The 121,896-nt window shown below is 41.5% G+C and overlaps 4 protein-coding genes and 1 pseudogene across 4 annotated transcripts; 4 read left to right on the top strand and 1 right to left on the bottom strand.

Annotated features, from left to right (window-relative positions):
- The first annotated feature begins 483 nt into the window (after positions 1–483).
- On the top strand, positions 484–80,739 carry LOC120064441 (kalirin-like). The gene is made up of 28 exons (XM_039015021.1): positions 484–550; positions 9,535–9,781; positions 42,905–43,176; positions 44,334–44,474; positions 45,313–45,408; positions 46,587–46,705; positions 47,045–47,111; positions 47,822–47,925; positions 48,447–48,516; positions 49,042–49,128; positions 49,247–49,339; positions 49,484–49,534; positions 49,815–49,892; positions 51,600–51,785; positions 52,000–52,171; positions 53,008–53,249; positions 53,707–53,960; positions 55,439–55,574; positions 59,522–59,581; positions 61,257–61,284; positions 61,552–61,714; positions 75,518–75,639; positions 75,758–75,889; positions 76,122–76,286; positions 76,607–76,685; positions 76,845–77,045; positions 77,501–77,639; positions 77,878–80,739. The coding sequence occupies exons 1-28, from the start codon at positions 506–508 to the stop codon at positions 78,421–78,423; spliced, it is 4,095 nt and encodes a 1,364-aa protein (XP_038870949.1). The 5' UTR covers positions 484–505; the 3' UTR covers positions 78,424–80,739.
- A 5,181-nt stretch (positions 80,740–85,920) lies between these two features.
- Positions 85,921–89,516, top strand: LOC120063855 (uridine 5'-monophosphate synthase-like). The gene is made up of 6 exons (XM_039014173.1): positions 85,921–86,139; positions 86,446–86,599; positions 86,797–87,483; positions 87,775–87,950; positions 88,202–88,316; positions 88,687–89,516. Exons 1-6 carry the CDS (start codon positions 85,990–85,992, stop codon positions 88,863–88,865), a joined length of 1,461 nt encoding a protein of 486 aa, XP_038870101.1. The 5' UTR covers positions 85,921–85,989; the 3' UTR covers positions 88,866–89,516.
- Positions 89,517–96,381: 6,865 nt separating this feature from the next.
- Positions 96,382–98,224, top strand: LOC120063854 (beta-crystallin A2-like). The gene is made up of 4 exons (XM_039014172.1): positions 96,382–96,539; positions 97,298–97,439; positions 97,684–97,826; positions 98,077–98,224. Exons 1-4 carry the CDS (start codon positions 96,382–96,384, stop codon positions 98,222–98,224), a joined length of 591 nt encoding a protein of 196 aa, XP_038870100.1.
- Positions 98,225–100,711: 2,487 nt separating this feature from the next.
- On the top strand, positions 100,712–104,453 carry LOC120063853 (protein FEV-like). The gene is made up of 3 exons (XM_039014170.1): positions 100,712–100,784; positions 103,315–103,386; positions 103,883–104,453. The coding sequence occupies exons 1-3, from the start codon at positions 100,730–100,732 to the stop codon at positions 104,419–104,421; spliced, it is 666 nt and encodes a 221-aa protein (XP_038870098.1). The 5' UTR covers positions 100,712–100,729; the 3' UTR covers positions 104,422–104,453.
- Positions 104,454–121,551: 17,098 nt separating this feature from the next.
- Positions 121,552–121,896, bottom strand: part of LOC120064028 — an 888-nt pseudogene continuing 543 nt past the window's right edge.

The raw sequence follows: 121,896 nt of genomic DNA, 5'->3' as shown, positions 1-121,896 counted from the left end.
CCACCGCTGCATCCATAAGTCACAAGACGCCTCATGCTCCTCCGATGGGAGAGGAGGGTTCTCTCTCTATTCTAACGCTCTATTTCCCTCACTCATACGCTCTCTCTCTCTCCATCTTTCCCTCTCTCGCTCTTTCTCTTTTTCTTTCTCTCTACTTTTCTGTCTCTCTCTCTCCCTCTCCCTCCATCTGAAGGCAAGAGTCAGCTTTGGGCCAAGTTGGGTTTAGCGGTGCCACACCCTCCCTCCCTCCCTCCCTCCTTCCCTCAAGCAAGCACACACATTCCCTAATACACATACTGTCAGAGTGTAGATCATCACAGCAGCTTGGGGTATCCAGTGTTCCACAGGCTTACTATGAGTAGTAGAGACGGGTCATAATAACAAACACTACTGTACAGCCTGCGTGCCTGCCTGTCTGGCTCAACCAATCAGAAGGCAGAGCTACTTGAACTGAGCTTAACTCACAGCAGCGCAGAGAGAGAGTGCGAGCAGAGCAAGAGACACCATGCCAAAGTGGATGAGCTTTAAACTTTTCAAGGAGAGCAGTCGCGTAAGTAATAGACCCTAGCTTCTCTACCGAAGTACCTTGGATCTTTTAAAGACCTTTGACGTTTAGAGAAGGTTTTGTGTAGGCTACGGGTCGTTTGTCATTTTCAAAGGAGTCCTGCCAGATGTTGTCAGGCACTTGTCTGCTGTGCAATTTTAAATCATACCAAATGAATTAGTTGAATCTATTGATTTAATGTTTAGCTTGATCTTGATCTTTAAGATTGTAATTCTACTGTCTGAATCACACGAGAGTCCAAACTGTATATTACAGGTATGTATAGCTTCTCCACATATTCACCATAATAGAGAAAATGTAGATCTCGCCACATAGGCATATCATTCATGGGAATCATATTGGAGTCACATGAAATGTGTTAATGTGGCTAAAATCAGATGGCTGTAATCTTATGCCGGCGCACTGAGAAGAAGCACATTGCTGTGTTGAAAGGGAGTTCCCTCCCTCATGTCCCAGTAGTAGAGCAGATTAATGGTTAAACTGTGAGGGCTGGCTGGGCCAGTCGACAAAGGAAGCAGGCCATTAAAACTGCCTCAATGAGACAGTACTTACTGACTCACTGTGCAGTTCTGAACATAGAATTATGGATATTGGCAGCCTAGCAACATGACAAAAAAACCCATCCATCTTGGTCAGGAAAAGTTAAATTCTAGAAACGGATCAAAATGTTGAATTATAGGATATGTTTGGCTCTGGCTAAAGACATGGTTGCAGTAGATTAACCCTATAGTGGCTTGTCTTGTCTACTGTTTTACAGAGTGTATGTGCAGACCTGGGTTCAAATACTTAAAAAAATAATTTCAAATACTGTATCTGTGCTTGATTAAGCTTGCCTGTTGCAATGAAACCGATCGAAAAGTTCCTAGTGTAAACCCTGCACACCTGGCACTCCAGGCAGGCTAAAGCAAACGCTCCAGATTTCAAATAGCATTTTAACCCAGGTCTGTGTTCATATAGTCTGACTAAGAGAATGAGGATTGAGGCTGTGTTGAGATGAGTATGCAGCAGACGGGTATGTCTTTATGACTGAAACACAAGGAAGCCTCGGCTGGCATTCAAAATTAGGTCATACTATGGCCCGCGAGTGATTTTATTTGGCCCCCCAAGTTTACTGAGAAAAAATTGACTGTAAAACAGGGATAAGCATCTAGATTCAGCCGCAGGCCATTGTTTGATTTATTTATTTTTTGTATTTTTTACCCCGTTTTCGTGATATCAAATTGGTAGTTACAGTCTTATCCCATCGCTTCAACTTCCATACGGACTCGGGAGAGGCGAAGGTCGAGAGCCATGCGTCGTCTGAAAAACACGACCCTGCCAAGCTGCTTGACACACTGCTCGCTTAACCCGGAAGCCAGCCGCACCAATGTGTCGGAGGAAACACCGTCCAACTGGCGACCATGTCAGCGTGCATGCCCCCCGGCCTGCCACAGGAGTCGCTAGAGCGCGATGGGACAAGGACATCCCTGCCGGCCAAACCCTCCACTAACTCGGCCAATTGGGGCCAATTGTGCGCCCCCTCATGGGTCTCCCGGACGCTGCCGGCTGCGACACAGCCCGGGATCGAACCAGGATCTGTAGTGACGCCACTAGCAATGCGATGCAGTGCCTTAGACCGCTGCGCCACTCGGGAAGCCCCACCGCATGCCGATTTTTGACGGCGTGGATGGTCGGGGGACCAGAACAACTAAGCCCAAAAAGAGATTGTATTTTAAAATAACAATAATTTCATGCCTTGAAAATAACAATCACAAATGTCTATATTTTGTGGGAATACTTGGGAACAGTAAACTGGGTGATTTGACAGTATTTTTTATAACTTCCCAGAATGCACCAGGCGGCCCATTGATTACTCATGGGCAACGTACACAATGGGCGTTGATAAGATTCCAATGGAGTTTCCCCATCTTCTCAAAAGTATCTCTTGTTGAATCAACAAATCACACCACATATTTTACTTTCTGATTTGATCCTATGGGTTCACTCGCAATGGCCGCCAGTCCACCCATTATGCCATCATTGACTTAAATGCGTACGCCCGTTCTATTCTATTCTATTTCTTCAATTCCATGACCGTCACAGCCCTACTCAACGCTACTAAAAAAGCCTTGTTCACTCCAGCAGTGCTGAGTATCGCATTTACCCCCCCCCCCCAATGTATATTCTTTCAACTCTAATTGTCTTAAGTTCCAATTCAGTTAAGTTTGAATATATTTAGTCTGTCAATTGTACATCATTTGTAGGCTTATGTGTTACATTTGTTCTTCATGGACTCCCAGCCTTGCTTCTGAATCATAATAAAAATGTATCAAAACACCCACGAGGAAAAGCAATCTCCATCACACAGACTGTGGCCGGTGGCCATCCTAACCAGGGTTGTATTCATGAGGCAACAAATGGAAGAAAATGGAATAGGGAAGGACTACCTGAACTTGTCCAATACGAAACCCTTCGTTGCAAAACGTTTTGTGGTGGTGTGTCCTAATGAATACGACCCTGAGTGAGCATTATTTGACGTGTGTACCTTGGGAGAGGCTCGACCTCATCTCTGGCTGTCCTGGAGATCTCTTAGCAACGGGCCCTGTCTCCAACCCTGGTGGAGGTGACCTGAGACCTGATACCGTGCAGATGGTGTCGAGGGGAGATGAGGGGCTGCGTCCCAAATGGCACCCTATTCCCTACACAGAGGGGCTCTGGTCAAAAGTAGTGCGCTATATAGGGAATAGGGTGCCATTTGGGACAATGGCCGAGATGAGACGACGCCGGCCACATCTGCTGCTTGCTGCAGCTTAGACCCAACAGCTGCTGACATTTCATGGACAAAACTGTGCTGGGGGACAGAGGGCTCATGTCATGTCAGCTCCATTGTATCGTAAAGCCTCCATCCATGTCCCAAATGACACCCTATTCAGTGCACTACTTTTAACCAGTTCCCTTAGGAAATAGGGTGCTATTTGCATTCAGAAGACCTTGATTTACTTAACTTTTAGTACTCATTGTCAAAATGTTGCACATGGAACATGGAGATGTTCAGTATTGCTGTTATGATTATTAATTGTGAATGTTTGCACTGATTCCTATCATACTATAGAGAAGTTGCTTGGCTTGCAATGACCTCCCTTTGAACAATATTGCAGAATAGTCACTGGCACAGTAGTTGATTATCACAGCTTGACTTGCGAAGTGTTTATCATTCATTCAGCTAATTAACAAATGAAAAATGGACGTCACTCGCATTGCTGTGATCATTTGGTGGGTTATAATTATTTATCTGTTTCTCCTCTGTCTTCACCCAAACGCCTATGCCTAGGTGACATAATTCAAAAAGTTGCAGCTCCTTTTAATATTAAGGCCCTATGATGACGAAACGTTAGTCTTGGATAGGTTCCGCCACAGCCCTGGAAACTCAGACACTTTACAATTTCCTGTTCCCCTTAGTCGGCACGGCTCTGACATCCACGCTATTCAGACCCAGACTGGGTTCTCTCTCTCTCACACTCACTCACGCACTCACTGTCTCTCTTACTCACGCACTTACTGTCTCTCTCACTCACTCACTCACTCACTCACTCACTCACTCACTCACTCACTCACTCACTCACTCACTCACTCACTCACTCACTCACTCACTCACTGTCTCCCTCTGCATCTCAACACACTGAGCCAAATGTTGTCCTCAGTGGGTTATTTATGGAGATTTGAAGACATTTGAAGAGTCCTGTATTTATGCTTTTGACTTGGGTCTCAATGTTTTGGGCTTTTCCAAATGGGGTAATGTCTCAAACAAAAGTTGGTTTTATTTGCCATAAAATGAAGTGTAGTTTAAATATAAAATGCTTTAACACCTACTCCGTGGACCCGTCTCAAATGGCACCCTAATTCCCAATGTAGTGCACTACTTTTGACCAGAGCTGTATGGGCCCTGGTCAAAAGTAGTGCATGAAATAGGGAATATGGTGCCATGTGGGACTCAACCCTTGTTTTTTGTGACTCTTGAAAACAGAGGGCACACCCTTATTGTTTTGGAAGATTCGTCACTGACACCCACACGATTCTACCACAGTGTGTTATCCCTGGCTCATAACACGTCGCTATTTTTTCAGGTGGCTTTGCTGGAGAGGTTAAAATAGGAACTTTTTAGACCCAATTAAGGGATCTTATTGTTGGATGCCATCATGAAATGTTTGTTTTTATTTAGTCTCTTTTACAATGGCCATGAAACAGTCTCCCTCAATGTGTTTCACATGAATCTGGCCTTGTGTCCTTTAATGTATGCATACTGTGATCCCCCTTAACTGTCCAGCTCCAATCATATTTTATTACGGTCACGACGATAATTAGGCTGAGTTACTGTTAGTTGTTATTCTACTAATTGGACAGAATTAATCATGTGGAGGTCTGTTGTGCTGCTCGCCAGTATAAAACCAACTGATGGTACAAAGCCCACCACAAAACAATTATGGGATGTATTAACGAACAAGTATTTATCATTATAGTAACGAGGGATACTTCTGCAGGCTGTTTGTTTTTGTAGAATTTTCAATGTAAGACACCACTTAATGAGAGGTCAGTTCACTGACGTTCCGTTGGCTTTGGAACACAGGGAGGTTGTTGTTTGATTTAGGAGAGAGGGTGAAAGACAGATCCTGCAGCTAGCTGTCTCCTATAAAATACATTGAGAGAATCTTATAGGCATTATTCACATGTTGTGAAACACTGATCTTGGGTCAGTTCGTATTTCCCCCACTAATGGTTAAGGTTAGGATTGGGGGAGAGGACGCTGATCCTAGATCTGTACCCAGGGGAAACTTCAGGCTGGATCCTGTAAGGACAGACACTGAGGTGGTGCTGTGGCCTGCATGGCCTGCCTGCCTGCTGAGAGTAAACATACATGACATCATGCTGGAGTATTAAGTGAAATACAGGTAGACAGGAAGAGGAGAGGCCCAGGCTGTCTGAGCCCCACTTGCACTCATGGATTTTACAGCTGGGACCAGATGGCCAACCATGCTCCTCGCAGAGTTACCTCTGACCAGATGGCCAACCATGTACATTGCAGCGTTACCTCTGACCAGATGGTCAAGCGTGCACCTCGCAGAGTTACCTCTGCTCTCAGGGCCAATGGGGCAGGGGTAAAGTAGGCCGGTCAGGTACAGCGTCCCGGTAAAACGTGAGCCTATCACAGTAATTAAAACAAAATGCAAAGAAAACTATAGGCAATTGCACCATTGTTTAACATTAGCCTGCTGCAGGTCAGCTGCATGAAAATGATTGACTTGACACTCCAAATTGCATTGTGGTTCAACCAGAACACAAACATTTTGCCAAGTCGGGTGTAAGTGGCCGAGAACAAGATGCGCGCGTACAGTAGTGGACACATCAATTCAGGCTACAAGTGTAGTGGGCCTAATGAGAATCGGCGAAATGTCTTTACGAGTTTAGGTTTCTGTAACCGATGTCTCTTTCCATTCATCAAATTGCGGGTGCACAGTGCACTGTTTGAATGCTGTAATTGTTTTGTGAGTGGACGAACATGCGCGGGTAGCCAACAGGAGCGCTTTTTGAAGTGATTGTTTAACAATCAGATGAAAACATCAAGACCGGTTGTGTTTATGCCAAGTTAAAATGTAATACATGATCAAAGTTCCACGGCAAATCTTTACTGGGCCGACAGAGATCATATAAAATGAATAGGGATTCTATATCTATATATATGAGACCCATAAAAAATGTAGTAGGTCTCGTAGCGGTAAGAAATAAAATCTACTTTCACCCCTGGGGAGTAGGGTGAAGTTTCCCCTAGATGTTGATCTTTGGTCAGTTTTGCATTTCCCAACTAATGGTTAAGGTTAGAAACTGATCCTAGATCTCTACCTATGGTCAACTTTAACCCAGAGCTTTCTGTTGACTCTGTGAACTTTGTCCCATTATGCACTGGGTGTGAACTGTTATGATGGTAGCGTTAGGACATGACTCATGCCTCTTATCAATGCTGTGGGCATATTAGTCAGCCTGTTGAGCTGAGAGGTGTGTATTAGATTCTGCAGTCAGGCAGATATACCATTGAACTCTGTGGGCCGGTTTCCCGGACACAAATTAAGCTTCTTCCTGGACTCTAAAACCCTATGTCAATAAAGAATTTCCATTGAGCATGGCAATGTGTTTTTTTTTTAACAGACAATGTAATAGACTAAGTGTTTTGCCCTTGAAAACAGTCTTTGTTTGCCATGTCCATGTAACTTAACTGGGGCTCACAGTGACAATTCTAAGAGTGAGCTCTTTAATGAAGCACGTGTTTTGGCTCAGTGATCCTCAGTGGTCAGAAATGGGAATATGGAAATGGAGGGGGGGAACAATGTAGCGAGTGATGCATAGCCTGATGATGCTTCCAGAAAGCTGTGGGTGGTCTGTCTTGATATACAGTGAGTTCCGAAAGTATTGGGACAATTACACATTTTTATTGTTTTGGCTCTGTACTCCAGCACTTTGTATTTGAAATGATACGAGGGCAGACTGTCAGCTGTAGTTTGAAGGTATTTTCATCCATATCAGGTGAACCGTTTAGAAATTACAGCACTTTTTGTACATAGTCTCCCCCCCCCCCCCCCCCCCCCCATTTTAGGGGACCAAAAGTATTGGGACAAATTCACTTGGGTATGAAAGTAGTAAAAGGTTTAGTATTTGGTCCATCTATCTTTCTCATTCACATTATTCACGATTCATTCAGGATTATCCATAATAATGGTAGTATCCACATTAATGTAGAAGAGTCTAGAATCTATTTTTATTTACATTAAAAGTGACTTCAAAATAACACTATTTTCCATTCATTTATTTTGGGCACAAAATAATCTAAAACACAACCAAAATGAACAGAATATGCATCCAACAAGTTTGTCGAGTCACAAGTTTGATGTAGTCATTGTGTGCTATGAATATGGGACCAGAGTAGAGCGTCTGAGCAGAGTAGAGCGTCTGAGCAGATGAGGAAGTGTTGAGTTGACTGTAAGTGACAGCCTGAGGATTGATCCTATCCTATTTTCATTTCCCAAGGTGCAAGGTGGGAGATTTACTGACTTCCAATTGGCTCCTAGCTTGATGATGATTGTGAAACCAGAGATAATCTTCCTCAGCCAGAGAACATTAATAATCATAGAGGACGAGGGATTTCCTCATAACTGGGAGCCTGCAGTCATTTATGACTCTCATCGATCAAACTGGTATAGTGCTACAACCGTTTCCTCATGTAGAGTTCCCATAGGTTGCGTCCCAAATGGCACCCTATTCCCTATATAGTGCACTACTTTTGACCCAGACCTCTATGGGCCCTGGTCAAACGGGGTCGCTATTTTTGAGACTCAGCCATAATCACCAGACGACTATGAGATATAGTCTATATGCGTCCGTTTATTACCACACTTCACTAACATAGTCATATAATACCATCCAGTTGAGTCATTTAGTGGGTGTAAATATGAGCAGGTTGAATCTTGCCTTGAAGGCTGATCTGAGCGATTTCCACTAGATGTGCCAGCTGCAAAGTAAAAAATGACTATATTGTAAACATTTATGAAAACAAAAATTAGCTTTTTGGTCTTAAATTAAGGTTAGGTTTAGGCATTAGGGTTAGATTTAAAGTCTGATTTTAAGACTTTGTGGCTGTGCCAGCTAGTGATCACTCTGCAGAGCTGCCTCCAGAACAAGATTTGTGACTAACACGGCTAACCTGCTAAATATGAAGACATGACTTCTCTTTCTAGAAACGAAGCTGATCTCTGATACTGATAATGAGTTCACGATGAGGTCAACTGTGTTGAACTGATACACTCTCCTACATATTTATTTGGACAGAGAAGCTAAAATATTTAATTTGGCGCTATACTCCAGCATTTTGGATTTGAGATCAAATGTTTTATGAGGTGACAGTACAGAATGTCACCTTTTATTTGAGGTTATTATTATACTTATCTGTTTTACCGTTTTATCGTAGAAATGAAACCACTTTATGTATCTAGTCCCCCCACTTGAAGGTATAAGTATTTGGACAAATTCACTTATAGTGTATATTGTCAAAGGTTTAGTATTTGGTCCCATATTTCTAATATTAAATGACTACATCAAGCTTGTGACTCTACAAATTTGTTGGATGCATTTTCAATTTGTTTTGGTTGTGTTTCTGCTATGTTGTGCCCAATATAAATGAATGGTAAATAATGTATTGTATCATTTTGGAGTCACTTTTTTTGTAAATAAGAATAGAATATGCTTCTGAACACTTCATTATAGTGGATGCTACCATGATTGCGGATAATCATTAATGAACTGTGAATAATGATGAGTTAGAAAGTTATAGGATTAAATATCATAGCCATAAAAAAATGCTGTTGTTGGTAATGGTGAGAGGTTAGCTGTTTGGGGGGGGGGGGGGGGGGGGGCATGATCTTTGTGCATCTAACTTTCTCACTCATCATTATTCACTCATCATTCATAATTATCTGTGATTATTATCATAAGCTGTCCCACATGGCACCCTATTCCCTGGAAAGCTTACAGCTCAGGTTCCAGTGTAGGTCAAGCAGGTAGCCTAGTGTTTAAAGTGTTGGGCCAGTAACCGTAAGGTTGCTGGATCAGATCCCCGAGCTGACAAGGTGACAAAGGAAGATCTGTTGTTCTGCCCCTGAACAAGGCAGTTAAACCACTGTTCACCGGTAGGCCGTCATTGTAAATAAGAATTAGTTCTTAACTGACTTGCCTAGTTAAATAAAAATTGTAAAAAGCCCTGTGTGGTTATGACAGGGAAGTGTATTCAGATATTAGTTTAATGGAGTGCTATGGGCATATGCATAAAAACAAGCTGAGCTGTGAGCTCTTTCCTTTTCTCTGCCATGATAATAGTATTATTTGTGCGAAAGACCCGCCTTGTTTTAAAGACTATATAACTCACTGTTCTCTCTCTCTCTCTCTCTCAGCTCTCCGGGGGCTGTGAGTTGACGGTGGTGCTGCAGGACTTCACAGCAGGTTGTTCCAGCGAGCTCAGCCTCCAGACGGGTCAGACGGTGGAGTTGCTGGAGAGGCCCAGTGACCGCCCCGGCTGGTGTCTGGTGCGGACCACCGACCGTAGCCCCCCTCAGGAGGGCCTGGTGCCCAGCTCGGCCCTCTGTATCTCCCACTCCCGCAGCAGCGTGGAGATGGAGTGCTTCTTCCCCACAGGGAAAGGTAAGGGCATCAACCATTTTACTGTTGAATAAAGGACAGATATACTAGTAGATCTTTATAGAATGAAGGTGATATTTGGTCAACAAAAACAAGAATGACCAATGGACTGTTTGTAAAAGTACAACGCATTTAATGTGATGGCATGTTCAATAGAACGAAATCTTACAATTGTCTTGGTCCTCCTTGTTTAAAAAAAAAAGTGTTACTGTTGTTTTATTTGGCAGCATGGTAATGTCACTTCTTTGTATCTCTAATTCAATGTCAGAGCTGTGGAAAGATTTGATATGAATATACCCGCAGCAAATGTTTACCGTTGTTTCACCTGCTACAGGCACTGCAGGATTTTTCCGAACTTGGAAGCATTTTGTTTCCAGACAACTCAACATGTCTTAGTCCTACCTGTAGAGGGAGGTGTTGGTTGTCACTAGGCTTCGAGGCAGGTTGGTCATTTGACAGCTAGGGGAACATTTTGCCCCTGAAGAACACTTTACATTTTACCTCGGTACAATATCCGTCTCCACTTACATCACAGGTTTTAGGTAAAATGATGGCAATTCTCTCAAAAGGTTTTCACTTCAACATGCTGCTCACACTCTGTGGTAGCTAATGCCTCCCTGCTTTCCAGGACAAACGTAAAAGCGGTTCAGTTATGACTTTCATGGAGGCTCTCTCTAGCGTGGTCTAATGTTGTGTATATGGAATTGTAATTAGATTTTGATGTAGTGTTGAAAGGTGGTAGTTTTGACACTTGTCATGTAACTTTAATTTACGTACAGGTATCCATTGTTCTAATGAAACTTTAGTGTTAAATAGAGAGAGCATACCACAGAAGTTTATAGAGTTGAACTTAGAGGTCACAATGTGTCACATTTAGCCCAACAATGAGCACCATTATGCTCTTTCGAACACAGCCCATCCATAGCAACTTAACAAAAGGAGCACAGTGGTTGCCGTAGGGATTTCTTCTAGTTATAAAATTATATTTGTCACATGCTTCATAAACAACAGGTGTAAGTGAAATGCTTACTTGCGGGTCCTTTTCCAACAATGCAGAGTTAAAGATCTAGAAGTTGCCTAATGCCGATGGAGTCTGCTTTTTTTTTACATTTGTAACAAGGCCGGTGTGTTTTCTAGGAGTCCATGTTGTGAAATGACTGGCTATTGTTAGCCGCTTCAGTGGGTATCTGACGAACCTCTTGTTATTGTCCATAGGACATTCCTTTGTCTCCTGTCCCGAATTTCCTTTGTTTTGTTGATTTGGACCTAAAACATCCCTTGTTCCTATTCTGAGATGCTGTGGACACCCTTGCTTCCTGTGCTTCCTTAGAACTACAGGGGAAAAGGACAGTTGTGAAAAGGGATTTTTTTTTGGAATAGAGTTTATGGTAGTGTTGGTTGATTGAGTAGCACAGTGATACCACAAGGCTTAAGATAATAAAGTTTGCAGAGCACTGTTAGGTCCTTCATATCCATTACATCCAAGTTAGTCATTTTGCATGTACAGTGCCTTCAGAAAGTATTCACACCCCTTGACATTTTCCACATTTTGTTGTGTTACAGCCTGAATTCAAAATGGATTAAACATATTTATTTTCAAACCCAGCTGCACACAATACCCAATCATTTTGGTAATTTGGTATTTTATTAGGATCCCCATTAGCTGTTGCAAAAGCAGCAGCTACTCTTCCTGGGGTTGACATGAAACATGACATAATACAAAACATTAATAGACAAGAACAGCTCAAGGACAGAACTACATCAAACATTTTTTAAAGGCACACGTAGCCTACATATCAATACATACACACACGCTATCTAGGTCAAATAGGGGAGAGGCGTTGTGCCGTGAGGTGTTGCTTTATCTGTTTTTTGAAACCAGGTTTGCTGTTCATTTGAGCAATATGAGATGGAACGGAGTTCCATGCAATAATGGCTTTATATAATACTGTACGTTTTCTTGAATTTGTTCTGGATTTGGGGACTGTGAAAAGACCCCTGTTGGCATGTCTGGTGGGGTAGGTATGTGTGTCAGAGCTGTGTGTAAATTGACTATGCAAACAATTTGGGATTTTCAACACATTAATGTTTCTTATAAAAATAAGTGATGCAGTCAGTCTCTCCTCAACTCTTAGCCAAGAGAGACTGGCATGCATAGTATTTATATCAGCCCTCTGATTACAATGAAAAGCAAGACATGCCGCTCTGTTCTAAGCCAACTGCAGCTTAACTAGGTCTTTCCTTGCAGCACTCGACCACACGACTGGACAATAATCAAGATACGACAAAACTAGAGCCTGCAGGACTTGCATTTTGGAGTGTGGTGTCAAAAAAGCAGAGCATCTCTTTATTACATACCTCTCCCCATCTTTACAACTATTGAATCTATATGTATTGACCATGACAGTTTACAATCTAAGGTAACACCAAGTAATTGATCTAGAACTTAGGGAAGGATATGTACCAAATACAATGCTCTTAGTTTTAGAGATGTTCAGGACCAGATTATTACTGGCCACCCATTCCAAAACAGACTGCAACTCTTTGTTAAGTGTTTCAGTGACTTCATAGCTGTGGTTGCTGATGCGTATATGGTTGAATCATCAGCATACATGGACACACATGCTTTGTTTAATGCTGGTGGCAGGTCATTGGTAAAAATAGAAAAGAGTAGAGGGCCTAGAGAGCTGCCCTGCGGTACACCACACTTTACATGTTTGACAATAGAGAAGCTTCCATTAAAGAAAACCTTTTGAGTTCTATTATAGGTTGAAAAGCCATAACATACAGTTGAAGTCGGACGTTTACATATACCTTAGACAAATATATTTAAACTCAGTTTTTCACAATTCCTGACATTTAATCCAAGTAAAAATTCTCTGTCTTAGGTTAGTTAGGATCACCACTTTATTTTAAGAATGTGAAATGTCAGAATAATAGTAGAGAGTATGATTTATTTCTGCTTTTATTTCTTTCATCACATTCCCAGTGGGTCAGAAGTTTACATACACTCAATTAGTATTTGGTAGCATTGCCTTTAAATTGTTTAACTTGGGTCAAACGTTTCGGGTAGCCTCCCACAAGCTTCCCACAATAAGTTTGGTGAATTTTGGCCCATTCCTCCTGACAGAGCTGGTGTAACTGAGTCAGGTTTGTAGGCCTCCTTGCTCGCACACACTTTTTCAGTTCTGCCCACACATTTTCTATAGGTTTGAGGTCAGGGCTTTGTGATGGCCACTCCAATACCTTGACTTTGTTGTCCTTAAGCCATTTTGCCACAATTTTGGAAGTATGCTTGGGGTCATTGTCCATTTGGTAGACCCATTTGCGACCAAGCTTTAACTTCTTATGGCTGAAGGGGCAGTATTGAGTAGCTTGGATGAAAGGTGCACAGAGGTGCCCAGAGTAAACGGCCTGCTCCTATGTCATAGTTGCTAATATATGCATATTATTATTAGTATTGGATAGAAAACACTCTGAAGTTTCTAAAACTGTTTGACTTATGTCTGTGAGTATAACAGAACTCATATGGCAGGCAAAAACCTGAGAAGTTCCACTTCCTGTTTGGATATTTTATGGGGGTGCCAGATTTTCAACCAAGCTCTCATTGAAAATACAGAGAGATATGGATGGGTTCCTTCCTACGGCTTCCACTAGATGTCAACAGTCAATAGAACTTTGTCTGATGACTCTAATGTGAAGGGGGGCCGAAGGAGACAGGAATGAGTAATCACTCCCATGAGGTGCCCACGCATTGAACTGGCGCGTTCACGTGAGAGTGAGCTCCGTTCCATCGGTCAATTGAATTCGATGTAATTCTCCGGTTGGAACGTTATTCAAGATGTATGTTAACAACATTCTAAAGATTGATTCAGTACATCGTTTGACATGTTTCTACTGACTGTAACAGAACTTTTGGACATTTCGTCACGTTATAGTGGACACGCTTTGAGACTTTGGTTAGGGCGTTTGGTAAACAATTCGAAAGTAGCTAATTGGATATAAATAACGGACATTATCGAACAAATCAAGCATTTATTGTGGACCTGGGATTCCTAGGACTGCATTCTGATGAAGTTCATCAAAGGTAAGGAAACATTTATCATGTATTTTCTGGTTTCTGTTGAGTCCAACATGGCGGCTAATTTGGCTATTGTTCTGAGCTCCGTCTCAGATTATTGCATGGTTTATTTTTCCGTAAAGTTTTTTGAAATATGACACAGCAGTTGCATTAAGGAGAGGTATATCTATAATTCCATGTGTATAACTTGTATTATCATCTACATTTATGATGAGTATTTCTGTTGAAACGATGTGGCTATGCAAAATCGCTTGATGTTTTTGCAACTAGTGAATCTAACGCGCCAATGTAAACTCAGATTTTTTTTATATAAATACGAACTTTATCAAACAAAACATGCATGTATTGTGTAACATGAAGCCCTATGAGTGTCATCTGATGAAGATAATCAAAGGTTAGTGATTAATTTTATCTCTATTTCTGGTTTTTGTGAAAGCTATCTTTCGCTGGAAAAATGGCTGTGCTTATTGTGGTTTTGTGGTGACCTAACATAATCGTTTGTAGTGCTTTCGCTGAAAAGCATATTTGAAATCGGACACTTTGGTGGGATTAACAACAAGATTACCTTTAAAATGATATAAGACACATGAATGTCTGAGGAATTTTAATTATGAGATTTCTGTTGTTTGAATTTGGCGCCCTGCACTATCACTGGCTGTTGTCATATCGATCCCGGTAGCGGGATTGCAGCCATAAGAAGTTTTAACTTCCTGACTGATGTCTTGAGATTTTTCTTCAATATATCCACATCATTTTCCTTCCTCATGATGCCATTTATTTTGTGAAGTCCACCAGTCCCTCCTGCAGCAAAGCACCCCCACAACATGATGCTGCCACCCCTGTGCTTCACGGGTTGGGATGGTGTTCTTCGGCTTGCAAGCCTCCCCCTTTTTCCTCCAAACATAACGATGGTCATTATTGCCAAACAGTTCTATTTTTGTTTCATCAGACCAGAGGATATTTCTCCAAAAAGTACAATCTTTGTCCCCATGTGCAGTTGCAAACCATAGTTTGGCTTTTTTGTGGCGGTTTTGGAGCAGTGGCTTCTTCCTTGCTGAGCGGCCTTTCAGGTTATGTCAAAATAGGACTAGTTTTAGTGTGGATATAGATACTTTTGTACCTGTTTCCTCCAGCATCTTCACACTGTCACTTTTCGCACCAAAGTACGTTCATCTCTAGGAGACAGAACGCGTCTCCTTCCTGAGCGGTATGACGGCTACGTGGTCCCATGGTGTTTATACTTGCGTACTATTGTTTGTACAGATGGACGTGGTACCTTTAGGCGTTTGGAAATTGTTCCAAAGGATGAACCAGACTTGTGGACGTCTACAATTTTTTTCTGAGGTCTTGGCTGATTTCTTTTGATTTTCCCATGATGTCAAGCAAAGAGGCACTGAGTTTGAAGCTAGGCCTTGAAATACATCCACAGGTACATCTCCAATTGACTCAAATTATGTCAATTAGCCTATCAGAAGCTTCTAAAGCCATGACATCATTTTCTGGAATTTTCCAAGCTGTTTAAAGGCACAGTGAACTTAGTGTATGTTAACTTCTGACCAAGTGGAATTGTGATACATTGATGTATAAGTGAAATAATCTGTCTGTAAACAATTGTTGAAAAAATGACTTGTGTCATGCACAAAGTAGATGTCCTAACCGACTTGCCAAAGCTATACTTTGTTAACAAGAAATTTGTGGAGTGGTTGAAAAACGAGTTCTAATGACTCCAACCTAAGTGATATAAACTTCCAACTTCAACTGTATATTTTTTCAACAACATGTTATGGTCAATAGTATCAAAGGCTGCACTGAAATCTAACTGTACAGCTCCCACAATCTTCTTATTATCAATTTCTTTCCACCGATCATCAGTAATTTGTGTCAGTGCAGTACATGTTGAGTTATCTTCTCTATATGCATGCTGAAAGTCTGTTAATTTGTTTACAGAGAAATAGCATTGTATTTGGTCAAACACCATTTTTTCCAACAGTTTGCAAAGAGCTAGCAGCAAGCTGATAGGTCTGCTGTTAGAATCAGTAAAGGCTGCTTCACCACTCTTGGGTAGTGGAATGATTTTGGCTTCCCTCCAGGCCTGAGGACAAACACTTTTCTCTAGGCTCAGATTAAAGATATGACAGATAGGAGTTGCTATAGAGTCAGCTACCATCCTCAGTAGCTTTCCATCTGTTGTCAATGCTCACTTTTTGGCTCACTTTTTGTTGTTGGCATTCCCTGCCTAAGTTTGCCCACTTTGCCAATGAAGTAATCATTAAAATAATTGGCAACATCAAATGGTTGTGTGACGAATAAGCCATCTGATTCGATGAAAGATGGAGTTCAATTTGTCTTTCTGCCCTTCATTTTCCAACCATTCCTTATATCATTGATCTTAGCTTCATAATACAGTTTCTTGTTCTTTTTGTTGAGTTTAGTCACATAATTTCTCAATTTGCAGTAAGTCATCCAGTCATATTAGCCACTTCTTTTGCCCCATCTCTTTCAACCATACAGTTGTTCAATTCCTCATCAATCAATGGAGCCTTAACAGTTCTAACAGTCAGTTTCTTAAGAGGTGCATGTTTATCAATAATCATAAATTCATCAGGTGCTGCATCTGGATGCTCCTTATTAATCACATCCGACCAACAAATATGTTTAACATCATGCACATAATATTTTGTATGATCTCTTATACACTATTTTAGGCCCAGCTTTTGGAACTTTGGCTTTCCTGGATGTAGCCACTATATTGTGATCACTGCATCCAAAGTTCTACAGTATTAGTATACATGTGGATGATCTTGTTCCTGTTGTGTTTGTAAACACCCTGGTAGGTTAATAACCTGAACCAGATTACAGGCACTGGTTACAGTGAGAAGCATTCTCTTGAGTGGACAGCTTGATGAAAACCAGTCAATATTCAGGTCCCCAAGAAAGTAGACCTCTCTGTTTACGTCACATATACTATCAAGCATTTCACACATATTATTTAGATACTGTTAGCACTTGGTGGCCTATAGCAACACCCCAAACGAAAAGGCTTTAAATGTGCCAAGTGAACCTGCAACCACAACACTTCAATAACACTTGACATAAGAACTTCTATAGGCATTACAGGGATATGGCTCTGAATATATACAGCAACACCTCCCCCATAAGCATTTGTACAACTGACTTTCCCTTTCTGTCTCTTCTATAGATGTTATATCCTTGTATTGCTACTACTGTATCATCAAAGTGAGTCTCAGAAATGGCTAATATATGAATGTTATCTGATGTTAGCAAGTTAATGATTTCATGAACCTTATTTCTAAGGCTACATATATTAATATGGGCTATTTTCAGCCCTTTCCTGGGTAGCTTATCAGAGATAGACATAATATGGAAAAGAGCACACAAAGCAAGAGAAAACAATATACATTCAGCAGTCCATTAATCAATTGGTGTGGGTGCGCTCTGCAGGGTTGAAGCTACGAACCCATAGGCTTGGCTCTCTCATCCCTTCCAGGCTTCTGGGAGGGAGGGAGGGTGGACAATGAGCCTGTCATAGCGGATGTAAGCAATATCCACCCCAAAGTGAAAACATGTTTTTAGAAAATGTTGCACATTTATTTAAAATTAAATACAGAAATATCTAATTTACATACAGTAAATACAGAAAGTTTTCAGACCCCTTGACTTTTTCCACATTTTGTTATGTTTACAGCCTTAATCTAAAATTGATTTTTTTTTTTAAATCCCTCATCAATGTCCACATAATAATGACAAATGACAAAGAATGACAAGAAAAAACAGGTTTTTAGAAATGTTTGCAAAAAAAAAATCACATTTCCATAAGTATTCAGACCCTTTACTCAATACTTTGTTGAAGCACCTTTGGCAGCGATTGCAGCTTTGAGTCCTCTTGGGTATGACGCTACGCGCTTGGCACACCTGTCTTTGGGGAGTTTCTCCCATTCTTCTCTGCAGATCCTCTCAACCTCTGTCAGGTTGGATGGGGAGCGTCGCTGCACTGCTATTTTCAGATTTCTCCAGAGATGTTCGATCGGGTTCGAGTCCGGGCTCTGGCTGGGGCACTCAAGGACATTAAGACTTGTCCCAAAGCCACTCCTGCATTGTCTTGGCTGTGTGCTTGGTGTCATTGTCTGAAGTCCTGAGCGCTCTGGAGCAGATCTTAATCAAGGATCTCTCAGTACTTTGCACCGTTCATCTTTCCCTCGATCCTGACTAGTCTCCCAGTCCCTGTTGGAGAAAAACATCTCCACGGCATGATGCTGCCACCACCATGCTTCACCATAGGGATGGTGCCAGGTTTCCTCCAGACGTGACGCTTGTCATTCAGGCCAAAGCGTTCAATCTTGGTTTCATCAGACCAGAGAATCTAGTACCTCATGGTCTGAGAGTCTTTAGGGGCCTTTTGGCAAACTCCAAGTGGGCTGTCATGTGCCTTTTACAGAGGAGTGGCTTCCATCTGGCTACTCTATCATAAAAGCCTGATTGGTGGAGTGCTGCAGAGATGGTTGTTCTTCTGGAAGGTTCTCCCATCTCCACAGAGGAACGCTGGAGCTCTGTTACAGTGACCATCGGGTTCTTGGTTACCACCACTTTGTTCTTGGGGACCTTTCAATGCTGCAGACATTTTGGTACCCTTCCCCAGATCTGTGCCTCGACACAATCCTGTCTTGGAGCTCTACGGCGGTTCCTTCGACCTCATGGCTTTGTTTTTGCTCTGACATGCACTGTCAACTGTGGGACCTTATATAGACAGGTGTGTGCCTTTCCAAATCATGTCCAATCAATTGAATTTACCACAGGTGGACTCCAATCAAGTTGTAGAAACATCTCAAGGATGATCAATGGGAACAGGATGCACCTGAGCTCAATTTTTAGTCTCATAGCAAAGGGTCTGAGTACTTATATAAATAAGGTATTTCTGTTTTTTAAAATATACATTTGCTAAAAAATCGAACCCTTTTCGCTTTGTCATTATGAGGTATTGTGTGTAGATTGATGATTCAAAATGCACTGTAAGAATTCAGACCCCTGAGTCAATATTTTGTAGAAGCACCTTTGGCTGCGATTACAGCTTTGAGTTTGCGCTGTTCTGTGAAGGGAGTATTACACAGCGTTGTACGAGATCTTCAGTTCCTTGGCAATTTCTCACATGGAATAGCCTTCATTTCTCAGAACAAGAATAGACTGACTAGTTTTAGAATAGTTATTTGTTTCTGGCCATTTTGAGCCTGTAATTGAACCCATAAATGATGACGCCCCAGATACTCAACATGTCTAAAGAAGGCCAGTTTTATTGCTTCTTTAATCAGAACAAAAGTTTTCAGCTGTGCTAACATAATTGCAAAAGGGTTTTCTAATGATCAATTAGCCTTTTAAAATAATAAACTTGGATTAGGAAACACAACGTGCCATTGGAACACAGGAGTGATGGTTTCTGATAATGGACCCTTGTACGCCTATGTAGATATTCCATTAAAAATCTGCCATTACAATAGTCATTTACAACATTAACAATGTCTACACTGTATTTCTGATCAATTCAATGTTATTTTAATAATGGACAAAAAAATTTGCTTTTCTTTCAAAAACATGGGCATTTCTAAGTGACCCCAAACTTTTGTACGGTAGTGTATGTCTGGTTTGAACTTCTTCACCACAATAAGGAAATTCCCATTATTGTGGCCTCGTAGATACAGTACGTTGTTTTTCTCACACTCACACATTTTCTCTTTAATTTTCTCTGAAACATTCTCACATTTACAATAGAACATGCTTCTTCTGCCCATGGTATTTCTCTGACAAGATAAGTTTCCCATGGGTTTGTGACATACTGAACATTCTTTGATGAAAACAAATAATCTCTCATCACAACCTCACACAACCCTCATGTAGCTATCTATGGCTGTACAAAGTTCAAGGAAGTAAGCAAAATCATGGTGGTGGTGGTTTTTGTCGTGTCACCAGTGCATGTCATTAATGATCATGTAACTCAGACATTCTCGTCATATTTTCAGGGAAGAATTATCCTAACCCTAATAATGTATTAATATTTCATCCACATTTTTTGGTTGTTAGTGACAGTTGCTGAGCGCTAGAGTTAGAATTAGTTATTTACTCTATTTAGAGTAAGTGTGAGTTAGTTAGATTAAGGTAAATTAACTGAAGGCCACCAAAGCGAGGCGTCCTGTCTCTGTGTATGTATGGTAGGTTGCTCGCCATGTTCTGTTCAATAAGACACACATTAACTCTCGTTTGTTTCAGGGATCAACTCATTTGCCTATCCACTGCATACTGCTGGCTAAGACTTTTCTCAGAGAAGAGCTGGCCTTGTTTTTCCATGGCAGCATGCAAAACTAAGACCTGTAGTATGGTTACAGCTATACAATATGGAAATTTGCACAGCAAGAAGAAAATACTCCGGTGTGAAATGGGTAATGTAGAGATGCGGTTTTAAGGGCAGATATTTCCGGAGGAGGGGTTCAGGTACCTAAGTGTTGATATTTATTTACCGTGTTCAATAGCGATAGCCGGCAAAGATATCCACAAGACAAACGGGTAGACGACAGACTTACTTCTCAAATAAAATAAACTGCAATAAGCCTGAAACAGGCTTACCCTGTAGCTATGACAGGTTGGGGGTGTGCTTGGCTCAAGCAGCCTCCCCATTTGATTTCTAAAGCAGAACTGAATTGCTCTCCAAAAAGAGCCCATATACAGTTTAAGTTTACACTTCCTGGAACATACCAATATGTATGTCAACATCAAACAAATCTGACTAGTACAAATGTAACTGGCTTTCTCATAATTACCACATGACATATATTCTGTCTAAAACCCGAATTGACCACTTCCATGTACACTTTAAATGAAGCACATGTTAAACAACATTAATCATGAATGGTTACACGAATGGAACTGGCAAATGGCAGAAACCCAGTAACGTACTGTATAGCGGTGCACGAATGCATGCGCACCCCTGATGCACAACCCACATGACAGGGACAGACACATGGAGCTCTGACAACGCGGGAAGTATGAACAAAGGAAAGCATTAACAGAATAAAATAAACAGAGTTTCTAGCTTGTGGCTGTTACGATTATTCTGTGCACTGAAACAACCTTTCACTGTTGAGTAGGCTGGAGACGGGTAATGTGCCACATTTTTTGGAACAGATTATACAAAACTTCCTCTACATACGTACAATGTTCCTACCGAACTGGGCATGAACTATAAACTGGAGCTTACTGCAAAGGTGCAAAATAATAATATAATCATGTGCAGTATAATGCTTCTAGAAAGGAATGGCAAAATGCATAAGGGAAATAGAAAACGCTTTTTAAATATAATGGTAGATTAGACAGTGATTAGACTGTGTGTGTGTGTGTGTGTGTGTTCGTCACACACACCTCACCTTATGAAAAGGCAATGCCGGCAAAATAAATGCCGTAGGGGCACGGTCATGGTCCACATTTCAGAAACTGGTCATTCACTGGGTAGCAAAGTAGAAGGTCCATGGGTGCCTGACTTTGTCTGAAAGTGAGGGGGCAAAAAGTGTGTGGGGGGGGGTTTGAAGCGCTGTCACCATTATTCAATTATTTTATGAACTTGTCTCAGCAGCATACATATTTGATGCAAAGAGGGTAGAAATTGCTTATTTGGTCGATATTACTTGCCAAGCAGACAGACCCAGCGCCAGTATAAAATGACTAAGAGGACAGTTGAAATCAGTGAGGGAGCCAAAAAATGTGGGGTTCTTGCATTGGAATTAAATTGAATTGTGCTTATATCACGCTATACCACAATTATCGTGAAGTTCAAATGCTGAGATTGCGAGAGCATCGAGTGCTTTTGAAGTGACAGGTTGGCGTGACATCTCTGTAGCCCATCTCCACTGTATCAGCACAATAGACAGAGCCCTACATACTAAAAGCAAGGCCTATTTGGCAATGAAAATAAAAGCTGGCAAAATAAGTAATTTTGCCATTCCATTAACCCTAGGTTTTTGCTGAAAATGACGCCACTGGCTATAACACCAAGATTTTGATCAAAACCAACCAGCTTGATTGTTTCTTACCTTTTTCAGTATAGTTGCACTTTCCTTGATGCTCTGTTGAACTTCCTGAGTAATCGATCATTCCATTCTCACCAAAATCTTCTTGTAAGATCGCCCTGAAATGCCAGTTGGATTAGTTGTGCTTTCCTTGGGTGTAGCATGCTTCTTCTGTGCTGACTGAACACGTTTGTCAAAGTGGAAAATGAGCTCTTGCCAGCTGCCTATCATTAACAAGTATTGACACCTCAGTTCCCATAGCACTTCAAACTTGTTTTTCTTTCCGCAGTGCATTTCAAATGCTACTTGCTTGATGCGTGCCTAGCGAATCCATTGGTTCTATCAATAGCATGCTTCCAGTTAAAATACCCACCTTGGGTGAAGGCCTTGTCTGCATTAGGATTCTAGGCTAACCTGGGCTGGCTCCTCTGTTCTAAGATCGTCAGGAACAGTCGGAGGTGGAGGGGGCTGTGGAGTCATTATCGTGGCGGCGCTTGTGAAAGAGGGGTATGTTCTGCACGCGTAGCTTGCTGGAGCTAGGCAGCGTCATCGCTGCTGGACTTGGCGGCATCCTCAGTGCTTTGATTTTAATATCCATCGTAGCAGTGGCAGATTAGCTGGTTGGAGCTATATAGGCTAATAACACTAATGCCTTTTGCAGCTAGCAGAGAAGCTAACTAAACTCTAGTGGTGGGGCTGAGGCAGAGTTGAGTGAAGCAGCTTCAACTGTAAATTGAAGCAGCTTCATACTTATAAATCTAAATCAATTATTACAGGCTGAGGCGTTTCACATTATTCATGTAGCATACCACAGATGAGCAGTGTTCTTTTCAGCTTTTTATGGAAACCCAAGGGAGTCATAGCCTACCTAACCGCCCAGTGGCTTTCAATAGCCCCCCTACACACAAACACGCTCTGTCCGTGGTGCTGATACAGCGCAGTGGCGATACAGATTTCGTGGCAACCTGTCACTCAATCATTGCAACTTTTTGGGCTATTTTTATATAGGGACATTAAACTAAAACTGAGGTGGCACAAGTTTCAATTGAGGGGGCTATGTCCCCTTTTGCCCCCTCATGGATCCGGGCCTGCAGGCAGAGCTGTTTTATCAAAACACAAATATCCTGGTGCATTCAGACACAGCCAGTGGTGTAAAGTACTTAAGTAAAAATACTTTAAAATACTACACTGAACAAAAATATAAACTCAACATGTAAAGTGTTGGTCCCATGTTGCATGATCTGAAATATAAGATCCTAGAAATGTTCCATACGCATAAAAAGCTTATTTCTCTCCAATTTTGTGCACAAATTGGTTTACATCCCTGTTAGTGATAATTTCTACTTTGCCAAAATGATCCATCTACCTGACAGGTGTGGCATATCAAGAAGCTGATTAAACAGCATGATCATTACACAGGTAATGGCCTTATAAAAGGCCACTCTAAAATGTGTAGTTTTGTCACACAACACAATGCCACAGATGTCTCAAGTTTTGAGGGAGCATTCAATTGGCATGCTGACTGTAGGAATGTCCACTAGAGCTGTTGCCAGAGAATTGAATGAAAATTTCTCTACCAAAAGCGGCCTCCATCATTTTAGAGAATTTGGCAGTACGTTCAACCGGCCTCACTACCTCAGACCACGTGTATGGTGTTGTGTGGGCGAGCAGTTTGCTGATGTCAACGTTGTGAACAGAGTGCCCCATGGTGGTGGTGGGCTTATGGTATGGGCAGGCATAAGCGACGGAAAACAAACACGAATGCATTTTATCGATGGCAATTTGAATGCACAGAGATACCATGACAAGATCCTAAGGCCCATTGTCGTGCCATTCATCCGCTGCCATCACCTTATGTAATGCCCGGCCCCATATCGCAAATAACTGAACACAATTCCTGAAAGTTGAAAATGTACCAGTTCTTCCATGGCCTGCACAATCACCAGACATGTCACCCATTGAGCATGTTTAGGATGCTCTGGTTTGAAGTGTATGACTGCGTGTTCCAGTTCCCACCAATAACCAGCTACTTCGCACAGCCATTGAAGAGGAGTGGGACAACATTCCACAGACCACAATCAATAGCCTAATCAACAGCCTGATCAACTCTATGCAAATGAGATGTGTCATGCTACATGAGGCAAATGGTGGTCACACCAGATACCGGCCTTTCTCTGATCTATGCCCCAACCTTTTTTTTAAGGTATCTGTGACCAACAAATGCATATCTGTATTCCCAGTCATGTGAAATCCATATATTAGATTCAATCTTAGGAATTGTTGAATGTTGCGTTTATATTTTTGTTCAGTATAATTAAGTCGTTTTTTGTGGTATCTGTACTTTACTATTTACATTTTTGACAACTTTTACTTTTACTTCATTAAGAATGTACTTTTTACTCCATACATTTTCCATTTTATATTTTGAATGCTTAGCAGGACAGGAAAATGGTCCTGCTAACACAAATGCTTCATTTGTAAATGATGTCTGAGTGTTGGCGTGTGCCCCTGGCTATCTGTACATTTTAAAAACATGAAAAGTGTGCCGTCTGGTTTGCTTAATAAGCTATTTGAAATGATTTATACTTTTACTATAGTATATTTAAAACCAGATACTTTTAGACTTTTACTGAAGTAGTATATATATATTTTTTGGAATATATATTTTTTTATGTACCCCCAGAATCTCTAGTGGTACAGCTAGCACTGCGATGCAGCGCCTTAGACCACTGCGCCATTCGGGAGGCCCTCAAGTAGTATTTTACTGGGCGACTTTCAGTTTTACTTGCAGAAGGGTGTTAAATGCCTGTAAACAGTTTGGGGAGCATTTTTCCCCCACAGATTTAACCATGTAATATTAGGCCTACAGATTATTTCTCACTATCTACTTGCGAGTCTGCGAGATACTCATTGACAGACCGCGAGCCACCAGACATGCAGTTTTCTTCCACTGTGCAACATTTGGTAGTAGGCTGATGGAAGGCTACTTAGAGTCAGAGTCGGCGGTACAGCTAAGCCTACTCAGACATGCATGTACTCATCAAGGTTCTTCTTATGGCTGCAATCCCGGTAACGGGATCGATATGTCAACAGCCAGTGAAAGTGCAGGGCGCCAAATTCAAACAACAGAAATCTCATAATTAAAATTCCTCAAACATACATGTATCTCATACCATTTTAAAGGTAACCTTGTTGTTAATCCCACCAAAGTGTCTGATTTCAAATGTGCTTTTCAGCGAAAGCACCACAAACGATTATGTTAGGTCACCACCAACTCACAGAAAAATTCAGCCATTTTTCCAGCCAAAGAGAGGAGTCACAAAAAGCACAAATAGAGATAAACTTAATCACTAACCTTTGATGATCTTCATCAGATGACACTCATAGGACTTCATGTTACACAATACATATATGTCTTGTTCGATTAAGTTCATATTTATATCCAAAAACCTCAGTTTACGCCATGTTCAGAAATGCCTCCAAAATATCCGGAGAAATTGCAGAGAGCCACGTCAAATAACAGAAATACTCATCATAAACTTTGTTGAAAGATACATGTTTTACATAGAATTAAAGATACACTTGTTCTTAATGCAACCACTGTGTCAGATTTCAAAAGCTTTACGGCAAAACACAATATTCAATCATCTGAAAACAGCGTTCAGCCACAAAAGCAAGCCATACAGTAACCCGCAAAACAAAACTCATAAAAAGCATTATAATTCTTCACTTACCTTTGCTGATCTTTGTCGGAATGCACTCCCAGGACTCCCACTTCCACAAGAAATTTTCATTTTTTTCGGTAATGTCCATCATTTATGTCCAAATAGCTATTTTTGTAGCGTGTTTGGTAAACAAATCCAACGTCAGGGAAGCGCGTTCACTAAAACCTGACGAAATGTCCAAAAGTTCCGTAACAGTCTATAGAAACATGTCAAACAATGTATTGAATCAATCTTTAGAATGTTTTTAACATAAATCTTGAATAACGTTCCAACCGGAGAATTACATTGACTTCAGATGAGCGATGGAACAGAGCTCCCTCTCATGTGAACGCGCATGGTCAAAGAATGGTCAGGTCATGGCAGACCTGACTAATTCCCCTCTCATTCGGCCCCCCTTCACAGTAGAGGCATCAGACAATGTTCTACAGACTGTTGACATCTCGCTGTGATTTCAATGGGATCTTGGTTGAAAATCGACCAGCCTCAGAATTTCCACTTCCTGTTTGGATTTTTTCTCAGGTTTTTGCCTGCCATATGAGTTCTGTTCTACTCACAGACATAATTCAAACAGTTTTAGAAACTTCAGAGTGTTTTCTATCCAATACTAATAATAATATGCATATATTAGCAACTATGACTGAGGAGCAGGCCGTTTACTCTGGGCACCTCTGTGCACCTTTCATCCAAGCTACTCAATACTGCCCCTGCAGCCATAAGAAGTTAAAGGCAAAGTGAAATGAAGCAAGGAATTTGTTTGTGGTGAACGCTACTTAAATTGAGATTAAATTGAGATTGTGTGTCACTGGCCTACACACAATACCCCATAACGTCAAAATGGAATTATGTTTTTTGAATTTTTTACAAATTAATTTTCAATTAAAAGCTAAAATGTCTTGAGTCAATAAGTATTCAACCCCTTTGTTATGCAAGTCTAAATAAGTTCAGGGGTAAAAATGTGCTTTGCAAGTCACATAGTAAGTTGCATGGACTAGCTCTGTGTGCAACATTTTGAATGACTACCTCATCTCTGTACCCCACAACTTCAATTATCTGTAAGGTCCCTCAGTCAAAGACCAGGGAGATTTGCCAATGCCTCCAAATGAAGGACAACTATTGGTCGAAAAAGCTGACATTGAATATCCCCTTGAGCATGGTAAAGCTTTTAATTACACTTTGAATGGTTTATCAATATACCCAGTCACTACAAAGATACAGCTGTCCTTCCTAACTCAGTTGCTGGGAAGGAAGGAAACTGCCAATGGTGACTTTAAAACGGTTACAGAGTTTAATGGCTGTGATAGGAGAACTGGATAAACAATATTGTAGTAGTTATTCCACAATTCTAACCTAAATTATAGTAAAAAGAAGGAATAAAAAATATTCCAAAACATGCATCCTGTTTGCCAATCAACACTCACTGTGTACCACTCTTAATATTTTCAAGCATGGTGGTGGCTACATCATGTTATGGATATGCTTGTTATCGGCAAAGACTAGGGAGTTTTTTAGGATCCAAATAAATGGAATATAGCTAAGCACACTGGTTCAGTGTGCTTTCCAACAGACACTTGGAGACAATTTACATTTTAGCAGGACAATAACCTAAAACCCAAAGCCTTGGTCAGGGAGGTGACCAAGAACCCAATGGTCACCATGACAGAGCTCCAGAGTTCCTCTGTGGATATGGGAGAACCTTCCAGAAGGACAACCATCTCAGCAGCACTCCACCAGTCAGGCCTTTATGGTAGTGGCCAGCTGGAAGCCACTCATCAGTAAAAGGCACATGAAAGCCCGCTTGGAGTTTGCCAAAAGGCCCCTAAAGGACTCTCAGACATTGAGAAACAAGATTCTCTGGTCTGATGAAACCAAGATTGAACTCTTTGGCCTGAATGCCAAGCGTCACGTCTGGAGGAAACAAGGCACTGCTCATCACCTGACCAGTACCATCCCTACGGTGAAGCATGGTGGTGTCAGCATCATGCTGTGGGGATGTTTTTCAGTGGCAGGAACTGGGAGACTAGTCACGATCAAGGGAAAGATGAACAGAGCAAAGTACAGCGAGATCCTTGATGAAAAGCTGCTCCAGAGCAATCAGAACCTCAGACTTGGGTGAAGGTTCATCTTCCAACAGGACAACGACCTGACAAGACAGCCAAGACAACGCAGGAGTGGCTTCGGGACAAGACTCTGAATGTCCTTGAGTGGCCCAGCCAGTGCCCAGACTTGAACCAGATCAAACATCTCTGAGAGACCTGAAAATAGCTGTGCAGCGACACTCCCCATCTAACCTGACAGAGCTTGAGAGGATCTGCAGAGAATAATTGGAGAAATTCCCTAAATACAGGTGTGCCAAGCTTGTACCGTCATACCCAAGAAGACTCGACGCTGTAATCGCTGCCAAAGGTGCTTGAACAAAGTACTGAGTAAAGTGTCTAAATACTTATGTAAATGTGATATTTCAGTTTTTACCAAATGTCTAAAAGCGTGTTTTTGCTTTATCATTATGAGGTATTGTGTCTAGATTGATGATAAATCATTTAATACATTTTAAAATAAGGCTGTAACGTAACAAAAGGTGAAGGGGTCTGAATACTTTTTGAATGCACTGTTGCATTCAAGTTGCTTACCAAGATGACATTGAATGTTCCTGAGTGGCCTGGTTACAGTTTTGACTTAAATCGGCTTGAAAATCTATGGCAAGACCTGAGAATGGCTATCTAGCAATAATCAACAACCAATTTGACAGGTGTGGAAAGCTTTTAGAGACTTACCCAGAAAGACTCGCAGCTGTAATCACTGCCAAAGGTACTTCTAAAAAGTATTGACTGCGTGTGAATACTTACGTAAATGAGATATTTCTGTATTTCATTTTCAATACATTTGTGAAAATCTCAGTTTGCGCCATTTCTCAGGTGCATATCAGTAGGTCTAAACACAGTTCACCACCGCCTTTTCAAGAACCAACTTTTCAGTTCATAGGTACCTTAAAAAAGAGATATTGTCTCACCTAGAAGTAGAAGTCAGCTATGGTCAGACGGGAGTCAGTTGGATTTGGGTAGAACTGTCAGCAGCAGACTGACTCTTGACTTGGGTCAGCTTTCCACCACTCTCTGTGCAGTCCAAGGGCACAAGGGCAATGGTTGGGGAAACATTTCCCCCCTGGGGCATATCCAGACCCTTTTGCTGTAGTGCCGCCTTCACGCCAAGTGCAGATGCACTCACAGGCCTCTCAGATTCCCCTGTATGGACAGGGCCTAGGACAGGGACAGGAAAGGACCCGGTCAGCTCAGTGACAAGTTCCCTCTCAACATCGCCCCCAACAGGATCAGGAGAGGAGTGGGCAGGAGGCAGATTGACATCCCGGACGATGTCCTTACCAGGGCCCGACTGGCCCTGCAGCTCAGACTCACGCTCACGCCACGGCTTGATGGCTGACGGTCCTTTGTGCTGCAAAGCAGCAGTAAAACTTGTTGAGCTGGTTAGGTAGAAGGGGATCACCTGATGCATAGGGGTTCTTTTGTTTGTGATCTTCTGAAGACTCCTCCAGACAGACGAGCAGTCGTTAGTGGAGAGTTGTTGTTCTAGCCTCTTTGGCGACTTTAATCCCCTTATTCAGATTCTTTCACTACTCTCTAATGTTACATGTTGCCAATCCTATGTGCCTCTTCCTTGGCAGAGCGTAGGCCTCTCAGCTCTGCATTGAGCCAGGGTTTTTTGTTGTTGAATGTGACAAAAGTACTGATTGGAATGCAGTTTTCCCCACAGACACCAATGTAAGATGTTACCCTGCCTGTGTAGTCAGGTAAACTCAGCAAAAAAAAGAAGTCCCTTTTCCAGGACCCTGTCTTTCAAAGATAATTCGTAAAAATCCAAATAACTTCACAGATCTTCATTGTAAAGGGTTTAAACACTGTTTCCCATGCTTGTTCAGTGAACCATAAACAATTAATGAACATGCACCTGTGGATGCTTCAAGGAGACAGGAGACAGAAAAAAGTGCTCTTCACCGACGAGTCGCGGTTTTGTCTCACCAGGAGTGATGGTCGGATTTGCGTTTATCGTCAAAGGAATGAGCATTACACCAAGGTCTGTACTCTGGAGCGGGATCGATTTGGAGGTGGAGGGTCCGTCAATGTCACAGTGTGTCACATTATTGGACTGAGCTTGTTGTCATTGCAGACAATCTCAACGCTGTGCATTACAGAGAAGACATCCTCTCTCATGTGGTACCCTTCCTGCAGGCTCATCCTGACATGACCCTCCAGCATGACAATGCCACCAGCCATACTGCTCGTTCTGTGCGTGATCTCCTGCAAGACAGGAATGTCAGTGTTCTGCCATGGCCAGCGAAGAGCCCAGATCTCAATCCCATTGAGCACGTCTGGGACCTGTTGGATCGGAGGGTGAGGACTAGGGCTAATCCCCCTAGAAATGTCCGGGAACTTGCAGGTGCCTTGGTGGAAGAGTGGGGTAACATCTCACAGTGAGAAATGGCAAATCTGGTGCAGTCAATGAGGAGGAGATGCACTGCAGTACTTAATGCAGCTGGTGGCCACACCAGATACTGACTGTTACTTTTGATTTTGACCCCCCCCCTTTGTTCTGTGACACATTATTCCATTTATGTTAGTCACATGTCTGTGGAACTTGTTCAGTTTATGTCTCAGTTGAATCTTGTTATGTTTGCTGAAAATAAATGCAGTTGACAGTGATAGGACGTTTCGTTTTTTGCTGAGTTTATGTTGATATTGTCTTCCTTGAAAATGTCCCATTTGGTGGTCCATTTCTTCACTGCTCTAGTACCAGTTCTACCTGTTCATCTTGAAACGCCCTTGGCCTTCCTGTGCTCCATCTGGCTGTGTGGAGCTCAGTCTGTGCCTTCCCTGAAGCACTGCTCTGTCTGAAGCACTGCTCTGTCTTTCTGTGTCCCCAACAGCCACATAGCCCAGATATGCTCCATAACAATCACACAGCCCCTTACCTGCAGTGTCCTAGTTCTCAGTACAGCACCACAACCTGTCCTTATTTATCCTCTATAGGATTTGATACACACAAGGTGCTTCTCACATAAGCTTTTTCAGAAGCGTTACTTGGAGACTTAGAGAGGGCGTAGCGGGAAAGGACTTATTTTCAGGGCGTAACATGGCAATTAACATAATGAAACCTGGCTGTCTTTCCTCAGTAGCATAAGAAGTAATAATTTTGGTGCTCATATCTGATTGTCAAGAATGACATGACATTTGACAGCCATTCCCACCCATGACGCCTATTTTAACTACTGGTAGACTGAGTGCAGTTAAAGGCACAGTGCAGTCAAAAACTTGATTGTACTGTGTTTTATATGCACTACCAGTTCAAAGTTTTAGAACACCTACTCATTCAAGGTTTTTCCTTTATTTGTACTATTTTCTACATTTTAGAATAATAGTTGCGACATCAGAGTGTGCAAAGCTGTCATCAAGGCAAAGGGGGGCTATTTGAAGAATCGCAAATAAAATATATTTTGATTTGTTTAACACTTTTTTTGGTTACTACATGATTCCATGTGTGTTGTTTCGATGTCTTCGCTATTATTCTACAATGTAGAAAATAGTAAAAATAAAGAAAAAGCCTTGAATGAGTAGGTGTTCTAAAACGTTTGACCGGTAGTGTATATTTCCACTCTAGTATGAGGTTGAAATAATACTGTGAAATTGTTTAAATTATGTTAATGCTCTTTTAGTGCAAGGGCTGTTTGAAAAGACCGCCTGAAATGTCAGCCTGTTTTGGTGGGATGGAGTTTGGCCTGCCTGATGACATTCACCAATAAGAAGGGGCGTTCCAAACTCTCTGCCAATAAGAGCTAATTTTCAGTTTTCCCCTGCCCACGTAGATCCCTCCCAGACAGTCCTAGCAAAATTCTTGTTTGAGAAATTGTCCTTTGCTAAGAAGCTATTTTTGTTTGTTTTTGACCATTTTAATTGAAAACAATCACAGTAAGGTATTTCATTTCGACCCAGAAATGATTTGATATTGAGATAAAACGGTTGCATTGGACCTTTTTAAGGTTGAGTATATAAACAAGCTGAGTGTTGTCTTTATGTTTGCTAGTACCATACAGATAGGGCTAGTGGTGCCTTTGTCAAAGTGACCTATTACGTTAACCTTTTCACTCTAACCCAAGCTGCTCCCTGTGAATCAGAGGTAGTGAGTGAGTGCCTGGGAGTGTAGGGTGCGCCTGCCCTGTTCCCTCCTCCCTCCCTCCCTGTCCGTCCCTCCCCTCAGTGGAGGCAAGTGGAACAGGCTGAACTTGAAGCAGCTAGTGGCTGGTTGACTGGACTGCAGTAAGGGTGCATGTTGCATCTATCTCCCCTCTCTCCCTATCATTCGTCTCCCGGAGCAATGAGCTTCCTTTAGCTGGCCAGGATGAAAAAAGGGAGGCATTGTTGTTCCTGTTGTGGTTGGATTGTTGCTAAGTGTTGCTGCTGCGGTTACAAAGTGACAGGTGCGTACCTTTACTACTGACTGAAGTACAACTCAAAAGGTAAGTAACATCCCTGACTGATGTACAGATAAAAGCATAGCTTAACAATATGGAAGATCTTTCCGAGAGAAGCTCAGCTGTGAAAAAACACAAACCTATCAGAATCTGTTCTCCAATCGTAACCCTGACAGGAGCCCTATGTGTGTTTTCGGGCTCCTGCCACAAGTCCATGGTTTAGAATGGAGATCCTGAATAGTGTTAAGCAATTATTTTATCTGGACATCAGTCAGGGATGTTACTTACCATTTGTATTTGCTACCAACATTTGTGAGAGAATGCTTGTATCTGACTTTCCGTACTGTAGCTGGACACTATTAGACGTCTCTCCTGTTTAATATTGCATGGCATTACCTTGCCAGTGTTTACTTGTTTGCGGATGTTTTAGGGATTTATTGTGTAGAATCTTAGTGGGACAACGCAGCACTCTATCACTCGCGTTCAAACAGGAATCTTTCTTCCCCGTCTATTCCCTTTCTTTTCCTTTGCTGTCGTTTTTCACTAAGGCTTGGTGTCTTCTTGCTGTGTAGAGTGCGTAGAGGCAAAGTTTGTCTCTTCACGCTTTTTAATGTGACCGGAGCTACTCACTCAAACATTTGTGAGAGAAAGCTTGTGTCTGACTTCACATCCTTCATAGTAGCTGGCTGACAGCCTGAAAAATCTCTCCCGTTTTAATATTGTATTTGCATTTCTCTAGTGTTTACTTGTCTGCTGATGTTTTAAGGCTTGCTGCTGTGGAGTGGACAGAGGCAATGTGCCTCTCTGCTGAGCACTAATGTGACCTTAAGTACTCACTCATTATATATTAACTCCGGCAGCATCTCTGGGCTGTGAACAAAAAGAGAGATAGCTGCTGCAATGATGAACACTCAATGAGAGCTGCACTGGCGCCAACAGCTATTATATGCTGTTGTATCATTATGCTGTCTCCATGCAAGAGGATGCAGAGATTCAGAGGGATGGGGATGAAGCTGTGTCAACAATACGTTCTTTTCTGGAATAGCACAGTAAGCTCCCATTCATAAACATTGAACACGTTACTAAGAATTGCATAACATGTGAGGTGTTCGTTAATAAGTCTTACAAATGTCATGGATTTTCATTTTCAACATTTCTGTTATGGTATGTCTCTCAAGAATGTGGGATAATATATGTGGAAGTCCTATTTTTCAACTCTCTAACCTAGATTATTTTTGAGGGTAGATCGTAACAGCGCTGGTGTCTTTGAAGACCAAATTAGCCACAAATCTTCTTTCATGTGAAGCATTACAACAAGTTTCTTTGAAGAGGACTCTTAGGAGGAACGTTAGGGAGGGCTGTCTGAATGTGGATGGGATGGCTCCCTCCTTTAATTGTTGCCCTGCGAGTTAACTAACAGGAATGTTTTCCTCTTTGCATCCAATGTCTGGGTTATTACTGCTCTTGTTGTTGTTTTTGCATCCTTTAGGGATTCACCTTTTGCTCGTTCAGCAAATGGACACCGACATGCTGGTCATGTAACCCACACTTAGGAGGTAGCTAGTAGAGAGATTTGAAAACTCTATGCGTGGAATGTGAGCGTTCCACAATATAAGAATGCCACAAAGTGCATGACATTGATGGACTGATGAGGAAATGAAACCTGTCTGTGAATAGAAATACCAGAACTCTGGCGTAGTACCCGTAACACCCGGTCAGGAAAAGCAGGACCTTCAGTTTCACTGAAGCAAGGAATTCAACTTTCTGTTTACTGGAAGTCAGATGACATGACAAGTGAAGAAGAATAGTCAAGGAGTAGACACAAAAAATACCTCACAGAGAAACAACTGATAACAAGTTTCTGCTGATTTATTCCATTGCTGACAGGGCATCTCAGTCTCAGGTTATGTCCCAATTGGCACCTTATGTAGTGCCCTACTATTGAAGACAGCCCTATGGGTCCTGGTCAAAAGTAGCGCACTACATAGGAAATAGGGTGCCATTATGAATGTGAGCGTTCCACAATATAAGAATGCCACAAAGTGCATGACATTGATGGACTGATGAGGAAATGAAACCTGTCTGTGAATAGAAATACCAGAACTCTGGCGTAGTACCCGTAACACCCGGTTAGGAAAAGCAAGACCTTCAGTTTCACTGAAGCAAGGAATTCAACTTACTGTTTACTGGAAGTCAGATGACATGACAAGTGAAGAAGAATAGTCAAGGAGTAGACACAAAAAAATACCTCACGGAGAAACAACTGATAACAAGTCTCTGCTGATTTATTTCATTGCTGACAGGGCATCTCAGTCACAGGATGCGTCCTAATTGGCACCCTATGTAGTGCCCTACTATTGAAGACAGCCCTATGGGCCATGGTCAAAAGTAGTGCACCACATAGGCAATAGAGTGCCATCAGTTTAGCCTTTTAAAAGGCCATTTGGGATTACGTTTCCAGAAGATAAGATGCGGTTGTGGCAAGTAGAATAACACATGCAAGTTGCGGGAATGTTCCGTGAACAGTTGTACTTGGATAATTAGCCGCATGGTGACTAAAGCTGTAGAGGATTCTCAGGCTAATTCAACTCTTTCCTGAACAGACACTGCTCATAGCCCCAGAGATGCTCTTCAATTTAATTAATGTATATTAATGAATACGTCCACCTGTGGGACATTCCATACTGTACACGTCTTTAAATGTGGGCATACTGTACCAAGAACCTGTGTTACTGCATATTTGACACCACATATCAGGACAGGTAGTCACTCAAAAAAAACTATTAGAAAACAGACATGAGGCTGTCATGGAGGAGATTGTGTGTAGACTAGAGCAGCCCACTTGTAGCCGTTGTTCTGATGTGCGGTGAGAATATGGGGAATTAGGTGTAATGAGAGTGATAGCAGCCTGAAGGCTGTGTTGTTGAGTTGTGACCAGAAGCAATGGAGCCCCTGAGAGGGTGACAAGAAGCCTGGGGCAGTATGTATCAAGTGCTTCATTCGGAGTGCTGATCTAGGATCAGCTCCCTCCAGTCCATGTAATCTTATTCATTGTGATCTAAAAAGCTAAACTGATCCTAAATCAGACATTGGATACGTACTGCCCCTGAGGTTCTCTCCTCCTCTTCCACCACCACTTTCTCCTCCATGCCCCTCCAGCCCTGTGCACTGAGGTGAAGACTGGCCTGCCTGCCTGGTTCACACTCAAGCGGGTTGCTAGGGGACCGTAGATCCTCAACAGAAAACATCTCAGGCATTTTTACCGCTCACATGTTCCAGCTGCCGGGCCTGCTCCAGTACATGTGTCCATGTTTTCCCCAGTCTATTGTCAACCCTGGCTCAATTAGAAATCACTTCAAGTCTTTGTGATACAGCATGCCGGTGGAGAAAACATTTCTGGCTATTGTTGGGAAAATGGTTATCTCTCTGCTTTTTCTCTTTTGTGCATTCTGAAGCTGAGACTAGTTAATTGACTCGAGGGTCGTTCCACCTCAAAAAGCACAAGAAAGAGGATTTTGACACCCACAATCTCTGATGATTCTGAAATTGTTTCTGTTGGAAACATTTAAGATTAGCATTCATGTGACATTATTTTGTTGTAATATCATTTGATAACTGCGCAATGAAGCTAAATGATTGCACCCAAATAGGCAATTTCTTTTTCTTTTTTTTACCCCACACCAATCCCACCCCAACAACGAGTAAATAGTATCAGTTCCCTATGTCTGACGTAGTATGGAGCTGCGGCTTAGAGTATTGTTTCTTCATGCTATGTAATGTATTACCAGTGAATTTGGTAAAGTATTTTCCCCTGTTCAGAGAAATTTGTCATTGAAATTGTACCATCCTACATCCTGCTATTACCAGGTTCTGACCACTAGATGGTGCTGTTCCAGGTTATTTATTTTTTAAACTCCCCCTCTCAATGTTAAAGGGATAGTTCACCCAAATTACAAAATGACATGTTGGTTTCCTTACCCTGTAAGCACTCTATGGACAGGGTATGACAGCAATACATGCGTTGGCTTTGTTGTCCACTGTTTCAAATACTAACTTATTAGCATTTGTGGCACAAATCCAATGCAAGTCAATGGTACCTATATTTCACATTTCATGTCCAAATCATCCTGAAGTATCTAAAAATGTATTTTGTACCTCAATGATGTTACTTATAGATCATTTGGGTATGAAGCACCAAAATGCTAATATATGTACCATTGACTTGCATTGGATTTGTGCCACTAATGCTAAAAAGTTTGCATTTGTTACAGTGGCCAAGTAAACAAAACCAAAACATGGGTTGCTGTCATACCTTGTCCATAAATAAGGAAACCAATATGTAATTTTGTAATTTGGGTGAACTATGCCTTTAATGTTGGGGGTCCCCCCCCCCCCCAAAATCACTTCATAGTAGGAACAGCACCATCTAGTGGTCAGAGCCTGCTAATATCAGGATATAGGATGGGCCGAACCTAACAATTTCAATTACTAATTTCTCTGAACAGCGGGAAAAAAACATCACCAAATTCTCTGAGAATACATTACATGGGCTTAAGAAACAATACTCAGAGCTGCAGCTCCATACTACTTGTCAGACATAGAGAACTCATACTGTATACTGGTTGTTAGGGTGGGGTGGGGGGTCGGTGGGGGGCTTTTGTCAATTTCTTTTGATTCCTCATGTCTTGCTCATTGTTAGAAAAAAGTTTGGTCCAAATCGGATGTCGGGCACTATTTATTGAATATTCTATGAATCCAATAAATTAAAATGGCCAATTTGGGTGCAATGCATTATCATTCATTTCTCAGAGATCAAATTATATTTCAACAAAATAATGTTGCAGGAATGCTAATCTTATCTGTTTCTAACTACAGAAAGGATTTCAGAACAATCTGAGACGGTGGGTGTCATGGCTTGCTGAAATGACATGGAGCGACTCTCAAGGTCATTCCACAGGTTGCCATTGTGTGAGACTGGCTCTATAGCACATAACTTAATCACTGTCGGTGACACAGAAATATGATACTCTGTTTCCTCTGTGCGATAATACCTCACACAAGCATTTTAAACAGGCAGACAGTTTAACTGGAGCAGTGGTCCCAAAGCATAAAAACCATCCAAAAAATATAGTTATAACAAAACATTTTGATGGGTCTTAAACTAAATTCACCATCAGAGCAGGTCAAAGAAACATCTACAAACCTTTTGATTTCATGTTGAGGAGTCCTATTTTATTAACATAATATAACCCTGATGACTGTTTAACTCCAATATCTCGTTGCCCAATATTTATATAGGGTTGGAAATAATATAACCTCTTTGTGGTAAGAAGGGATTATTCTTAGTGGCCTTTTTCTAGTGAAAACAAAAGGTGTGTAATAGAAAGTGCTGATTCTTCGAAAGCACTAGGTAGCAGTGAGACAGCCGAGTGAGGAATGAGAATATCTCTCTCTTAGTGCGGCCATTAAGCGGTCGAGGTGGGAAATGAAGGCGCATAAAAGTGTGATACCAAGGCTGTGTCCCAAATGGCACCCTATTCCCTTTATGGTGCACCACTTTTGATCTTCCGTATGGGCCCTGGTCAAAAGTATTGCTCTGTAAAGGAGAATAGGGGTGCCTTTTGGGACACCGCCCTCGTGTACAAAGAGCAGGGCCTATTGGCCGGCCAAGAGAGCCACTATTTTTGTAGCACGTGCCCATGAGAGCGCCTGCTGTCGTCAGCAAGCCTCAGTGTTACGCGCTGCTCTCCGAAGTGCTTTTCAAGCAGGCAATCATGTGTGGCGTCACAAGGCCAGCTCAACAAGCCACTGTCCAGTCACAGTGAGATTGTTACCACAGACAAGCCTGCAGCGAATGTTACCAAATCTGTCTCTCAAATGGCACCCTATTCCCTACATAGTCAACTACTTTTGACCTGGGCTCTGGTCTAAAGTAGTGCACTATATAGGGACTATGCTGCCATTTACTATGTAGGGAATTAGGCTGCCATTTGGGAAGCAGCCCAAATATCTTTGAAGTGGAGTAGAAACCCTCATGTATGGCGGTTATTGAACAGAGAAGGCCTAGCCTGGAGCACTATGCTCCACAGCAGCTATGCAGGTCATAGCTGTAAGTGTACACACGTGTCCCATGCAGCCAAGTGTTGGAGTGCGCTCTCTCGCTCTCTCGCTCTCTCGCTCTCTGACAAAGGCCCATGGAGAAGGCCTGTCTGAAAAGTGTTCATGAAAAGTGTTCAGTGTTCATGTTATCAAAGAGCCATTTCATCAGTTGACTCCACATGGAGAGGAGGGGCTGTGGGTCACCTCAGTTAAAGGGATATTTCAGGATTTTGGTAAATGAATGCCCTTTATCAACTGTGCTTTCCCAGAGTCAGGTGAACTTGTGGATGCCAAGTCAAATTCTTCGGAAACAACAGTGAAATGCTTACTTACAATGCAGAGTTTTTTTTTTATTATAAAAAGTTAAGAGGTAGTATGCTTGCTGTACACGTTCAGTCTTTGTGCTAAGCTAGTTAGCATTGGCTTGCAAACCGACCACTAACTTCCTTCATACTGGACGCAGATACATAAAAATGTTATCTACGAGTTCATCTGACTCTGGGGATGTAGATAAATAGTCTCATTGCCAAAGCCCCGAACTATCCCTTTAAAAGGCCTATTCCTTCAGACTGCCCTTCTTTCTCTCTCCTCCTCTCTCTCCCCCTCTCTCTCTCTCTTTCGGCCCTGTTGTTGACTGTCCCCACAGGGAGAGATTGTGGCTGGGACTACGATATGGCTGTGATACCCCTATGGGCTGCTGAGCTAATCTACTTAATAATATCTAACTACAGGCTTTGTCCACATGATTCTCCACAAGCTCACTTCCCCATAATGAGTCACCTAGCACAGAAGCAACAAGTCGGCAGCAACACAGGCTACGCTATCCCACTCTGCAATTTCCTGTCAATACAGTGCATTCGGGAAGTATTCAGACCCGTTGACTTTTTCCGCATTTTCTTACGTTACAGCCTTATTCTAAAATGGATTAAATAAAACAAATCCTCATGAATCTACACACAATACCCCATAATGACAAATCGAAAACACGTTTATCGAAATTTTGGCAGAAAACAGAGATACTTTATTTACGTAAGTATTCAGACCCCTTGCTATGAGACTTAATTGAGCTCAGGTGTATCCTGTTTCGATTGATCATCCTTGAGATGTTTATACAACTTGATTGGAGTCCACCTGTGGTAAATTCAATTGATTGGACATGATTTTGAAATGCACACAACTGTTTATATAAGGTCCCACAATTGACAGTGCATGTCAGAGCAAAAACCAAGCCATGAGGTCGACGGAATTGTCCGTAGAGCTCCGAGACAGGATTGTGTCGAGGCACAGATCTGGGGAAGGGTACCAAAACATTTCTGCAGCATTGAAGGTCCCCAAGAACACAGTGGCCTCCATCATTCTTAAATGGAAGAAGTTTGGAACCACCAAGACTCTTCCTACAGCTGGCCGCCCGGCCAAACTGAGCAATCGAGGGAGAAGGGCCTTGGTCAGGGAGGTGAGCAAGAACCCGATGGTCACTCTGACAGAGCTCCAGTGGAGATGGGAGAACCTTCCAGAAGGACAACCATCTCTGCAGCACTCCACCAATTAGGCCTTTATGGTAGAGTGGCCAGACGGAAGCCACTCCTCAGTAAAAGGCATATGACAGCCCGCTTGGAGTTTGCCAAAAGGCACCTAAAGGACTCAGACCATGAGAAACAAGATTCTCTGGTCTGATGAAACCAAGATTGAACTATTTGGCCTGAATGCCAAGTGTCACGTCTGGAGGGAAGCTGGCACCATTCCTACGGTGAAGCATGGTGGTGGTGGCAGCAACATGCTGTGGGTATATTTTTCAGCGGCAGGGACTGGGAGACTAGTCAGGATCAAGGGAAAGATGAACTGAGCAAAGTACAGAGAGATCCTTGATGAAAACCTGCTTCAGAGCCCTCAGGACTTCAGAAGATTCACCTTCCACAGGACAACGACCCTAAGCACAATGCAGGAGTGGCTTCAGGACAAGTCTCTGAATGTCCTTGAGTGGCCCAGCCAGAGCCCAGACTTGAACCCGATCAAACATCTCTGGAGAGCCCTGAAAATAGCTATGCAGCGATGTTCCCCATCCAACCTGACAGAGCTTGAGAGGATCATGTGGAGAAGAATGGGAGAAACTCCCCAAATACAGGTGTGCCAAGCTTGTAGCGTCTTACCCAAGAAGACTCGAGGCTGTAATCACAGAGTAAAGGGTCTAATACTTATATAAATGTGATATTTCAGTTATTTGTTTTTTAATACAAAAACCTGTTTTTGCTTTGTCATTATGGATTATTGTCTGTAGAAAACAATTTAATCAATTTTAGAATAAGGCTGTAAAATAACAAAATATGGAAAAAGTCAAGGGGTCTGAATACTTTCTGAAGGCACTGAATGTGTCCCAAATGGCACCCGGTCTTCAATTGCTCAAGGGCGCGAGAAGTGTTATTCTCCCTCTTTTGTTTGCCACAATAGGATTGACTGGAGCAGCACACGTCTCCCTATCTGGCTGATAACAACATCCTGGGTCTTTTCAACAGCATGGACAGACTTGTGTGTTGGTTGACCTGGCCGGCCTCCACAGCACAAACATAACTCCCCTTTCTGCTCAATGGCTTGGCCAAATGTTTCCTTTATTATCAAGCTATGTTTTATCTCAGTGGATGGATGTTCTCTCTGCTTTTATAGTTAGTAATACTGACGATACTTCAGGATTGTGTTCATTTGGGAGAAAATGAATTTTTTTGTGTTCTGTTGCTAAATGTTTTGTTATGGTGTACCCTACTGTACTTCGCTTTTGACTGCATGGTGGTGGACTGGGAGGAGTTTGACAAATACATAATTCAGGAGCTTTTGCACTAGTCACTCTCTGGCGCCAGTCTGGATCTATGTGAGGACCTCTGCTCTCTTTTGGGTCTATGTATCCTTCCACAGAGGAATTTTGTAACAGAGTGCAGAGGCAAATGTCCTCGCCCTGTAGACCAGAGCTAGTCTGGATCCAACAGCACATACAGTTCCTTCAGAAAGTGTTCAACCCCTTGACTCTTTACACATTTTTTGTTGTGTTTCTGCCTGAATTTTAAATCGATTCAATTGAGATTTGGTCTCACTAATCTACACACGATAGATATCCCATTATGTCAAAGTGGAATTTTGTTTTGATAAATTATTACAAATTAATAAAAAATGAAAAACTGAAATGTCTTGAGGGAATAAGTATTCAACCCCTTTGTTGTGGCAAGCCTAAAAAAGTTCAGGAGTAAAAATGTGCTTAACAAATCACATAATAAGTTGCATGGACACACCCTGTGTGCAATAATAGTGGTTAACATGATTTTTGAATGTGGCAAAGAAATGTACTTTTTGTCCTGAATACAAAGCATTATGTTTGGGGCAAACACAGCACATCACTGAGTAGCACTCTATATTTTCAAGTGTGGTGGTGGCTGCATCATGTTATGAGTATGCTTGTCATTGGCAAGGACTAGGGAGTTTTTGGGGATAAAAAAAAATGGAATAGAGCTAAGCACAGGCATAATCCTAGAAGAAACCCTGGTTCAGTCTGCTTTCCAACAGACACTGGAAGGCAAATTCACCATTCAGCAGGACAGTAACCTAAAACACAAGGCCAAATCTACACTGGAGTTGCTAACCAAGATGACATTGAATGTTCCTGAGTGGTCTAGTTACAGTTTTGACTTAAATTGGCTTTGAAATCTATGGCAAGACTTGAAAATGGCTGTCTAGCAATGATACATTTCTGAGAAATGTCAATTTTTCTTCCCCTTTGACAGAGTATTTTGTGTAGATTGTTGACAATAAATAACAATTGAAGCCATTTTAATCCGACTTTGTAACGCAATAAAACGTGGAAAAATACTAGTGGGTTGAATATTTTCCGAAGGCACTGTATGTCTTTAACTTGGTTAAATAGTTAGTAATAGCCTAAACCAGTCCACCTTTTAGCCATTTATGAAGCAAGCTGCAGTTTATTAACATAAAAGTAAGAAAAGCAACTGTCCACTATCTTTTTACTGGCTTAAAACAAACATGAGCATCAAATATTTACAGAGAAAAGTGCATAATTATCAGCTAACACACTGGAAATATATCTTGGGAAAAAAATAACATTTCTCACAGGCCCTGTTTGTATAAATAATATCAATGGTCAAAAGGAGGTGTGTTGTGTTCTGAAACCGAGGCTTGAAATGAGCTGAACACACACTGTGTGACTTGCATTCCTATCCAGTATTAGGCTACATTGAGTATTGTTGGTATACACATGGCTGCATTCCTACACTGTATTACATTGGGCAATGTTAATAAACAAATGACTGTGTACTGTTCACCCTATGCTTTTGGGAAGGTTGGTATTTCTTAGTGGACGTCAGACTGCAAGGGATAACTAAGGGATAGTTAGTACAGAAAGCTAGCACTGTGTATGGACAGAGTCTGTATCCAACATGGCACCTTATTTCCTATGTAGTGCTCTACTTTGGCCAGAGCCCATAGAGCTCTGGTCAAAAGTAGTACACTATAGGGAATAGGATGCCACTTGGGACGCACGCAAAGCCAACGAGAGAGAGCTGGTGTGTGACTCAGAGGCTCATGCTGTATATTTGGGTACTATAAAGGTGTGTGTTTGACAGAATGTTGTCACGGTGGAATTCTGAAGTCTAAAATGCTGTTTGTCTCGTCTCCTTCCAGAGAACTACTCGGTCAGTGGGCCCGAGGGAGCGAAAACCGAGTCGGTGGCCAGCCTGCAGCCCCAGGCATCCCAGAGCTCCATCCATTCAAGCTCTCCGGGACCGAAGCGCTCGGGGAACACCCTGAAGAAGTGGCTGACCAGCCCTGTGCGCCGCCTCAGCCACGGCAGCAGCATCAAGAAGTTACCCAACAAGCACAAGAAGAGGGACGGCCGCAAGAGCATCGACCTGGGGCCGCCCGAGAGCGCCCTGCACGGCGAGAGCGTAGACGAGGTAACGAGTGTCCTGACTCCTCTCCACCAGCATCTCTCTCGCTTTCTTTCTCTCCCTCCCCCATCTCTCTCCTCTCCACAGCATCTCTCGCTCTCTCTTTCCACCTCTCTCGCAGGTCGAGAGCGCAGACGAGGTAACAATCACCGTCTCTTCTGCGTCCTCTTCAGCCTCCTCTCTCTCTTTCCACTCTCTCCATCCAGCGCGTCTCTGTACATACAGTGACTGGTTTCTAAGGGACATGTCCATCACGGTTCTTCAGGGACCGCTTATGGAGGACTTGTGCTTCTTTCAGGCTCTTTTAGTTTTACAAAGTTTTAAGTGAATTGATCGAATTTAGAAGTACAGCTCCGGTAACACCAGTTTAACCCGTTGTTATCCAAACCAATGGGATTCTCCTCTAGATCCGACTGCTGAACTTCTCTTGAACCTGTAGGAAAAGGTTCATTACAAGGATTGCTTATCTAAAGCGTTCAAAATCGCTTGACAGTATGAGCTGTTTTCTTATGACATCCTAGCCCAATTACCATGGGACAATTCTGCAGGGTGCATAGGCAATGTTGGTTTAATCACAAGTCATGAACAATGGGCATCACAGTGTAAATTGGAGCCTTCAAGCAATTTTAGTCAGTGTACTAGTGTATATCTTCCCATTTTAATTTACGGATAGCAGCGCAATGTTGTGCTGTACTATAACCTCTGCTAAATGTTTTAGATGCCTCCCAGAAGGATAGAAAAGTGAGAGAAATGCATAATCACCATATGTTATTAGACAGCTACAGTATAATTTCACAGAACCTTGAAAAGTAGACTCCTTGTTCTCACTCCTAGCGAAGCCCCATGATTTTTAAAAAAGCCTAAAGGAATGGTCACAAGTGTCCCACATGATTTGATCTCGCCGATCAGTGGGACTGTGATTAGGGTCTCGTCCCTAATGGCACCCTATTCTCTCTAATTGTGCAGTGCACTATAATAGGGAATAGGGTGCCATTTGGGACGCACCCCCAGGCCTGAAGTGACTTCCTACTGGGTGGCTCCCAGTGTGATTCTGAGACAGAGAGGCACTGTGGTGGAGCAGGGCACCCTAGTGAACCCCGGGACAATGGCCCACATTAACTTCCCCTGCTCCCCCCCTGACTCGACCCTTTCTATCTCTACAGAGGGGCAGAAAGGAGGGCCCCCTGTCCAAGTCCTCCTCTGGAATGCAGAGCGGAGGAGAGGAGGAGCCCGAGGACGACTCTCACACCCCCCTGCCTCCCCCCATGGAGATCATCAAGGACCCTTCGTCCCAGGAGGAGAAGGTATGACACGAGACCCTCTCTCTCTGACACCGTAGTACCTCTTCTACCCTAGCTCACTCTGGAGTAACTTCTAGATGCGTCCAAAATGGCACCCTGTTATGCTCTGGTCAAAAGTATTGCACTATGTAGGGAATAGGGTGCCCTTTGGAATGCAACCTTAGCAACAACAAGAAAATATAACAAAAAAATGTAAAAAGGAATATCTTCCCTTCGGTTAATGGACTTGTGTTCAAGCACCTTATTGGTCGCAGAAAATCTGTTATGTCATTCAGCACAGGCTCATAAGACGTGTCCACCTGCAGCACCCTCCCCTCTGCTGTCTATATGTACAGTACAACACTATGCCACAAACTACCAGATGTGTCTACAGCAGAGTCTGTGTCTGCTGTGCCCTGATCAATGTGAGGCATTATGTACACTGGCTTGGTTTACAGCTGGAAGAGCTGCTGCACTGTGTTTGACCTAACTAACACACTGTTGCACTGTTTCACTTTCACTCTCTCACTTGACTCTATATACAAGATCACACCACACTGACTGTGTCCCGAATGGCGTCCTATTCCGTTTGTAGTGCACTGTTTTTGACCAAGGGCCTCTGGTCAAAACTAGTGCACTATAATTTGGGACGCATACTTTGGCACTAAATTGTCTCTGGCCTACTACTTACTGATGTAGCTCGTGTATAATTCCAATAGCACCTCACATTTCTCCACTAAAGCTTGCCTTTTGTAGCTGCTCAAAGGTCCTGACTAATAACTACCTTTGTCTCCCTGTCCCTGTTCCCTTTCTCCTCCTCCCTGCTACTAACACTCCCTTCCTCCCAAACCGTGCCTTACAGTCCTCCGCATTGCATACTGTGCGTCAGGGCTCCGCCGATGTCCCCAGTGCTGCGGATCTTGTCAGTGCAATAGAAAAGTTGGTCCAAACTAAGATGGTAAGTGCTAAGGTGAATGCAATACAAAATGGCATTGAGCAATTTCTACACTCTTTGCACACTGCTAACAGTCGGTGACAATCTCTTAACCATCTAAACTAACCCTCTGTTTCTCTTGACGTCATCTACTCACTCCAACTTCCGCTTCTCAAAGGCTAACCACTAACCAACCATGTCATGCTGACTGGGAGCCACCATTTTGAGATGCACATCCGATGTTCATGTTATCACGCAGGACAGTTAACACATAGCTTCCTCTCTCAATGTGCTTGATAGAACAGAGGCCGCGTCTCAAATAGCACCCTATTCCCTGTCTAGTGCACTGCTTTTGACCAGGGCCCATAGGGCATAGAGAAGAGGGTGCTATTTGGGACTCAGCCTCTCTTGCCACAAACAGATAAGATAAAGCAGATTAAGTAGTATGGCGTCAGGTGAAAGATCGTGTGATACGTTTCCGAGTATCTAATGCACAGTAGCTTCCTTGTGAAAATTATTATTAAAAAAAATGTTGACCCCTTTTTCTCCCCAATTTCGTGGTATCCAATTAGTAGTTACAGTCTTGTCTCATCGCTGCAGCTCCCGTACAGACTCGGGAGAGGAAAAGGTCCTCCGAAACACAACCCGACCAAGCCGCACTGCTTCTTGACACAATGCCCACTTAACCCGGAAGCCAGCTGCACCAATGTGTCGGAGGAAACACCGTACACCTGGCAACCGTGTCAGTTTGCACTGCGCCCGGCCCGCCACAGGTCTTCCCTGCTGGCAAAACCCTCCCGTAACCCGGACGACGCTGGGTCTATTGTGCGCCGTCCCATGGGTCTCCCGGTCGCCGCCGGCTGCGACAGAGCCTGGACTCGAACCCAGAATCTCTAGTGGCACAGCTAGCACTGTGATGCAGCGCCTTAGACCACTGCTCCACTCGGGAGGCCAAATGTTCGTTAATTTGACAATGTTTTGATCAACTCTCTTTCAGCTTTGTGCACGTGGAGCCATTTCCAAAAGAGCACAATACAATCGAACACTGTATTTGAGATGCATAGACTTATTATGTAGCTCATTAAAGCAGAGTGATCTCCTCATCAGTTCCCTCTCCCTGAGTCACAGCAGTGGACTGTGTGACTATAACCTCTGACCTCTGAGCCCTGGCTTCATATCCTCTCTCTCTTCTCCCTTGTCAGAATCTGGAGCCAGGTGCCTATCCCAGCTTCACCAATTTGACTCCTCCAGAACAGACCAGCCCAGCCCTGCCCAGGAACCCTGAACTGGAGCAGAAGGCCAAAGCTCTGCGTGGACGCATGTATGAGACATGTATCTAAACCTCTGGCTGACTCCCAATTCCCAAAGTGTGCATTTGCGCACTCCCCATCATGGATTTAACAATGGTGGAAACTCCCTCCAGCCAGTGATTACACCAATGCAATGGTTTTAAGTCCATGAAGGGGAGTGTTCAAGTGCACACTTCGAGAGAAAGTTGGAGAATGTGGCACACAAATTAGGGCCCTTGCCTCTCTTGACACTCCCAATTTAAAGTCCCTTTGTTTGTAGCATTACTGTATTTAGAGGTGGTTCATTCTGCAGAGAAATGCTGCCTCCTGTGTGTATTCAGGTCACTGATCACACTTGTCCTTGTCCTCAGGTTTGTCCTCAATGAGCTGGTACAGACGGAGAAGGACTATGTCAAGGATTTGGGGATTGTAGTAGAGGTGAGTTGAGAACAATCTCGTTCTAGCAGGGGACTATTCAGCCTCGAAAGTGTGGAAGGAGCGTGAGAGAGAGGCAACAGTGGTGTCCTAGTAACAGTGGAGAATGTGACCAGTCACTGCTCTAGTTTTAGAAGATAAATCTCCAAGGTATGCGTCCCAAATGGCACCCCATTCCCTATTTAGTGCACTACATTTGACCAGAGCCCTATGGGCCACTATATAGGGATTAGGGTGCTATTTGGAACGTATCCAAGTGTTTGGTGTTGGAATAGCAGCCAGGCTGTGTCCTTGTTGTCGTCCTATTTGCATTGTGTCCTTTGGTAATCATGTCAAAGTCACAGAGAAGCTCTCTGACTTATGACCATATTTATGTGCAGTTCAGAAAACCTCATTTGAGTATGGTTTTGTCTTACATAGTGAGATAAGGGCATAGGGGTTTTCTCACGTCCAGGGCTGTGTCCCAAATGACAACATATTCCCTATATAGTGCACTATAGGCCCTGGTCAAATGTAGTGCACTAATTACGGAATATGGTGCCGTTTGGGATGCAGTCCATGAATTCAACCATATGTAGTAATCCTATTCTCTTTTTCCACCACATGATACTTTTACACTGCTGATTATTGTCGGACTCTCATGTTTCCCTTGACGAGTCATATCAAGTCCACGACCTAAATTCGGTCAGATTATCATTTTTTTCCCCTTGTAGGAGTTCATGAAGAAGATGGAGGAGAAGGGAGTCCCTGAAGATATGAAAGGAAAAGACAAAATGGTTTTTGGGAATATTCACCAGATCTACGACTGGCACAGAGAGTAAGTCGTTTTCCAGTCTGCTGATTGTGTGTGTGTGCAAAATGCCACCCTATTCCCTACGTAGTGCACTACTTTTGACCTCAATGTGAATCTGTTGCTATCAATTGATCAAATCACTTTTTGTAAAGGAGAATATGTGTAATTCAATTGAGGGTTCATATAAATTATCATAATATGACATAACATATTTGGTAGTTGAATAACATTTGGGGAAATCGGATCTAGACTTTAATTTCCTTATTTATTATTATTATCATTAAATATCCTGCCGAAAAGATTTCATGAGTATTGTTAAGCTATGTCCAATTGCAGGAAATGTGCTTCAAAACAACATTTTGTCAATTTTCCTCAAATTAAACAAAATCAAGCTGGGGATTTTTCAAATGTGAAAAAGGTAGTGTGGGGATAAATGTTGGGAACCCCTGGTAGAAGACCAAACTTAGGCATGTAGTAGAATATACCACTATTTTGGCTTGTCTCATAACCATACACAGTGATTGAGAGAATGTTTCCTCCCACAGTTTTTTTGTTGGTGAGCTGGAGAAATGTCTTGAAGACAACGAGCACCTTCCTGAGCTTTTCATTAAACATGTACGTGACTTGTGTCCCATTTGTTGTCCGGGTGAGATGATGGGTGTTGTAGAACTTCAGGTTAGACACATTTAACAACCATGGGTGACGACCAAAACATTCGACAACCATGGGTGACGACCAAAACATTCAACAACCATGGGTGACGACCAAAACATTCAACAACCATGGGTGACGACCAAAACATTTAACAGCCATGGGTGACGACCAAAACATTTAACAACCATGGGTGACGACCAAAACATTTAACAACCATGGGTGACGACCAAAACATTTAACAGCCATGGGTGACGACCAAAACATTCAACAGCCATGGGTGACGACCAAAACATTTAACAACCATGGGTGACGACCAAAACATTCAACAACCATGGGTGACGACCAAAACATTCAACAACCATGGGTGACGACCAAAACATTTAACAACCATAGGCGACATACTGAGGCTTTAAAAGTATTATTCAGACATTTTCAACCATAGAACTGGAAAATAAATATACTAATACTGTGGCTCCTTTTGAACAGGAGAGGCGACTACACATGTATGTAGTTTACTGTCAGAACAAGCCCAAGTCTGAATTTATCGTCGCTGAGTACGACACATTTTTCGAGGTGAGCTAAACCACACTTCTGAGAATTCTTGAGCAGTCTGAGAACGGCTTTGCATAAAATATATATTTTTTTGCATTATAAATAAGCCAAATCCTATTTGCATCTAATTCTACTTTAGGGCCTACAGCAAGAGATCAGTTCAAGACTGGGCATAAGTGACTTTCTCATAAAGCCAATTCAGAGAATTACCAAGTATCAGCTACTTCTAAAGGTAAGGCTAACATTCTCAACTCCAGCCTACAAGGAACCCTGTAACATGCAAGTCTTAGATATACTCGATTTACACCAAACGTTTCATTATTTTTATTGATGCCCTATTAATTACTTAACTCTTTTTATTTGTATCGTTCTTCAGGACTTCTTGAAGTATAGTTCCAAAGCAGGACTAGATTGCCAAGAGTTGGAGGTAACAGAAACGATTTGCGATTGAAGCTATACAGTATGTGTTGTTTAGGGTTTCCCAAAATACTTGTTTTTTTCTGAAATCCCATTTGGAAGATTCATGAAATCTGTAGGGAAAAATTCAGACATCTTCCTGATTCCAGGAAACTTTCAACTAGGATTTCTGGAAAGCTTAGGCTTTTGTGAAAGTTACTGGACGTTTGTAACCTTAGTTGTTGTGTTGTGTATCCATCATCATGGCTATATCTACTTCAATGCTCACACCATTCTTAATGTGTTTACAGAAAGCAGTTGGTTTAATGTCCCAGGTCCCCAAGCTGTGCAATGACATGATGAATCTTGGCAGACTACAAGGCTATGAGGTACTGTACATTTTCATGTCCTGTATTTATTTAGCCAGGATATTCCACTCAGTAGCAATTGCCACTGTTTCCCAGGGAGTCAATAAAGGCGTATACATTAAATAGAAAACAGCGCGATATGATGTAATTTGTTATGTCATACGTGTACAGGAAGTTAGCGCTGTGATTTTAGGTTTGTTTCAATCCATGCTCAGCTTGTGAACAATTAGAAAAATGTACTAAGCTGTATTATCTGTTTTATTGGACAAACAGGTCAGGGCTTAGTCTGTTTGTTCCTCCACAGCCATAGTGAAAGTCACTTTGACGACACTCAAGACTAAATGAAATCTCTGACCTCTAAGATAAGCAAGGATTTGCCTTGTCTGCTGTAACAGTAGGGAGATTAAAGCACTGTTTGACAATGGCCTGGGCTACGTCCCAAATGGCACCCTATTCCCTATATAGTGCACTACTTTTGACCAGAGCCCTATATGGGTGCCGTTTGAGACGTAACCCTGGTCTCAGACCAAGTGTCTGCTGTTACCTTTATGACCTGGTGAGGAGAGAAGGGGCTGATGGACCGTGTAATACCCCTGTGTTGACAGACAGACTGGGGGGGATGGCCGACTCTGCTTTATTCTCCAGCGTTGATAGACGTTGAGTCAAATCAAATCAAACTTTATTTGTCACATGCGCCGAATACAACAAGTGTAGACCTTACCGTGAAATGCTTACTTACAAGCCCTTAACCAACAGTGCAGTTCAAAAAGAGTTAAGGAAATATTTATTAAATAAACTAAAGTAAAACAATTATGAAAAGTAGCACAATAAAATAACAATAACGAGGCTATATACAGGGGTACCGAGTCAGTGTTCGGAGGTGCAGGTTGGTTGAGGTAATGTATATGTTGTTAGGGGTAAAGTGACTATGCATAAATAATAAAGAGCGAGTAGCAGCAGTGTACAAAACAAATGGGGGGGGGGGGGTCAATGTAAATAGTCCGGTGGCCATTTGATTAATTGTTCAGCAGTCTTATGGCTTGGGGGTAGAGTCATTTAGGAGCCTTTTGGTCCTAGACTTGGAGCTCCGGGGCGCTTGCTGTGTGAAAACAGAGAAAACAGTCTATGACTTGGGTGACTTAAATATTATGGGCTTTCCTCTAACACCACCTATTATATAGGTCCTGGATGGCAGGAAGCTTGACCCCAGTGATGTACTGGGCCGTGCGCACTACCATCTGTAGCGCCTTACGGTCAGATGTCAAGCAGTTAACATACCAGGTGGTGATGCAACCCGTCAGGATGCTCTCGATGGTGCACCTGTATAACTTTTTGAGGATCTGGGGACCCATGCCAAATCTGTTCAGTCTCCTGAGGGGGAAAAGGTTTTGTCGTGCCCTCTTCACGACTGTCTTGGTGTGTCTGGACCATGATAGTTCGTTGGTGATGTGGACACCAAGGAACTTGAAACTCTCGACCCGCTCCTCTACAGCCCCGTTGATGTGAATGGGGGGCTGTTCGGCCAGCCTTTTCCTGTAGTCCACGATCAGCTCCTTTGTTTTGCTTACATTGAGGGAGAGGTTGTTGTCCTGGCACCACATTGCCAGTTCTATGACCTCCTCCCATTAAGCTGTTTCATCGTTGTCAGTGATCAGGCCTACCAGTCATAACTGAACCTGTGCGTGTGTGTGTGTGTTTGCGCGTGTGTGTTCCTGTTCCGTCCCCCAGGGTAAGCTGACCAGCCAGGGTAAGCTGCTGCAGCAGGAAACATTCTTCGTGACAGAGCAGGATACGGGCGTTCTGTCGCGCAGCAAGGAGCGCAGGGTCTTCCTGTTTGAGCAGATCGTCATCTTCAGCGAGCTCCTCCGCAAGGGCTCGTCCACGCCGGGCTACCAGTTCAAGAAGAGCATCAAGGTGAATAACGTCAACCACGACCACAATCAATAAGATCAGGGCCCACATTCACAAAGCGTCTCAGTGCTGACCCCACTTATTCATTATGATTAAAAGGCCTAGATCAGTACCTTCTCCTAATAGAGCTGTCCTGAAAACTATTTCCTATTTCCTACTTTTGCGTTGATAATGATTTGTGCATTGATGGGTTAGCATGCTTGTTTCATTGTAACAGGTGAGCTACCTGGGCTTGGAGGAGCATGTGGACAATGACCCGTGTAAGTTTGTGCTGTCGTGTCGAGGGTCGGCTGAGCGCTTCACCCTGCAGGCAGCCAACCTGGACATTAAGCAGGTGTGGGTCCAACATGTCAGCCAGGTCCTTGATGCCCAGAGCAACTTCCTGTCTGGTGAGAGAACGTCCTGTCTGACAAATCAAATCAAAATGTATTTGTCACGTGCACCGAATACAACAGGTGTAGACCGTACAGTGAAATGCTTACTTACAGGCTCTAACCAATAGTGCAAAAAAGGTATTAGGTGAACAATAGGTAAGTAAAGAAATAAAACAACAGTAAAAAGACAGGCTATATACAGTAGCGAGGCTATAAAAGTAGTGAGGCTACATACAGACACCGGTTAGTCAGGCTGATTGACGTAGTATGTACATGAATGTATAATTAAAGTGACTATGCATATATGATGAACAGAGAGTAGCAGCAGCGTAAACAGAGGGGTTGGGGGGGGGGGGGGGGGGGCACACAATGCAAATAGTCCGGGTAGCCATTTGATTACCTGTTCAGGAGTCTTATGGCTTGGGGGTAAAAACTGTTGAGAAGCCTTTTTGTCCTAGACTTGGCACTCCGGTACCGCTTGCCATCAAACACCTCTACTGTCATTAGCCAGCTCTAGGGTTGCAAGATTCTAGTAATTTTTCCAAGATTCCCAGAAGAATTTCAAGAAATCCAAGTAGGAGTATTCCAGAATTCATGCTCATTCACTTCTGATTCAGGTAATCTTCCAACCAAGAATTCTGGAAAACCTGGAAAATTTGGGAAATGTACTTGAATTTTGCAACCCTAGCTTGATCAAAACCTGTTTAATCATAACTACAGCCTCAACACAGAGTAATACTATGTAATTTTCACCTCTATCATGGTCCTCATCTGTCTGACACAGAATACATAGGTATTATGTGGCTTATCTGCCGTTGACTAGTGTGTGTAACAATTGACTATCTCCACAGCCCTGCAGTCTCCTATTGAGTACCAGAAGGAGAAGGGTAGTTCTCACTCCCTCACCAGAAACCCATCGGGCAGCCGGCCCCCTAGTTGCAACAGTAGGCCCCTCTCCTCCTCCTCTGTGGGGGCAGAGAAGCCACCCCTGGCGGGACCGGGACGGATCCCCACCCCTCTCGAGCTATCTACCTCCAACGGTAGCCCCTGCTTCGACCCCACGAAACACAGTGAAAGCTACGACTCCACCAGGGTGAGTCCAGTCTAGTTAAATCTAGTCCAGACCACACCAGTCCAGATCACTCCAGTCTAGTTCAGTTCTGTCCAATGCCAATTGCCAGGACACACCCAGGTCTTAGTGTTACCCCCCCCCTCTCAGAACTCTAGCACTGCAGAACTAAGGAGGTTGGAACATTGCAGGTGTGAATTCAGGCTATTATTAGTTCTGAAGGCTGGCCTAGTTTTACTGCGTTTCAGCAGGAGACAACGTGTTCAAACTTGCTGACAAGAAGAACTGAAGTCAGAGTTAAGGAATTGACTCAATGTACTGTATGTGATGACTCAGGCCCTTTTGAAAGGATCGTTATTTGAATGTGTTTACAGGTTTGTATCAGTGCTGTGATTTCCACTGTCATAATATAATCGTCTTCCTTCCTGTACCTCCACACCCCTCCCCATCCCCTCCCCACCCCATCCCCTCCCCACCCCAGCAGCACGACGGCGGATGTAATGGCATGTCCTCCACAATGATGGTGACTCAGGACTACAGTGCACTGAAGGAGAATGAGATCTGTGTGATCCAGGGCGAGATGGTGCAGATCATGGCCACCAACCAGCAGAACATGTACCTAGTTTACCGGTCTGCCAACAGCCAGTCTCCTGCAGCCGAGGGCTGGATCCCAGGCCACATCCTGGGACCCCTCACTAAAACGCTCAAAGACAGTGCTGCTGACGCAAGCATCAAGTAAGTGTCCCGTAAGCCCTGCCACCACACCCACGGAGCTGCTCTGATTGGATGAGGTGAAAGTTGTCTGCTTCAATCCCTACCCCCAACCCCCTTAATGGGAACTAACTCGGAAATGTTGGACTACACAGGGGTCATGTTTTCTCCCTTTTTTTGTTGTTAATATATGTAAAAGCTTATTAAATAATTCTCTGAAAAGAGCTAAAGGACTTTAGAGAATCATGGCTTCACGTAGAGAAGACGCACAGAGATAATCTTACATCAATGACTGGTCTGGACTTTTATTTCTGTTTCTAACATCGTTTTTTTCTTTACACGTTTAAAAAAGAAAAAAGGCCTGATGGACTGAGGCCTGTTTCTCAAAGTGGAGAAAGTTTGTTATTGTCTATGGCAATTTGTACAGATTGTGTTTTTATTTTATTTTTAGAACTTTTATTTTGTTATTATCAGATATGTTGGCGGTTTACTGTAAACGTTAATTTGGTTTGTTACTGATGCACTCTCTTCAGTACATTCCTGTATGAAGTATTTTGCACTATTTAAGAGAATCCATTATTAATGAAGGCAGGTTGTGCAATATAATGATAGTCACAATGTTAGTCATTGTACTTGTAGCGTAACTAAACATTTTAAATGCATTTTAAATATGTAAAATACAATGTTGACATAAGCATGCATTTGCAAGGCAACAAGTTTAACTTGTTTGCGTAAGAAGAATATCAGTGACATTGTTAATATTGCTAAACTCTGCAGTCCAACTGCACCTTTCTCCGCTGACCATTGCTCTTACAGCATTAGACCTAGATTCCATTCTTATCTCACATTGAGGATAAAATGAATAGTGAAATCAGTTACCAGTTATTTTATAATGTTGATTTTCATTTGTAAAGATCTCTATCTAGTTTAATTGTGGCTTGCCATCCATTTCTTCCCAATGATGGACCGTTTCTAAATCATGGGCTTTATTAAAGTGATCATCATTCTCATGGACATGTCCCGGTGGTGTATAAATACATTGACAAAACACAAACACCACTTCTGGGATCTACATAAAGGAGTGAAGACGTTAGGAGTATTTCAACAGCATTGTATTCACTTTCTATATGATTTGTTTATTTTTACCCGTTTTGTTGACGTAGTCTTATTTTAATTTTGTACTAACCACACCGGTCCTCGACAAAAGTTGGTTGTGTACAAAGCAGCATCATTGAAAATCTCATGACAAAGTAGAGCCATTGAATGGTTGGTCAGACGCAACAAACTATGCTGCTTTGACACACATTTTTTTCTGTTACAAAGAAGGTACATTTCTGTCTCTCTTTCTTTCTTTCTTTAGCTTTCTCTTGATCTCAATCTCACTCTTTGATTTTCTTTTCTTTCAATAAAGTTGGCTAGCCCCCACTCAATCCCCCCTGCACCTCCTCTCCCCTCACTGTGAATAAGCCTGGATTTGACTGGTACATTTCTTGGCACAACAGGAAATCTCTTTCATGGAATACCCTGCGCTCGAGAAAGCGGACAGAAAAGGATATCAATGGCAAGGGTGGTGATGCAAAGGTTGAGAATGGACTCCGTAAGCCCAAGGAGATTCTCAGCACCAAGGTCACTGTCGAAGTGAGTAAGCAGGCGAACGGAGATGGAGTTCTATGACCCTGGCTGCCAATCCCTCACCTGTGTGCCGTGATGTTAATAATCTCCCAACACGATAATCTAACTGCACTGTCTGCTCTCACTTTGGTTTGACTCCCCCTTATGCATGACACTAATGAGTCAAGTGACTTCTTGTCTGTGAATTGTGGTAGTTTTGGTTTTGATTAAGCTAACTTTGGTTTTTGTTCAAATTAACAACTTTTGTTTACATTAATACCACTGTGAAACCACCATTTTGATAGCTTCATGGGTTCCAGGACATATGTTATCTCCTAAATGAAAGTCCTCATTCCAGAGCATGGGTTTAGCATGACGGTATTATAAGCTGTTCACTTGGCTGTTCAATTGAAACACACTGAAACTGGATCTCACTATACAGTGAATCATCACTCTACACACAATACCCCATAAGGACAAAGCGAAAAACTGTTTTTTTTTATCTTTGCAAATGTATATAAAAAAAACATACCTTCAGTATTCAGACCCTTTGCTATGGGACTCGAAATTGAGCTCAGGTGCATCCTGTTTACATTGATCATCCTTGAGATGTTTCTACGACTTGATTGGTAAATTCAATTGATTGGACATGATTTGGAAAGGCACACACCTGTCTATATACTGTAAGGTCCCACAGTTGACAGTGCATGTCAGAGCAAAAACCAAGCCATGAGGTCAAAGGAATTGTCCGTAGAGCTTTGAGACAGGATTGTGTTGAGGCACAGATCTGGGGAAGGGTACCAAAACATGTATGCAGCATTGAAGGTCCCCAAGAACACAGTGGCATCCATCATTCTTAAATAGAAGAAGTTTGGAACCACCAAGACTCTTCCTACAGCTGGCTGAACGGTCAAACTGAGTAATCGGGGGAGAAGGTCCTTGGTCAGGGAGGTGACCATAAACCAGATGGTCACTCTGACAGAGCTAGAGTTTCTCTGTGGAGATGGTTGTCCGTCTGGAAGGTTCTCCCATCTCTGCAGCACTCCACCAATCAGGCCTTTATGGTAGAGTGGCCAGACGGAGTCCACTCTTCAGTAAAAGGCACATGACAGCACACTTGGAGTTTGCCAAAAGGCACCTAAAGGACTCAGACCATGAGAAACAAAATTCTTTAGTCTGATGAAACCAAGATTGAACTCTTTGGCCTGAATGCCAAACATCATGTCTGGAAGAAACCTGGCACCATCCCTACGGTGAAGCATGGTGGTGGCAGCATCATGCTGTGGGGATGTTTTTCAGCAGCAGGGACTGGGAGACTAGTCAGGATCGAGGGAAAGATGAACGGAGCAAAGTACAGAGAGATCCTTGATGAAAACCTGCTCCAGAGCGCTCAGGACCTCAGACTGGGGCGAAGGTTCACCTTCCAACAGGACAACGACCCTAAGCACACAGCAAAGACAACTCAGGAGTGGCTTCAGGACAAGTCTCTGAATGTCCTTTAGTGGCCCAGCCAGAGCCCAGACTTAAACCCGATCGAACATCTCTGGATAGACCTGAAAAAAGCTGTGCAGCGACGCTCCCAATCCAACCTGACAGAGATTTGAGAAACTCCCCAAATACAGGTGTGCCAAGATTGTAGCATCATACTGCTTCAACAAAGTACTGAGTAAAGGGTCTGAAATACTTATGTAAATGTTATATTTCTTTGTGCAAACATTTCTAAAAACCTGTTTTTGCTTTGTCATTATGGGGTGTTGTGTGTAGATTGATGAGAAAAAAAACAATTTAAAACATTTTAGAATAAGGCTGTAACGTAACAAAATGCGGAAATAATCAAGGGGTTTGAATACTTTCCAAATGCACTGTACATTACATTATCTTTCTGTATCAATATACAGTATCAGTGCATTTCAAAGTAAACCCATATCAATTCCAAATGATGTTATGCTAAGTCTGCCAATCCAGCTATCGTCTTAAGCATGTTAGAGTACATTATATTAATTTGACAATTATGACCATTCAAAAAAATCACTAAGTTTGCTTGCAAGTTTGTTCTCGTCATGGGTTGTTTTAATATTTATGGCACTACCCCTACACTCCCAACATCAAATATTAACTGAAAAAGAGACCTACACATAGAATTACTTACCTGCTTTAGTGTGTTGTTAATTATCTTGTTAGATTGCATGGTGTCAGCTCTATAATTTCTATGATTTAATGTAGCTACATTTTCCAGCTCATCCAATATGTATATATTGATACATTTACCTCCAATAGGCTCAGTTGTTCCCAAGCAACTCTACGTTGCAGATTCACTCTTTATTTTCTTACATTCAAGCCTTCCCACATACTATATGCTGGATTGGACCTCTAGCCCTTATCCCCATAGGCCATCCAAGATAAAACAATTAGTTACCTTGCACTGTAGGTGTATGTATCCAATCCTTTCAGATATACAGGAATGCTTGGGGAGTATGGGCTATGGGATGACTTTGGAATTCAGCACAAGACATATTCTCTGTCTTTAGCACTATATTTCCTAGTAAGCACAAATCCCATATCAACAACCCATACACAATTAAGTGATAATGCCCCTAGAAGCTGGTGTTTGGAGAATATATTGGCACGGGTGCCAATATATCCTATTCTCTGGCATTATCACTTTTATACAACAGGTTACCAACATATTCAAATAATGATTGACATATTTTCATAAAAAAATTTACTTTGAAGAATTTATTCATACTATTTCATCCTTCCACAAGACATAGTCCTGACACAAGTCTAGGATTGCTACCCAAACCGGCTGGTCGTTCGTTTGTTCTATCAGTTCGTTTGCTAGAGACGTTCAGTCGTTCAGTCTTTTTGTTCTGTATGTACAGTATGAACGCGACCCAGTCGTTCGTTCTAAATGTTCCATTGCCATACTGGCTGGCAACATTCTTATCCCTTGCTTGCTAGGGAGACAACTACAGCTAATTTACAGTCACATCAAAAAGTGCAGCTAGAATAACAGCAAGGTAGCTATTTGTAAACCTTGCTGTCAGACCGACAGACCGATATTGTTTCAATATTCAAATTCGATCTCCAGCTGTTCAATATTTGTATACACCCAAAACAATGAGCTAATGAGGCGAGATTTTGCCTGGCATAGAAAATGTGCTCTCTCGTCAGGACACTGTTGTTCAGAGGAGCTAGCCAACAACACAGCGGACACAATTACTTCAAATAGAAGCTGGAAAGACTGCAAACTAGCTGCACTTCGTTTTGTTGTACCTTTTTTCAGTTTACATTTTTGTATATATCCATAAAAATAATGCCAGCCGATTCATGATTTCGACTGGCTGAGAAACGCTGCCTGTCTGTCTCGTCCCGACTCCCGTTCATTACGAGCTCATTACTATGAGACAGCTGGAGATTGAAGTTGAATATTGAAACAATGTTGCAAATGTCGGAGAAACCGAAAGCAAGTTTTATACAAATCTCCGCTGTTGAAAACCAAATGTTAGTCTAAAAGAAATGTGAGATAATGTCTAGATGCTTTTTATAGTGGAGATCAAGTTTGTAAATTGCTTGGCTGGGCTGATGGAACAGTGGATTGCACAGTCAGATGGAACAGAGTAAATAGGCATTTTAAGTCATAGATTTAGTCCGGTGGTAACTTGTGGAATAGACACCAGCTGTAAGGTGGTTTTAACCAATCGGCATTAGAGGATTAGACCCACTCGTTGTATAATAGCCTACAAAGAATCCTTGGCCCACATTCAGAAAGCTTCTCTGAGTGGAAGTGCTGACTGAGCTAGTATCAGTTTTGACTTTTCGATCATAATGAATAAGATTGTATGGACAGATCCTACATCAGCACTCATACTCTGAGACACTTTGTGAATATGTGCCCTGACCATGCCTCTAGCTTGGGGACCCCAGGCCTTTGTAACCTCTCTAATTTTGCTTTCTCTCATCCCACACCGCAGGAGTCAAACAGCTCAGAGGAGTCAGATTGCGATGATGAACTCCCCAAAACTAGCATGGAGGTAGTAGTACACGCTGATCTACCGTCATGCATGCTGCCCAGTTGAGTTTCTGTAGCTAACCCAGTGAGCACAAGAAGTTGAAAATGTATTTTCAATATATTTTTCTACCAAGAATACGTATTTGTAACGTCTTTTCAACGTCTTTTGCTCGTAGGGAAGTCTGCATATTAGCAAGAGGAAACTACACAGAGCATCTTAGGGGTTTCCACTGTGGTCAGGAGCATTCTCCCAAAACACCAGGTTCCACATATTGTTGCACTAGCTACAGAGGTTTCATCCATAGAAATATAATCACTAGAACAGACATTCCCATCCAAGTCCATGGTTATGCAATGGGTGGACTGGTGGCCATTTTGAAAATGTACCTATAGAAGTATGGTTTTATCCTGAGCAGGAACCAATTTTTGTTCCTGCTCCTTATCTGATAGCATTTTCTGGATCCAGCCTCAATGAGGCCATGGGTGGAGTTTGTAAATGTATTAGCCACTGATTGGTGCACCATATTAATACATCAGATAAGCACCTGGGGTGTAATCATTAGTCAAGCGTATTGCAACAGAAACCGGAAGATGTTTTTCAACGAAAACAAGAATTTCTATTGGACAAAGTCAGGTAGGTCCCTCACCGTTTTGTTCCGTTTGGTTCCTAGTGATTACACCCCTGAAACACATGAGCAAAAGAAAAACATTTAAAATGCGTCTTTTTGGCTGAAAAGACGTTGAAAATATGTATTTTCAACGTCTTGTGCTCACCTGCATAATTGTAACTCCTCTACAGCCTGTGGACCCCCAGGAACAGTAGCTGCTGCATGAGCAACAACTAATTGGGATCCTAATAAACTAAACCAGCTTGCTCCCCTCTAAAGCTTGCTTGGTCCTGTGTGGCTCAGTTGGTAGAGCATGTCTGGTTCAATTCCTTCAGGGGCAACCCATATTAAAAATAGATACACGCACAACCAACAGTAAGTTGCTAAAATGGCACATACTACTATTGAAAATGCTCTAGTTCCTCCTCAGCTCCAGTTCGTGGTCATTGTATTGGAAAAGCATCCTCCTTTGCCTTTAACAGACTTGACCTATCAGCAGGTGTGTCGTAAAGATGTCCACCCTTTTTGATTTTCAATACAATTGTTCCTATTACATGTCATTATATCCCTAACCCAGTTTAAGTGATATTAAGTAGGTGCTGCATGTGCCACTTGTCTGATCTCAAGCATCCACACGTTCTCTTCTTGTGTAGCAGTGTGGTTTCCATGGAGCATTACTGCAACCTAGTGTTCCTACCTTGGAATAGGTTCATGAATGTGAAAAAAGCCTCTCAACAAACCCCTTGAAGCATGTTACTACTCCTGACCTATCTTCCTTTGCATCCCATGCTGTTTTTTTATTGCGAACAATATTTCTATTATGGGTTTCGTTCAAATGGGTTTTGGAGATTTTTAAAGGCATAGTATGCCTAAATGTCACAAATAAATGTGGGGTACGATGCCCTAGTACAGTAGCCTATATTGAAAATAATGTTTAAATGGTTGTACATAACTGTAACACAGAACTCTCTGAGGTATGTATGTATTCACTTTTCATTTTTTTCATTTTGAATAAGCAAAACGGTGCATATTCCAAACAAGAACATTAGTTCATTCATATTGCCTAACGGCCGTACCTTTTCTTTGCAGATAATGAACCCCAATTTTATACAAGAAGGTAAGATTAACTATCAGAACATAAGCACCTGCATTTCAATGCTTAAGAGTGAAATCAATCACTTAATTACTGATATGTCATGGATCCTGAGTCTGGTTGTCTCTCAAATGGCACCCAGTTCCCTAATAGTGCACTACTTTTGAGCAGAGCTCCATGGGCCCTGGTCAAAAGTAGTGCTCTATATAGTGTGCCATTTAGGATGTAGTGTATATTTGCTGTTAGAATAATGTGGTGTGGTTAGTTGACACTGTGTGTAAATGTATTTAGTGGCTCCAGAATTCCTGATACCACTAGCTGATGTGACGTGTGCATTTGGGGAGACGGTGGTCTTGTGCTGTAAAGTGTGTGGACGTCCCAAACCCAACATCACTCTGAAAGGACCCGATCAGAGCCCGGTAGTCAACAACTGTCGGTTCACTATCAACATTAGGTAAATGGACTATAAGGTTTCTAGTTAGAAGTTCTAGATCTGATCTCCAACTCTGTTCCTGGAGAGCTACCCTCCTGTACAGTTTTGTCTCATATACTAGACGTAACATAGTAAAGATACTCAAATCAGTATGATACTGTATGTTACGTTTGGTGTGGTTACATAAGATAGAAGGTTACTTAATGCAAAAACTAAAAAGGTGGTTGGTCGAGGGTATAACACGAATGTGCAGCAACCAAAAGGTTGAGCGTTCGAAACTCATCATGGACAATTCTAGCTATTTAGCAACTTTGCAACTACTTACTATTTTTTTATCTACATTGCAACTACTTCGCATGTTAGCTAACCCTTCCCCAACCCTTTAACCTAACTCCTAACCATAACCCTTTAACTGAACCTTAACCCTTAACACCTAGTCTAGTTAATGTTAGCCACAATAAATTCCAATTCGTAACATATAATACGAAATGGATGATGGACTTCCACAAATGAATATACAGTGCCTTCAGAAAGTATTCACACTCCTTGACTTTTTCCACATTTTGTTGTGCTTGAGCCTGAATTTAAAATTGATTAAATTTAGATTTTTGGGGTCACTGACGTACATGCAATACTCCATAATGTCAAAGTGGAATTGTTTTGTTTTTTTAAAAATTACAAATTAAGTAAAAATTAAAAGCTGAAATGTCTTGTCAATAAGTATTCAACCCCTTTGTTATGGCAAGCCTAAATAAATTCAAGAGTACAAATGTGCTTAACAAGTCACATAATAAGTTGTATGGACTCACTGTGTGTGCAATAACAGTGTTTTACATGATTTTGGAATGACTACCTCATCTCTGTACCCCACAGATACAATTATCTGTAAGGTCCCTCTGTCGAGCAGTGAACTTCAAACACAGATTCGACCACAAAGACCAGAGAGGTTTTCCAATGCCTTGCAAAGAAGGGCACCTATTAGTAGATGGGTAAAATAAAATGGATGGTGTATCAATACACCCAGTTACTACAAAGATACAGGCATTGTTCCTAACTTAGTTGCCAGAGAGGAAGGAAACCTCTCAGGGATTTCAGCATGATGCCAGTGGTGACTTTAAGTTGAATGGCTGTGAAACAGTAGGAGAAAACTGAGGATGAATCAACAACATTGTAGTTACAGTGCATTCGCAAAGTATTCAGACATTACTTTTTCCACATTTTGTTACATTACAGCCTTAATCTAAAATGCATTAACTAAAAAAAATCCTCATCAATCTACACACAATACCACATAATGACAAAGCGAAAAAGAAAATATACCTTATTTAAATAAGTATTCAGATCTTTTGCTATGAGACTCCAAATTGAGATCGGTTGCCTCCTGTTTCTATTGATCATCCTTGATGTTTCTAAAGCTTGATTGGAGTCCACCTGTGGTAAATTCAATGGATTGAACATGATTTGGAAAGGCACACACCTGTCTGTATAAGGTCCCACAGTTGACAGTGTATGTCAGAGCAAAAACCAAGCAATGAAGTCGAAGGAATTGTCCGTAGAGCTCTGAGACAGAATTGTGTCGAGGCACAGATCTGGGGAAGGGTACCAAAACAGTTCTGCAGTATTGAAGATCCACAAGATCACAGTGGCCTTCCATCATTCTTAAATGGAGGAAGTTTAGAACCACCAAGACTCTTCCTAGAGCTGGCCGCTCGGCCAAACTGAGCAATTGGGGGAGAAGGGCCTTGGTCAGGAAGGTGACCAAAAAAAAACAATTTAATCAATTTTAGAATAAGGCCGTAAGGTAACAAAATGTGGAAAAAGGGGTCGGAATGCTTTCCGAATGCACTGTACTCCACAATACTTACCTTATTGACAGAGTGAAAAGAAGGAAGCCTGTACAGAATAAAAAATATTCCAAAACATGCAACCTTTTAGAGCTGGGTAGCATATCAGGGCGTTCTAAGGCGCTATATTAAGGCTCCAGTCTTTACGGAGGCTTGGGTTCAATCCCATCGCTGCCATCTTTAGTGAGGTTCTTTACGCAAGTCTTCAAAATCTACCAACATTTCGCTACACCCGCAATAACATCTGCTAAATATGTGTATGCGACCGATAAAATTTGATTTGATTTGTTTGCAACAAGTGTGGTGGAATTATTGTAATCAAAAAGGAGAGACTTTTAGATTTCTTCAAAACAATCAAACCTTATTATTTAAATAATGTCTCAATGGCAACAGTGATGAGGCGACTCTGGGATGCTGGCGTTCTAGGCAAAGTTGCAAAAAAAAGCCATATCTAGGACAACCAATAAAAATAAATGATTAAGATGGGATTAAAAGAACACAGGCACCGGATAGAGGAACTCTGCCTAGAAGGCCAGCATCCCGGAGTCGTCTCTTCACTGTTGACGTTGAGACTGGTGTTTTGCGGATACTATTTAATGAAGCTGCCAGTTGAGGACTTGTGAGGCATCTGTTTCTCAAACTAGACACTAATGTACTTGTCCTCTTGCTCAGTTGTGCTCCGGGGCCTCTCACTCCTCTTTCTAATTTGGATAGAGCCAGTTTGCGCTGTTCTGTGAAGGGAGTTGTACACAGCATTGTACGAGATCTTAAGTTTCTTGGCAATTTCTCACATGGAATAACCTTCATTTCTCAGAACAAGAATAGGCTGACGAGTTTCATTAGAAAGTCTTTGTTTCTGGCCATTTTGAGCCTGTAATCGAATCCACAAATGCTGATGCTCCAGATACTCAACTAGTCTAAAGAAGGCCAGTTTTATTGCTTCTTTAATCAGGACAACAGTTTTCAGCTGTGCTAACATAATTGCAAAAGGGTTTTCTAACGATCAATTAGTCTTTTAAAATTATAAACTTGGATTAGCTAAAACAACATGCCATTGGAACAAAGGAGTGATGGTTGCTGATAATGGGCCTCTGTACACCTATGTAGATATTCCATTAAAAATCAGTAATTTCCAGCTACAATGGTCGTTGACAACATTAACAATGTCTACGCTGTATTTCTGATCAATTTGATGTTATTTTAATGGACAAAAATGTTTGCTTTTCTTTCAAAAACAAGGACATTTCTAAGTGACCCCAAATTGTTGAACGTTAGTGTATATCTTCATAGACAGTGAAAAGCTCATATTTAATGCATAATTAAGTGCATGCAACAATGGAGTTTAATAAAATAAGCTTTAGTTATCTATCACACTCCAATGGATCAGCATGGTGGAAATAACTATTTCCATCCCAGAAACTAAAATTAGCATATCTTGTTGGACAAATCCAGGTAGTGACTCCTCGTTTAAGTTAAATGTATTCCGTTGGTGCCTAATGAACATGACCCAAAACAAGCATCATGATTCCACTATTTATAAGGCAATGCCTATAGATCAAATAGATTAGGATCAGTTTCACTCTTCGGATCAGAGTTCACCCTCTCCATTCACCAGGGCATGCTGAGAATAGTGTCAACATCTTTAGTACACAACAACAATCAAAACCATCAATCCATAAAACATTAATTGCTTCACTCGTATAGTTATTAACATACTAAACTCAAATCAGTCCTTCATTTAAAAAAATAATTCCGTTTCCAAATCATAATCAAAACCCATTTAATTATCTAATCCAAATTTACAATGACATTGCTCAGTGATTTAAATGAGTCCCATCACTCAGTCAAAAACCCTCAATTTAACACACATCAACACTGGCAGAATGTACATTTATATTAACGTACAGTATAATTATACTATAATTCTAGTTTTAACTTATCATGATTATAATTACAGATCAGTGTCCTAATGCATTCTTAATCTAAATTTACTATAATTTTATGTAGTGTGTAGACCTCTACAATCAACCTGACCCCTCCCCCCCTCCAGGCACTGATTCTTCTGGCGTCTTCAGATTTACAGTTCAAAGTGGATGACCCATGATAATGTCCCAATTTCAATGTCTCACCTGAGTCGCCACCACCTTTACCACGCATTATGTCTTGTCCATTTGTCAACCAGTATACCAGCAACATAAGAGAAGTTTGGAACAGATTTCTCCCCATGCTCCCTCCACGTGGACTCCTGTCACACTCCTGAGAGAAAAGACATGAGAGAAAAGCAGTTGATAGCTCCGATTGGACACTGCATACAGGGTACTGGCTCGGGATTCAGGTCTCTCGGCTTTTCTTCAGTCAACTAGGGGTTTTGAGGTAAACCCACTGTTCGGTCCAATTATCTCTTCCATGCATTAAGACACAGACTTACGTCACATTTCATGATAACCTCAAGAGAGGACAGATCAGAATAATAGTTTAGTTCAGTTCATTTTTGATTCAGGAAATCCAGACAAGCATTGACTATATGATAAATTATTACTTTTACCAATTATTCTTAATACCAATGTCTGAACATGAGTCAAATAGAATAACACATTCTATTGAATTATTTATTTTCGAATTGGCTTATTCTCCCCATCACACTGTCAACTTCATCTTAGAGCCACAGGATCAGGAAGTTTGACCTATAACCCACCGGGAGAAATCCCAACAATCCAGCAGACCTAATCTGGTGAGATTTGTATGAAAACAGAACAGAACAAACAATACACTCCTTCACATATTACTCCAGGTGTGTAAACTTCAATCCAAAACCTCAGAGGACTGTTACCGCCCCCATGTGAGTAATGTGTCAAATAAAAACACTACTACTGGTCAAAATAAAAATAGAACAATAGAAACACTACCCTTAACTCCATAAAGAACAAAAAGTATACCCATATGGTCATAGGAAAATAGACTTAAGACAGCCAACCCTTAGTCAAAGGCTCTCCTTCACATTGGTCCAAATCACAAATATGGCTAAGAACTATAAACTATATCATAATTATCAATATTACAAATGACCTTCAAATCAGTATTACAAATGACCTTAAATTCATTATCCAAATGGCTTTCCAGTGAGAGTGATCAAACCACACAGGAAAGTCAGGACAGAGGTCATACAAACCCTTCAAAGAAGTATTTCTTACTATATTAGACTTATTAAACAGTCAAACATTTCATTCATTTCGTATCCCAGGTTTACAGTAAATGTCCTACGAAAATAATTTGCGTGTTCAATTAAAACTCTGAAAAGGAAAACTTCAGAAAATTCAATGTCTGTGTGTGCCCCTTTTAACCTCTACTTCCACACAATCCCGGATCCGGGAGCACCCCCATCAGTAAAAAAGCTGACTAGCATAGCCTAGCATAGCGTCACAAGTAAATACTAGCATCTAAATATCATTAAATCACAAGTGTAAGACACCAGATGAAAGATACACATCTTGTGAATCCAGCCATCATTTCTGATTTTTAAAATGTTTTACAGGGAAGACACAATATGTAAATCTATTAGCTAACCACGTTAGCAAAAGACACCACTTTTTTTACTCCACCATTTTTTTCCTGCATAGGTAGCTATCACAAATTCGACCAAATAAAGATAGAAATAGCCACTAACCAAGAAACAACTTCATCAGATGACAGTCTGATAACATATTTATTGTATAGCATATGTTTTGTTAGAAAAATGTGCATATTTCAGGTATAAATCATAGTTTACCATTGCAGCCACCATCACAACTCTCACCAAAGCGACTAGAATAACTACAGAGAGCAACGTGAATTACGTAAATACTCATCATAAAACATTTCTGAAAAATACACAGCGTACAGCAAATGAAAGACCAACATATTGTGAATCCAGCCAATATTTCAGATTTTTTAAGTGTTTTACAGCGAAAACACAATATAGCATTATATTAGCTTACCACAATAGCCAGAAACACAAGCCATTTACCAGCAGCAAAGGTTAGCGATCGTAACAAACAAGCAAAAGATATATAATTTTTGACTAACCTTCATAAACTTCTTCAGATGACAGTCCTGTAACATCATATTACACAATGCATATAGGGTTTGTTCGAAAATGTGCATATGTAGCGGCACAAATCGTGGTTATACAATGTGATTAGTAGGCAAACTTCAAGCAATCTGTCCGGCGCCATCTTGGAGAGGCACCTAATCTAATCGATAACTAATCATAAACTTGACTAAAAAATACAGGTTGGACAGCAAATGAAAGATACATTAGTTCTTAATGCAACCGCTGTGTTAGATTTTTAAAATTAACGTTACTACTACATACAGCGTGCGCTAAAGCGAGACCGCACCGAAATTCATGGCGGAATTATTGTTTAACATTTTTCAACATAAATACGAATTAACAGCATAAAGACTTCTTACTATTTGACGAGCTTCCATCAGAATCTTGGGCAAGGTGTCCTTTCTCCAGAACAATCGTCTTTTGGTTGAAAGATGTCCTCTTCTCCTGTAGAACTAGCAGATAACGCTAGCTATGTGCCGGAGAGGTGTCCAACTCGTGATAGCGCGTGACAAAGAAATTCCAGAAAATCGCAATAAACTGATATAAACTGCTATAAGTCGGTTTAAATTAACTACCTTATGAAGTTTTTAAGACAAAAATCTAATTAAATCAGAGCCGGAGATATAGAACTGCTAAAACGAAAGCTTTTCAGGAGAGCCATGGTGATGTCCCTCCTGCGTCAGGCCCCCCGTTGAAAAGGTCGGACCTTCCGTTCCAAGAGCTTTTATAGTGCCCCAGATGGTGCAATCCACTCCATTCAAATTCTCACCGCTTACTGACACCTAGGGGAAGGCGTATGCAGTGCATGTAGCCCCATAGCTTACATGGGAATTTATAAACTGACCCTAGAACAGAGACCTCGATTTCAGAAATCTCACATCCTCATAGGAAAATTCCTCCAACTCCAGTTCTGTTTCACTCAGAGATATAATTCAAACGGTTTTAGAAACTAGAGAGTGTTTTCTATCCAATAGTAATAATAATATGCATATTGTACGAGCAAGAATTGAGTACGAGGCAGTTTAATTTGGGAACGAAATTATTACAAAGTCCAAACAGCACCCCCTATTGAGAAGAAGTTTTAAGATAAAATGGCACGAAGACAAATGGAAAACTCACTAAACCCAAATGAAATAGTACACTTACAATAAAATCAAACATAGTATTTTAAAAACACCAACAAATAGTCATAACAAGTGTGTTGTGTGTGTGTGTGTGTGGGTATTTGCAAACCTTAAGGTAAAAACACACAAATGGCCAGGCCTTAATTTAATTTGGTCGTTTTTGGCCTCAATCTCACTCACTGCTCTCCCCAAGACCATAGGCCCGGGAAACATTTCAAGGAGAGACAATGAAACCCCCAGACACCGCAACATGTATCTCGCCACCGAGTCAAACGATTCACTCCCATATTATATTATATGACTGGTCTCTTTTTTCCCCATAACAAGGTAAAATGATCCTGGTGTCATTACTAGACCAATGTCCAACAACATATGTAATAGCTATTTCGCCTGAGATGTTTCCTGTAACCTCTCTAAATGTAATACTTTTTTCTGTCGCAAATGTAGTCAAAGGAATCAGTGATCCTTGCTGGTAATCTAATCGTTTCAACCTGTTGCATTAATTTAGTAAACATATAAACCTGTTGTTTAACAAATCTAGAACCTTCAAAAAATTGGTGCTGTCTCATCAGCGCAATAGTCAAAACTAACCTGCAATCCACTTTAATGACTGGACACTGTTCTACATAATGGAAACAGATTATAATGTTAGAATACATTAACTTTCTGCTCAAATTCACTGATATTATCTAAACTATAAAACCCAGCAACAGTAATCTGAAATTATCACAGAACGTTTCCGATTCAACTATTCAGACCTCTACCGCAAATGTCCCACTGAATCCTTACAGCCCGATATAGCCCAGCGAGCACGACTAACTCATCTGTTCTTACCAGTAGGAAAAATATAACCCATTCTCAAACAACGTTCTACACTTACCTCTATCGTAAGGTTAAAAACAAACTTGACAATTATCTCTTCTCTTTCGGCTTCCTACTTATGAAATGTCCAAGACTTTAAAAGTAACATGTAATGCGCCAAATTTATGAAATATATCAGTCTATCCATAAGAAAAAAAGGGAGATTTCCTTTTTTTGGGGTGAGCACGATACTACAGCCATTTACTAAGCACAACTTCGATTATAACCTAGTTTTATCATGCAATAATTAATACCCATGTTTAGTTATCAATTTTAATCAAGGGCACAGCTCTATCGCAATTACCTATCCACTATTATTAGAATTCATTAGATGTAGGTAACTGTCCCTTATTTGATTCAGTTATTTAAATTGTGACTCCATTCTCAATATGTTATTCCAGGAGACTATTTAGGCAACAGACAACGTATTACATTGAAATCGCCTCGCTATTTATATTGAATAAATTAGCCTTTCAATTTGAAGTAAGCAAGCTGTTAAAAAGTTCAGTTTTTATCTTAAACAAACACTGGCGGCAGTATCTGTCCAGGCAAAACATACCAATACTTGAATTACAATCAGAATCCCATATTTTAGTCTATCATAGACCCAATGCTATTGAAATGACAAATAAATCCCACAAATAACCCAATTACAATGGTTTGTAGTCTTAACATCTGGCACATAATAATACACAATTCCCATAATAGCCCTACAGGTCCATGCGTGTCTCCGCAGAGATTCTCGCGCAAAAGGAATGGATTAGCAGTCAATGAGTTAAATCGACATTCATTGACTTAAAACCAGATCTTGCGCCTTGTAATAAAAGCAGATGATCTTTTCTCAAGCGACATATTTAAATGATTTTACTATCACATTTGCTCCACAATGATACTTACTGTAGTTTGATGGAAACCCTAGGCTTTGTACGACGTTATAAGTTACGTCGAGATTCCATCTTAATTCGCTCTAACTTTATGGAAAAAGGTTTATTCAATAAATATAGCAACTCCTACTTTTAAACTCAGTGTTTCACAATTCCTGACATTTAATCCTAGTAAAAATTCCCTGTCTTAGGTCAGTTAGGATCACCACTTTATTTTAAGAATGTGAAATGTCAGAATAATAGTAGAGAGTATGATTTATTTCTGCTTTTATTTCTTTCATCACATTCCCAGTGGGTCAGACGTTTACATACACTCAAATAGTATTTGGTAGCATTGCCATTAAATTGTTTAACTTGGGTCAAACGTTTCGGGTAGCCTTCCACAAGCTTCCCACAATAAGTTGCGTGAAATTTGGCCCACTCCTCCTGACAGAGCTGGTGTAACTGAGTCAGGTTTGTAGGCCTCCTTGCTCGCACATGCTTTTTCAGTTCTGCCCACAAATTTTCTATAGGATTGAGGTCAGGGCTTTGTGATGGCCACTCAAATACCTTGACTTTGTTGTCCTTAAGCTATTTTGCCACAACTTTGGAAGTATGCTTGGGGTCATTGTCCATTTGGAAGAGCCATTTGCGACCAAGCTTTAACTTCCTGGCGATGTTGCTTCAATATATCCACATAATTTTCCCTCCTCATGATGCCTTTTATTTTGTGAAGCGCACCAGTCCCTCCTGCAGCAAAGCACACCCACAACATGATGCTGCCACCCCCGTGCTTCACGGTTGGGATGGTTTTCTTGGGCTTGCAAGCCTCCCCCATTTTCCTCCAAACATAACGATGGTCATTATGACCAAACAGTTCTATTTTTTGTTTCATCAGACCAGATGAGATTTCTCCAAAAAGTCCGATCTTTGTCCCCATGTGCAGTTGAAAACCGTAGTCTGGCTTTTTTATGGTGGTTTTGGAGCAGTGGATTCTTCCTTGCTGAGCGGCCTTTCAGGTTATGTCGATATAGGACTCGTTTTAATGTGGATATAGATACCTTTGTACCAGTTTCCTCCAGAATCTTCACAAGGTCCTTTGCTGTTGTTCTGCGATTTGATTTGCACTTTTCGCACCAAAGTACGTTCACGCGTCTCCTTCCTGAGCGGTATGATGGCTGCGTGGTCCCATGGTGTTTATACTTGCATACTATTGTTTGTACAGATGAACGTGGTACATTCAGGCATTTGGAAATTGCTCCCAATGATGAACCAGACTTGTGGAGGTCTACCATTTTTTTTCTGAGGTCTTGGCTGATTTATTTAGATTTTCCCATGATGTCAAGCAAAGAGGCACTGAGTTTGAAGGTAGGCCTTGAAATACATCCACAGGTACACCTCCAATTGACTCAAATTATGTCAATTAGCATATCAGAAGCTCCTAAGACATTACATAATTTTCTGGAATTTTCCAAGCTGTTTAACCTTTCTAGCCCAGGGGTTCCGCTAGCCGAACACCCACAACATTCCAATGAAAAGGCAGCACGCGTAATTCAAAAATATTTTTTTGAAATATGTAACTTTCACACATTAACAAGTCCAATACAGCAAATGAAAGATAAACATCTTTAATCTACCCATCGTGTCCGATTTTTAAAAATGTTTTACAGTGAAAACACAACATATATTTATGTTAGATCACCACCAAATCCAAAAAACACACAGCCATTTTTCCCAGTCATAGATAGTCACAAAAGCAGAAATAGAGATAAAATGAATCACTAACCTTTGATAATCTTCATCAGATGACACTCATAGGACATCATGTTACACAATACATTTATGTTTTGTTCGATAATGTGCATATTTATATCCACAAATCTCGGTTTACATTGGCGCCATGTTCAGAAATGCCTCCAAAATATCCGGAGTAATTACAGAGAGCCACGTCAAATAACAGAAATACTCATCATAACCTTTGATGAAAGATACATGTTTTACATATAATTAAAGATACACTTGTTCTTAATGCAACCGCTGTGTCAGATTTTTTTTTAAACTTTACGGAAAAAGCATACCATGCAATAATCTGAGACGGCGCTTAGAAATACACAACATTTCTCCGCCATGTTGGAGTCAAGAGAAATACGAAATTACATCATAAATATTCCCTTTGATGATCTTTCATCAGAATGCAGTGCCAGGAATCCTAGTTCCACAATAAATCGTTGTTTTGTTTGATAATGTCCATTACTAGTGTCCAATTAGCTACTTTGCTAGCACGTTTAGTTCACATGTCCAAACGCTGGCGCCGGTCCAGGCGAACTCGGACGAAAACTTAAAGTTATATTCCAGGTCGAATAAACTGGTCAAATGAAGTAGAGAATCAATCTTCAGGATGTTGTTATCATATATATCCAATAACGTTCCAACCGGAGCATTCGTTTTTGTCTACAGAGTAATAAAACGCATGGCGATATCATGAGTAATGCGCGTAACCAGGAACTAGCATTCTGCCAGACCACTGACTCAAATAGCTGCCATCCGGCCCCACATCACACTAGAGGCTTCATTCCACGTTCTACTGACTGTTGACATGTAGTGGAAGGAGTAGGGAAGTGCGAACAGATCCATATCTTACTGGGATGTGAATAGACGATGAGTTTAACATCAACCAGCCCCAGAATTTCCACTTCCTGTTTGGAAGTTTGCCCGCCATATGAGTTCTGTTATACTCACAGACATAATTCAAACAGTTTTAGAAACTTCAGAGTGTTTTCTATCCAATAGTAATAATAATATGCATATATTAGCATCTGGGACAGAGTAGGAGGCAGTTCACTATGGGCACGCAATTCATCCAAAAGTGAAAATGCTGCCCCCTATCCCTAAAAAGTTAAGGAAGACCTCGCTCTGAGCGTACCCTCAACAGGGGCTTTTGTTATTTTTCATATTATTTATTATTTTCATCACTTATGTTCAGTTAATGTCTAATTAGTACTATTGATTCTGTGCACTTTCAAGTTCAATTATTGAAAGAAACCAGTCTCACCCGTATTCCAATTCTGTTTGAAATGATGTATCCATTCAGCTGACACTCCCAGCCAGGTGGGGATCCGATCTGCTACAAATAGTGGAGAGTGGCTTTCCCCTGGTTGATTCTAATGCAACTCCCTGTGCACGGTTAACCTGGATTTCACTAGGGAACAATCAGAAAAATGAAGTTTATCATCCCATCCTCGTCGCCAAAATTGTTGTGGAATTATTGCAATGAAAAGGAGAGACTTTTAGATTTCTTCAAAACAATCAAACTTTATTATTTAATTACTGCAGTAATGGAGTTGGTCGGTAATCACCCCTGGAGGTGATCACTGAGAACTCATCGAGCTGGTTTGAGCCACAGCATTTTATAGCAAAGTCCATACTGCGTTAGTCTACATGACAAACAACAGATGTATGGAATGGGTCACAAGGTTAAAATTTGTATGAAAGATACTTATAATTCACAGCAGACAGTATCTGCTGTAACAAATGTCCTCATTGTGTAGAGACCAGGGTCTGGCCCCCCAACTCCATACTGGAGCCATCTCCCCCTGGTAACCCAGTACAGAACCATTAACTCATGCTCTGGAATGCGGTGTCACCCAAAGACATCGTAAATCTTCTAGAGGCCCAGTTTAATCAATTTTAAATTCAGACTGTAACACAACAAAATGTGGAAAATTAAATACTTTCTGAAGGCACTGTATACCATACAAAATATAACATATCATACTAAAAGCAGTGTCTCGGGTTTACGTACAGAAGCAGACGAAATGCTCTGAGACCAGGTTGTCCTGTAGGTTTTCACTCCAACCCTAATCTATGGCACCTGACTCTAATAATTAGCTGTTTGATAAACTGAATCAGGTTATTCGGAGCGAAAACCTACAGGAGGGTAGCTCTCATTTTGTATTTTATTTTTTTTACAATTCGCAATTGTTGATAATGATCTAAAACTATGCAGTAATCGACAATGCTTTAGGCTAGAAACAAACAATAAAATGCCCGAGGAAGATGCGACTCTGATGCACGAGAATGGTTTGTCTCTGACATTCAGAAGCTAAGCTACGACCTTCTAAAGTCGAGGAGTCAGAAATTGGACTTTGCTTGGAAAGGGATCTTATACAATGTGTGACTGTCACTATCAATTGATCTATTCACTTTCTGTAAAAGAGAATATGTATAATTAAATTGAGGGTTCATATAAATTATCATATATAACATATTTGGTAGTGGAATAACATTTGGGGAAATCAGATCTCAACTTTATTTTCCTTATCCATTATTATTATTATTATTATCATTCTTATTATTATTATTATATCATTCATATTCTTATTATCATTAAATAGCCTACCTAAAAGATGCCATGAGTCTTGTTAGACTGTAAAATTGCAGGAAATGAGCTTCAAAACAACAACATTTTACTAGGCCCTCCAGTGTGACATTTTTCAAATGTGAAAAAGGGGCCCTGGGAAAAAGTCTGGAACCCCTGGTCTAGATGATCGCAGGCATTTAGCGGCATCCTGTGGAGCCTGATGGAGGGAGGATGGATCATAGTAATGGCTACAATAAATTAAGTGGAACGTGTCCAATTCGTGGAAACCATGTTTGATACAGTACCATTCATTCCATTCCAGTGGTACCCCACTATACAGGGAAAAGTTCCAATCTATTGTCTGAGAATTGCTTAAAGGTAATGCCTGTAGCCTAATCCCATAGACTAAACATGTTGTTGGAGGACTAACATGAACTTTAGATGGAGCTCAGTAAAAGAAGCAATCAGCTAAAACAGACATCAACGTTCTGTCCCAAATGGCAACCAATTCCCTATATTGTGTACTACTTTTGACCAGGACTTATAGGGTTACGGTCTATTTTAGTAGTGCACTATGTAAGGAATAGAGTGCCATTTGGGAATGAACTCAAAATGTAACATAGGTCAAGCTCTATTTTCAGCAACCAATACAACCTGGCCTCTTCTCCGTCTTTGTCTCCAGGGATACGGGTGACATTCTGCTGAAGATCTGTAATCTAATGCCCCAGGACACTGGCATCTACACCTGTGTGGCTGTCAACGACCATGGCACTGCCTCCTCCTCTGCCTCTATCAAAGTACAAGGTAAGAGGAAGGGAAGAGAGGGGGGTTATGGATGATGGATGTAGGGAGGAATGAGGTAGGAGGTGAGGTTCTCTATGACCATGAAGACTACTGATGTCGGGCTGATGTCTGTTCTCAGGTATCCCAACAGCACCTGCGAGGCCCGTGGCCCAGGAGGCCAGTAGCAATGCGGTGATCGTCCACTGGCTCCCCCCTGCCAGCTCAGCTAGCTGTGCCGTGTCCAGCTACACCGTAGAGTACAGGCAGGAAGGTACAGTAGGCCCATCTCTTCTGGCTCTGGGGTGAAGTTGCACCAAGATACAGATTTAGGATCAGCCTCACCTCCACAATGCTAACCCTAACCATTAGTAGGGGAAATGCGAAACTGACCCAAGGTCACCATCTAGGCCCAATTTCACCTACAATTCACAAGCTACTGACAGTCACCTGAGATCTTTGAGCTAGAACTTGTTGACCTAACCTCTTCGTTCTCTTCCCTGCAGACTCCCTAATGTGGCAGCAGTCAGTGGTCTCTACGGTAGATGTGTGTGTTAAGATTGAAGAGCTCATTCCTGGGGGGCACTACCAGTTCCGGGTCAGTGCCAGTAACCCCTGGGGGGTCAGTCCACCCAGCGAGCCCTCCAACATGGTGACCCTGCCCAGCGGGAGTGAGTCAAACCCTCCACCTTCATACTACAAGCAGGGAGGGAGTTAAGCTATACCTAGACTATGGATACGTCCTAAATGGCACCCTATTCCCTATATAGTGAACTGCGTATGACCAGAGCCCTATGGTCAAATGTAGGACACCGTAAAGGGAATAGGGTGCCATTTTGGAAGCAGTATCTCACGATTGGTATTTCACCCTCATCACAAAAACCAGACATGGCAGATTGAGAGGTCCTTGAAGAAACGTTACTGTATGAATGTAGCTACAATGTAAATATTAACTAATAAAATATTCAATTTGTTTTCTCTCTATTCTAAGCTTCCACATATGATGGAATGGGCATTCAGTGGAAAGACAACTTTGAATCGAGTTTCACAGAAATTTGTGAGATTGGACGGTAAAGTACACACCCCCACTGTTTTAAAGCAGGCTATCATAATAATTTGTTGTATTTTATTGGGATTTTTCATACAAATTCTCATAGGCTCACAGCAGCAGTTTGATAGGTACAACAATTACATTTTATCCTATCCTCCTACTCCTCTCCCTTCTCCAGGGGCCGATTCTCTGTAGTGAGAAAGTGTCTGAACAAGGCCAGTAAGAAGGAGGTGGCTGTGAAGTACATCACTAAGAAGATGCAAAAGAAGGAGCAGGTGGACCACGAGGCAGACATCTTGAGCCACGTCCAGCATCCTCAGCTGGTGGCTCTGACTGACACCTACGAGTCCCCCACCTCCCTCATGTTGGTCTTCGAGCTGTAAGGACATTTCTGCTGTGGACTTGGGCTGTTTCTCAATTCATATTTCCCTTGATTCCTTGCGTCATCTCTGCTCGCCTCCTTCGCAAAATGCATTGGAGAAGAAGATCCGGGTGCAGGGGCTTTGGACCTTATCCTCCAATACGATTGAGGAGGCGGCAAGGAGAGAGGATGTGAGGAATCGAGAAAAGATTTATTGTGTTTCAGTCTCTTTTTGCTTTTAGCCAACTCCTCGCTGTGTTGCCAACTCTAGTATAGGACCCAGGCTAGGGATTATAGTTTACACTTGGCTTTGTTAGTGTAAATGAACATAGTCATTGTTTGCATCCCAAATGGCACCCTATTCCCTACATTGGTCAAAATGAGTGCACTGTGTAGGGAATAGGGTGCCATTTGGGACACACACTAGTGTCATAGTGTGGTCTGAATACATTTTTGTCTCGTGTTGTTTCCAGGCTGGAGGGCGGGAGGCTGTTGGACTACCTGGTGGCCCATGATGAGCTGATGGAGGAGAAGGTGGCCTTCTTTGTGAAGGACACCTTAGAGGCCTTGCAGCACCTCCACACCTGCAGAGTGGCACATCTAGACCTTAAGGTGAACACAAAGCACACATCAGTACCAATGCTAAGAACATATGTTATTTGACATTACACTTTAGTTTGACATGTTTTCAGACCTCTAAAGTAGTCTGTCAAGATGAAACTACGTCCCGCAACGCCCCAAATGAATGGAAATTAGTCAACTTTTGTAGTCTAAAAGCATCTGAGAAACATCCCTTTTAACCTGATCTTGGTCAAACCCATTAACAAACGCATTCATATCGTGTCCCTAGCCTGAGAACCTCCTGGTGGATCTCCACGTGCCTGTTCCTTCTATCAAGCTCATAGATTTTGGAGATGCGGTCCAGGTGTCTCGTCACCGTTATGTCCATCTTCTCCTGGGCAACCCAGAGTTTGCGGCTCCTGAGCTGATCCAGGGCACAGCGGTGTCCCTGAGCACTGACGTTTGGAGCGCCGGGGTCCTGGCCTACGTCATGCTGAGCGGTGTCTCGCCCTTCCTGGACGAGAGCCTGGAGGAGACGTGCGTCAATATCTGCAAGCTGGACTTCTGCTTCCCAGAGGACTACTTCCAGGGAGTGAGCCAGGCGGCCAGGGACTTCATCAGCTCTACCTTGCAGCAGGACCCCCGGAAGAGGCCCATTGCCACCATCTGTCTTCAGCACCCCTGGGTGAGTGCCCACAGTGGAGACTACTCCAAGATCCCACTGGACACGGGCCGCCTGGCATCCTTCATCGACAGACGGAGACAACTACACGACGTGCGCCCTGTCACCAACATCAAGGGACTGTTGACCAGCAGCATGGGACACACCCTATAATCACCCTGTGAACAGCCAATTAACACCCTATGAACACAACAAAGGTGAAACGAAACACTCTGTTAGTAGTACTACAGGGGTGTATTCACTAGGCACTAAACAGAACCAAACCGAAGTCAACTGAACCAAATGGGGAGGGACCTACCTGAATTTGTCCAATAGAAACTTGTTTTTGTTACTAAACTAAACTTTTTTGCAACGGTTTGGACTAATGATTACACCCCAGGACTCTGCCATTGAAACATGGTTTTCCATCTCTGGATAGTAGATACTACTGTAACTTGTCAACAAACATGTTGTGTGAATATCATTACTATGTTCAAGATGCCAGAAGACAAGACATTGGCATTTGATTGTTTGAGATGTTTCAGAGCTGTAGTATGAAGCACTCTTATGGTGTCCATGTATTGGAAATGCCAAAATTGTAATATATTATCCTTGGAAATGATTAACTAACTCTCAGAAAAAGATCTATGAACGGTAATATAACTGTGGAATGTAATTTATTGTAGAATGTGGTCAGCCTTTGTAGGAGTGCTATTGTATGTGAAGAAATATTCAGCGTTGATCCCTTAGAGTGTGAAGATATAGTATAACGGCTATTTTTCCAATGGTGCGGTTTGAGATATGAATGAAAGAATCTAACACGATTAACTTCTCACATCACTTTGTACATCATTCTTGTTTGTCAGTACACGTCTGTCACCTCCAAGCTCACTTTGAATGCATTTTGTTGGTTCACCATTCATAAGTCTCAGGTTTAGTTGTGATTGAATGTTCAAAGCTGGAGGGACAGGCTGCAAATTTCAATCCAAATAGGGCAGTGACCAAACAATGAGTGGCATATTTCTGTTCTTAGACCCAAATCGTTTACAACAAATCTGAAGTCTTCACATTAGCCCTCATCGCTCATGTAGTTGAGGTGAGTCGGACTGCCTGCGACTTCAAAATCAGTGTCACCCTCGGCCCAAGAGGAATTTTGGTCTAATGGTTAAATGGCCAGTGCAGTCACAAACGTGACTTTCCTGTGTTCTATATTTCCACAATATGAGGTTGGAATAATACTGTGGAATTATGATAATGCCCTTTTAGTGTAAGAGCTGTTTGAAATGACCTACTGAAATGTCAGCCTGTTTTGTTGGGATGGAGTTTTGGCCCGCCTGGTGAGCATCTCTTTATTAGACCAATAAGAGAGTTCCAAACCTCTCAGCCAATAACAGCTAGTTTATAGTTTCCCCCTCCCCACTCAGACCACTCCCAGACAGCCCTAGCAAAGTTCTTATTTGAGAAATTGTTCTTTGCTAGGAAGCTATTTTTTGTTTATTTTTGATCATTTTAATTGAAAACAATCACAATAAGGCACTTAATTTTTACCCAGAAATGATTTGATATTGAGACAAAAAACAGCTGCATTGGACCTTTTGAGATGTTGGTTTCCTGAGCTCAGAGACTGGGGTTCAGATCCCACCTGTGACACTTAGTACTGGTCACCCATTTACTCAATATGATTGTTTACTTGTGCAATTAGCACTCAGAGTCTAGAACACTGATTGAACACTTAATGTAGTATCGCCCCAATAGTGTAGGATTTGAAAACCCAGGCCTGAATTACTTAATTTCTGGATGTATTGTTTATTTAAATATGAGAACTGGTATAACTTGATTGATTTTAAATCGTTATTTATTTATTCAAATTATGGAAGGATGTTTGTTTCTAACATTTTGTAACAGCGGACGCAGAGCCCCATCATTCCCACGTCCTGTGTACTTCAACGTTCTCTAAGGATGCTTCCCAAATGGCACCCTATTCCCTACATAGTGCACTAGTTTTGACCAGGGCCTATAGCACTGGTCAAACAGTGCACTATATAGGAATAGGGTGCCATTTGTGAAGCACATTAAGCATTCCTATAAGTAGGACGTACAGTACAGTATGTAGACTCTCTCACAAAAATCAATCTTCGTCATCAAATGTTTAAGTGTTATGCTGGTTACATTTTTCTCATACCTACAGGCAAGGCAATTGAATGGCAACTCATAAACAACCATAAAACTAGAACCATGTGTACCTGCCTAACCAAATACAAAGCTGGCAGTATGCGCCATGGTACAGTGCTTCAAACCTACTACTGAGCAAATTGGTGAATCAGTTCTGCTTCGCGTTAGCAAGATGTGATACTATTGCTACCTAAAACTAAGTGGTAAAATGCTTAAGATTACAGTGCCTTCTGAAAGTATTCATACCCCTTGACTTTTCCCACATTTTGTTGTGTTACAGCCTGAATTTAAAATGGATTAAATTGAGATTTTGTGTCACTGGCCTACACACAATACCCCATGTCAAAGTGGGGAAATGAATGTTAGAAATTAATAAAACATTAAAAGCTGAAATGTCTTGAGTCAATAAGAATTCAACCCCTTTGTTATAGCAAGCCTAAATAAGTTAACAAGTCACATAAGTTGCATGGACTCTGTGTGCACTAAGTGTTTAACATGGTTTTTGAATGACTACCTCATCTCTGTACCCCACATAAAATGATCTGTAAGGTCACTCAGTCGAATAGTAAATGTCAAACACAGATTCAATCACAAAGTGCAGGGAGGTTTTCCAATGCCTCACAAAGGGCACCTATTGGTATATGGGTACAAATAAAATAAAAAAACAGACATTGAATATCACGGTGAAGTTATTAATTATACTTTGGATGGTGTATCAATACACCCAGTCACTACAAAGATACAGACCTTCCTAACTCAGTTGTGGAGAGGAAGGAAACCCCTCAGGGATTTCACCATGAGGCCAATGATGACTTTAAAACAGCAATGATCATTCAACCAATTTGACAGAGCTTGAAGAATTTTGAAAATCACTGAACAAAAACATAAACGCAACATTTAAAGTGTTGGTCCCATGTTTCATGAACTGAAATAAAAGATCCCAGAAATGCGCACAAAAAGCTTATTTCTCTAAAATGTTGTGCACACATTTGTTTACGTCCCTGTTAGTGAGCATTTCTCCTTTGCCAAGATAATCCATCCACGTGACAGGTGTGGCATATCAAAAAGCTGATTAAAAAGCATGGTCATTACACAAGTGCACCTTGTACTGGGGACAATAAAAGGCCACTCTAAAATGTGCAGTTTTGTCACACAACACAATGCCACAGATGTCAAAACTTTTGAGGGAGCGTGCAATTGGAATGCTGACAGCAGGAATGTCCACCAGAGCTGTTGCTAGATAATTGAATGTTAGTTTCTCTACCAAATGCTGCCTCCAACGTTGTTTTAGAGAATTTGGCAGTACGTCCAAACAGCCTCACAACCGCAGACCACATGTAACCACGCCAGCCCAGGACCTCCACATCCAGCTTCTTCACCTGTGGAATTGTCTGAGACCAGCCACCTGGACAGCTGAGGATTATTTTTGTCTGTAATAAAGCCCTTTTGTGGGGAAAAACTCATTCTGATTGGCTGGGCCTGGCTCCCCAGTGGGTGGTCCTATGCCCTCCCAGGCCCACCCATGGCTGCGCCCCAGCCCAGTCACATGAAATCCATAGATTAGGGCCTAATGAATATTTCAATTGACTGATTTCCTTACATGAACTGTAACTCAGTAAAAATGTTGAAATTGTTACATGTGAGGTTAATATTTTTGTTCAGTATAATAATGGGCAAATGTTGCACAATCCAGTGTGGAAAGCTCTCAGAGACTTGTATTTGATTTACTAACCTTTATTTTACAGGCTGTCATATTGAGACCAAGTCCCATTTTTCAAATGAGCCCTGCACAATACAAACACACACATCATAAAGGGCAACAGGCATTCAAGCCTGAGCCTCCCCTGCAACACATTCCACATCTGTGGAGCATAAAAACCAAAGCAGCTATTCCCTAAATCAGAAGCAACCCTTGGAACCTCTAGCACTATCCAATCTTGTGCTCTTCTACGGTATTCTATTGTTTTGACCTTGACGAGTGTTTCTGCAGGAGCTCATGGTAAATAAACAAAGGGAATGCTGCTCTCTTCTTACAAATAGAGAGGCCCAACCCTCCTTTTGATACAATACGTAATGGTGAGTTATAAGATTAATCGGCAGTAATGAATCTACGGGCACAATGGAAAACAGCATCTAGAGGTTTAAGTGTGGAAGCTGCATCTAAAACAGACATAAACGTGGCCTGGACAGCTTTCTTTCTATTATCAAAAGACTACACATGCTCTATTTCTTTAGAATCATCCCATTTTGATCTCCAATTGATCATCTAGCCGGATACCAAGATATTTATAAAGAGGGAGGGAACTCACAAAACAATTTGTGTTTTGTTCAGGCTAGTAATTTCAAGGTTACTTAAGTCTGGAAAACCTAGAAAATAGCATGCATTTTGTTTTGTTTGCATTAAGTACCAACTTAAGATCCAAGAGTGACTGTAGTGCTTGGAAATCAGCCTACAAATGTGAAAAGGCTTGATTTACAGATGGTGCAACAGACTACCATACTGTATCATCAGCATAAAGATTATTCACATTTTTCACAGTATTTCTAATGTTATTCATATACAGCGTAAATAATAGTGGCTCCAGAATCGAACCCTGGGGTACCCCTTTATGCACTTCAAGGAATTGAGATTTAACCTGGCCACAATAGTCCACAAACAAGGCAGCACAATTAATTTTCCAATGTAAAGCATTGACAATATTATTTAAAACGAATGTTGTTGCAGTAATAGTACTGTGCCCTGGTCTAAACCCCAATGTGATGTACACTACCTGTCAAAAGTTTTAGAACACCTACTCATTCAAGGGTTTTTCTTTATTTCTACTATTTTATACATTGTAGAATAATAGTGAACACATCAAAACTATGAAATAACACATATGGAATCATGTAGTAACCAAAAAAGTGTTAAACAAATCAAAATGTATTTTATGTTTGAGATTCTTCAAATAGCCACCCTTTTCCTTGATGACAGCTTTGGACACTCTTGGCATTCTCTCAACCAGCTTCATGAGGTAGTCACCTGGAATGCATTTCAATTAACATGTGTGTCTTGTTAAAAGTTAATTTGTGGATTTTTTATTGTTCTTAATGTGTTTGAGCCAATCAGTTGTGTTGTGACAAGGTAGGGCTGGTATAAAGAAGATAGCCCTTTTTGGTAAAAAACCAAGGCCATATTATGGCAAGATCAGCTCAAGTAAGCAGAGATAAATGGCAGTCCCTCATCATCATTACTTTAAGACATGAAGGTCAGTCAATCCGGAAAATTTCAAGAACTTTGAAAGTTTCTTCAAGTGCAGTCGCAAAAACCATCAAGTGTTATGATGAAACTGGCTCTCATGAGGACCGCCACAGGAATGGAAGACCCAGAATTACCTCTGCTGCAGAGGATAAGTTCATTAGAGTTACCAGCCTCAGAAATTGCAGCCCAAATAAATGCTTCACAGAGTTCAAGTAACAGACACATCTCAACATCTACTGTTCAGAGGAGACTGTGTGAATTAGGCCATCATGATCAAATTGCTGCAAAGAAACCACTACTAAAAGACACCAATAAGAAGAAGAGACTTGCTTGGGCCAAGAAACACAAGCAATGGACATTCGACTGGTAGAAATTTGTCCTTTGTTCTGGAGTCCAAATTTCAGATTTTTGGTTCCAACCGCCGTGTCTTTGTGAGACGTGGTGTGGGTGAACGGAGGATCTCTGCAAGTGTATTTCCCACCGTAAAGCATGGAGGAGGAGATGTTATGGTGTGGAGGTGCTTTGCTGGTGACACTCTGTGATTTATTTAGAATTCAAGGCACACTTAAGCAGCATGGCTACCACAGCATTCTGCAGCGATATGCCATGCCATCCCATCTGGTTTGGGCTTAGTGGGACTATCATTTGTTTTTCAACAGGACAGTGACTCAACACACCTCCAGGCTGTGTACGGGCTATTTGACCAAGAAAGAGAGTGATGGAGTGCTGCATCAGATGACCTGGCCTCCACAATCCCCCATTCTCAACCAAATTGAGATGGTTTGGGATGAGTCGGACCGCAGTGAAGGAAAAGCAGCTAACAAGTACTTAGCATATATGGGAACTCCTTCAAGACTGTTGGAAAAGCATTCCAGGTGAAGCTGGTTGAGAGAATGCCAAGAGTGTGCAAAGCTGTCATCAAGGCAAAGAGTGGCTATTTGAAGAATCTAAAATATATTTTGATTTGTTTAACACTTTTTTGGTTACTACATGATTCCATATGTGTTATTGCATAGTTTTGATGTCTTCACTATTATTCTACAATGTAGAAAATAGTAAAATAAAGAAAAACCCTTGAATGAGTACATGTTTCCAAACTTTTGACTGGCACTGTATATATTTGTTACTGCTCAATTAAAACCAGCTCGGTCGATCAACATCCTAACAACCAAGCAATAGACCCTAGTGTACTACCTACTGCTGTTGTGCCCTTTAGCAAGACACTTTACCCCTAAGTGTTTGTGTTGTGTGTTAGGTTGGTCACTGACAGAATATTTGTGCAAGTTACCAATAAAGAAAGTAGATGTTAGTGCTCTTAGTAGATGTTGTTACCAAGCCTTGCAGTTCTGGCCTTGGTGTACCTCATCCTAGGCTTGAATGGCTGTTTTGTATTCTAGGGACTCTAGTGAGTAGACTGGGCCCTGGTTTTATGGATACACAATCTATCGTTTTTCCTGTACAGTGCAATATTTGTAGGTAGTGTCCAGTGGCTCCATTTTAAGTCGTTTCAGGCCAAGATCCATTTTTTGGCATAGGTGCACACTGGCCTTGGGCTAATTAAATGTGTAAAAGGTGCAATTGGCTCATCATCGTTAGGTTAATCCAGGTCGTTAACAGGTATGCCTGTCCATCATTGTTTACATTGTGTCTTGAAAGTAAGTAATCACCTATAGGCCTACAGTGTATTGCATTGCAGTGAACAGGGAGTGGGTGAGTATTTGGGTATTTAGACCATAGTCCCCCATGAAATAACACCATATCTAGATTCTACAGACCCTACTGAGAAAATCCCAACCCCACTTCTACTTCGGCACCTAGAATAGTTTTCTCTCTATAAGCCAATACGTAAAATATAGGCCCATGGTGTATTGTATTGGGACCAATGGAGTGGGTTGGAGTAGAAAGTCTTACTGGGCATGTAGACCTCTGTCCCCCATGAAATAACACAATATATAGATTCTATAGACCCTAGTGAGTAGTCCCAACCCCACTTTTACTTCAGCACCTAGAATAGTTTTCTTTCTATAAGCCAGTATGTATTTCATATACAATGTATTGCATTGGGGGCATTTCTTTGACCGAAATGTAATGGACCTGTCACTTAAATATGAACAAATATTAATAACTGTTAATGTTTAGACAAAAAAAAGCATATATCATGACTAAATACATGTTAATGACACGTTTCTAATATTAAATTGGGGACTTTTATTTTGAAAATTCCATGACCCGGAAGCACTTTTTTAAGTGTCTGAAGAGCTGCCGCTTGACGAGAGAGACCGCGGTCTAGCCTACTGATATTTGCTAGCGTAGTTAAAAGATTGAAAATGGAAAACGTTTGCCTTGAAACTTTAATCTTAAAGTTGCATGATGTTCAGGCAGTGAAATTCGGAACGTTCACGCTGAAGAGTGGAATAACCTCGCCGATTTATTTTGATCTCAGAGTTATTGTTTCTTACCCAACTCTCATGAACCAGGTTTGTAAACACGTGTTTTCCATGAGTAACGGAAACAACAGCAATGTCAGCGTTTCCCAAACTCAGTCATGGGGACCTTAATGGGGTGCACTTTTTGGTTTTTGCTCTAGCACTATACAGCTCATTCAAATTATCAAAGCTTGATTACTAGGGCAAAAAACAAAACGTGTACCCCTTGGGGTCCCGAGGACCGAGTTTGGGAAACGCGGAACTATGTCTGTTCGGAGGCAATCAAATCAAGTTGTAAAATGTATGTTACGAGCTCATTAGTTGGAGTTTGTTGAATACGGGTTTGTTTGCCTTTAGGTGTCAAGTCTTCTTTATCAACGCGCCAAAGATGAGGACTTAAAATACAGCTCTGTGTGTGGAGTCCCATACACTGCTCTACCCCTGGCTACAATCATCTGCTCCAAACACGAGCTGCCCATGCTCATCCGAAGAAAAGAAGCCAAAGAGTATGGTGCGATTTTATGATGGTCAAATTTGATTGTTCTCTTTATACGTGTTTTTTTTTAAATGTATTTTTATGCATCCCATCAGTTCAGTCTACAGTTGGAGCTAGCAAGTGTTAGAGCATTTCATCAGTCTAAATGGATTTCAGATCTCTCATATCAGACATCCATCATGGCCACAATATGTTCCATCTCTTGATCCTAGGAACTAAGAAGATTATAGAGGGGACTATTCACCCTGGAGACACGTGTCTGATCATCGAGGATGTAGTGACCAGCGGCAGCAGCGTCATGGAGACGGCTCTGGTGCTCCAGGCGGAGGGTTTAAAGGTGACGGATGCCATCGTGTTGATGGACAGGGAGCAGGGCGGCGAGGCCATGCTGGCCAAGAGGGGCATCACGCTCCACTCCGTCATCTCCATCTCCAAACTCCTCAACACCCTGTTCCAGGCGGATCGCATCGACTCTTCCATGGCCCAGAGCGTGTGCAGGTTCATCCAGGAGAACAACACCTACAAGCCCTCTGGCGAGGAGGAGAAGAACGGCTCACCTGCAACCAAAAAGCCCTGCAAGCCGGCGGAGCTGAGCTATGGAGACAGGGCTCAGCTCCAGAATACACACCCCCTGGCCGCCCAGCTCCTCAGACTGATGGAAGAAAAGAAGACCAATCTATGTGTGTCGGCGGACATGACGTGCTGCGAGGAGCTGCTGCAGCTGGCCGACACTCTGGGGCCTCAGATGTGTGTGTTGAAGACCCACGTGGACATCCTTCAGGACTTCAGCCCAGCCTTCACCCAGTCCCTCAGGGACCTGGGCCTCAAACACAACTTCCTCATCTTTGAGGACCGCAAGTTTGCCGACATCGGGAACACGGTCAAGCACCAGTATGAAGGTGATTAGTGGGCGCACTTGTTTTGCATTGCTGTGTGCCCTCGGTGGGTGGTGATTTCACTTTAAATGTGCAAACTCTTCCCACCCAGGGCCCCAGGCTATGCAAAACTAATGCGCCCCGTGTTAAAATAGACACATTGTCCAACTCCAGAAAATAAGGGGCATTGTTGTACAGCAGTTGTCCCCTTAACCTTTTGAAACATGCTTTTCAATCCTAATCCATCCTAATTAATACCTGGTTGCTATTATTTCTAAGTCTTCTGACTGTTGTGTGTTTTCTTCTATTTCTCAGGTGGGCTCTACCAGATCTCCTCGTGGTCTCACATCGTTAATGCCCATGCGGTACCAGGCCCTGGGGTGGTGAAGGGGCTCAGTGCGGTGGGCCGTCCGCTGGACCGCGGATGTGTCCTCATAGCTCAGATGAGCTCCCAGGGTTCCCTAGCAACAGGGGACTATACGGAGGCTGTGGTAAGCAAATCGCTCCAGCAAGCCGTTCCTCAGAATGTTCCGTCCATCTCTCTAACCTCCCACAGCTCTCTGCAATGTGTTACAATTCAGGACACAGTGTCATCTTGCAGGGTCACAGTGAAAGCCTGATTACATTCTAGTCTGTTTTAATAAGGATGTTTGCATCGGACAGCTTAACTGTAGTAATAGTTGGATTCCTTAATGTAATCCTTAATCTCTCTCATGTGATTTTTGTCTCTGTCATTCCATAGGTGAAAATGGCTGAGGAGCACTCTGAATTTGTTTTTGGGTTCATCTCTGGTTCCAAGATCAGCAACAAGCCTGAGTTTGTACACATGACTCCAGGGGTGCAGATGCAGTCAGGAGGTACCACACTCTATACCCGTTAACCACTTCATCCATCCTGTCCAGTGTTCTGTCATTTTCAGACAATTTTTGTCCTGTTGTAAGCTCTCCTTGCCGCTAGATGGTGCCGGTGTCCAATAAATGAAGACTGGGTCACTTATCGGTTGTGTCCGTATTGGCTTCCTATTACCTACATAGTGCACTACTTTTGACCAGAGCCCTATGGGCCCTGATTAAAAGTAATGTACTATGTTGAGAATGGAGTGCCATTTTGAATGCAGCCCTTGTTTTCGTAGTGTTTTTTTTTTACCTCTTCGGCAACAAACTAGGGTGGTGTTTTCTTCAGCACCACACTGTTCATTGATCATAATCTCCGTCCTTTCTGTTTCAGGAGATGGTCTGGGCCAGCAGTACTCCAGTCCTGATGATGTGATATGTAAAAAAGGCTCTGACATCATCATTGTGGGCCGTGGTATCCTGGGGGCCTCTGATAGAGTGAAGACTGCTGCAGAGTACAGAGAGGCAGGCTGGAACGCATACACCAAGAGACTCAACACATCTAGCCAATGAGATGCTGAAGACTAGGGCGACATCCTAAGTGGCACCTTATTCCATATATATTGCACTACTTTTGACCAGAGCCCTATGGGCCTTGGTCAAAAGTAGCGCATAGGGTGCCATTTGGGATGCTGACAAGACTAGAGCAGATACCACATGGCTAATGTGAAACATGATTATTCCCTCCAACCAGCTGCTGAGACCTTTCTCTTAGCCACAAAACTTGCTAAATCAACTGAACTGCGACAATGCTAATTTTAACCTTTGGCGACAGGGACATGTTTCAGTTTTTTTTTCTCCATAGTGTTATTTTTATATAATCTAATTTGCAATTTTTTTAATGCTTTGTGTTGACCAGTTATATGGAATTGTGAAATTAATTTAATAAATACATTTGCTGTAATTATCAGTGTTCCTTGAAGTCTATAAACATTTCATCAAGGGAGTTTTCTACAGATGAACAGATGGAAGACTGTTAAAAGATTCGTTTTACTAAACAAACCTCGGCATTGTGTATTAATTCATTGACATTACAACAATCAATTGACTTGTGTTTACAACAATGTTTGATGAACCAGTGAAGTCTTCAGCCCTCTGATGATTATTTGTGATGTGCCATCCAGGTGTAGGGTATGCTGTATACCCTAGCCACTAATAAACAGTGAATATGCTGAGCCTGTTTCATTTTATATGGTATCTCAAATCAATCAAATGTATTTATGAAGCCCTTTTTAAACCAGCCGGTGTCACAAAGTGCTATACAGAAACCCGGCCTAAAACCCCCAAACAGCAAGCGATGTAGAAGTGTCTGCATCTACTTTTTACTTTGTGAAATCAGGCATAGACTACATAACACGCCAGTCTTTTTGCAAGTCAAGCTCTGATGACTAGGTAAGGAACAAATTTGCAAGCCACATGATATGTAAATATGTGTAAATGACATGATGGGGAACAGAGCAGGGAGGCAGGCAGGTGGGTTTTCTCCTTCAACACAGGTGAATGAAGCCACCTTTGAATGTCCCATTCTCCACCGGTTCAGCTTGAGCACAAAGGTCAGCAAATCCTGCCATCTCGTCGATTGGACCGAGCGCAAAGCACGGTTGGTTTGCATAGAGAGGGAGGGTTGGCATAATAAAGAGCTAAACTCGTCTAGTCTGCTCTCCCTCCCCCTGGCTGTTGTGTCAATATTGGACCTGAGCAACGCACCGTGCGACAGGTGTCCACTGGAGAATCCTCTCTCTTTTTAAAACCAACCTGAAAAAAAGAGGGAGAGAGAGAAGATAAATGGAAGGATGGCCTACCATGCCAGGAGTATATATAGGCTACCTGCAACGTGCCATACGCATTCAGTGTTGCCTATAAGATGCACACAATGCGCAGGTATTACTGCTACTGCGTTTTTAAAATGTCTTCTCACTTTTTTCGACAATAGATAGACAATGGTAAGTTTTATGTCGGCAAAATGTGTATGTTGGATTAAATTGTGAATGACAATTTTACAGACAGGTAGGCTACATTTTTTTGTATTGGCATCAATGTTAACCTTTGCACCTTTCCAGGTGTGTGGACGCAGCGACAAATGGAGAGTATAACGTAGTCTACAACTGCTTTTCCAAGACGGGATCATCATATTTCGATAGATTTTCTGTATTTGCCTCACGTTGAGCCACACGCACAATACCTGAAGATTAAGTTTTGTTCGTTCGGCTCGCGTTAAGCAGGTACAGGTTTTCTACAAAACAGAAGAGCAAGTTCATATTCCGACAGAAGTCGTTCTCGTTGATGCTGCTGTATTTTCCTGTCACAAATACAAACATCGATTTTTTTTTGCCAACTGGACAATTTTTTATCAGTATTCTCTTGATTTATATGGATAAAGTTTTTATGTTACCATTTTTTGTTTTGTTTTTAGACTCTTGCTCACAACTAAATGCTATAGTTCTCTCCATGGATTTTACTATGACTAGTTATTAGACTTGTATTACCTAGTTATTTCCTTTTATTAAATACCATTAGGTTTTTCTTTATGGACATGCTGTAATGATGATACCCAACCAGTTAGCGCCAATAGTGTCATCATTATGTCAGAGTGCACCGGGAATCAGGGAGCTGGTCATTTCTTAATTGTAGTTATCTTAATCATTAACCAGCCAAGTAACAGCCATCTGATATGGACCATCTGCTGGCTGGATCCTCAGCTGCCTGGGATCTATACCTCTGAAGAGGCTAGGCTACTCTGTTAAATTAACTATGAAATTCATAGGTGTCTGGACATTTATTCCAGTAAATGCAGAGTGTAGCCTATAACATACAGCTCATCATAAAAACACCACGTCATTCTCCATTGCTCATGCACTGTAAAACATTTTGCGTTTCAGTTAAGCACAGAGACATCATACACTATAGGCATATCACTGCTTTGCATATGTTTCAGAAACGTCTATTTTCCACCTCAGACAGTATCATTTGTAGTGCCAGTTACCCCACCACACACACACCACTTCGATGAGATGATTAACGCCTGTACCTCAAGTATCTGTATAGTTCCATTCTACTTTGAGCATAACTGCAGGTAGACATTTGCATATCCAGTTTTCGTTGTATGAATGGCCAATAAACAGCCTGGTAAAGGCTTTCCCATGTAATCATTTCTGCTCTCATGTTTCCCTACAAAGTTCCAGTAAATATTTGTTTAAAGTTGGTGTAAGGAGACTTCACAGCCTGTATTCCCATGCTAGTGACAGTTCATGCTGCAGTTCCACCCTAAACCTCCAAAATGACACTTCCTCAACTTACTCTACAGAGCAGTTATTGGCTTTGTAAAATATGTACACACAATATTATTTTGCTATTCCCTGATGTCTCAAGCAAGTCTTCAATCTTTCAGTCGTTCACAGTGCAATCTATGTTCATATCATTTCATATCTGTTCTGTTTTATGGATAAACATGACTGGGACAAAATTACTTCACGAAAATTATTATTTGCCCTGTCTCAGCAACCTATAAAACTGTGTGGGATTCTCTCACAGATGCAAACAAATTGTGACTATTTCAATTCATTCTGACTATACAGCTATAAAAATCAACCTTCTCTTATCCTATTACATCACCTTGAGAGAATTATGTGTAAGATCAAATAGGCTCCGTTTTTTCCCCATGGGCTATTATTCTTTAGGTCTGTGGCTATCATAACACCCAGACAATTGTGTGTGTCTGCAGAAAAGCATGATTGCATTTGTGGTGCCTGTTCAACTGCTACCTGTTTCCTAAGTGGAGGACAAGTGTTGCCCTGTGGGCTGTGTGCTGTTTCAAATGACAGTTAAAGAGGTTGCTAATGAAATATGAAAATGCCTGGGGGTTGTTTCTCTTGTAACTGCCTGGCTTTACCTAAGCAGTGAGCACAGAGGCGGGGAGAAGGAGGGGGAGAACCCAGGGCTCTGCAGCACCTATCTGGGTGCGTCTGAAATGGCACCCTATTCTCTATATAGTGGACTACTTTTGTAGTCCACTATATAGGGAATAGAGTGCCATTTTGGAAGCACCCTGTCTTGGCCTCGGGTAAATCCTGCCTGTCTGTTGCGGTTCACTCTTGACGCAGAGCCAGAGCCATTCACAGAGCAGATGTCACCTGCATGAGCTGTCATGGCCTGTTCAAATTTGTCCTTAGGAGGATTTGTTTCTATAGCAGCAGAGAGGGGAAAAACACACAGGGAACATTTGGTGGTGGTCTGCGTCTGCTCACTCACTGACTATTCAAGTAGCAACTCACATTGAAGCAGAAAACGAGACCTGTCCATTTACAACCTTATAGCAAAAATAGATATTTCTGATTCACATTGGACAATAAAGTTGTATTGTATGCCACTTATCTTCTATTGAGTTGTGTCTCCTCAAGGCGATATTCTGAAGAAAGGTGCTATAAGTGAATATTTGCACATGTTGGGATCAGTGTCTGATCAGGTATGTGTATGGATATGTCCTTGGTTCAAACATACACTGAGTGTACAAAACATTTCCATGACATAGACTGATCAGGTGAATCCAGGTGAAAGGCATGATCCCTTGTGGATGTCACCTGTTAAATCCATTTCATTCAGTGTAGAAGGGGAGGAGACAGGTTAAAGAAGGCATTTTAAGCATTGAGACAATTGAGATATGGATTGTGTATGTGTGGTAATCAGAGGGTGAATGGGCAATACAAAATATTTAAGTGTCTTTGAACGGGGTATGGCAGTAGGTGCCAGGTGTACTTGTTTGAGTCAAGAACTGCAACGCTGCTGGTTTCCCCCCGCTCAATAGTTTCCTATGTGTATCAAGAATGGTCCACCACCCAAAGGACATCCAGCAACGTTGACACAACTGTGGGAAGCATTGGAGTCGACATGGGCCAGCATCCCTGTGGAATGCTTTTGACACCTTGTAGACTCCATACTCCGACTAATTGAGGCTGTTCTGAGGGCAAAAGGGGGTGCAACTCAATGTATATTCTTTAGCAATAACCATCCTATTTCTTTGTGTTTTTTTGAGTGGCTCACTTGAAAAAGAGAACTGGGTCTCAATGTTGACTCCCTGTATAAATAAAAATAAAATAAATACAAAATTAATTTGAAGGGTAACCTGAAACTATGAATCTGTGAGCAATAGCAGCATCACTTCCTGACAATACATCAATGCTTACGCAACCTTCCTGACTAAGTCAGATAGGCACAGGCTGGAGGGCTTTGTTACCATGGAGAAACTGGATCCTGAGAAACAGTCTGCCTCACTTACACCACACAGTTATCACACGTACACATGTTGCCCTATAGAGGGGTATTGATTGAAAAAGAAATTAAGGGGGATAATTGTGATAACTTAAGTTGTCTCTAGCCTGGTTCATCTCACATCACTCTATCGTTTATTAGCCGAAATGTGTAAGATACAATGAATGGATACGAGAAAATGCTGTGAGGGAGAAAAAAAACAGATGTTCAAACAATGTTGTTTGCTCTGGTTGCTGCCTGGTTGACTGGTTCTTCCAACCTGCACCTCAGCCAACTGTTTGCAGGTTGGCTACTCAGGATGGCAAACATGGTGCCAGCATTGCTAAATGAAGTGGTCAACCTGTCGAAGTGCAGTGGACCATAGATGGACATTTCTATGCGTTGTCTCTTTTTATCCAACAGAAATAATATATTAAATAGTATCTATAATATCTGAAATGAGATGTTATTTCTAAAATATAAAGATATTTGTAGCCAGAGACAAATTAATATAGACTAGCAAACACTTTTCCAATGCACAATAAGTAAATATTCATTGTTATTGTGAAAAGCATCTGATATGATCATATTTCACAGGTTCCATTTCATTTATAAACATAGAAATAGTACAACCGATCATTTAAAAGTTTCAGGAGCAATATCCCCTCTATCAGAGACCCGTGAGACCAGATCAGAAGAATAGACTAGCCTACTACTTTCCTACTACTACTGCAAAGGAGATAAAGATTCAAAGTAGAGTTCTGAGTTATGAGCCTTTACTGTAGGCCCTATGTGTCAGATGCAAATAGGGAGAGCTGAATTTCCAAGTGAAATTAGGCTTCTGCTGATGAGCTGACAAATCTAATCTCTCCAATGGGGGATCAAAGGCCAGCAGATGGGTGACTACTGCTCTGTCACCGTGTCCACCTGCCCCAGGGCAAACAAGGCCACACAGGTAAGAGAGAACAATGAACCCACCCCACTCAAAGTGGCTGCTGTACACACAAGAAATGAAGCATATAGGCACACACGTGGCCACACACGGAGACAACAGAAAAGGGTATAACTACCCTAAAAACACATTACAGAGGACTCATCCAAGTCTGAAGTCTGATTACTTTCAACCTACCACAGCTTTGGGGTCAATTCCATTTCAATCCAGTCAATTCAGGAAGTAAACTGAAATTCAGATTGTCCAAGTCTCATTCCCAATCGGCACCCTATCCCTTAGTGCGCTACTTTTGACCAGGTTCTGGTCAAAAGTAGTGCACTATATAGGGCTCTGGTCAAAAGTTGTGCACTTTATAGGGAATAGGGTGGCATTTGGGACGTCGCACAAGAGTTAGGCCAACAACCTCCTAAAGCCCTCACCTAGTGAATTTGTTCATGAAAATACAATACTATTATGCATACTGTATTCACAGACCTCTCTTTCTATTATAACGTCACCTGACCTGACCATATGTCTCTATGATATGTTGCCTCACTTCAAATGTGTCATCGTCATATTTACAGCCTATTATCATCAGTCACTGTAATGAACTGTTATGCCACAAGATGTCACTGCAGACAGGTATTATTGCAGTTGACTTACATGACTAGGTTCCATTTGTATTATTACACTAAGAATCCAGATCATGAAGTAACATTGCAATATCCAAGCGCCTTCTTAAATAAAATATGATACACATTTATAAGCCAACCATCCATATTGATGAGAAGATCCACAGATCCACATTCCACTTTGCATTCATAAGCTCCACAAAGGCACAGAAACAATTTGGACCCGTTGACAATTCAACAACTGAAAAACACTGAATACATAGAACAATCTGCATTGTAAATGGATGAGAATTGAGTGCTACAAGGAACATGTCAGAATCTTTTCTCACATTCCTTTCAATTAATATGACGAGAATAGATTTAGCGTGAAAAAAACAGGTATTAAGAAGGTTATACATTTAAAATTCTTTCTTTCAACCATATGAAGTATAAACATGATCCAACATTAAAGAATATTAATTATTCCTGAAAAGAAAATCTGTCTGTTTCTCATTTAGTTTCCAATGAGAGATGACAGTGGTGCCATGTTGGGTGCTGTGCAGTGGCATGGGTAGAGGCAACCATACATTGGTGCCCTTGTACCCACCTCTAGGGTTAATCTCCAAGAATGCTGCCATTATACCCAATTTCCAATCAAACTGTCGTGTCAGTGTGTTGCTATTGTGGCCGGTTCATCAGGCAGGCACAGGCTCTGGGTGCAATTTTGATGAGTCAGTGGATCTAAGCTTCCCACAATGGGCCTCTGGAGCCTCCACAATGGTGTGGACTAATGCACGCTTTCAGCCTGCCGCTGCTGAGTATGCAAGGCTTGTGCGAAAGCGGCAGTAAACGAGGGGCTTGGTAGTATAAAAACAGAAGTGGGGGCCTAGGACTCGACATTGTTACACTGGATCTGTTCCACCTCAGTACTCTGTAAGTATTCACACAACCTAGGTAATCTTATTCCTGTGCATCGGCGTACCAACCAGTGGGATTGATTACATCCAATATGGGAGATATATATTTGTATCTGATATTTCCCCAGTGCAAACTGAGAGCTCAACTCATTCAACATGGGTTGTTTGGTGCTTTGCACCTTGCTGAGGAATCAATGTTCACTTTCATGTATAGCTAGCTACCAGGGAACCCAGAGTGAAGCTCTCCGTTTTAGCCTAGTTTCCTCATCTCTGGTCTTCCTTGTCCCCCTTTGGTAGAGAGCAACCTCACGGTGGAAATAGCAACCATGAACACTCAGCAGATGGAGCAGATGGGCCAGTTCAAGATCACTGTCTGGGAGGAGGAGAACTTCCAGGGCAAGCGTTGCGAGTTCCTGCTGGAGTGTCAGAACATCATGGAGAGGGGATTCCAAAAGATCCGCTCCATCAAGGTCGAGAATGGACCGTAAGTCTCTCTTTGGATGTCTACACCAGCCTAACACAGAGGACCTGTACTACATTACTGGTAGAGTAGTAATGTAGTATTACTGTATTAGATCCACGATGTTGTTTGGTCAATCAATGGTTTTGAGGATTTTTAGCTCATATGTTGTGTTTGAGTCGAAAGGGAGAAATATGGTCATTGTAACATTCCTTTCTAGCCTTAGTTCCTCTCAGAAGCGAATGTATACTTGAATATTCTATTCTACATTGCAGTTGTACTGTACTGTTGTGAGCCTGCCCTCAGTTGATAAGCAAAGCTTGGTATGGCAATGCTACGTTTCGTTATCATTATCATGTCCACTCAACACTTGACAGCCTGATTTGGGCAATCTGTGTGCAATATAGTTTATGTATCATTTTTACATTGTTTGGACCAAATGTTATAGCTGAACGCAATACATGAGATAGTCGCTTTGTGCGCGTTATTAACCTTAAATGTAGCTCGTTGTTTTGTTTCTGTCAGTCAGTCAAAGTAGGCTACTGTTGTAATCTCCATTGAGTCCCAGCTGCCTGCCTTGTGTTCTGTTCAAGCGGCTGACTGGCGATCTGATAATGGTCCAAAGGCGCAGCATGTGGTGTTTGCTTTGGCCCTTTGTCCTGTAATCAACACAGCGCTCTGTGCCATGGGGCGTTGCACTTTTGTTAACTAACCTGACACTCTATTTTCTCTCTTTCTCTCTTTCTCTCTCATTCCCTCTTTCTCCCCTGCCTGTCGTTTAGCTGGGTGGGTTTTGAGTACCCTGAGTTCCAGGGACAGCAGTTCATCCTTGAGAAGGGAGACTACCCCCGTTACGAGGCTTGGAGCGGAAACAGCAGTTACAGAACCGAGCATATGCTTTCCTTCAGGCCTATTAAGTGTGCTGTAAGTTCCTCCCACACAAATGACATTTCAAGGATAAAGAAAAGCACCCATCTGAAGCATATTTAATAAAATTTATGTTTTATTAAAGGTTAATATATTCACATATGATGCGTGTGTTTATATTGTATCATAGTACCATCATACCACAATTCTCAAATCCATCTGTTTTGGATCTTTCCCAAATCTCTGAAATATGATGAGGCCATATGAAAACTAATCAAGTCTCCTGCACCTCTATCAACAGAACCACAGTGACAGCAAGGTGACTCTGTACGAGTGTGAAGACTTCCAGGGGCGCAAGTTCGAGATGTGCGATGACTACCCCTCTCTACAGGCTATGGGCTGGTGCAGCAAGGAGGTTCCCTCAATTAAAGTCAACTCCGGAGCGTAAGTCTTTTCTTATTTCTGTAACCTATATATGCTTTCGTTACAAACACTCTAGGCTCTGATACGTAAACTACAATGACAAAGACATAATCACCCATTACTTTCCAAGACGATTGGTTTTGTACATTTCACAACAGCTTAGGACTGCATCCGGTCACATATCACCTAGATAGCAGCCTCATCTATTTTGTGTGATAGAGTCCCATTAGAAAAATGATCAAGTGAATAACATGTGCCCTTCTCTTCACAGCTGGGTGGCCTATCAGTTCCCCGGTTACCGTGGCTACCAGTACATCCTGGAGAGAGACAGACACCAGGGAGAGTACAGACACTACAATGAGTACAGCACCCAGGCTCACACCAACCAGGTCCAGTCTATCCGCAGAATCCAGCACTAAGTCCACCCGACACTATCCTCCAGCGGCCACCATGTACTGACCATGCCATGTATTAAAATAGGCAATAAAGACTTTATTCAAACTACGGAAACAGAGTGCTTGTGGCAATTCCTTGCTTAAAAAAAAAAACGCACTCTTGATCAGGTCATATAGCTAGCTATCTATCTGTTTAAAGGCCCGTGGTAGAGTCTTAACAACCCATTGCCACAGCCGCTAGCTGTATACTCCAACACAAGTGAATCACATAGGCATTTCATGATATGACAAATACATCAATACATAAACCAGGGTAAATACCACCTTTCTGTTAGGATAGGATGTATATTGTTCTTGTCAGATTGTATCTTATTTCCAATAAATAAAAGCAAGAGATCACTATTGTTTCCACCATTTGTTATTGCAATGTTGTGTTTTGTAGTAGCCTACCATGAAGCCTATACAAAAAAGAGGGGTTGGGAGCTAAACTGGGGCGTCAAAGGATCACCTTTCTTTTACCGTGACAACAATCAAAAGAGCCATAAAATTGAACCAAATGAAATCGCCAATATATGCCACATACATGCCCCTGGAGGCAATGGATCGACCCCCAGTTACGACACTCACTTTTTCTGCTATATCCCTCTCTGCCCTAAAGGTAGGCTATCAATAAAACTTGAAAATACTTTCAAATATGTTTTTAAAAAAGAACAAAGAAATAAACAAAATGTTTCTGTGCTTGTGCCTTGAAAGTATATAGACACCCCTTCAAATGAGTGAATTCAGGTATTTCAGCCACACCCATTGCTGACAGGTGTATAAAATCGAGCACACAGCCATACAATCTTCATAGACAAACACAGGCAGTAGAATGGCCCATACTAAAGCGCTCAGTGACTTTCAACGTGGCACCGTCAAAGGATGCCACCTTTCCAACAAGTCAGTTCGTCAAATTTCTGCCCTGCTAGAGCTGCCCCGGCTAACTGTAAGTGCTGTTAATGTGAAGTGCAAACATGTAGGAGCAACAACGGCTTGTGTGGTAGGCCACACAAGCTCACAGAAATGGATCGCCAAGTCCTGAAGCGCATAGCACATAAAAATAATCTGTCCTTGGTTGCAACACTCACTACTGAGTTCCTAACTGCCTCTGGAAGCAACGTCAGTAGAATACCTGTTCACCGGGAGCTTCATGAAATGGGTTTCCATGGCCAAGCAGCCGCACATAAGCCTAAGATCACCACGAGCAATGCCAAGCGCCGGTTGGAGTGGTGTAAAGCTCACCGCCATTGGACTCTGGAGAAGTGGAAACGCGTTCTCTGGAGCGATGAATCACGCTTCACCATCTGGCAGTCCGACAGACGAATCTGGGTTTGGCAGATTCCAGGAGAACGCTACCTTCCCCAATGCATAGTGCCAACTGTAAAGTTTGGTGAAGGAGGAATAATGGTCTAGGGCTCTTTTTCATGGTTTGGGCTAGGCCCCTTAGTTCCAGTAAAGGGAAATCGTAACGCTATAGCATACAACAACAGTCTAGACGATTCTGTGCTTCCAACTTTGTGGCAACAGTTTGGGGAAGACCCTTTCCTGTTTCAGCATCACAATACCCCTGTGAACACAGCAAGGTCCATACAAAAATGGTTTGCCTAGATCGGTGTGGAAGAACTTGACTGGCCTGCACAGAGCCCTGACCTCAACCCCACCGAACACCTTTGGGATGAATTGGAACGCAGACTGCGAGCCAGGCCTAATTACCCAACATCAGTGCCCGACCTCACTAATGCTCTTGTGGCTGAATGGAAGCAAGTCCCCGCAGCTATTTTCCAACTTCTAGTGGAAAGACTTCCCAGAAGAGTGGAGGCTGTTATAGCAGCAAAGGGGGGACCAACTCCATATTAATGCCCATGATTTTGAAATGAGATGTTCGACGAGCAGAAGTCCACATAGTGTTGGCAACGTAGTGTATGTTTCACTCAACAACCATCATATGAATGAATGAAGGCAGAAGGCTCTTAATCTGAAATGAAGTAGGCTTCTCTCCAAACCTGGCCCAAGAGGCACTAACATGCAGCCAGACAATGTGAGTTGTCCAAGGTGCTGACCACTGCAGCCATGACAAACTCATTTAAGACCAAATAAACTATTTAAATTGGGGGATAGCCCCACTATGTAGGGTCAGGCTATCGTTGAGACTGCCATTGCATGATACTGCTAACACCTTTGCCAAGTTGTGTATAATATATGCATGTTTTCTTGAACCGGATTACATTTTAAATCACACTTGCCACATCCTTATTGAATGTTTGTTTGCTGTGTCGTCTGACAGTTCAGGTCCAGTACATTCAATTCCGCGTCAGCCTACACACCCAGAGACTTGCTCATGAACCGCAGACCGGTAAAAGACACAGGCCCACACCCAGTCCAGGATCTTTTAATAAATGTTCAACTATACACACCTTTCCCAAATACACATTTCTATCCCGACTGATTAAAACGGCCGCACAGTGCAGAGGAGCTTGGCAGTCGTTTCGGATGGTGGGGGAATATGTTAGGCCAGTGTTGCTTGTGTTTCAATCCCGAAAAACTGGTAAGTCCAACGATGAGTAAGAGAAGATATAAATAGTTTTTAGGTAGCCTAGCACTCTCTTTGCCTGTGAACGAGTTGGTAATTATTTTAAATGCAGGAGGCACTGCACTTGTCTTGGCTTCTCACCATCGATTTACTGTGCGCACATAGGAATGGTCTAATTTTGTAATCAGATGTATACAATTATATATGTATTTCTGTGGGATTGCTTTACAGTCAATAGACCTTATGTAAAGTGTTATTTAAGGGTGGAATCCTAATTTGAGATTCGTGCATTACTACCACCACTGACAATATGATTTATGCGCACAGGTGTCAAATTATGATTCGACCTGAAGTGTTTTAGAGCTTATCGTTTGTTTGAATTGACAAATATTTATTTGAAACTATAAGGACACTATAAGGACATCAAAACTGAAACTATAACTTGGAACACACCAGAATGGGCCAAAAATATTTCATTCAAACCTTTCGAAAATTATCTAGCATTCGAGGCTTGTTTTAAGTTGCCTGCGACCTGTTTAAAGACTCAGGCAGCTAAAGCAAGTCTGGGACGCCAGACACAACTCTTCTGAGAGCAGCAGCAGCGGAACGCGTGGAGGGAGAGGCGTGGTGGGGACGTGGAATATAATCGCCTACTTCATGAGTCATATAATAGCCTCGTTTAGCAGTCACATACATACTCTCTGGTCTCATATCGTTTGCTCCTGTTATCTTTGCCCCGGACAACTATTAGCTGTCATAACACATTTTCGTGAAAATATTACATTTGCATCAACGCATGTTGATTTACAAGAAATTGAATATGTTATGTTTATTATGTGCATTTAATTATTGTCCTGTGTTGTGATTAGAAATAGGTACTATTAAGTTGGTAAAAGTAGCATAAAACGTCTACAAAATCTACAATTTGCTTTACATTTTGCATGTCCATGGCATATGACAGCTAATAAAGTGTTTGCCTTAAATACTGTTTGGCTGTCATTCCCTTTTTATTACACTTACTCACTGAATATTTTCAAAGCTGATCTCATTAATGTTATCTACCCACAGTGTATTATTCTTCATATTCCTTAGGCTAGGACTAGGCCACTTTTATATGGATACAGTTATTGTATTTCAAGGAAAATCTTAATAAAGAGAAAGCATTATTATTTTAATAATAATAATAATAATTTCTTATTATTATACCGAGCCTCTGTATTATTAGGCCTATTATGATCATGATAATGGGTATGGTTCTGAGTATGATTATGATTCCTTTTATTATTATTATTAGGCCTATTGTTGTTATTATTATTTTTAGGCCTATTGTTGTTATTGATATGCTATTATTAGGCTAATGGGCTTTTGTGGATCATGGATGGGGTCTTGTGAGGTAGCTTGGACGCTCGTCCTCGCAGGATTGCTTTTGATTAATAGAGAATTGTTCTCTCGTGGCTTTACATCGATAAACATAATTTAAGATATCGTTTTAGATTTAGCCTCATTTCACTCCGATTGTATATAGCCTTATACCTATAAACATAAGGTCGGTGATACATTTTTCTTGTTTTCCCAGGTGCATTGAGGCGTGTTTTTAAGGTCAATATTATTTTCATACATGAAATAGGCCTCTGTGTTTGCAAAGAGGTAAAGAGGCGGAAAAGAGAGGGGATCTGAACTGGTTTTCCATGTCAAACACTTCAATTCTCCATAGAAACTCTGATCTTAACGCGGAAACTTTATTAAACCCTGATGGTGGATTGATAAGACCGAATTTCTCTCGGATCTTTTTATTGTGGAGACCGGGGAGAGATGACAGAGGCAAATTGCTCTTTTAATTAAAGCAATGCACCAGAGGAAATTGCTGTCTGAATATTGTCTCAGAGATGGGGTTTGTGACAGTTGCCTGGAAACTTCAATCTGTCCCACATTTATTCCAGATCACAGTTAGGAGATAAAGTTTAATAAAAATCTTTGCCCGAATGAAATCCAACCCTTTCTTGAACAACAGCTACAATGAGACAGAACTGCGGAGGAAACCTTATGTTTAACATGTATCTCTCAGGTTCGTGCTTTTGTACGTGACATTTGATATATTATTTATTTATGGGCTATTCAGATGAGGGAAATCGTCTTTATTCCTTGGGTAGTGATTCTGCTTCTAGCTAGCGATTGCTCTGCCTTTTCAATCTGTAACCCGTCTCCTCTTTTGTCGGAAATCGGATATCCTCTTTCCTGAACGCGTTTCCTGGCTTCAGCCGTAAAGCTTGGAGGAAGAAACCACAAATATTAGAAAACCGAGCATTAGTTAGAGACTAGATTATAAAATGAAACCATAGCTTTTAAAGGCTTTTTATAATATTTTCAATCTGAAGATAGCTATTTCAACGTGGAACAAGGATTTAGTTTACAGAATTTTCTAATGTTTTATTGTATTTTAACATAATTTGCAATGAATACTTATTTTACATTAATATATGCTATATTTTCTAATAATATTGGTTTAATAACATATTTATTTGTGTTAATGACCGGACTATTGCAGATCCAACAGAAAATCTGTTGAAAGAAAGCAAAGGTGCATCCTGGAGTCCCATAAACACAGGAGTGCAAAAAGGTAAGAAATTGTTTAATTTGTATTTATTATATGCATCCCAACCCAGCATTATAGGCATTCAGAGCATTTTTATGAATTAATATAAGCTTTACCTTTTAATAATTGTAATAATCTACCGTCCATAGAAGCACTGCCATCGATTTGATTAGAGATAATTAATCACATGAAAGAAAATGATAACCCGATTAAAAAAGGGTTCTACAAGAGTGGACAATAAATACGTCATTGGGTTTTTTGTGAATTAGGCACAATTTTTTGGACAAATATTTTTCTTTCGTGCTTTTGTAATTGTAAGACATAGACATTGAGGAAATTTAACCAAATTGTTGTCCCAACTACTGATTGGTTATCGACATGTTTATTTGATGCGTAATTGGCCACTTATTTTGGAAATCAAGTTAAATACATTTTTTAAATAGCCTATCAAAGGATGAATGCTTATTTTGCTGTATTGTCACCGTCACAAATGTGTACTATTATGTGTTATTTTGAATAGGCAGTGGACAGATTCAGCTATGGCAGTTTCTCCTCGAGCTCCTGTCAGACAGCGCCAACATGTCCTGCATCGCCTGGGAAGGGACGAATGGAGAATTCAAGCTAATTGAACCAGATGAGGTGGCACGGCGATGGGGCGAGCGCAAAAGCAAGCCCAACATGAACTACGACAAACTCAGCCGCGCATTGCGCTACTACTATGACAAAAACATAATGACAAAGGTCCATGGGAAGCGATATGCTTACAAGTTCGACTTTCACGGGTTGGCTCAGGTTTGTCAACCCTCATCAACAGAGCAAGCTCTTTATAAATTCCAGAGTAATTTTGCCCCCATTCCCTTTTCAGGGATTTCAAAGCTAAACCTGGTTGGTCCAGGCGTCGGTTCGTCTGGATTCTCTTATTGGCCGGGGTCGCCACCGACTCTCTACCACAGTCACAACCTCCAACCCCCGGGTCCGTTTGGTTCTGTGTCTGCCTCGCACATCAGCTGCGTCAACAACATCAACAACCTGAATAATATCAATAACCACTACAATTGACTCCTATTAACTCTACCAATAATGTTGTTTAAAAAGGCCTAATCATAATTCACAATGGTAGCTGAAGGCTCGCCTTTTAAAATTAGGCCTCTGAATTATGAATTTCCCTGTACCAACATTTTAAAAAAATCCTAAATTAATGGGCCTATGGGAAAATCATGAAACATTTATGGAAAGTTTAATATTTAATCACATGCTTTTTATTTTTTTTATTTTTTTAGATATGAAGCCTATATCAAACAAAATCTAGATTAAGAACCATTTTCTTGCCTATTTTTCTCTTGTTGATAAGACATTACGAAAACTTTCTCGAACGTTGCAGATAGAAATACTACAAATAGACCCGACGTAATTTCCTTATTCTACATGTCAGAGACGCATGTTTTCGCTACCTGGACGTTGCAAAACGTTGCGTCTTGCTGAACGCATCCCTGGTGTCTGCAAGAGATTGTCTGGCTTCTAGCGCCACCAGGTGGATATTAATTGGGCATATAAATACTGATTTGATCTCAAATAAGCTTGCAGTGTACTTTTCAAAGTAGAGATATTACTGCGACTCTAAAAACATTATGGAGATAAAGATATATCGTCAATTTAAATAGCCTTTGTTGTGTAGATGTAGCCTACACAGGCAGTTTACAATGCAGTGCAGGTGTCTATTAGTTACGACAACAAAAGGGTTTGCCTTTTCGTTTTCATACGTTTCCCGTATAGCCTATTTTCACATTTGACACACAGATTCGACATTTTTATGCACGGAAATAAATACATAGATTGTTAGATTAACACTTAAAACCTCTTAGAAATTATCTTTGAAATTGTAGTCACATTTTTCCAAAAAGCTATATCCACCAATTTTTCACATTTGTGTTTTTCATCAGAAATGATTGCTTATGGGTACGTTAATTTATGTGTAAAATATTACTGTTCTCAGATTTTCTTGTCTATGATTATTATACTTTTTTTGCTAAATGTTATACATCCATTGTTCATATCCTGTAAAATATCAAATGTAGGCTAATTGTTTTACATACAGATCTCATATTACTGTATGAAAAAAAGTTGATTTAAAAAATATGTATATTGTGTTCTAAATGTATCATTTGTACATTTATTTATATATTTTTTTGTTACTTGTTACATTTGACTCTGTAAAACATAGCAGTACTACCTATTTCTCTGAGAGTGTGGCGCATATGTAGCATTTTGAAAAACACGTAATTATTTGTCTCTATGAAATGAAACCATCAAGTGATAGATTTTAAACAAATACATATCTGTCATTGAACAACCCCATGTCATGATTAGATAGTGAAAAAACCCACTAACCTCTTTAATCATTTGTTTAAACAATAAAAGCTAATTTACCAACATTTCTGAAAATGGGTAGGTCTATATAACGTTTTGGAATTAAACTCTTCACATGTACCTATTCCATTACATCTTATTCGTCGTCTTGTTGTTAGCCTACTGTAGCCTATAAAATGAACATGTTATTGAATAAATCGAGTGTCATTTGTACAGTGGTTGATTGTCATTTGTTAAGGTTTAAGCATGCATGCTATTAGGCCTATTGTAGCCTAGATTTGTGACATTTTGTGAACTTAGCATGTTATTTTACATGCATTTTATTTTTGCAGAATTATCACAGAATGTATGAAAATGTGCATAAGACCATCATTATCCTCATTAGAATTTGCAGATGATTTTTCCAAGGGCGCAACACATCTTTCGCTCTCAGCTTGGTTGATGATCTTATGGTGACGCATAATTAGGCCTACATTATTTTAAGCCACACAGGGGCGCGGCGTCATACTGTTTCCATAACATTTCTATAACATTTAAATGATCTTCATTTAAAAACATGACCCACTGTTCCATGTGCTATTCTGTTTTGAGGGAGAAACGTTTTGTGTTACTTTAAATCTAGACAAAAATGAAGTAGGGCTATTTCAAAATATGTTTTCACCTTCATTGCTGTGGATCAGGTCATTGGACACATTTACAGTGCCTTCAGAAAGCATTCACACCCCTTGACTTTTTCCACATTTTGTTTTGTTACAAAGCAGGATTATGATGGATTCAATTGTCATTTTTCTTGTCAAAAAACAACACAAAATACTCTGTAATGTTAAAAAAATTACGAAAAAACCCCACTAATCCTGTATGTCTTGATTAGATAAGTATTCAACCCCCTGAGTTAATACATGTTAGAATCATATTTGGCAGATGTGAGTCTCTCTGGGCAAGTCTCTAAGAGCTTTCCTCACCTGGATTGCATAACATTTGCCCATTATTTTTTTCAAAATTCTTCAAACTCTGTCAAATTGGTTGTTGATCATTGCTAGACAACCATTTCCAGGTCTTGCTATAGATTTTCAAGCAGATTTAAGTCAAAACTGTAACACGGCCAGTAAGGAAAATTCACTGTCTTCATGGTAATCAACTCCTGTCTAGATTTGGCCTTGTGTTTTAGGTTATTGTCCTGCTGAAAGCTGAATCTCCCAGTATCTGGTAGAAAGCAGACTGAACCAGATTTTCCTCTAGGATTTTGCTTGTGCTTAGATTCATTCCATTTCTTTTTTATCCCGAAAAACTCCCCAGTCCTTAACGATTACAAGCATACCCATAACATGATACAGCCACTATTATGCTTGAAAATATGGAGAGTGGTACTCAGTAATGTGTTTTATTGGATTTGCCCCCAAACATATCACTTTGTATTCAGGACAAAAAGTGAATTGCTTTGCCACATTATTTTGCAGTATTACTTTAGTGTCTTGTTGCAAACAGGATGCCTGTTTTGGAATATTTTTATTCTTTACAGGCTCCATTCTTTTCACTCTGTCATTTAGGTTATTATTGTGGAGTAACTACAGTATATTGATGGTATGGGTCTACATGCCTTCCATGTCAGATTGCTTGTATCTGGTAAAGAATTACTTCACATAGGCTCGTATGTAACCTAAACCTACATCTAGACATGCAGTGCTGTCATGCAAGTGGTTTGAGATCCAGAGAAACAACTATTCACTCATTGTCTGTGGAGCCAATTTGAAGTTATAGATGGAGAATGCCTCCTGCATGGTTGCATATTGTGAGGAGGCTGATAAGAACACGGCATTGTATGTGTGTGTGACCTGCATATCAATAGAGCCACCAGGGACCCTTTCCTCTATTGATGTCAGGCAGGCAGCGCTCGAAACACCAGACACATTTCAAATACCCTGTCTCCTCTCCCTCTGTCTGCACATTGCCAGACCAACAGAGGGCAAGGCATGATCTCAGTTTCTCTCTATTCTTGTTCTCACACTATAGAACACTTAAAGGAAATGTCCCTATAACAATGACATTCACTGTCAAAAGATTTAAAGAGGAGCACAAGCAAGATATGTATACCGATCAAAACTGTTTAAAGCTATGCTTAAAACCTACAATATTTTGTAATAGACGGTACCAGTCAAAAGTTTGGATACACCTACTCATTCCAGGATTTTTCTTTATTTAGATTCTTCAAAGTAGCCACCCTTTGCCTTGAGGACATCTTTGCACACTCTTGGCATTCTCTCAACCAGCTTCAAGAGGTAGTCACCTGGAAAGAAAATCAGTTGTGTTGTGACAAGGTAGGGGTTGTATACAGAAGATAGCCTTATTTGATAAAAGACCAAGTCCATATTATGGCAATAACTGTTCAAATAAGCTGTCAAGACTTCCGCCGAAGTTGGTTCCTCCCCTTGTTCGGGCAGCGTTCGGCGTCTCCGGTCTTCTAGCCATCATTGATCCACTTTTCATTTTCCATTTCTTTTGTCTTGTCTTCCCACACACCTGGTTTCAATTCCATCATTACATGTTGTGTTTTTAACCTTCTGTTCCCCCCATGTCCTTGTCCGGAATTGTTTATTGTAAGTGCTTGTGCACGTTATGTCTGGTGTTCGATGGGTTTTGTACCCATTTATTGATTGTTCTGTTTTCCGGTGTTTTTTATTATTAAACTTTGGAAACACAGTTTTTGCTCTCCTGCGCCAGACTTCTCTGTCGCCAGTACGCACCCCTTACATAAGCAAAGATAAATTACAGTCTATCATTACTTTTAGACAGGTCAGTCAATCTGGAAAATTTCTATAACTTTGAAAGTTTCTTCAAGTGCAGTCGCAAAAACCATCAAGCGCTATGATGAAACTGGCGCTCATGAGGACCGCCACAGGAAAGGAAGACCCAGAGTTACCTCTGCTGCAGAGGATAAGTTCTTTAGAGTTACCAGCCTCAGAAATTGCAGCCCAAATAAATGAGTCACAGAGTTCAAGTAACAGACTTGAAATTTGAGCAAGGGTTGCCTTCCAGAGAGACATCAGAGATTGTAACATTCTATGTTTCACGGAAACATGGCTCTCTTGGGATATGCTGTCGGAATCGTTCAGCCACCAGGCTTCTCCATGCATCGCGCCGACAGAGCTAAACACCTCTCTGGGAAAAGGAAGGGCGGGGGTGTATGCTTTATGATTAACGACTAACGGTGTAATCATAACAACATACAGGAACCCAAGTCCTTCTGCTCACCCGATCCAGAATTCCTTACAATCAAGAGCCGGCCATTTGACCTAGCAATAGAATTCTCGTTAGTTATAGTCACAGCTGTGTACATTCCCCCTCAAGCAGACACCTCATCAGCCATCAAGGAACTTCACTGGACTATATGCAAACTGGAAACCATACATCCTGAGGCTGCATTTATTGTAGCTGGAGATTTTAACAAAGCAAATTTGAGAACAAGTCTACCTAAATTCTTCCAGCATATTGATTGCGCTACGCGCATGCTCAATACCCTTGACCACTGCTACTCTAACTTCAGCAATGTATACAAATCCTTCCCCCGCCCTCCCTTCGGCAAATCTGACCACGACGCAATCTTCCTCCTCCCCTCTCATAGGCAGAAACTCAAACAGGATGTACCAGTGACGAGAACCATTCATCGCTGGTCCGACCAATCGGAAGCCACGCTTCAAGATTGTTTTGATCACGCGGACTGGAATATGTTCCGGTCAGCCTCAGAGAACAACATCAACCTATACGCTGACTCTGTGAGTGCGTTTATAAAGAAGTGCATTGGAGATGTTGTACCCACTGTGACTATTAAAACCTACCCTAACCCGAAACTGTGGATGGATGGCGGCATTCACGCAAAACTGAAAGCGCGATCCACCGCATTTAACCATAGAAAGAGGTCTGGGAATATGTCTGAATATAAACAGTGTAGCTATTCCCTCCGCAAGGCAATCAAACAAGCAAAATGCCAGTACAGGGTCATGGTGGAGTCGCAATTCAATGGCTCAGACACGAGACGTATGTGGCAGGGTCTACTGGAAATCACGGACTACAAAAATAAATCCAGTCACGTCACGGACACCAATGTCACGTTTCCAGACAAACTAAAAACCTTCTTTGCCCGATTTGAGGATAATACAGTGCCACGGTCGCGGCCCGCTAACAAGGACTGCGCCCCTCCCCCCCTCTCCTTCTCCGTGGCTGATGTAAAACAGTTAAACGTGTCAACCCTCCCAAGGCTGCTGGCCCAGACAGCCATATCCTCAAAGCATGTGCAGACCAGCTGGCTGGTGTGTTTAAGGACATATTCAATCACTCCCTATCCCAGTCTGTTGTCCCCACATGCTTCAAGATGGCTGCCATTGTTCCTGTACCCAAAAGGCAAAGATAACTGAACGAAATGACTACCGCCCGTAGCACTCACTTCTGTCATCATGAAGTGCTTTGAGAGACTAGTCAAGGATCATATCACCTCCACCTTACCGGTCACCCTAGACCCACTTCAGTTTGCATACCGCCCCAACAGGTCCACAGACGATACAATCGCCATCACACTGCACACTGCCCTATCCCATCTGGACAAAATAATTAGTTATGTAAGAATGCTGTTCATTGACTACAGCTCAGCATTCAACACCGTAGTACCCTACAGGCTCATCATCAAGCTGGAGGCCCTGGGTCTCAACCCCGCCCTGTACAATTGGGTGCTGGACTTTCTGATGGGCCGCCCCCAGGTGGTGAAGGTAGGAAACAACATCTCCACTTCGCTGACCCTCAATAGTGGGGCCCCACAACGGTGCGTGCTCAGCCCCCTCTTGTACTCCTTGTTCACCCACGACTACGTGGCCATGCACACCTCCAACTCAACAGTAGTGGGCTTGATTACCAACAACGACGAGACAGCCTACAGGAGGAGGTGAGGGCACTCAGAGTGTGGTGTCAGGAAAACAACTTCTCACTCAACGTCAACAAAACAAAGGAGATGATCGTGGACTTCAGGAAACAGCAGAGGGAGCACCCCCCTATCCACATCAAAGGGACAGCAGTGGAGAAGGTGAAAAGTTTTAAGTTCCTCGGCGTACACATCACAGACAAACTAAAATGGTCCACTCACACAGACAGTGTGGTGAAGAAGGCGCAACAGCGCCTCTTCAATGTCAGGAGGCTGAAGAAATTTGGCTTGTCACCCAAAACCCTGAAAAACTTTTACAGATGCGCAATCGAGAGCATCCTGTCGGGCTGTATCACAGCCTGGTACGACAACTGCACCGCCCTCAACCACAAGGCTCTCCAGAGGGTGGTGCGGTCTGCACAACGCATCACTGGGGGCAAACTACCTGCCCTCCATGACACCTACAGCACCCGATGTCACAGGAAGGCCAAAAAGATCATCAAGGACATCAACCACCCGAGCCACTGCCTGTTCACACCGCTACCATCCAGAAGGCGAGGTCAGTATAAGAGAGACTGAAAAACAGCTTCTATCTCAAGGCCATCAGACTGCTAAATAGTAATCACTAACTCAGAGAGGCTGCTGCCTACATTGAGACCCAATCACTGGCCACTTTAATAAATGGATCACTAGTCACTTTATACAATGCACTCTAAATAATGCCACTTTAATCATGTTTACATATCTTACATTACTCATATCACATGTATATACTATATTTTATACCATCTATTGCACCTTGCCTATGCCGCTCGGCCATCGCTCATCCATATACTTACCTGGACATGTTCTCATTCACCCCTTTAGATGTGTGTGTATTAGGTAGTTGTTGGGGAATTGTTGGATTACTTGTTAGATATTACTGCACTGTCGGAACTAGAAGCACAAGCATTTCGTTACACTCGCATTAACATCTGCTAACCATATGTATGTGACAAATAGACTTTGATCTGATTTGATCCCATTTGGTTTGCTCTTAGGGGGGTTATCTTTTTTTTTTCAACAGGACAATGACCCAACACACCTCCAGGCTGTGTAAGGGCTATTTGACCAAGAAGGAGAGTGATGGAATGTTGCATCAGATGACCTGGCCTCCGCAATCACCCGACCTCAACCCATTTGAGATGGTTTGGGATGAGTTGGACCACACAGTGAAGGAAAAGCAGCCAACAAATGCTCAGCATATGTGGGAACTCCTTCAATACTGTTGGAAAATCATTCCTCATGAAGCTGGTTGAGAGAATGCCAAGATTGTGCAAAGCTGTCATAAAGGCAAAGGGTGGTTACTTTGAAGAATCTAAAATCTAAAATATATATTTGTTTAACAATGTAAAAAATAGTAAAATAAAGAAAAATCCTTTAGTATTAGTAGGTGTGTCCAAACGTTTGACTGGTACTGTATATATGTTTAAATAACTGAATACAATACAATCGAGGTGAGGGCATTGGAAATGTTTTTGGCAGTTAATCTGCTTCTGTTCTGTGGGTGGCACCGTGTGCTCTTTTTAAACGATGGGTCCCAATCGCTCAAAGGCCCTAGAAGCCAGGTGGACAGGGGAGGTCTTCCAGTCACTGGGACAACAACCCAACTTGGGTTGGGGGGAGGATTTAGAGGGTGGAATAGTGACAAACAATTGGAGGTTTAGCAGTGCAAATATCATGGTACTGCTATATGGACACTCAATCATTATGGTACTCTTCAATGGTAAGTTTACAAACATATATTAAGATAAATAGAACGGAAAGTTTTATCTCATTATAGTAAATGTTGAAATAAGTATAGCCAGTTATAATTCTAATGACTTAGTTGATAATAAGAAAAGACAATCAGTATTTACCTGGCTGAAAGAGAAGGAATATAATATCTATTGTTTACAGGATACTCATTCAACAATTTTAGATGAAGTTGTGTGGAAAAAGGACTGGGGGTGTCGAAATATACTTCTCCCATGGGCAAATAAACTCAAAAAGTGTGATGATATTAATTAACAATAATTTTGATCCGAATGTGCAAATTGTTCAAACAGATCCGCAAGGTAGATTAATTATTTTAAAAACACTATATATACAAAAGTATGGGAACACCCCTTCAAATTAGTGGATTTGGCTATTTCATCCACACCCGTTGCTGACAGGTGTATAAAACCGAGCACACAGCCATGCGATCTCCATGGACAAACATTGGCAGTAGATTGGCTTTACTGAAGAGCTCAGTGACTTTCAACGTGGCAACGTCTTAGGATGGGAATTGGGAATTGTTTTCCCTGATCAGGGCTTACACAGCGTGAACGTGAAAGTACAGCAAACTAGAACAGGTATACAATGTGATCAATGTACTAAACAGAGATATTAGGTATTATCTTCATATACCTGCATTTCTTTTATCATTGCACAATATATTTATGTGACATTATCTCTGTCTATACCCTCTTAATTAACCAGATATTACATTTTACATGAATTGTTTATTTCAGTCCCTTGTGACTTCACTAATGGACACACCAGTTCAACCCAAAGTGTCCCCCAAAGTTCAGAAATTGAAAAGTTTAGAAATGGGCAATTTTTCTCCATTTCATGCAAATTTCATCCATTGACATCTTGGTAAAACTGTTCAAATAAATCAGATGGTCACTGAGTTGAGTACATCAGTACTTTAGGAGGTGTTGTCCCAGGGGTTAAGGGTTAGTGTTCTCTGACTGTTGTTTTGAAGTGATCGAGTCAGTAACTGACTAACTCTAACTCGCAACCAGTGGGAGGTATTATTAAACTAATCCAAATGGGCTCAGTCACACACCACACCTACAAGCTCTATTATATAACTGCCTCAGATGAGGAGAGATTTTAAAACCCTGGAGCCATTTTATTGCACATTTCTGGAAATATGTGACTGCAAATCAAGGACTAGATAAAATTGAACCATTGGTATATTGTTCTGTGATACTTTATACAGTGAACGGCAACGCTTTTGTCTAGTCCTGACAGAGATAAGGAGCAGCCAGAAAAATACATTTGTTATTGGTTCTCCGTGGCTCTGTGGTCCTCTCTGGTTGAGATGGCAGAGCATGGCGCTTGCAATGCAAGGTTGTGTGATTGATTCCTGCTGTGGCCAACCAAAAAATGTATTCACGCATGACTGTAAATTGCGTTGGATAAAAGTGTCTGCTAAATGGCATATATAACATGTCAGTAAGCAGTTTCATCAAGAAAGATGCCTCCTCCGTGTGTCCTTTGCTCTACTGTCATCTGTTACATAAACACATGTGATGGGATTCATTGTGGAAAGTCTGGCTAAACTGTTTTAAACATCACCCGTAACAGACACTGTATTCCCTAGATTTGACACCAGCAAATAATTGAGTTTTGATCATCCATAAGGTGCAATACAAGCACAGGGACACAGATAAATGTGTAGGATTTTGAAATTCAGGAATCACTATTCTCGGTCAGTTGGTCATTCATTGTCGTACATTTTCAGCAGAGGGAGTCACCTTTCTCTCTCAATGGTAAACATGACTCTGTGTCCTCAGCTACCGTTCACAACTACGCGTTCTACCACCCACAGCGTGATCTTTTACCTCAACCCATTCACTGTAAACTGGGCTAAAGTGGATTAAGCTCAGTCAATATAGCTGCAGTTGAGTGGTGTCCTATACTGTAGCTAGTCGAGTTGACTGCAACTACATGCAGGATCAGGTATAATCTTGTTGAACAGATTAGGAGTGGCAGTCATAGTAAGTGAAAAGAATAGCCCACAATCCCTCATGTTCCTTGTTCCACTTTAGTTTCCATTTAGTTGAACTTTGCTTTTAAGTCATACCTCTACCACAGTGGAACAATGACCAAAAGATGGGCTTTCACTACAGTCAATACATTTAAGATAAATATAAATCTAATATATATAGATCAACATTAATACACCCATCTAAACATGACATGAACGATTTTACTATTCATAGACATGATGCTCAAGCACAGATATTTTGACCTTGTATTACATCATCGGAGTGAAAATGTTGCATTCTAGCATTTTTCGTCATTAATCTGGAGACAGCTCTGTAGAGTGTCATAAAATCTGATTTTAAACCTAACCCTAACCTTAACTCTAAACTTAACCACACTTCTAACCCTAATGCTTAACACTAACCTTAAATTACATTTGTACAATACAGCCATTTTTGACTTTGCAGCTGGCCTATCTAAGGGGAAACTTGCGAAAATGTTACAGGTGTCAATGGCTTGTCTGAAATAATCCCAGATTAGAAGGGGTGTGGTTGAAGCAATGACTGGTCAGTTTGTCTGATTCTGTCTCAGTGTAAAGATGTAGGATCTTAATTTTGATCACTCTTTTGTTGCTGAGAATTGCAAACTTGTAGTGTATTTGAGTTTTAAAGTTTGTAAATTCCACTTAGAAAATTCAGACTTAATTTGCCCTAATGAAAATTGTACCAACCCCTACAAAAAATGTCAGTTAATTATAATCCACATAATAATTCACATTTCCTGATGCTGCAGTATTATTTTCCTGCTGTATCAAACTGGCTCAAATTAAGATCCTACATCTCTATGTAATAGAGATCTAAAGAGCAGCTAACTTTGTCCAACTACAGTGTTGTAGAGAACGACAGTGTTGTAGAGAACGACAGTGTTGTAGAGAACGACAGTGTTGTAGAGAACGACAGTGTTGTAGAGAACGACAGTGTTGTAGAGAACGACAGTGTTGTAGAGAACGACAGTGTTGTAGAGAACGACAGTGTTGTATAGAACGACAGTGTTGTAGAGAACGACAGTGTTGTAGAGAACGACAGTGTTGTAGAGAGCGACAGTGTTGTAGAGAACGACAGTGTTGTATAGAACGACAGTGTTGTATAGAACGACAGTGTTGTAGAGAACGACAGTGTTGTATAGAACGACAGTGTTGTATAGAACGACAGTGTTGTAGAGAACGACAGTGTTGTAGAGAGCGACAGTGTTGTAGAGAACGACAGTGTTGTAGAGAACGACAGTGTTGTAGAGAACGACAGTGTTGTAGAGAACGACAGTGTTGTAGAGAACGACAGTGTTGTAGAGAGCGACAGCGTTGTAGAGAACGACAGTGTTGTAGAGAACGACAGTGTTGTATAGAACGACAGTGTTGTAGAGAACGACAGTGTTGTATAGAACGACAGTGTTGTAGAGAGCGACAGTGTTGTAGAGAACGACAGTGTTGTAGAGAACGACAGTGTTGTAGAGAACGACAGTGTTGTAGAGAACGACAGTGTTGTAGAGAGCGACAGTGTTGTAGAGAACGACAGTGTTGTAGAGAACGACAGTGTTGTAGAGAACGACAGTGTTGTAGAGAACGACAGTGTTGTAGAGAACGACAGTGTTGTAGAGAACGACAGTGTTGTAGAGAACGGCGGGTCAGTGCTATCAACGGTGCAGCTGTAGAACTTTTTGAGGATTTGAGGGCCCATGTCAAATCTGTTCCGCCTCCTCCTGAGGGGGAAGAGGCGTTGTCGTGCCCTTTTCATGACTGTGTTGGTGTGTGTCTACCAGGCCTACCACCGTCGTGTTGTTCGCAAACTTAATGATGGTGTTGGAGTCGTGTGCGGCCACTCAGGCGTGGGTGAACAGGGAGTACAGGAGGGGACTAAGCACGCACCCCTGAGGGGCCCTTGTGTTGAGGGTCAGTGCGGCTGATGTGTTGTGGCCTACCCTCGCCACACGGGGAAGTCCAAGATCCAGTTGCAGAGGGAGGTGTTCAGTCCCAGGGTCCTTAGCTGAGTGATGAGCTTGGCGGTTACTATGGAGTTGAACCCTGAGCTGTATTCAATGAACTTGTCAGGTCAAAGGGAATTTAGGGAAGTGTTGACTAATGTTGCATTTCATGTGGACTTTCTCTCAGAAATCCATTTTGATATGCTGATGGGAATGAAAACAGAAAAGAGCTGGTTAATACAAAAAACAGACTGCACCACCAAGCTATACCTCAGCACCACTACAATGACATTCTGCATCATTTTTTTTCAAATCCATTAGACATAACCTATGTCATTATGATAGATAAAGAAGCTTTGAAAAACTTAATGTGGCCTATATCCGCCCACAGTATCAGGCTACAGTACATGGGTCATCTCACACTCAGACATTGTGGATGAGTGTTCTTATTGATTCTACGGTGGGCTCTGTCTACAGTGTTGCTCTTCAGCCAACGCTTGATGTGACAATGTGGCTAATAGCCACTGGTTACTATAGAGACGAGGGAGAGGAGAGGAATGCGCCAGCCAGCCATCAGACCCCGGCCTGCATCTCAAATGGCACCCTATTCGATTATACATTCCTAGGACCCGACAAAGCTCAGATGCAGCCTACAACGTCGTCACACAGACACTTCTATCAGACTGCAGCAAATTCCAACCAATCAACTGGAGGAGCCTTTGGCTAACGTGTTCTAGTTCTGGGAAATCCTCTTGTATCAATGTTAACCACATTGTCTCATGAAGATATAATCCGACCTTTCAGAGTAAAGTGGGTAATTGTCATACTGATCACATAAGTTATTGTCATGACCAAAATTGATTTCCAAAATGAAATGTGTATCTTTATAGACCAGGTCTGTTAACAGGGTTTCTAGTAGTCGCAAATATCCACAACGTATCAGTGTTTCACTCTCTTGAAATGCGTGAAGTCCTTTGATTATTTAAAGACTATGCAACCACCCCCTAATGTTATGATACACTTAACAGTATGGCCTGCATATTTATTCTAATATATACTGCATAAAAAGGATGCAAATAGCCAACAGATGAAGGCGAAAGGCTTAGGAAGTGAAAGTGGATGAGAGGCTCTTCAGGTCATCACTGCCTCAGCAACAGCTTTACTTCCAGCACACACTCACTCTCTCAATTCAATTCAATTATCTTTATTGGCATGACGTAACAATATACATATTGCCAAAGCTTACTTTTGATATTTACAATATTCAATGGGGTTAGGCAGAGCAAAGACGACAAAATACTTGTCATTTAACTCATACAACAATATAGCCTAATATTAAATTACAGTATGTTTACAATATCAACAATATTATTTTACACGTTCCAAATTACACTTTATATATTCACACAGTTTAAGGGGGCACGTTTGTCATGATGACAAGGTGAATGTGCTCTCTACGGAAATGGCTCAACAGAATCGTTCAGATTGTCCAAAGCACAGCCTATGACAATCTCGTATAACTGACGGATGTGTCCTTTCATTTTTGGAAAAGGACAAAGTAGAAGTAGAAACTGATGCGGCATTGCTCATCTCCACAGTGGGAATCCGGTTGACATGGGTGTCTTGATTAGAGGTCAGCTGGTGAACCTACAGTACATAAACAAAAGAGAAGCACACCTGATGTTAGAATATCCCTTCTTCAGGTCACCTATAACATCAGTTGTGATGGTTGTGTTTAATTCATTCAGGTGTTTTAGTGTCATATAAAGATTAAATCTATTGTTGGGCTGGAACAACCAATAGTCAACACATCAGGTTGTCCGATCCCATTTTGGCCTTTGTCCTATGCTGTAATGTCCATACATTTCCCCTCCAGTTATCAAATTATCAATGGGTTATCATATGAATATGATAATATGAATATGATAATATTTGGAGTTTTTTTGGACAATAATGTCCTCCAGGCTATATAGACAATTTGCGTCACTGCTTTTCACGGTCATGGCTAGAAGGTATCCAGCTTTTGTCAAATTAATGTAATATTTGACATTTCATAGCAGATTAAGAAAATTTATGCAGCAGGTTAGGAGAATTAGGTTAAGTTTAGGAAAAAAAATAGGGTTAGCTAAAATGCAAAAATATAAATGTTTACGTTAATTTGACAAAAGCTGGATCCCTTTTATCCAGGACCACTTTTCAGCCTAGATTACATGGTTGCTTTCAAGACGAGTTCGTTTTTATTTATTTGTTGTCAGTAGAGTAGGCCTAGACTACCATCGTATTAAACAATATTCTCCTCTCCAGTCATATAAAGTGTAGTAGAATTGCATTAAATGTTTATCAAAGGCTACATTTCCCCCTCTGCAAAGGAAAGAAATGTCTCTGGTATAGCCTATAAACCTATGCCACTACGTGTTTATTATGAGCCTAAATTATCACTATCCAATCTACTCCTCAGGCTTACATTAGTCTGCAAATGCGATGCTAGAGGAATGCATGCAATCCTTTGTTATAAAGGGTGAAAAAATTGCTTCCCCAAAACATGAAACTCAAGCGACACATGCTAATAACTAGACTACAAGCTAGCTAACAACTGCTTATCAGAACAGCGAAACTAAACTCGAAATCGATCAGATTTGATTTAACAGTAATGAAATTATCGTAGCAAACCTTGTATTGACTGCTGTCTGTGTTGAGGTCTTGACGGGCCAAAAGGTTAATTCTCTTTTCTGACAGTCCTTGAGTCTTATCTCGTTGATGTCACCAATGGGGTTTCATGATTGCGGGGAATCTGCCTTGTTAGAGCAGCAACTAGTTTTAGGCACTGTTATCATGCAGTTTGGGGTAGCCACTCAGCTGTTGTTGTCAGAAGAATCAATGCGGTGGTCTTCCAACATGGCCACCAGGAGGCGTTCTACATCAACCGCAAGCCTATATCTTCTGGTGGAAGAATGAAATTGTATGAATTTAAATGAAAATATGGAAGGAAAGATTAAAATGTATTGTTTACATTGTTTACAAGCTTGTTTGGCTGGTAGCTTATTCTTAAGATGTTTATGGCTGATGGTGAACCATGATGTGCAGTCTTTAGGGTGTCTAAATAATGTGGAAATTGAGAAAGTTGAGGTGACTAAACTGCTTGGCGTAACCCTGGATTGTAAACTGTCATGGTCAAAACATATTGATACAACAGCAGGTACGATGGGGAGAAGTCTGTTCATAATAAAGCGTTACATTCTTAACAGCACTATCAACAAGGCAGGTCCTAGCTTTGTCGCACCTGGACTACTGTTCAGTCATTTGGTCAGAACAGGGCAGCACGGCTGGACCTTGGATGTACACAGAGAGCTAAAATTATGAATATGCATGTCAATCTCTCCTGGGTCAAAGTGGAGGAGAGATTGACTTCATCACTACTTGTATTTGTGAGAGGCATTGACATGTTGAATGCACCGAGCTGTCTGTTTGAACTACTGGCACACAGCTCGGACACTCATGCATACCTCACAAGACATGCCACCAGAGGTCTCTTCACAGTCCCCAAGTTCAGAACAGACTTTTTATACGTTGGTAACCATTTTATTAAATAAATAAGGCACCCGAGGCAGTGCTGTATCATGAAGAGAGTCACAGGTAAATGGGTTGCCTCGCGTGCCTTGTTGCTTAAATACATTATATTGGCATGGCCTTCTTTCAGACTGTGCAAATAGCTGCAAATCTATTCCAATGTTTTAATGCAGAGCAACCTGGTCTCAGAGCATTTCGTATTACTCTGTACGTAAATCTGAGACCCTCCATTTAGTATGATATGTTAAATTTCGTGTGGTATGTATTCATTTGTGGATGTCCATCACCCATTGCGTATGCTATGTTATGAGAGACAATTTGTATTATATGTTACAAATTTGCTAAATGTACTGAATTCGAAAAACGTATGATATGTTACGAATTCTAGCTAGGTGGCTAATGTTAGCGAGCTTGCTAAGATTAGCTAGACTAGGAGTTAGCGGTTAGAGGTTACGGTTAAATTTAGGAGTTAGGTTAAAGGGTTAAGGTTAGGGGAACGGATAGCTAAAAGGGTTAAGGTTTGGGTTAGGTGAAGGGTTAGCTAAAAGGTTTAAGGTTGGGGTTAGGGGAAGGCTTAGCTAACATGCTAAGTAGTTGCAAAGTAGCTAATTAGCTAAAATGCTCAGGTTGTCCATGATGAGATTCAAGCTCGCAACATTTGGGTTTCTAGACGTTTGCGTTATACGTCCACCCATCCACCCTTACCAAACACCCTCCTTTTGTTCTTGCCTTAAGTAGCCATCTGTCTTATGTAACCACACAAAATGCAACATATCATACTAAATGGAGTGTTCTGATTTACATACAGAATAATACAAAATGCTCTGAGACCAGGGTGATTGGAGAGATGCACCTACAATGCTGAAAAGCAGTTGCCAGCTCTTGCACCATTACAAGTTTACAAATAGGGCACATTACATTCAGAAACCAGTGTAACTGATATTTTTGGCTTCAACAAGTACGTCAACAAAATGGCTCAATAAAAAATAACATATATAAGTATATTAATATTTTTTTTGCAAATGCAGGCAATCTGCTATAACTTTATGTAAACCAGTTTTTAATTGGCACAAATTACGATAAATAATCTCTTTAGTTGTACATTCCATTCTATCATGTCCAAAGAGCTAGCATAGGCTTCAGCAGGAGCGATGCGTAAAGAAAGGCTATCCAGTACATTGGATTGTTCAGCATCTTGCATCTTGACCTATGACATACTGCTATTCTTGCCCACAACAGAACTCCATAACTGAACACCCAGATAATTATAAAAGTACGCTAGATTACCCATACATTGATGTATTTGCAGACATTTCTATTATCCACAGTGTCCTTGTGACAATCCTACAGTATTTGCAAAAGTTTACAAAGGAGATATGCCTACTTTTAGAATACTTCAGCATGCATTTACAGTTGTTCCGTAGGCTACTACAGTTTGTTTTAACACTGGTACAAGTCAACATGAATAGTTTAGAAACTAATAGACTGGATTCTCCAATCTAGTAGGCCTTGGCCTTGAAAACTGTTAAATATTATATTCAAACCACGACTCCATTGGTTTTGTGAAACATTCATCAGAGTTCGCCTTTGATTTAATGGTCCAAGTCTTTGTCCCTAGACTTTCCTTCGTCTTTTAGCTCTTGAAACACCTCCGTGAAAAAGTAAGGGTCTGCATTTAACTGCAACATTTTGGCACTTGTGTTATTGATGATGCTCATAGAACTATCCCAGAAATGATCCTCATTGGCCATAATCATGAATGGTTTCAGACGGTAAGATATCTCATGACCCATGTACGAGTAGGATAGACAGAGACAGAGCAGGATGATACTATGGAGTTCGGATGCGCTATCGATATCATCGGGTATCGATTCCTTACAGCGCAGGTAGATGAAGACCAAGTTAGCAGTTGTAATGAATCCCTGGTCCTGCCAGCC

Source organism: Salvelinus namaycush, chromosome 19, assembly GCF_016432855.1.
Source record: "Salvelinus namaycush isolate Seneca chromosome 19, SaNama_1.0, whole genome shotgun sequence".
Taxonomy (NCBI): domain Eukaryota; kingdom Metazoa; phylum Chordata; class Actinopteri; order Salmoniformes; family Salmonidae; genus Salvelinus; species Salvelinus namaycush.
Note: the sequence above shows the minus strand (reverse complement) of the source record. Positions and strands in the feature narration are given on the sequence as shown.

What these genes read in the sequence shown, in the direction of transcription:
- LOC120063855 (XM_039014173.1), top strand. Translation starts at nt 85,990, where the DNA reads ATGGAAAACGTTTGCCTTGAAACTTTAATCTTAAAGTTGCATGATGTT. An exon ending in AAAAGAAGCCAAAGAGTATG is followed by an intron (nt 86,600 to 86,796) that starts GTGCGATTTTAT and finishes TCTTGATCCTAG; the next exon opens with GAACTAAGAAGATTATAGAG. An exon ending in GGGACTATACGGAGGCTGTG is followed by an intron (nt 87,951 to 88,201) that starts GTAAGCAAATCG and finishes GTCATTCCATAG; the next exon opens with GTGAAAATGGCTGAGGAGCA.
- LOC120063854 (XM_039014172.1), top strand. Translation starts at nt 96,382, where the DNA reads ATGAACACTCAGCAGATGGAGCAGATGGGCCAGTTCAAGATCACTGTC. An exon ending in TCAGGCCTATTAAGTGTGCT is followed by an intron (nt 97,440 to 97,683) that starts GTAAGTTCCTCC and finishes CTCTATCAACAG; the next exon opens with AACCACAGTGACAGCAAGGT. An exon ending in ATTAAAGTCAACTCCGGAGC is followed by an intron (nt 97,827 to 98,076) that starts GTAAGTCTTTTC and finishes TTCTCTTCACAG; the next exon opens with CTGGGTGGCCTATCAGTTCC.
- LOC120063853 (XM_039014170.1), top strand. Translation starts at nt 100,730, where the DNA reads ATGGTGGGGGAATATGTTAGGCCAGTGTTGCTTGTGTTTCAATCCCGA. An exon ending in GTTTCAATCCCGAAAAACTG is followed by an intron (nt 100,785 to 103,314) that starts GTAAGTCCAACG and finishes GGACTATTGCAG; the next exon opens with ATCCAACAGAAAATCTGTTG. An exon ending in AAACACAGGAGTGCAAAAAG is followed by an intron (nt 103,387 to 103,882) that starts GTAAGAAATTGT and finishes TATTTTGAATAG; the next exon opens with GCAGTGGACAGATTCAGCTA.
- LOC120064441 (XM_039015021.1), top strand. Translation starts at nt 506, where the DNA reads ATGCCAAAGTGGATGAGCTTTAAACTTTTCAAGGAGAGCAGTCGC. An exon ending in CTTCGTCCCAGGAGGAGAAG is followed by an intron (nt 44,475 to 45,312) that starts GTATGACACGAG and finishes CGTGCCTTACAG; the next exon opens with TCCTCCGCATTGCATACTGT. An exon ending in TAGATTGCCAAGAGTTGGAG is followed by an intron (nt 49,535 to 49,814) that starts GTAACAGAAACG and finishes ATGTGTTTACAG; the next exon opens with AAAGCAGTTGGTTTAATGTC.